At 37.8% G+C, this 144,179-nt stretch overlaps 4 protein-coding genes across 11 annotated transcripts; 3 read left to right on the plus strand and 1 right to left on the minus strand.

The window, feature by feature from the left end:
• Window positions 1-1,108: 1,108 nt before the first annotated feature.
• rap1gapb (RAP1 GTPase activating protein b) lies at window positions 1,109-69,549 on the plus strand. 7 transcript variants are annotated; one of them, XM_055222159.1, is made up of 25 exons: window positions 1,109-1,272; window positions 19,173-19,208; window positions 36,708-36,801; window positions 44,358-44,393; window positions 46,096-46,143; window positions 47,509-47,547; window positions 47,635-47,820; window positions 48,498-48,601; window positions 50,730-50,808; window positions 50,894-50,947; window positions 51,028-51,111; window positions 51,675-51,775; window positions 53,211-53,340; window positions 55,458-55,613; window positions 57,564-57,635; window positions 57,736-57,822; window positions 58,191-58,334; window positions 60,511-60,642; window positions 63,825-63,934; window positions 65,116-65,232; window positions 65,740-65,851; window positions 66,246-66,339; window positions 67,139-67,248; window positions 67,732-67,768; window positions 67,843-69,342. In XM_055222159.1, exons 1-24 carry the CDS (start codon window positions 1,229-1,231, stop codon window positions 67,738-67,740), a joined length of 2,178 nt encoding a protein of 725 aa, XP_055078134.1. In that variant the 5' UTR covers window positions 1,109-1,228; the 3' UTR covers window positions 67,741-67,768; window positions 67,843-69,342. The 7 variants fall into 7 exon arrangements, with proteins under 7 accessions (XP_055078134.1, XP_055078133.1, XP_055078137.1 ...); XM_055222158.1 differs by lacking the exon at window positions 67,732-67,768 and having other exon boundaries at window positions 65,722-65,851; window positions 67,843-69,542; XM_055222162.1 differs by lacking the exons at window positions 60,511-60,642; window positions 67,732-67,768 and having other exon boundaries at window positions 65,722-65,851; window positions 67,843-69,549.
• A 117-nt stretch (window positions 69,550-69,666) lies between these two features.
• padi2 (peptidyl arginine deiminase, type II) lies at window positions 69,667-79,771 on the minus strand. Its single transcript, XM_055222165.1, has 16 exons — window positions 79,575-79,771; window positions 78,175-78,346; window positions 77,379-77,448; window positions 77,218-77,279; window positions 77,009-77,129; window positions 76,805-76,930; window positions 76,547-76,710; window positions 76,369-76,472; window positions 73,179-73,290; window positions 72,994-73,101; window positions 72,763-72,914; window positions 72,480-72,627; window positions 72,297-72,390; window positions 72,138-72,217; window positions 71,712-71,849; window positions 69,667-70,241 (listed from the first exon to the last, which is right to left on the minus strand). Exons 1-16 carry the CDS (start codon window positions 79,727-79,729, stop codon window positions 70,008-70,010), a joined length of 2,040 nt encoding a protein of 679 aa, XP_055078140.1. The 5' UTR covers window positions 79,730-79,771; the 3' UTR covers window positions 69,667-70,007.
• A 322-nt stretch (window positions 79,772-80,093) lies between these two features.
• On the plus strand, window positions 80,094-90,693 carry lrig2 (leucine-rich repeats and immunoglobulin-like domains 2). Of its 2 annotated transcripts, none has more exons than XM_033966224.2 (18): window positions 80,094-80,765; window positions 81,157-81,231; window positions 81,306-81,440; window positions 81,646-81,789; window positions 81,874-82,017; window positions 82,099-82,242; window positions 82,364-82,507; window positions 83,958-84,038; window positions 84,145-84,216; window positions 84,300-84,368; window positions 84,458-84,621; window positions 84,713-85,024; window positions 86,290-86,571; window positions 86,812-87,252; window positions 87,499-87,651; window positions 88,020-88,160; window positions 88,290-88,550; window positions 88,785-90,693. In XM_033966224.2, the coding sequence occupies exons 1-18, from the start codon at window positions 80,578-80,580 to the stop codon at window positions 88,982-88,984; spliced, it is 3,150 nt and encodes a 1,049-aa protein (XP_033822115.1). In that variant the 5' UTR covers window positions 80,094-80,577; the 3' UTR covers window positions 88,985-90,693. The 2 variants fall into 2 exon arrangements, with proteins under 2 accessions (XP_033822115.1, XP_033822116.1); XM_033966225.2 differs by having other exon boundaries at window positions 80,461-80,765; window positions 88,293-88,550; window positions 88,785-90,666.
• A 6,762-nt stretch (window positions 90,694-97,455) lies between these two features.
• Window positions 97,456-98,498, plus strand: LOC117371633 (membrane-associated guanylate kinase, WW and PDZ domain-containing protein 3-like). The gene is made up of 2 exons (XM_033967327.2): window positions 97,456-98,280; window positions 98,460-98,498. Exons 1-2 carry the CDS (start codon window positions 97,948-97,950, stop codon window positions 98,496-98,498), a joined length of 372 nt encoding a protein of 123 aa, XP_033823218.1. The 5' UTR covers window positions 97,456-97,947.
• Window positions 98,499-144,179: the final 45,681 nt, after the last annotated feature.

Raw genomic sequence — 144,179 nt, forward strand, 5'->3', positions numbered from 1 at the left:
ATAAAAAAATCAAGACTGATCAATACAAGTTTCTTGAAAAATGTTCTTGTCATATCGCCCAGCCCTTAGTTCACTGACATGCGTCAGTGTAGGACCATTGGAATCAACCTTCCTCACTCATCTCTTTGTCCTCTACGCTGTTTATTTGATTTATAGCCCATGTCTGGCCCTAGTCAATCAGAGCTAACAGTATCACAAAGGTTTGAGGGAGAGAGCCAGAGGAGCACCTCAAAGCATTCGGTGACACAGAATCCTACAGCAGACAGGTCCATGTGCACTTGAACCTGACATGACAAAGACAGATTAGACCCCTCCTGTAGAAGAAAGAGGCTAGAGGACAAATGGCTCAGTTCCACATTGTCCACTGTCAAGCAGAATTAATATTATTCAAGAAGTCTCCATTCACTAGTTCTTATCATCCACAAGAATACTCACATAGAAGTTATGTTGACTGGCATTGGTAGGTAGTAGGAGTTTATAGTATTTTGTATTTGCCTGAACAAAAAGTTAACATTTTGAGGAGCAGTAGTTCCAAAAAGCAATGCTGCAGTTCCATAATACATCTTGTCTGCTCTCACTCTCATGGACCAAATCTCATTTTTAATAGTTTGTGTGCAAAACAAAATTGACTATTAAAAAGTAAATGTAGTAATGAACAAAATTCTTTCTATCTTAATGTGTTTTATTTAAAAATGTCTTAAACTTCTCTCCTTGCACTTGTAAGGAAACCTGTATCACTGACAATAAACACTTGTTTACCGTATGTACTCTCCATAAATCAAGTGTTTACATCCATCATCTTAGTCTTGAGCACTCTTTCACTCCACACCATTTATTTTAAAGTGCAGGAAGTTGCATTTGCGTTTTACATAACCCATTTGTAGCATGAGCATCTTTTGTATCTTCATCTTTCCGTAAATCAGTTAGACGAGGAGCCTTTAGAAAAAACATGCCGTGTTTTTTGTTACCCTGGCAACAGAAAGTCCGGATGCCCCCTTTTTCTTAATCCAGCCGCGATGGAGAGTACAGGCACAATAGTAGAGGGAGGGCCAGGAACAAGCACACTCACACACATTAAGCACCCTCACATACTCCTGATCAGGGCTGAGACAACCAAAACGGAGAGATAGAGGTGTGGATAGACAGAGCAAAGAGAAAGAGAGAGCGAGAACGTGGTCTGAACTACTGCTTTGCTATCTAGCTACGCTACAGGGACACTTACCACAACATGTCTCAGAGGAAAAGGAGTTTCACCTTCGGAGCATACGGAGGGTAAGATAATGCCGGGATTATCTTTGCCGTTTAGAAGTAGCGGTAATGAGGTGGCTGTGCTCTGGACCTGTTGCTAGTTCTTAGGGGGGAGAGAGTAGAAAGTGGATATGAGAGAGTTGAAATGCACCTGTCCAAAAAGTGAGCAGCACACAGGGAGCCAGCCAAGGTCACTGTCAAGCTGATGATGCATTAAGTGTTATTAGAGAACAGCTGCTCTCATGGCTTAATAATGAGAAGGCAGATCCACTACAGGGAAATGGACTGGAGGGCTACAGGTAGTTGATTGCTGCGTTCAAGGACATGTGTCAAATTGGGTTTCCATTAACGATGGAGGTCATATGGAGCGCAGAGTGAACAAACAAACATTTATAGAGGGATGAGATTCTTCTTTCATCAGTGTATCCGACTCTTGTATCTGAAGTTGTTGGTAAAACATTAACATAATAGTAAAACATTTAAATTTAGTGCTGCTGGTAAACTTAATGAAGTATTTGCCCATTTATGGACCCTAGTTTTTCTTCCTTTTTGTTCCTGCTCATGAGTGGTGAATCTGGACGAGCCCCCACTCTGATCAGGTATCTCCTGAGCAGTTTTAACCAGATTTTATTTTTCATGCAAAGTGTATTTTTTGTTCTCTTGACATTTTTAGCAGCCAAGAAATGTGCAACTATTGCATTTCAGCCAGAGCCCGTGGTGTTTTCCAAACACTGTTGTTTTCTGATTCACTTGGCAACCCCTATGCATTTTGTTTGTGGCAACAATGACAAAGCTTGAGTTTCTAACCAAAACAGTAGAGATTTTATACAGTGTTTAGTTACTAGACTGACAAGCTTAATGCCATATTGTGGAACATTCTAGGAAAAGCAATAACAACTCTATGGAGAAAAGAAAGGTTATATAATGCCCCTTTAAATGTAGTGCATGGGAAAAATTACAGGTTTTTTTTTTTTCAAAGTGAAGCGTAATATATTAAAATAAAACAAACAAAAACATCTATAACAATCTAGAATATTTCATGGCATGATTTAGTCCGCTCGCTGCACACTAAGAAAAACATGAGAATCAATGAAGCATAATGATTAGTTTTGAAACACTTTATGCAGTTTTTGAACACATAAAACTGTATTGTATTCTAAAACATGTGCTCAACAAAAACACTTTCTACTTTGCATTTATTATCTTCAAAATAGGCTGTTTGTGAATAGCTTTCTGAACAAAGAGAATATTGGAGAAACTGATGTTGAAGTTGCGAACAGTGAATTGTGTATTGTATAAGAGTCATGTGGTAACTAAATACTAATATTTTTTACTGCTTGTGTACGAACTCTGGTCCAAGCACAGGGTGACATTTCAGAGTCAGCTAAAGCTTGAGCGCAGAAGCAAATACAGCCCCTAAATACCTAACGGCCGGACTTTGAAACCAGCCAAAAATTCTCATCAATAAACTGCTCCAGCTTGAAAGTGCAATAGGATCCAGAAAATAGTCTGATTAAAAATTGAAAATAATAGATGCAGCAACGTGTAAGGGTGTGCTGGTGTTACCACTCTCTCACTTAGAAAGGTACCTTAGAAATAAAGACAAACTGGAATTGTTGTCTTGTCACAATAGAAAAAGTGTCATACTTGATTTCAATACTAAGAAAAAGACTTGATACTGTTTTCAAAGCTTCGTTGCTAACAAACACATTTAATTTTTTTCGACAATAGATTAGCATTTTTCAATAGAAAAAAAACCTAACTACTAAAAAACAAAACTAACAGAAGATGTTGTCATATTTATGTTTTTCAGAATCAATCCTAATGAATATCTAGTGTTTGTTTATAGGATTCCCATTGGCCATGGACTTGACAGTGGCTACTCTGCCTGGATTCCTCATCTCTTTTAGTACTGATTAGTGGATATACATTTTTTTTAAACTTTTTTTTTCAATACTCTATAGTAAATGAGCCAGTGGTCTACTGTAAGTGATGCTAGAACCTAATATTAATAGAAATGAATGTATTGGAGGCTTTATAGATTTTTAGTTCATAGCCATATATATTTGAGTCCATTTGTCTAGCCACATGGAGTAGTGTGTATTTCGCCTGCCATAATGTGTAAGGGTTATAGCAGGTGTTAATTGAATGCCTCCCAGCCCTGGCGCCTCTCTGGCCTCGTTAGCTCTGTCTGTGAAACTGTATTAATTTCACACTTTTGTCTCTGAGCTCACACTGCTTCTGGGAATGTACTTCTTATTTTATTGTTTTATTGAGAGCCCCGAAGTCATAAGTTGCAAGTCTGACAGTTTTGGACAATGTTTTTACTACAAAAGGACAGTATTTGTTTGATGTAATAATTTGCTTTGAGGCTAATATGAGATCTATTTATTTGTGAGCAAACAGAGGAGGATAAGTCATTTATAAGGGACAATGCAGACAGAGGGTTTAGCATAGCTATTTTTACATGTTAATATAGGGGACAAACTCTAATAATAATAATGCATTTGATTTATTCAGTGCTTTTTTGAACACTCTAGACACTTTACATTGCATACCACTCAATTACTGTTGTTTTTGTTATATGCAACAGTGAGCCTGCAACATAAACCTTGCTTCCACTGGTTCACTTTGGAGTGGATTAGTACAGGTCGCTAGTGTCTCCACTGTCTAAAGTGAACCACACCGCCCCGTTGAAGGGATCTGAAGAGGTCCACTCAAGGGGAACTAGCTCCCAGAGAGGGCAACATAGTACGGATTGCTTTAGCTAAAGTGTGAATACACAAGAAACAAGATGATTGGACTAGAGAAAATGCAGTTTCAAGACTGGCATATTTCCAGTTATGGCAACTTTCTATGTTGTGCAGATATGAGTCGCAAAAGATAGCAACAGCTCTTTCCTGTTTATCAATGCACTTGCATATAAATATTGAAAATATTATATTTTCAGCGCATAATGTATCTAACATGTGCCAAACCCCATGCAGCACAAAGAGAGTGTAAAGACAAACTAAAATGCTGTGTAGAGGCACAGAAGTGAAATAAATGCAGAAAAACTTGACGATAAACGAGAAGTAGTTTTGTGTTCCTGTTTGTTTTTGTGTGTAGGCAGCACGGTGGCTGAGTGGCAACACTCATGCCTCACAGCAAGAAGGTTTGATTCGATCCCTGGGTCGCCCAGGCCTTTCTGTGTGGAGTTTTTCATGTTTCTCCCCGTGTCTGGATGGGTTTCCTCCGGGTACTCTGGTTTCCCCCATCAACCAAAACATGAACGCCCTTCGAGACAACTGTTGTTGTGATTTTGGGCGTTACAAAAATAAAATGAATTGAATTGTGTTTACTCTAGTTTTAGCCATGTTTCACAGCGCAACTAACTTAGAATTACTAAACATCCTTTTGTGAAATGCTGAAATTGACCTTATATTTACAAGTGTAATTCAAATATGATCTTGATTTGATTCATTAAGAAAACATTTGTAATATTTGAGTGAGTCAGTGTCTCCAAGGCGGCACCAAGTGAACCCATGCTATTGAAACTATGGTAGAGAATACATGGCTCAAATTTTATTCCATTTGTTGATATATGCATTATAATCCTAATAACAAATCACACAGTAGAATTAGTCTGTAAATCTTAGTCACTGTAGTTTGAGCAGACAGCTAGATCCTCCAATGGCAAAGAACCTGTGAAATCTCAGATCCAACACGCTGATCCAAATCTACCAACCAACTTCTTCCCCTGCCACACATCTCTAGTTTTTAAAATCCTCAGAAAACATTTACATTTTCACCAATTTATAATCATGTAAAAAACAAACCTAATGTTATGGATGAGGTTACTTGCAAACTAAATGTACATGAATCAAAGCAATCACATCAACATATTAACAAACATATTGTAAATTGAATTAAACACAAATGTTCATATTTTTGTATCTTAGACAAGCTCACAGTCAGGCCTGTCAAGATAACAAATTTTGAAGTGCGACATTGCTGAAGTAAAGAGACAATAAATGATAATACTGAAACTAAACCATGAAGCAGAATTATCCCCCAAAAGGTATTCTAAATGTACAGTATTATTAAAAAAAATCTGAGCTGTAAAAAATAAATAGCTGAATGCAACACTTGAATGCAACACTTAACACTTAACACATTAATTTGTATCTATAATGAGTCATAGAAGTTCATAATTCCACCTTCTACAGCTCAATCAGTCTAATTTTAGTACAGAAAAAGTTCCGAGTAGTACAAAAAAATACAATAAATATTGACCCCCAAAAAGTATTGTTCAATTTGACATATATTGAACAAAAGGTCGATATAGACAGGCCTGTCAACAGTCATCCATCTGGAGATCAAGACAAATACTGAAGTAATTTTTATTCTTTTTTTTTTTTTTGTAATTCTAAACACCTTATAGTCTCAAAAGTAATTATTTAATCAAGGGACGTAATCAAGGCTTTACTGTGAGATCAAATGAAAAAAGACACTAGTTGGAGCACTGTTTATCATTTTTACTCTATACCATTATAAAAAATGTGCTGAGTCTCAATGTGTACAAATAATGAGGCCCTCTAGGAATCAAGATGTAGAGCTACATTAATTGGACACAATGTTTACTACACCATACATCCTGAGAGTAACCGCCCAGAGAATGGTTAACATGCATTCAATATTACATAAAATATGAGCGATTTCAGCTGGCACAACACTTTTACCCCATACGTAGAACAACTGCAGGACCAGCGAGAAATGTATGCTCTTTTTATCCTGTGAGACTACATTTGCATTCATTGGCCCACATATTTAATGTAATTTATTATGCCTGGCTCTTTTAATCTCTGCACAGTGGGTGACTTGTGTTCTTTGAAAGCAATCATTCCCTGGTGAGGAATTATCATGTTTGTTTTGAGGCACCATTTTCACATTTTGCCCCATATAAGGCACGTCTTGCTTTGTGTAGAACTGTTAACATAAATTATCCTAAGAAAGCGACTTCTCTTGGGAAATGTACGCTTTCTGAATAACAAAGAAACAACGAAGCGCTAATGGAAGAAGTCCACGTTTAGATTGTCAATTATGGCTGTTGTATTTTTCGCTTTAGTTCCTATCCCTGAATAACATTTAGCCTTGCAGAATAATTTCCGCTTACGGTTTAAAACAAATTACCTTGGGCTCTTTGTAATAATTCTATTCCTCTCTAATACTTATAAACAATCGAGAGGAAATAATGTGTTTTGTAAGACAAGCCGAAGCAGCTTTTCAGTCGTTACCTTCAAGTAATGCTAAAAGGTCAAAAACCACAGCCACAGCGATTAGTCATTTAAGGGTGTGTTCACACTTAGTTTTTTGCCCTGTTTGACCAAGGAGTGGATGAGTTGGTGCTTACATAAAATGGAGAATTACTGAATCGGCATGACAATATCACCAATATAAGATCATGGTTAGATTTGAGTGATCATATTGCAGAACCATAGTGTGTCCGCTATAGTAATCAGCCATAGTGTGTCCCCTTTTGACAGTTAAAAGGTAAATTCTCTAAAACTCTTGCCAGCCTGCTTAACCCTGTAGTGTCAGATGATGTTGTCGCCGATAGGCTCACGGTTGTGGACTTTCCATTACCGTAACTCCGCAACCAATTGTGCTTCATGTAAATTTAAACAGCGTCTCTAAGCAGAGACATGGAGCTCTTTAAATATATTACTGTCATTACGGAAATGCACTTATGCTGTCCCTCGAAGATGACCAATCAGAGCGCAGGTGTCGCGGGGATTTTCCCAATCAGTTATTCAGTGCATCAAAGGAAAAATATGGATGGATATGTAAAATAGAGGTATTTGTGTGGAAAAATGCAATACATTCTGATACTTTCTTTAACATGATTTTTATGGCTAAAAAGAATAAAAGTCTAGGTGAGCTATACTGATCTATGTGCTCAGTCATTAAAGGATTAAACTATATCCAGTTTAGAATGTTGTTATCTAAGTCAGTTAATATTATTATTGCATATTATTCTGGCATATTACACTCGGATGCAGATCATTTGCCAGCGACTTACAGAAGAAAAAGCCTCAAGGAAAGAAACACCATCAAAACAAACACCAGAGACCTATAACCTGACCCATAATGTTTGAAATGTTTTGAAAATGCACACAGTCGGAAAAAAACTCCCACACAAATGTTAAGACTGAGCATTGTAGAGGTCAAAGGTCATGTTGATCAAGTGGATGTTTTTGTTGGTTCAGTTTGACACAGAAAAGTCACCTCTAAGTCTGAAGTTGGTGAGAAGTGGAGCTGCTCAGTGGAGTGAGAAGACACCATTTTGTTTCAGGATTCAGGAGACTGAACATACACCTGTTATAACTTCAGGCTCTCACTATTTTATTTCATATTTTAGTTTGATATTTCTGAACACGTATAGGTGTATGACTTGTGAGACTGGCTTTGATTACAACAAATTCATAATAATTACAACTTAGGGTCTTGTTGTTGAGTAAATTAATTGCTTGATGGCATCTCAGTGGACAATATTCTTTTATTTGTTTACTAATTTGTAGCATTATTTTACTGGAAGAAACAAAGTAATGGTAACTGGAGTGAGTTATCCCGGGAATAGTGGTTTTAAGTAAACTCCCATCCTGAGAATGCACTATGGGTCAGAACATAGAGTCTTTTTTGACTACAGTTCTACATTACAGAAAGTCCATAAAATGCTCAGTTGTATAAAACATCATCACCAGACTATTATCCTGTTTTGAATATGCATTTCTACAAAATAATATTATATGGGGGGTGGGGAAAGGTATGATTAGGAGGCAAGGAGTTTATCTTGACAGTACAGAAGTGTAAATTTGAGCTGTTTTTCTTTAATTTATGCTCCACTCACATTTTCTGTGAGTGACATACTGGTTAATCACTAACAAGCTATTTCCATACCCTATTTGTTATGCCAGATACTCCTCCTGTCACGATTTGTGTTTAATGTATTTAAGGTAAAAACTATTATACATTGCACAATCCTTAAAACTAACAGATTAAAAAGATTGGTGGCATTCTTTTATCACATTACACAAACATGTTTATTTCTTCCAAAGGCTCTTACATTTTAGTTCTCATTTGATATTCAGATTAGTCCTATTAGATTAGCTGCTTCAGTGCTATCATTAGCTGAGCAGATGTGATGTGCACAGATTATGCAGACTGGGCTGTCAATGTAAAATAGCCATCAGAAAAAATGTTTAAACCAAATCACTTAAAGTTCATGCAGGCACCTAACTTTCTTAATTTTCTTGTGTATTTAAAATCAGCCCAACAAATACATATGACTGCATTGTATTATCAGAATCATTCATACCTTTCAATGTGTTTATCAGCTGAAATGTTTCACAGTATGACATTAAACATGCATAGTTTTATATACACTTGTTTTTTCACTTCTTCACAGCACTGACCTGTTACTTGGCTTGATAACGTCACTTGTTCATGTAGATTTGAAGTCATATGTACTGTGGAACAGGCAAGAATTCACATCTCCGTGGACACAAGAAGGTGGTGGTCTGTCTATCAGGAAGGTTCTTTAATTGAGATTTGAATCCAGTCCCAGAAAACACAGTACAAACAGAAACATGGGTTAATGATGGTTTTACTCAGCATGCCTGTGCCAGCTAAGATGTAATAGAGTTATATAATCAAGTGCTCTGGTCAATATTGTAGAATTCAATCTCATCTGAGTTACTCCTCTCAAGTGCGTACCATAAATGTATTCAGCCAATACTCCATAGATTTCTTTTCAAACGGTTCATAGATTTTTTTCTTTCAAAGCTTTAATCTTCCTCAAATATACTGCCCAATTAAACACTGGGAGATCATTTAGCATGATAATAGCTAATCTTGAAGTGGCAAATTGTTCAACTGTGACTGTTATGCCTATTACGTAATTGTATATTATACACTTTTATATTGTATTTACCTCAACAACTTGTCTAACCTGAATGTTGGGAAGTAACTAAATATATGTACCAAATATGTATAGAGATTGAGAAAAATTGATAACAATACAGTTTCATGTGCATTTTTTCCTGTTCTAATAGAAATCAATGCATTATTATATTTATGTATTATTTATTTACACAGTGAGACTCAATGAGAGCACTTAGACTCTTCTTTCCATGGTTGCCCTGTTCATAATGCAATATAAACAAATAGGTCTATAAAACATTAAAAACAGGTGCAGGTGTGTGTAAATAAGTTTGTTACCAGATTATTAAATTGGGATGGTGGCACAAAAGTATTCAATTTTGCTTGTCCTTGAACTAAATAAATGCATAACAAACAGTGCAATAAACATAATGCTGTTCATGTTTTTGACTATAATATAATGCAAAACTACTCTAAGTCTTCAGAATACAGCATTTTGGACAATGTAACATTACAACATACATTTTTATTGGTGGTTTTCAGAATGTGATGATCACATACTCACAGATGGGGGGCAAGAGACTATTTTTTCCTATGAATTACATTGTACTTACCTTTGAAACACGTTAGAGGAAAATAAACTAATGTTAACTAATTAACTGATCATTTCTATCAGGGACTAGACTCAAAAACTCACTGTATTACAACAAAAATCTACAGATTAATAAAAGTAATTTTAGCAGCTCTATCTGTATTAAATTATCCTCCTAGGACAGACATGGGCAAACTATGGCCCTTATTAATCCGGCCCCCCAAACATGACCAAATTATATTAAAATAGGTAAACCTCACAGCCGTAAACCTTGTTCAATGTTTTCTGTTGTGTTTATTTAACTGAATGAAATTTAATAAATTAATTATTAATTTAATGAATGCATTTGGAAACGTATTAGTACAATGAGCCTATGCTTTGCTACGTGTGGGGGTGGGGGTGTGTGGGGGTGTGTGTGTGCGTGTATATATATATATATATATATATATATATATATATATATATATATATATATATATATATATATATATATATATATATATACACAGCATACAAGAACAGCAACAACTCAAAAATGTTCAATCTATAATATTGTTAAGAGTTTAGAATGTTCAGAATATTTTTTTGTACTTTTTTTTGTTAAAGGCATATGTCTGCAGCTGTCAGCGGCACTTCAAATGATCCACATTGTTCCAAGAGACACAATTGCTGTTTCTCATTTTGTTTTTACACTCAGGACAAATGTTGCTATGTTCAGGGATTTAATAAATAGTTTTTGCAAATCATTATTCAAATGTTCTATCAAAATTATTAAAACATAGAACAAATGTCCTCATATGTGGACATCATTTTTCTCAGAAACTACATAAGATAATTGTACATAAGATAATTCTTAGTTTTTGTACTCATCAGGTCCCAATCAGCCCAAATAACAAAGAGAAATGAATAAAGCATGTCATGCAAGAGCTCGGATCTTAGGAGGCTAAATGGGCCTATAGAATGTTGTGATGTCATCTGAAACCCCAGCAATTTAATGTTCTGTAACCAAACTTGTACATTTTCAAAGTATTCTTCCCAACACTGCTAACTTGATGGAGCTGTGTTTGTTGATGTTAGCTTAGTTTCCCCCCATGTCGTTAGTCCAGACCATGACAACAGCGGGATACACCTCAGCCATAGTGCCATCTGCCAAGCTAATGTTTCCATTCACAACAAAAGCACCACCACAGTTGAGCCACCGACTACATGTGCAGTGTCAGTATTTACAAGTCAAACACATTGTTCAAAGTTTGCGATGTGTCACCCATTCACACACATATTAATACACCGCTGTATGTAGACACCGGGGCTAAGGTGGGTTAAGTGTCTTGCCCAAGGACACGGCGACAGCAAACAGAGCTGGAATCGCACTGCCAACCTGTGGGTCATTGGATCTAACTGCTCTACCAATGATGTTTATGTCAAGAGCGGTATTCAAACTACCAACCTTCAGATCAGTGAACAAACCAACACTCTACTGTCGCCCTGGAAAGATTATAGGATCAAATGCAATGAACTGTGGATACTGTGGTTGTGTCCTTGGGCAATGCACTTGAACAACTGTGTGAAAATGTGCTCTCTGTCAGCTCACTTTTTATTGTTTATTTGGGTTTTATGTATTTTTCTGGTTACTATTAATTAGATTTTCAAAAGCTGAGTAAACCGCAACCCAATGAAAATGTATAACAATCTGGCCTTGAAATATGCAACTCTGTGCTCAGCCAAATCACCTTATTTCTGTTTATCTTAATTTATACAGGGAGAGCCCAAAGCGAGCACTTTGACTCTCCTTTTCATGGGCACCCCATTCAAAATACTGAAAAATACAAACAAAACAAAAAAGGGTTTAAGTCAATTTAAAACATTAAAAACCTGCGCAGTGTGAGTATAAAAGTTTGTTACCAGATTAGTAAATTGCATTTGTGGCCCTAAAGTATCCAGTTTTGCTTGTTCTTGAAATATATTTTATTTCTGTGAAGCAAAACAGCCAAAAGCCCTTTTTCCCCTTTCAGTTCTGGTGCAGCTATACAATCATGTGGCCTTGTATTACATAATTATTATTATTAATTCCATGAGCACTCAGTCCTTTTGGGCACCACGTAATGACTTATTTACAAGAAAAATATTTGCCTATAAGGTATAACTTGGCAAGGGTTAGTAGATGGAGCCCATTAGATTTGACATTGAAAAGTGAACTCATCTGCACTTAGATATAATATAGATTCTTTCTTTTAAACCTTAATCTTCCTAATCTTCTGCAAATGTACTGGGCAATTAAACACCAGGAGATCGTTTAACATAATAATAGCTAATCTTGAACCAGCAAATTGTTCAGCTTTGAATTGTATGCATATTATGTAATTGTTAACTTCACTTCATCAACAACTTGTGCAACGTGGAGTGCTGGAAAGTACATGTAACAAAATATGTATACAGAGCTTAGGGCCAACCACAGAGAAAGTCCTGTGCTCTGGCAATTATGATAAAACCAACTTAAGACTGAGGTTATTTGACACCCAACAAATTGATATATTACAGTCTTTCTTCTCTCCATGGGAACAATTGTTTTTCTATTGAATTATAGGCCTTTCTATGAATATTTTAGACAAATCCTGGTAAATCACATGCCATTTGCCTTTGAGCGCACCCTCATTCAACATGATGTGTGTGCCATTGCGGACTACTTCATTTATCTCTGTATGTTTTTCATCAGCCCAGGAAGAGAAATAATCAATATGGAGTGTTCTGTGGGTGTCAGCAGATGATCGTAATAACCTTGAGATTAATGGAGGCTGTACACTGTCATTTATATGCACAGGGTGAGGGCAGGCACACATGTTGAGCTGGGATAAAAGAGGAAGATACAGATGTAACTCCTCAGTGACCCAGATGTGGCTGCACACAGAGCTCAAATTGAGTCGAATTCCCAACTTTAAACAAGACTTCAGATGTCTGAGAACATGCTTGTCTGAAGAAAAACTGCTTTCATAGTAAATCCATTCTGTTGTTTTGTTTCAAGTGTGCATCCATTAGTAAGAGTGGTCACGATTTAATCTGCTCAGCCTTTGGGAGGTGGTGATTATTTAGGAAACTATTTTGGACTTTGGAGTGTTGTAGGGCCAATGGTAGAAAATGTTTGGATAACTCATGTTTATTTCTTTACTCAGACTCAAATTGTAAGCCCTGCATTGTCTTTGCCAGTGATTATAGACTGATCAAGTCTATAGTTATCTTTTCATTGTGGGCTCTAGATGTTTTCAAGCTTTTCATACAGCGGTGTGTGTGTATGATGGTGTATGAATGTGTGTGAATGGACGAGTGGTTAATTGATGTAAAGTGCTTTCAGTGACTTGAAGGTTGAAAAGCACTACAGTGGTCCCTGGTTTATCGCAGGGGTTACTTTCTAAAAATAACCCGCAATAGGTGAAATCCGCGAAGTAGCTTTATGTTTTTACAATTATTATATATGTTTTAAGACTGTAAAACCCCTCACCACACACTTTATACACTTTTCTCAGACAAGCATTAACATTTTCTCACATTTATCTCTTAGTGTAGTGTTGAACATTTATGTAAATTTGTCTGAACACATTCTGTACTGGGCAGGAGACACGGCACAGAGGAGACTGATGGACAATGGTCTACAGTCCCTTAGCCAATCAGGATGCAGAACACGATGCACAATCATACACTGTAAAAAAAGCATGTAAAATTGCACAAAAAATTTGCAAAAGGTGAACTGCGATATAGCGAGGGACAACTGCATATAAAATGTGACCATTATCTATTTACCATAGTCAGTGTGGACTATACTATTGATTCCCATTTAATAGGTCTAGCTTAAACTCTTTTGGATTGACAAAAAAATCAATAGTGAAATACTAATTCAGGGGTCAAACACATTTTCACTGAGGGCCACATCAGCTAAATAGCTGCTCTCAAAGGGCCAGATGTAAAATAAATCTAATAACTTTTTAAGTTGTTAATTAACCTTCTCTTTATTTATTACATATTCAAGTTACAAATACTGTATATGTTTTTGCTTAGATGTAAAAATATGGCTGTGTAACTGCTTATCTCCAGATAACATGACATTTTAATTTACCCTGTTGTGGGCCACATAAAACAATGTGGAGGGCCACATTTAGCCCATGGGCCTTGAGTTTGACACATGTGCCTTAGACAGACATTCAAATGTGTCAACATTTGTACTAGTTGATCCTAAGCCTAGTATCTGCTCAAGCATTGACACCGATAAAGATTTGGGTTTTTCCTGAATAGCTGTAGAATGGTCTTGACCTTGAAGTACATGGTGAAATTATGATTTATTTTCATTTTTTCCATTTTATTATATATACACAATCGACACAAGATGACATTAGATAAAAGAGACAGCACTATTTTTTCATCGTGGTTTCTAAATGTCTATTATTAAGCGTTTTCGTTAGTATTGAAATCAAGTTTGAAAGTTTAGTATTGTCTAATTGTTATAACACTGAAATTTGTAAGATGCCAGAGGTTAGGGGTCAAAAGCTCATACTTAATTCTTACTATATCACCAGTATTTCTTTAAGGCATCAACTTTTTCACTCATAGGATGCAATAAGTATCAAAAATCTGATACTAATCAATATTAAATCTAGTATCAAAACACACAGGACAGAACTGAAATGCATCTTTCCTGAATAGCTTTAGAATGATCTTGAGCTGTACTGAACAAGTATGAGACCACAAAGGCTAGTATACACCCATGGACCACTATGGAACCTACCTGGTCGACAGAGGGATGACACAAATATAAGATCACAGGATCATTTAAAAGAAAATCCCATTCTATTGTCTAAAAAATAGTGTTTTTTTTTAAATTACCATTATTATTATCATCACGGTATCAGCATTGGCATTGAGTCTCAAGTCTATTCCTTAGTATTGGAATCAAATTTGATATTTTTGTATGAAGGCAACACTATAGACTATTTCTTTTTCATATCTACACTTGAAGCCATAGCCCTGTTCCTTATTGATGCTCTGTCTCTTTACCTGATTGACTGGTCAGGCGTTTGTTCTGCCTCATTCTCCTTTCGCTAAGCTAGAATTGCACTCTTGTCCATCTCTGTCAGCCTTGAAGCATTTTGGAGTGCAGGTGTCTGGCAGAAGAATTGTGGAGAAATGAGGCAGGGGTAGTAGAAGGAAGCAGTTCATGGGGCATTCAACCTGAGAGTTGGGGCAACTTACGAGGAAATGCAATGTGATTTCCTTGGCTGTGTTGGTAAATTACATCTTTGTTTAATTAATAAAACCTGTGGAAAGGTTCAGAGAATTTTGGACGAGTAGTTATATGATTGGATCTCCTTTTAATGGTGTGTATGCATTTTAAGATTGTTTTGATTATAGTGGTATTTACTCTTGCTGGGCAGGTGTTTATCACTTTATCTGTGCACACTCTGTTGGGGTCATGCAACAATAGTCCAATGGGGCTCATCTGGTCTTCCACTAATTTATTTTAAGATTATTTTTTCAGACCAAGGTTTAGTTTGTTTCCATACCTGACAGTTCCGACTGCTTACTAGCGGCCTTCCTCAGAGTGGTCATGTAATGTTGCTGTGACATGTCCAACCACAGCGCCATCTGCAGTCCCACTTCTTGAGGACAATATCCCAGGTGTGTGAGAGTAAAAAAGCCCCCTCGTCCCAGTTTATAGTCCCATGGGCACTATAAACTGGGGTACACACCTGGAATACAGTCCTGAAGAAGTCGGACTGCAAGTCATGCAGTAATGTTATAATGTAGCAACAATGTGTCGTAACTGTGCAGAGCAGCTAACTGTTGTTCTGATGTTGTGTGTGAGTGTTGTGTGTAATGCGACCAAGTCCAAGACATAGATCCCTTCTGGGACAATAAAGTTGAACCTGAAGCTAAATATGGTTGTGTAAATGAAATAAAGATGCTGAGTGAGTGTGTCAGAGATGTGATTGATAATAGCTTATTGCTGGCTCTTTTAAACTGTTATAGAGCTCAGGGCCCAGTCACGGGCCGTTCCCCCTACTTTACAACATGACAGCAATGTAGATATACCTCTGCGTCACCCACACAAAAAATCTACACATCAAAGCTACAGCGCTCGTCTTTCCGAATATGCAAACCATTTTCACCTGCAATCACCACAGTGCTACAGGGAAGCAGTTTTTACAGAAAAGCAAAAAAATTGGATTTGAACTTCACTTACCTTTGCATCATATATTGATGCCACATCAACATATTCCCAGAAAGTTGGTCTCATTCGTTCCGTACAGGGCCAGAGAATATAATCCAGGGAAGAAATTATGTCCACAAAATAAATGTCGAAAGTATTCCAAATGTGAAATCTGCTCCATCATCTTTTTTGCATTTCTTTTGGTGATTTCAGACATAATAAACTTCAGACAGCGCCGGTTTTGCATCTCAAAGCTAAACACGTGATTGGCCAGTAAGGTGTGGGCTGTGAGTTACTGAAGCCCCAGACAACAGTTCGTGGCAAAGAGTGAAGATCACACAGTGGACTCAGGAGTAGAAGACTTTATTTTTTAATGGGTTGGATGCTGTTCTTGATCGGTAAACGTGGTTTATTCTGCTATTGACATAATTATAGGTCAAATATATCATGTGTAATCCTTAGCATTACTTCTGTACACATAGTGCGCATTTGAACGCAGCGCTCTGGCACGTTTGCGTTTAGCTGTATGGATTAGACATCATTTGTCTATCATTTGAAAAATATTTTTTTATTCTGCAGTTTACAAATAAATTAAAATATTAGATGTGCACACATTAGCATCTCATCTGTGCACATGGGTGAGGCGCGCTCTGGCACGTTCCTCTGGAGAGTTACGGATCAGACTTTGCTTATTGTTGATATTTGGCAGAATATAGTTCAGACAGAGATAAATGTGCTGCTCAGTGATAAACCCAAATGTTATCTTCTGATTGACACCTAATTTGACAATCAAATATCGTAGAATGTTTACACTCGCTCTCACCGTTGTAGAATCAACCAATTACTACACATTATTCATTACTGATCCTTCACGCTAACAGCCAATGAACAGCTGAACTGAAGACGATGTACAGTTTGGCATGTTTTACTGTACACAGGTGGAGTACAGTGTAGAGACGCAGCTCCAGTCTGTGTAATTCCTGCATCATGGTGCGTTGTTTACTGTTTTTGTGTGATGATTATGGATATTGTTGGGCGTGTTCTATCAAAATGACGACTGGATTTGGTCAATTCAAATCTCAAAAGTTTATTTCCCTGACAGTTACAATCTAATACAGCACTTGGGGTCATATGATCTATCCCTCGAATGTGCAGCAGGCTCTGTCTGCCTTGAGTCTACTCCGGCAGCCTTATCTCTGTAAAGGACAGTCTACACAACCCCAACAGTTTCCCATAATTCATATCACACAATGTTGCCTTTAAAGAGAGACTGTTATAATGAGTGAATAGTTAGTGCTTGTTAAACAACCTTCAAAAGGATACAGCATTCAAAGAATATATGAATTCAGTATAAAAATGGTGCTTACATGACAATATTCAAAGGATATATGAATTATTATGTTTTGATATGATATATGAATTATATAATGCATCTAAGCTTTATTCAAACTAATATGCATTCAATATTTTGATATATGTATATGTGATGAGCATAGCCTTCAATATGTATATGATATATTACTTCACTTCTCTCAATTTTGTACTTTGTTTCCAATGCATTGGGTGACGTTACATGGGTGACGCTGATCAGATGCGCTGATCACTTAATACAAGTTTTTGCACAAAACAAAGCAAAAAATGTCTTGTGCCATGCAAGACATTTTTTTATTTTTTTTTTTACCATTTTGTGGACATTGCCATTGTGAATGTCTTCATTCTCTATAAAGGACACTGTAAATCAAAGGGTAAAATACCTATGCACCAAAAGGCCTTTAGAGAATCTCTTGTCTTGGATCTGGCAGAGGCAGGAGCCATCAGCACACAACAGGAAGAAGTAACCAGGGAGAAGCATCATCGTTTTGTGTACATCAACCCGGGCAGTGACAAGACACAAGGCAGATTGAAGTGCAGGAAGTGACATGCCAAAACTCCAGTGAAATGTTTAACCTGCTATATACCCCTGTGCTTCCAGCTACAAAGAGACTGGCACATGCTATAATGACTGGCACAGAAGAGAAGTCATAATCATGTACAGTGCGTTTTCAGTTTGCAGTGTGTGTGTGTGTGTGTGTGTGTGTGTGTGTGTGTGTGTGTGTGTTTACATTTTGATGTGTGTGTGAACTTTGTAAATATATTTATTTTGACCCATACCACTTGTTTTGACTATATATATTATATACAAATATACATTTTATATTATGTACATTTGTATAGCCATTTCAAAACATAAGTAATAGAGCAGCTCGGTGTGCAGATAAAGACTCCTCTGAGTGTAAGCTTTCAGTAGAGCCCTCATTGATGTCTGTGGGTTGAAGCATTCAAAAGGTATTGCTTTTTTTCGAAACGTTCTCCAAATGTCTCCATTTGGAGTGTGTGGATACATTTGGATACATCAAAAGTCCCATAAAACGTCCGGATTTACTAATAGTAAAATGAGTGTAAAAATCTCATTTACAGATATTGTCCTCAATTTTGAAATGCGAGAGCTTCAATAATATTTTCAGTTGAGATATAGTGTATTTTTTATCCCAAGCTACCTACTGCAGCTTTGTACACCTTCATTTTAGCAAAAAAACAAGAAAAATATAATTTTTTATGTGTGTTCAAAAGTGTATAGATGCTTCCCACACATACTTAGTGATTCTGACACCTATTGGTAAAACTAGTGGGTGTTACCATTACAAAGACCCCAATAATGGTTATCATTCTAATTTGGAGATGTCAGAACAAAAGCAATTTCACCAAAATGACCCAGAATTGTAAGGGGTTAAGAATATCAATAAGGGTGTGTGCTAATGTCATTGATTTTGACATAATGGAACAGAGATCTGAAATACAAACTTTCAATGTCTTTGTCCAGTTAATAATGCACCACGACAGCTATTTTAAATGAACAGCCTCCACTTTTCATTGCTTGAATAGAATGAGTCTGCAGTCTGCACATAATAAGTGCCATAATATTTCAGGCTGTGGCCAGTGTCATAAAGATATGTTAATTTCTAATTTAGTTTTTCAAATGAGAAAATAACTTTGAATTTTAGAGCCATTTTGGGTTGGTAATCAAAAAGCTTGAATATTCTTGGCCCACCGTTTTGATTTTTTTAGTGTGACAGTTGTTGGATTGATTTGGAGAACAAAATCATGAGTCATTCTGCAGTTTTATATCCTGTCTCTTCATTTTGTGGTTGACGTGACATTGTCTTTCTCTCTGTGTTTCAGTGTGGACAAGAGCTTCTCCAGGACCAAAGTTTTATGGTAAGTCTGGGCTTCATGCTCACACTTTATTGAGCAATCAGAAAGTCTGGAGTAGCTTTTTTCCCACAAAAGGAGGAAGTATTTAAACCTTTGTAACTCTTTCTTTTTTGTTAATATTCATTTTTATGGATATTTGAGAACGTGCACAGTTTTAGAACAACTTTTCTCATATGGCCAGATGAAACACAATCAATCATAACACTGCTTATGATCCTTTCTTATGGATTTACTAAACATAAAATACTGCAGCACACAGTGGTCTTATTTAAACTAATGATGTGATGTGAGTCAACTCTTTTGAATGGTTCCACAAGGGGTTAGCGTCAATATCTTTTTTAATGTATTCTCTGCAGTTTCATTCTTTTCCCCTAGAGTTGTATTTTTGCACAGTGAATTCTTTATATACCTTACTGGGATTTTAAAGCCAGTTGACTCAGCAGGCTGAAAAGAAATAGAAATAGACTTTGATTTGTCCATCAGCTTCTCGCTCAGTCAGCAACTTACTGGACACATTCACTTATAAAAGACATGATCCTACATCTTTAATCCTCAAGAAATGATGATGCACAAATTTCTTGCTTTTCTGTTTCTGACTAAAATACTAAATACCATCTGGGTCTTGTGATGTTTGAGGTAAGAGTGCTTCTTTGGATTGTCCTCAGCTTCATTACAAAGATTCAAGTAGACATTGGTCAGTTTATAGCAGGTGGTTATGTCCTTCTCACCTCACATACTGCTGCAAAATGCAGAACTGCACACACTTGCCCAGGTGTTTTGTGGGTGCTATAGCTGACAGCTTGTGCTCCTGTCCTGGGAGAATTGATAGAAAGTGAATGTTACATAGACATCCTCTGGAGTGATGAATAGTGTGTTTCTGAATTCGGTCTTCCTGCCAAAGCCCTGAGTGTGTTCATCATCTGTTTATCAGCATTTTGTTCTTGTTTACAAGGCTGCCAGCCACTATGCTAAGTAAGGAGAAAGAAAATTTAGAGAATATGCTAAAAGGAAACTTTGTTGGTTGGTCTAAATTAAAATCATGCTTGTCCAGTTTTTGGATTGTTTTAAAATTTTAATATTAACGCTTTTGGTTTCCTCATCAAAAGCATTCAGTACAAAGAGTTTTGTACTTTGTATTTCATTTACGTGCATGTTAGAGGTTTCCTACATAATTAAGCTGTCTCCATTAAAATGTCCCACTTCCCTCTATCTCACAGTTTATACAGATAATGGAGGTGCTGAAATGCATTGTTATTAAGCTGTCACGGTGCATTTTAACTGCTTGAATATTGTAGAATGATTTTTGCATCAATAATGTCAAGTCATCTTTATTTAGTCTGATAGGTCTATTTTTGCATCCTCCTCTCTCTCCCCGCTCTCCTTTTACCTGCAGGCTCATGTCCAAATCATTTCTGTCTGACCTATCTGACTTTATCTCCAAGTCCAGAGAAACAAGATGCATTATTTTCTGATTCATCTGCTTCCCTCTCCTCAAAGGAAATATGAATGTGATACATGTTTTGCATGCTTCTGGTATTTCATTACAATCTGGGAAAAACAGATTAGTATTTTACATTTTAATTTAAAATAGCAATACTGATCTAAAACATCTCAATAATAGAAACAGGTCTATTCATTTCTGATTTTCACATGTGCCTTTACGCTACATCACTGCAAACGGCATCATAACAAAGGATTTCACAGCAAAGTCTTTGGGATTATTGTTCTACTTTAAGTTTGTAAGTCACTGATTTCATAAAATGCCTTTTTGATTTTGGCACTTCATTCTTGGTGTGACAGTTGGCAGATTAACAGATGAATCTTTGTCCTCATTAGTCATGAGGATGTATTTTTGGATGAATGAGATTTTGTGTCCCTTTCATTACGCCGGTATCTTCCTGCAGCCTGGTACAGTGTTATGCCATAAACAGTGAGAAATGTGTTTGTCCTTAGGGAACAATAGGAGAGTCACTATTTTTGAGGAGATAGTTTCCCACTGTTTATTATCATCTTATTCTCATCTTAAAAGGGACATATTATTTATTAGGTCCAGTACATGTTTTATGTTATAGTAGTGCTCTCTCATCATTAGTTTTCTCGAAGTTGTATTGTGATTTATCCGTGCACGCTTTAGTAACTTGAGGTTTGAGTGCTCAAAAAGTCTCGGCTTTCACTTACCCCCATCCCAGATTTCTTCCCAGTACTTACTTGTGAGTACTAGTGAGTATATATTATTACTTGTGAGTATAAAAATCCTATGCTTGCCATAGTGAAATACTACTATAAAGAGGTATGTCAGATCTGTACTTAGAATAGGAAGTCAATGTAGCTGTTTCTATCAATCAACACAATTTAAAAATGTATGTTATAGTTCAATACTAAATTGTAAAAGCATAATATGTCTTTTTATGATTTACGTAAGGCAGGGCAGTTTAGCTAATTCATTTGTTTAATTCATGTTTTTCATAATCAAGAAAAACTGCAAAATTGTGAAAATAGGCATCATTATGAAACAAGGTTACACCTAACCTTACTTGCAAAAATCTCATTCTAATCATAAACTATTAAAATTAAATTGCATATGTATACAAATGTATTTGAAGGCACAATATCCTAAAACAACAGGATATGATAGGATTGAAAACATAAAATGTAAAGCTTTTCTCTTGGTTGAAACACTTGCAATCCCTGCTCTGACTCTGATTAAGACCGTTCTGTTGAAGGGGTGAATGTCTTTTTGTTTGACAGAGCTAAACTGCTCACAGCTCTGTGTTCTCAATTATGGCCTCATTAACTTGATTGCTCCTGATAATGACGCTGCTTATCGCTATCAGTGGTACACTCACTGCTGCACCGTAGTGAGAACCGTGAACAAATATAGCATTTCTAGTGGAGCCGTTGGAACATGTCTAACCAGCCTAAATTAGCACCGATTAGGGAAAGAACATTTAGAAATTACACTCTAATGAAGTGGGTCTGTAATTTGCTTCAGACATCAGACATCTACTGGCATTTTACTATGAATTTGAATAAAACTGTCTAGTTAAAAATGGCCCTCCAGGATCCTCCTTGGTTGTGGTGTGCTGGTTTGGTATTTGTTGCTCTGTACTACAGTCGTTCCTGGGACAACTGCTTGATGCAAGAATCTAAGTGGAAATAAATTGGTCTTCTGTCAAGTGGTGAAGAAATGTGAGCTGAAGAGGCTCCTAATGGGTGATCCTTGTTCTTTAGATAACTGATAATGGCTCTTCAGTGTCCTAATGGGCCAGTGGTGCGAGAGGAAAGCTAACAAGGAAGACGGCAGACAGTTGGATCGCATAAAAGTAGAATCAGATACAGCTGATTGTTGTACGGTACACACTGTTCACCAGGAACCACCTAAAATGACACAATTCCCCCTGTTTTTGCATTTCAATATGATAAAAACAATGAAATAATGCAGTGAAGTGTTAATATGTAAGTTTTCAAAAGTGTGCACAAGTTCTTTAAGATAGAAAAATAAAAGATTGTGAAAGTGTATTAAAAAAGCAACAGTTAGAGTTTGGAGCTTTTCCACCGATTTACTCGATGGTCAACAATTGCTCAGGTTGAGGGTCTAATTGTGATAGTTATTATACATAGTTTTGTTTTATTTTTTTGCTAATGCCCCCTAGTCCTGTGCTATAAAAACTAATAATAATCATATATTTTGTAAACCACCACATTTCCAAGTCTTTGCATGTCCACATAAAGGCTTGGCTCTCTATTATTGCATTTAGCAGTGGTCCAGGGGCTGTGGTCAGTAATGTCTGCCCACTCCAATAGATGATTAAAAGGCCAATAACGCACACAGACACAAGTGCCTACTATGCCCTTTTCCTAATGCACTTCATTAGTTCCTCACTAAGTATAGATGTATGCAGCTAATTAATTAGATATCTCAGCCTTATTGAGGAGATAATGTTCTGTGTAGTTGTTTTGTTTTTTCCACCATTGGGAGCTTGAATGTGCATGTTCAAGCTCTATTACTTATCAATGCAGGAGTTTTCCTCCATCAAACACAAAAGAATGATCATTGATGCACACTGTTGCTTTCGTAATGCTTAAAATGAGTTATGAAAATGGAACTGATGACGTAAATGCAGCTTGTTGTATTACCTTTACATTTCTGAACACACAAATGAGTCACAGTTATTGTTCGGAATTCAAAATACATGCTTTTGTTTTGGTGGTGATGGGTGACATTGGAACTAGTGGAAGAATGGCATAGAAACACGTAGTCATTGTAAAGATCTATTTGTGGAGCAGAGGAAACAAGACAAATGACAGGGACCATAACAGTTTAAAATGTCTTCAACAGCCTGGTGAACATCTAAGCACACTTATGCCTCCATAATGACTCACATTAATCAAATACAAACGTTTATTATATTTATAGTCAATCAGTTTGTATCATACTAACGTGAAACATTATATACACATAACATATTATTTGTCTTTGTATTGGTTTGTGAGAGAAGGTAAGATCCAAGAAGGGAGTTATAGTAACCTCTGACAAGTCAATTTTTCAAAAAAAAACAAAAACAAAACAAAAACAACTAAAAAAAAAACAACAAAAACAAAATTATTCACTCCCCAGTGTCAAAATTATTAAAAATAAACTCTCGTTGTTTATATATGTTAATAATGAGGAAAAAAAAACAAAAAACAACATATGTATATGTTTATTTATTTTTTTCATTTTATTTTTTTTTACAACACTGTGCCTGATTTAAAATCTTAAAAATGTAAGAAACACATTCACCGCAATGAGTTTATAAGCACTTTCCAATATTGACACAGAGCAGAGCAGTCTACAGTGACTGTAAAGCTGCAGGAACACTTCCTGGTTATCAAACAATAAAATGCTTTCTGATGCAAACAGCACATGGGTGACTTATTTTGACCTTAAGAGATGCATATACAATATATCTATACTAAAAATATCTATATTAATATTAGTTTATGTGTATAATTTTCTCTTTCTCATAGACCATTAAACTCTGATATTCTTTTTTACTGCAGACCAGCACTCACTTGGGAAGCTAAGGAACATCCAAATAAAGAATAAAGAAGAAGAGTGTTAATAACCCTATTATCAGGGGTGGACAAGGGGGTTCGGTGTACCTGGCCACAGGGTCTTAGGGGTCCCTCATCCTATTAATTTATATTGGAGACATATAAGGCTTCTTGCCCTTGGCCCCCAAATGTCTGTCAGCCGGCCTGTCAGTTACATCTTTTTTTTACCTGATTTGCCAGTGAATGAAAAGCAACTGCCCTCTCTTAGTACATGACATCCTAAAGACATATAGTGAGTGCAGACGCTAACTGACATGTAGCTTCAGCTTGTAACACTTTGCAGTAATGGTACATGATCGGGTAAAGTAGATGGTTACATCACAGTTCATTGAGCCATGAGCAGGTTTAATATTGGCTTTGGCAAATGTTTTGTTTTTCTTAGATGTTAACATGCAGGACAGGTATCTGGCCTAAAGCCTTCCCTCAGGCTGTGATTAGAGACTTTGAAGTGATCCAATCTGGTCTAGTTTTCAGCACAGAGTGAGTGCATGAATACAAATGCACTGTATATTTAGCAGACAGTATATCGACTCCACACTGCATAGAGGAAGGGAGGTTGATCAAACTAATCAAGTTTGTCTTTGGTGATTAGACTCCTGATCCTGGCTCATCTGTTACCTCCACCCGTGCACTGTCACCATGGTTTGGGCCTGGGTGCTTTTCCCAAAGTCAGTGCAGCAGGCCACACAACATCGGGGTAACTGCAGGAGCTCACACATTTTTTGGCACACTGACAAATGTGTTGGGTTAAGGTAGTGCTTCCCTTTCCTGTCAGGAGGTGGCTATAGTTTAGGACAAGTCCACGCACTCTCTGGGTCAATATCACATCTTTGCTACACATTTTTACTGTGGAAAGATTTACAATATCGATATTCTTACAAAAGCCACACTATCACCTCTCGAAATTGTTTTTCAATCATCTATTCATTTCCAAACCCTAAAAATTTATTTTCTTGAAATGGCTACAACTAAGATCTCTGGACTCTTTTATCAAAGAATTTAAGAGGATGCCCATTTATAAAGTCATGGGTTATGAGCTGAATTATTAAAAACTTGTGCTGAAGAGCTGGCCCCCATCTGGCAGCATCTTTTCTACTTATCCCTAGACAAACATCAGCTGCCAGAGATGTGGAAAAAGCCCATTATAGTTCTGTGCTGAAAAAGACATGTCCGTTAGAGAGTAATAATTACAGGCCAGTAGCATTGACCTCTAATGTAGTGAAAGCAGTGGAGAAGATTATAACGACTGAGCTCCGACAAAAAGTAGAGCACCAGTTAGATCCATATCAATTTGCATATTCAAAGATTGAGAGCACCAGTGATGCCATCTCGACCGTAGCGCATTTTATTCTGAAACATCTAGAAAGCTTTGTAGCGTATGCAAGACTTGTATTTTTTTATTCCAGTTCAGCGTTTAATACACTTCATATCGACGTTCCTATTTGTAAGCTTGCCCACCTAAATGTAAACTCCTGGCTGATTAAGTGGTATTTCTCCTTTCTAACCAAACGCTCACATAAGGTTCTGTATCTAATTCTGTATTCTCTAAGGAAACTGTAGCACGGGGGCGCCCCAGGGTACAGGCAGCTCTGCACTGTTGTCAGCTCACACCCTGACCAGTATGTAATCAACTTTTACTGCTGCTCACAGACTGCTCTGACATCAGCAGCACATCTGAAAACATCTGGAGTAGACCACTTTATTAAACGGTGTGATGATCACTACTTACATGTTAATGTGAACAAAACAAAAGAGGCTGTAGTGGACCCTGGGTCAACTGGATGAGGTAGTGATACATGAACAGAAAAGGCTCAACGCATTATACTTATTATATTATATATTATTACAAATATTTAGGGTTTCAAGTGGATGATCATATGAGTTAGTATGAGCGTGTGAGTGTGTGTGCTAAGATACACCACTGTCTGTACTTTCTTAGGACATTAAGGGTGTTTGGAGTCAGCCAAAATATTATGCTGACGTTCTATAGAGCTAGTCTGTGCTAAGGTATGGAATAGTCAGCTGTTTTGTAAACCTGACTGTCAAATATAAATGGCAGTTCCTTAGACTGGTAAAACTGGCTGGTAACATCATGGGTGTGTTTAATCTGACTGCCTCACAGACCATCTTTGAACAGTCAGTTGTGAAACAGGCTCTGAAGATGATCAGTGATCCCTCTCATGTGCTCAGCACACAGTATCATCTCCTACAGTCTGGGAGGAGATACAGGCCTCCTTTATGCAAAAATAACAGGTACAAAAACTAATGCCTCAGTCCCTAAAAATGATTAACAACATTGATGTGTGAGGACTGAGTGACTGTGATTGTTTTTGTGTTGTTATGTCGTGTCTGTATGTTAATGCTCCGAGGCAAATTTTGAAAATAAACAAAACCTGAAACCTGATCTCTAAAGGCCTTTGGATATGAGATTTTTACTACATTTGACAGATAAAGCTTTATAGAGACACCCCCCCCCCCCCCCCCCCCACACACACACACACACACATATGTATACATATATATATATACAAAGATGTTTTCATGTTGTGATGTAATTACTGCTCAGTCTGAGTCTTAAAACCTCTTCTCTCATGTTTTGGCGTCTGTATATTGTCCAAATAATGTTTTGATTACTCAAATTTATTTCAAAAATCAATTAGTTGTAATGAATTAATAACTTGTTTCAGCCCATGTGTTAGCAGAAGTAGCGAGCAGGAGTCAGTGAGTGCCTGTGGTGATTGGAGCTGTGACTGAACTGCTGACCCTGGGGTTGTTGGGTTAATGCATTAACCACTGAGCCATTGTTTCCCCGTTAGACTCCTGTTTATGTTTATTAGTCATCAAGTTCTGGTTATTATAGCCATTATGTTTTTATTTTCCCTCCATAACTTTCTTGTTGCCACACCAAATGTTAATTTTAGTTTGTCACCTTTTGGAAAGTGCTGACAGTCTGGGCCACATCTCCACAGTGTACACAGGGGGCGCAGCTAATGAAAAGCAAAGAATCTCAACATGACCCATATACAACTGCTCTTGTAATTACACACCATCTGATTAGCCTGACAACACAGTATTCCCATGGACTTAGACTGATAATTTGTTTAGTCAACCTCCTTACGACCTGGTTTGACTCTCGTTTGTTCTGGCTTGTGTTGGCAAAGATCCTCTTTCATCTCCTGCTCCTCCTCACTGTCAGATTACCCCACACTAGAGCAGCCATGTTGATTTGACTTAACCTACATGCTGCTGTCTGCCTTCTCTGTCAGTTCAATATTGACTTAATTCAGGTTTTCCTATGGTTTTTATTGTGTGGCTCAGATTCACCTGGGACAAAACCAATTTTGTGTAAAAGACTCAAAAAACTGGGTGTGTTTGGATTTGTTCCTTTGTGGTATCTTGTGCTATAGCTGTGGGCAGATTGTAACTTTATATTCACATCAGGGTGTGTGGGACTGTGCTACAGTCTGGACTCATATCCCATCTCAGTTTGGTTTCACTAGAGCGTATTGATTCACAGTGCTACCATTAGCGCGGTGTCGGCAGAGCTAACCCTGTGGAGCAGCAGCTAAGTCTGTGTGAAGTAATGCCTCAGAGGAAGGACCCAGCGGGAGCAGTCATGGGCTCAGGACGGCACCGCAGAAGCTTCTCAGACACACTCCTGCTCAAGGTGGAACACATTTGGTAAAGAAATACACCACTTCTATGCACTCACACTCGGAGCATTGGATTTACTATTATAGCATTTACTTAAAGCTGACTTAAAGGTGCACTTATCTGAGGGAGGGTCCGCCACCTTCTTTGTTAATGCTTATTTTTATTTTCTGGAATTGTCCACAGTCTGATATTGAACTTGTCAACCTCTTGTTTATTATTTTAACACATTGAAAAAGTTGTGAGTGGGCTCACCTCTCCCGAGATTTGAACTGTAATTTGGTCTAGGGGGGTCATTCTAGTTTAAGTACCATATTTTTTTGGCCGAGGATGTGACTTATACTCAGATGCGACTTATACGTGAAATTATTAAAATATATAATTCCGCATCTTCGTTATTGTCACAGTGATAACTGCTCGAGGGCACTCTAGACCAGTAACACAGACATGTGGAAGCGGCACTTCATCTACATCTACCAGATTTAGAGATTTAGAGTGAGATCGAGAGTAAACTTATTAGCTTGTTTTTATGCTTTAGTTATCTGATTAACTGTTAATATCTTACGTTAACGTACCAGACACGTGTTCAGTTTGTTGTCTATGTGTTACATTAGTGTGCTGTATCGCTATTCAGCCTGTTCTTTATTTTATTGTTATTATTATAACTTGCCAGTACAGATAAAATGTGTGTTCTTGGTCTCGGAGTTTGTAAAATAAATTTACCAAAAAAATGCGACTTATAGTCCAGTGCGACTATGCTTTTTTCTTCATTATTATGCATTTTTTGGCTGGTGTGACTTATACTCCAGAGCGACGTATAGTCCGGAAAATACAATAAAATAACTTCTCCGTCCAGACAAGCAGGTGGTGGACCCTCCACTAGAAAAGCTGTGTAGTGCACCTTTAAAACATTGTTATTGTGGGATTGTATGGTTGTGAGATTCAAAAGAAAGATCAAATGGATTGTGCAATTTAAGGAACTATTTGTAATAAATATCATTGGTAGCCTTTTCTTTTTTGTGCTTTTGTTAACTTATTGATGTGACTTATAGAGAAGGGCTGTACTTTTGCAGTAATAGTACATATGTTGCAGTAATTGTTCTGAGGCTATACCTTTGGTTACATCAGTGGTAAACAAACAAATGAAGTAAGTTCAGCTCAGTGTGTTTCTCTTGGAGGTGTTACACCACTTACTGGTCTTTTCTGTGTTGTTAACAAGATCGTAATAGGGTTTGTGGACACACGTTTGTCATCTGTCTTTTTTCAGTATTGAATCATTTCTTAATTTTTAATGAGTAAGTTTGCAGAGTTGTTTACAGTAGTTACTTCTCACATCCACAAGATGGCATGAATGAACTAGTAGCCTAATCCCAAACCTTGAAAGCACAAACCCATTGCTTGTTCTAGCTCGACAGCTTGTTCTTCACTATACACTGCTAATTATTATTCTTACTTGTATTCTGAGCTCTCTCTCTAGAATCAGCAAACAGAAAACTGGACTCCACTATAAAGACTTTTCAATTGTTCTGTATAAATGTGCTAAATGTGCCAAGTACTTCAAAGCTTTTTAGCTAACTGCCTTTGCTAATGTGTCATCTGGACAATGGCCTTTTTACAATAATTATTCTTGAGAGGTTTTTGCAACATTTGAAAAAACTGCTGCGGTGATCAGATAACAGAACAAAACACAATAATGTTACTCTTTTTGTACACATGGCTCTCAAACACATTTGGTTGTTGCATTGAGTCTTTTTGAATGATCAAATGTGTTATTAACAGACTGAGTGAGTGAGCGAGTGAGGGAGCGTGTGAGGGAGAGCAACACCCACAGACGGATGGACGGATGGATGAACACAGGAGGGAGCTGGAGATGGTAACAAAGGGGAGACAGTGTGAAACAAGCATTGAGGACGAAGATTGTTTGGTGCTCTCCTCCAGAACACATTTGAGCACGAGAGAGGGATGAGCGGAGAAAGGGAGGGCTAGTCAGAGCACCAGCTGAGAGGAAGCATCAGAAACTGTTTGGAGTTGGGCTGAACGGAGCTGCAAGAGACTGTAAGGTAAGGCAGACAACTTTGTGTCGAATTAAGCTTGAGATGATAGAAATTGTTTTGTATTTTATCTAGTACCCAGTTTCAAACTTTTCTTATGGCCATGTGGGCACACAGGAAGCCTCGGACTGGCATCTTGAGTGAATGTCTTTGCTTTCATTGTGCATTAGCCGCTGTACTTCATTGGATTAGCTGCTGTCTACTAAGTGGACCTGCACGGCTTAGGGGCTTTATGGGTCTGTCTCGCTCTGTTGACCAGTCGGTCTGGACTAAGGAAACATCCAACATCCCAAAAACAAACTAAACAAAATTAGACTTTGAGGGAGATTTGGGAGATTGACAAAACGGAATATCTCGTTATTAGATTTTAGCATTATCTCAATAACAATATTCTTACAATATGGATGTGGTAAAACATAAATGTCTTGGCTGAGGTTACGATTAGCACAAAACATGAATGAACCATAAGACTAACCACAAAAGTGCAGAAATGTCACTTTATACCCTTGTTGGGCAGATTACAGTAGATATTTCTGTATTTTTCATTTTAATAAGTTTGAACAGTATACACAATATACCAATTTGCCATATCTCCAAAACAACCACTGCCATATTATCACTTTTTTTATATATTTCCCATCTCTGCTTCAGTAAAATGTAAACGCAAATCTAATGTAAGAATTATACCACAGAGACCTGCTCCTGTAGAGAAAGGCATAAATACTTTCTCCCATCATGCAGCTGTGAACGTAGCATCAACAATTGTCAAGCTGAAACGTGGCAAGATAACTACAGGCTATGTGATCAGCTCACATTGGTCTAAGTAGGATGAATTTACGTGTCATGACGATGGTGCTAATAATACGAACAGCCTCAAACAAGAGCATGATGCTACTAAGGTCCTCACGCTATATGAAAAACATTTAGTACAATTTGGGCTATATATATCTACTCTACCTTGCACTGAGGTCACTGTAGGGACAATGAACAATGAACAGACATGTGGTTCAAGCTACTACATCTAAAAGATTTATCACTTAAAAATTCTAAAGTCAAATTTGCGATAACATGGTTCGGCCCAGTGCATATTGTTGGGTCCTTGGGCAAGACACCTTACCTATTCTATATGTGAATTATGTTCTGTGTAAGTGATTGGTGGTGGTTTGGGGGGGGCAAAGGATGCAAATTGGCTGCCTTGCTTCTAATAGTCCACCCCAGGACGGTCGTGACTATATCTTCAAAAGGCATCATATATAAATACAAGGCACTGTTATTATTATAAAGCTTACACACGGTTTGTTGTTTATGAGCTCTATATTAAGCATAGTCATAATGGTCATAATGTTATGCCTGATCTGTGTAAATAAAGACAACATTTTCATCATCCAGTTATTACATTTTCTACATGACCTATAATCTTCTGTTCTTACAAAATACTACAAATGTCAGAGGTAGTGCTGGACGCCTACAGGTCTGCTAGCAGCCATTTTCCTGAGCTTTAATGGACACTGTTGCGTTTCCATTAATAGACCAGGGGCTTACTCTGGCGTAGTGGCACTGAGGCAGATTATTCCTGACATCTTGTGATTGTGTCCAGCGGTTCCAGTGGAGATGACACGCAGTGGTTTATATGTCCACTATTTAGCCCTGGGCAGATATTATATTTAGTCAATCGTTATGTACTCCAGACAAGGTCCTTAAGTATTTGTCAGGGTTTAACTGGTTGTACTAATGCTGATGTAGTGTAGGAAATAAAGCCAGAGGTAAATGCTAAATGGTATACATATTGTCTAATTTCTAATGCATTTGTTCCCTCCTTCGTTCCAGGAACAAATCTGACTGAACCTGAAGTGCCTGAATGAGAATGAGAGAAATTCTGCATGATTCATAGTTAAATACTGCAGTAGGGCTGGAGTCAAGTAAACAAACTTATGGCTGACCAAAGAGGAAACCGTGTGAATTGATTTGTCAACAAAAAGGTGCAAGGCAAATTATTATGTATCAGATCAAGCACACATGATTTCACATATAAAAATCACCATTCATACAGTAAAGTAATAGTAAACGAGGTATTTAGCTTGTATGTAAAAAGGCAGAATAAACTCACAATTCTAATAATGCCAGTGAAATAATTAGTCAACTTATATTTTTGTCGACCGACTCAACGGATAAAGATCTCGAGCCCTATACTGCAGTGTGGTTGTGTCTCTATTTAGTCATAAAGTATTCGCCTTGCAGACCATGTAGCGTAGTAATGTAGTAAATAAATGATGAATATTTTCTATTTTCTTGACATTCTTATCCTATTCCATATTGGCAACAGTTATCTGGGGATTAACTACTAAGATAATGTGGCAGACGAGTCTTATACTCATTTTGAAATATTTACAACTAAAATATGAGTCATTGTTTTTTGATAAATACAACCATTCTGTGGCTAAATTGCACAATCTACAATTTTCTGTTTACAATTGATTCCCCAAATTGCAATGCATTTTACACAGAGGAGATGAGGCCTGTAATATTCAGATAACAATTGGTTCTGTTGCTGGTTGTGTTCCATCAGTGTCACATAGTTTTCAGGATATAGGTATAAGAGCCTCTATAGTATAAATTCTTTGCTTGAATTCATAGATAATGAGGTTTGTAGAGCTAACCTTGACCCATCTTCCATTGAGAGCGTATAGCCAACCGCTGCATCTCTGCGAGTGGCTCTGCAGAGGTGGCTGTCCTACCTCATTTGTACTTTGCAATTCATTCCAGCCATGCTCGGACTGCACAAAACTGGACCTCCTATCTGAGTCCATATGGGGGCAACAGCTGGCATTCTATTGGATTGGGTGAAAGATTTATTGCCTGAAAACTAAGCAACAACCCAGTGAAATCTCATCTTTCTAAACAGATTGAAAAGGGGTTTGTTTTTTGTTTTTTTTGTTTTTTTTTATCAGAAATGGGTTGTTTGTTTTTTGCAGTGTTTTCTTTATTTTTTAATGGCCCTATGACAATAACTTTAATTTCTTTGCTCCACCACATAAATGTATATATGGTACACAATGAAATCACATTTTTCAGTTTTATAGTTTATAGTAATGTGTGGCTTTGGTGCATTTGTAGTTGGGATTGTGGATTCAAATATAACCACTTATAATCGTCCTAATATTAACTAAAGTCTTATGCTTCTTTTGAGAGTCCATGATGGTTGACCATTAGGAGGAGGGTTTGAGAAAACTGCCTGTAATCCTGTATTTGAGCATAGAGCTATATTAAACAAAGAAGTACTGAACCACAATCCAACAATATTGTCACAGGAATCAGATTGCAAATAGAGTTTTAAAATGATACATTTTAACATGCTCAGCGACATTTGTAAGCATCAGTTGTTACCTTAAGAATTAGAACTACTGAAGCATCCCTGTAAATCTGGAAACATGTTCAAATGCATGTGGATGTGTTCAAATGCATGTGGATGTGTTCTGAAACACATTCTGTACAACATTTGATTCAACTGGCCCTGACTTATGTGTGAGAACAGTCTGGCAGCAGTCAGGGTGAGTCGTGCCATAAACTGTCATGATATTTACCGTCATGGAGCTTTAGTGTCTCCTGCCTCTGTGCCCACCCCACCTGCTGCCCCTCACCTGCCCCTCACCACAGTGATGATATGCATATACTTTGCAGTAAAGAGCAAACATTGATGGTTATGAAAGCAGCGTTGCCATGGTTATATGCAGAAGTCTTTCTCTTTCATATACCAATTACACACACCTTTCACTATTAGCTCATGGTCACTGTTATGCAGTGATTTCTATGTTTTATTTAAATTTTATGTAAATTTACTGGTGGGGGGCATATGCTTGTCTCCATAGAGATTTAAATACCTGAAATGTTCCTCAGTATGGCATTAAACAAACCTGTAACCATAGAGGCCAGCAGGTGGATACAGAATCCATCATCCAACTCTGCTATGATCGTCAAAAGCTCCGCCCTACCTAGTGATGGCGGTGTATCAGGAAGTCAGATCCAATGAACCGAGGACACGCACTACATTACCTCCACTGAGACAGTGTGGGTTTTTTGAACCTGAATGTGTGAGTTTATAAAGGCAGCCACGGGGAAACAGAAAAACTTGTTTTTTGCATCAGGCAATTGCTTAAACAAGTATAGGAGTGATACATAGTCATTTTGAGCATTTAACTTGCACAGTGCACCTTTAAGGTGGTCTGATACAAGCTTATTCTGTACCACATTAAAGAATAAGGGTTTCATTGGAACAATCTTCTTGTAACATTTGAAATGTGCTTTGAATTCTTTATAGTTTGATCAAACCATTGGACAATTCACTGGTTATGACTTTACACTCATCTAATACATTCAGCACAATTCATACATTTGAGCTATGTTGATTTATGAGTTTGAGTAGCATATGACAAAATTCATTAGTGACCATTTTAAGCTTATGTACGATCAATAAGAAGTTTCATGGTCTGTGTGCACATTGCAATTCATCTAAATCTTCCTCACAAGAATTAATTTCCTCTGTGATCCACACCATAACAAATCTGAGCCATGCAGTGTCATCACTTCTTCCTCTTGGATGGTTGTACTTGATGAAGTGTCAGTCATTTCTGTTTAGCATTATCTCTTTGGCAGATAAAGCACAAATCCATGGCATTATAAATGCAGAAGCTGAGAGAAAGATGGGAAAGACACAGTGTTATATGATGAGACCAGACAGAGGGAGGGTATACAGCAGGATGTCAGCTGACCATCATCGAGTGTTTATGAATCAAGGTGATTTTATGATTTAGAGAAAAGAGGATTCTTCTCTAGATGAAGGAGGGTTTAATAGGGGTGCTCACTGCTCACACAGGAGCCTTTTAAAGTTATTGCCCCCATGGGGAATTTTGTCCTCTGCATTTGACCCATCCATTAGTGCCACTGGCGTAGCTGTCAGGAGCAGTGGGTGTAGGACACATCTCCAGATCTTCAGTTAGGCTTGGTCTGGACTACACATTAACAAAGGTTCTCTGTCGAACCTGGAATCTTCTTTTTGTGAGGTGAGAGTGAGCCACTGTGCCGCCACTTGGAGTGAACAGTGGAGCACACCTTTCCATGTTTGCCTTGCTGTTTTCTAAACAATCCTGTCATTTATTCAAATACAGAGTAGTTGCAAGATTGGATGCCATGAAATGGGTGCATTGGCCATCCAATTTATCCCTGTTGGATATCCCTTTTTGTAACTTTACATTTGAAAGATAATGCAAGCTCTTGAGGTGTTCAGTGTTCTTCTGTATTGTTAGTTTTTTCAATAATGAATTCTGAGTTGAAAGCCAGACACTGCCTTTAGTTTGCTGAGACACACAAAGCTGCTCTATAGAAATGCCAGTTCTGTGAGTCTCCATGCACTGCTACGTAGACGTGACATCCATTCTTTCTTTTCTGCAGAGATCAGAGAAACGCGGCTTACATGGCACAAAAGGTTTTGGAATCGCAGCTATAGGTCAACAGTCTCTTGTTATAAAAGCAATGTTTTCTCAGACTTTTATGTGCTATAGTTGCAAACAGTGCTCCTATCTAAACAAAATTACTTTTTTAAGACTTTTCCATTCACACTTTATTTTCACCACAGAGCATTGTTTTGCTCCCTCTGTATAAGCCATATCAGTTACCCTTGTTTTGCTGCAGGTTTGAGAACAGGATACAAGCACAGACGGCCCGCCACTTTGAGCACTTACTGTTGTGTGAGACAAGTGTGAAGAAATATAAGTGAGCAGAATCCTTAAGTGACCAATTCACTAATTCAGCCTAAACCAGCAGTCATTTTTAATATTTACACTTTTTATTTGTATTCATTGTATTTATCGGTTATTGGCCTTAAATCTGTAGCATATTTTGGGGGGACTGTCACCTGACTAAAAGCGTTGTATGAAGTTTGTTTGAAAACAGAAGCGTGACTGCATTAATCTCATATAGGTTAATAGAGTTGTTGTGGACGTCTAAAAAAAATCTTCCTAATGATACAGTTCTGGAGCAGGACACTATATAAGCAGTACCAGATATTCAATTCTTATCCTTCTTGTCCCCTACATAATGACTCAAAAACATCAGGAGAGCTTACTGGACATTGGCTTCTCTTAATCCAAAAAGATCTGTATCAGCATCAGCTGCATCAGCATCAACTATAACTTATCAAATTGCTCTTTTGGTTTGCTCTAAAACTACCAGGCCTATTAACTTCAGTGTGTGTTTGAGCTACAGCAGTTGGTTTCTTGTTTTTTCCAGCGAGATCTTCTTTGAAACTTTTGACACTGACCACATATTCATGGATTTCATAGCAATTTCCATAGCAATTAACCAAACAAAGTACATCTTGTTAATGGGAAAAAGTCATCAAATGTTGCATATAACAGAAAACTGAAACCCATCAATTTACTACTGATATGATCCAAAATCTATAACAGACACCAGACCGCCCCATCACTGGCCATTGTTCTGCATTTCCATGACAGAAATCACTTTCAGTAATGCTATAACAGAAGCCTTCATATATTGTAGTCCAGACAGATTCTTTTTAATAGTGGGGTTTAATTGGGCTGCAGACATTTTCCGGTGACGTGTTTGTCCAAAAGAAAAACCTCCCCGGGCTATATACCACCACTTTCTCACTCTCTCTCTCCTTTTTATTTATCTTCTTCCCACTTAGGAAACAAGATGGACGTATTCGTCGGATCTCTGATGAAGTAGAGCCCTCACTGGACCAATCTCGCCCTCCATTTCCTCCTCCCTCACTTTTAAGGGTAACTACAACGCTGTGCTGTAAGCCTGTTATTGCACCATGAAATGTGGACATAAAAGACGTCTATAAACAGTGGTGGGAAAAGTACTGCAAATTTGTACTCATGTAAAAGTACGGTTACATTTTAGCATAGCATTTTAGATCAGTGTATAAAAAGCACAAAACCAAGATGTGGCCAAACAGAAGAGGTGATGAGGTGCTGTTATATGTGTTTTATTATGTGTTTGTGTGTATAGAAAGGAGCAGATACATCACTGAGACACCTCTGTCACTAGTACTCAGTAACTCATACAGTCGTACATACAAATACAGTTACATGACTAGAATCACTCAGTTAGAAGTAGAAGTACATTACTACTCCCAAAATGTTTACTACACCCAAAAAATCTACTCAGTTACTCTAACTACAGTGTTTATAATCTTGTACTTTCCACCTCTGCCTGAATGTGAATGTGAACAGCTATTGCACAAGTATTTTGCAACAGTATTTCATTCATAATTTACTCTCAACACATGAATTGCAGTGGTGCAGTGGTCGCTGTATTTCTGGAAATAAAAACATAAACTCATCCATGAGTAGGCCCACAAAATAATATTGTTGAGTGACAGGAGATTAAATATGAATAATATAATAAAGTATTTGCTTTGCCCTGTATGGATAGTCATGTTTTTAAAGTCCATTGTTATACCAAGAAAAGGGCTAAATACTTTTGAATACAACATTGACAATTAAAATGGAATAGAATGCCATTAAAACACAAAATAATAGTTGTATCTTTAATGCCATGTGCTCTGTTATAGATAGACCACAGATAGTATGGGCGATTCCCCTATGTTACATTTCCGTTACTTGAGTGGCAACAACTTAACCCACAAATTAGCAAAATGAGTAAAAAAACAGACATCTTTGGAAAGTCCCCCCCTGGTCCATGGTAAAGTTTTCAAGCGTTGGCCGGTCCACGGTTTTGGCCACTGTGGTATTGTATCATGTGATTTCCAGAACATGTCAGGTAAAGGTTAGTGCTCTGTTACTGAGTGTGTGTGTGTGTGTGTATGTTGTGAGTCTTAGGTCTGATGGGACACATATAGACCAGAGGCAGTGGTTTCTGTCGGCTACATGCCACTGAATACACTGCACATGAGTCACACCCGCTGGAGATGTGCACATGATTAATAACACTGCTAAATCCAAGCTACATAGGAATGGCTTCATAAAGTGTTGGGATTTTCCATGTCCTGTTTTCTATTTGTGGATGTTAGATTTTCAAATGATTCAATTTATATGCAGATTAATCAGACATGTTTTATTCAATGGTGTTTGAATTTAACCTTTACATATCACATTTAAATAATGCTTTGCTGAAAGATTCCTTGACTCAGTTTTTGGAAATACATTTGTCATAACATATTCTAAAATTGTGTTTTTGGTGACAGTTTTTGTGGCAGTCGACTTGAGTTGTTGTGTGTGGGCTAGTAGATGGTACAATCAGAGTATACAGGTACATGCAGGCATTTTAATAGCTGTTTTGTGGGATACTTTTACTGGATTTTGTTACGTTGATAATAGATTTGGAGTGTAAACAAATTTTCGGTAACAGTTTCAAAAGGTTTAATGTAGCATGAACACTATATCGAACACATAGTTTATTAAGATTAATATTATGGTTTGGCATTAGTAACTACTTAACTACTTCTCCTTAATTTAATCCTTTAATTAGTTACCATGCTTAAATCATTCTGAATACATTTATTAAATTAAGTCTTTGTTCATGTATTATTAAGGCTGATATTATAGTCATTTTTAAGTGGTACCTAAAATGTATCTATATAACTTTATTGCCATATAACCTCATGTGCAAGTTTGAGCTCCTAAATCATCCAGCCAAATGCTTGTGGGTTGAACCAATCTGACCTAGTTTGAGACAATTTTACATGCAAGAGCTTAGATCAGGGATATGCCCAGAATGAGATGAGAAGTATTATGCTGAACTGATATTTAGAGCTCAAGGACACTTGGCGGCTTCAGTCTTTTAAGAGTAAATGTGTTTGTGTATTGCTGAGAAAAGACTGGTGCTTCTTTAAGTAATTTGTAGCTGTTGGCAAAAGAAAAGCTAGTTCACAGTTTTTCGTTTTCAGCCTGCTGACTAAACTGTGGTCTGACGCTTTCTTTTTAATCAGTCCAATTGATTTGATGAAGTGGAGAAGTAGGCTGTGCAATAAAAAAGAGGCCACAAAGGGTTAATTCCATTATGTGGTAAAAAGAGATTATCATTATACACAGAATACTATGTGTTCTGCTGATGGGGCCTGTACAGTCTGCACACATATGTAAACTACAAAACGTTTTATGATAAACTGAAAAATGTATTGGATGATGTAGCAACTTCTGCTCACAATAAATTAGTGGAGTGTAACAGTGAAACTCAAGCTTACCCGTTTGAGCCAAAATCAGTACAGTTCAGCAGTACCATAACAGTACAATACTGTTTTAATGTACTTTGACACAATAATTAATAGAATAAATACAGTTATAATAAAAAATACATCAATTTGCTAGTGAAACTGTGAAATAAATACTTAACAGAGACAACACTGAGACTAAATCGACGCTAATCTTCAATGTTTTTTGTTTTTTTAACAAAGCTTTTATTTTTCTGTCAGATGTAATTTATTATGGTGCCAGGCAAATGTGATATAGACTTTTTTTTATATATATATATTGTGCAGCCCAAAATGCGTTTTAACTATGTATAATTAATACCTGGTCATTGGATTGCTGGAATATTACTGCATATGGTTGTTAGGACTCCAATCTGCTTACATATCACCCAGTGGACCTCATTAGTGGATTACCTATGGTTCTGGGAATATTCGTCTCAGTTACCAGCGATGGCTTTTATTCATGTTGTACAAATACAGATCCAAATGAAAGCCATGCACAGCCTTGAGCACCCCTGAAGAATGACCATTTACCTTTATCTGCAGTGTCTCTAAGGTTTTGACGGTACAAAGGACCTGGGTCTGTCTTTTGTCCTTCCTCTTTCTTGTATAGGCTGCTCTTGATTCTATCTTTGAAGGTCGGTTTTCCATTTTGCCCTTGCCTCCAGGATGTGTCTAAGCCAATGGATTGGATTTAGCAATATCAAGGATAAATATTTAGCTCTTGTGCCATTCATATTGGTGATTAGTAATGGTATTATTGTGTTGAATAGTCATGACCAATGGTATTCATTTTTATTATACATCTTAGGTTCCTGTTAGGTTCCAATTCAACTCAAACTTGAATCAAATTGAATTGAAAAAGTTGTAGTCCTTGTTGTCCTTATTGAGTTATGGTTATTCTATGTGTGTATATAAATCGTTTGTCTTGTTTAGTGCTTTGTTCCAATTTGTGATGTCATGAAGTGGTAGTTTTCAATTTAACAGCTCCTTTTATCTTTAGTTCAGTCGAGATGGGCAATTCCAGGGCTGAAATTATCCAAATGATTCTAGTGAAGGTGTACATGCTGTATTACCACATAATATCACTAGGTGGAACAGAGTATTTTCTGTTTGAGAGAAGAACAGAACTCCAGGTATGTTTGAGATGAGGATACGACTTTATAGCACAGGTCAGAAAATAGCATAGCACATAGGCCCTTTAAAGGTCGCACTAAACAGCTGTTTCAGACTCTGTGCTTCTATATTGGCAGTGAAATCACACTTGAGGTGACTGACGGGATCAATGCAACATCATTCAGGATTCTATTTTCCTCCTACCTTTTCTTTAGCACAAAAAAGAAGCGAAACAGCGGAACCCAGGAGGCAGTAGACTATATTGTGCATACACTATACTTTAAGAAAACATGATTGATTTCTGCTGTTCTATAACCATCATAAATTCGACAAACAGTGTTGTTGAACATAGCAGGTTTGTTACTTCTCCAACAGCTTGAGCTTAAATGTCAAAACACAGCTTGGCAATCAGGATGCTTTGTACCACAGACAATGCCGCATCTAAAATTGAATAGCAATAATTAGTATCTTGTTCACATGTTGCCACAGTTTTATAGTGGGATGAGAGGGGGCAAGTGTGATTATGGTTCAACATCGTGCTCAAATTCTATCTTGGCATTTGGATTTGGTCCGGTCTAAGCAGCTTGATAATTGCAGTAAACTGTTTTATGGTCCATGTAAAATCATATTAGCAGTGACGGTCCTGCTAATCTAATGTTTTAGGTTGGTGGTTTGCTCTCAGTGGCTATTGTTGTTGTGCCCTTGAGCAAGACATTGACTTTGCCTGTTACTTCTAAGATGTGACAAAAGTGTTGGCATTTGGACAGGGTGTTGGGCAGATTGGCAGACATGTTTTTGTCGCCTCTGTCATCGACAAGTGAATGTATAATGGCAATCTATCTATTTAAGAAACTACACAAATCCAAACTATTATTATCTTTTTTTTTTATATATATATAAAGCCTTATGAACAGAATTGGCTGACCTCAAATGTAAGAATTAGAGCCCAAAACTGTGGCAGTAGTTTCAAATGTCAAAAAAAGGAACAGAGTTGAACTGATGTAATGATATAATGATATAATAATCTTCAGCAAGTTGATAAACGTTTAAAATTGGTGTTACGGCCAGATATATACTTGACTATTCCACTGTAACATTTGCCCATATATCTTCTAACTATTATTTTATTCTCTCTCAGTACCTGTAAAATCCTGAATAAAAAGCTGTAACATTTTTGATGAGTTTTAAATGTAGATGAGCAGACTTAAGTAGCTGAGTGTGCAGAAGTAGGGCAGTGATTGTATATATCAGATACAGAGAGGACTCCTCTTTCTCCCACTGGGTTTTTCCCCTTTATATCTGAGTCTTATGTTCCTCACTGTTCCCTCTGACCATGGGCTCATTATGAATGCATGGGGGCATGTGAGGTGCTGGGACTGGAGCGCTCCTGCATCAGACACAGAGGCAGAGGCAGATAGGCACTCCTCTCAGATCTCCTGTCTCCTGTGGCCATGGCGATAACGTTCCTCTGTTTTTACTCCAGAGACATGTTACATAATCAATGTGTCCTCTCTTGTCTCCATGTACTTTTATATTGTAAAGTGCAGTTGTTGATGAATACAGAACAGATTCTTACTTATGGTTTCTAAGTGGGTTTTGCAAATGTGACTTGCTTTTAGGGCCAGGTGAAGAAAATGATTTATGCATTTTTGGTTTTATTTGTTGTCTTATTAAAAACAAAATAAAATGCCTAAACTAGACCAATTTACACCTCCAAAGTCTGAAATTGCTCCACTGAGGCTGTAGATCTCTCAATTAAAGTGACCAAAGCTGATCATTGATGATTAGAAATGACAGAATCTCGATCTTGATTAACATTTGATGAACTGCACAGCCTTAACGTCACCGTACAAACTCATTCTTTTTAGAGATGTTTCACTCCAGGGACAGTGCAGTCTTGTGTCATCATGCAACGGAAACTCACCTCTGTAGTAAATAATGAAAGCCCTGCTCTTCACAATGGACAGGAGACAGGAGTGCTTCTCGTATGAGAGCTTGAGAAATAAGACATGAGAGAAAGAGGAAGAATTGCTTCATATTGTGAGAACTGCAGTCCACATGCAATGGAGTGTGTCTGTTATCAAACAGGGTCCCTCCCTTCCTCCTTTTCCTACTGAACAGCTGCCTATGCAGGGGAGGAAGGCGTGTGCAGCACTGCCCATCAAAAGAAGAAGGAAATGTAATAATACTCTCACATTACAGAAAATGGTCTTTCACTTCAGATTCTGATGAGTATTGTATTAGATATTTGTGACTGAGGAGCCTTTACAGCTCTTATTGTAAACTTCTGCTCCTGACTGAGAGTTTGTGCTTAAATGATGACTGACTTCAGGATGGTTAGGAATGCCTCTCTGGAGGGCTCTGTCTCCAGTAAGCCTTTCCTCAAGAGACGATGCTTCAGCGATGTGAGTACTCCACATATACTTGTTACATATTTGTTTTGTGCATTTTAAAATTGTTTAAAACTATAGAAGTGAAACCCCATACTGTAAACGCTACTGAAATGTGGAGTGTCTTTGAAAATATGCACTTTCTTTATTGTCTTAGCTACTAAAATAAGACAACAGTGTACACATGATATAATTTATTTTATTTCAATAAGAATTTATATTAGATTTATTTCAAATATCAAATGCATTTTCCCCTAACCATATAGCTGCACTCTTGTGTCCGGTGTGTGCACCTGTTTCTGTTAGTATTAGTGCAGACACATGCCAAACTCTGTGTCTGTGCATGCACGTGTGTTTCATGTGACAGTGTGTGGATATGTCCACTCAGCACTTTTATGACTTTATAGGCTGTAAACCTAGTTCCCCTGCAGGAACACAGTGTCAATCATTACATTTGAGAGAGTGGATTGTTTTGTTGGTGTTTAAATAGTGTCTGTGTACCCTGCAACGAATCATTTCACTCAAAAGGCTACAATAACATAATTTAAACTTTAAGTCAGAAATCCCAGAGGTTGAATGGATAATAATTTCTAATTACATGTGGTACATTTTCAAAAGAATAAGTGAGTAGTTTGAGTGGAAAAGCAGACTCTTGTAAATCTCCAAATGAGTATTTATAGGTAATGATTGAAGTCTTTAGGTAATGATTCCAAACTCCACACATGTGTATGCTGTGTGCCACACTCATGTAAAGTGCCATGTGAAACATCATGTTGTCAGCTCAGTCGTGTTGTGTTACATGGTTACAGAGACTCATTACTCTACCATGGAGTCACACTCTCTCCCTCTTTTATCTTCAGGTTTCAGCTGTCTTGAAAATAAAGTGAATAAAGTGAAATTCTCTATTCATAAATTCATTAAAAATGCTGCTGTTGTATTGTAATTTACCATTCTATTTAGTGGTGGGAGATAGTGAGAAAAAATTAGTACTTGTCATTTCCTTACATTGTCTCAACAATATTTTAACACTACATCAGATTATGTGCTATAATGTGACTAAAAACAATTGTACAAATGGTGAATGGACCATAAAATTAACCACAAAACTGCAGAAATATATATATATATTTTTTTATTACAGTAAATATTTCTGTTCATTTTATTTTTAATCAGCTCTTTTTGTGTCATTTTCAGTAGTTTTAATTTAAGACAATATATTCAATATTCTAATTTTACATATATCCTGAACAACTATTTTTCAATATATATCCCCATTTCTAATTGTATTGTTTTAAAGATTTTAAATTTGAGCTCCGATAAATACATTGGTAATGCAAGGGTGGAATAAACAGATAACTTGGTCACACTATGTACTCAAATAAGTTGTGGACTGTGGCAACAAGCTCCATGGAGCTGTGAGCTGAGCCCCTGGAGATGCCTTGTTTTCTGTTTACCAGTCCAGGTCCGGGCAGAAGCGAGAGTAGACGGGGTCATGTGTTAATAGACTAGAGACATTCATTATAGTGTATGATGATAATGAGTGCTTACAGCTGGGAGAACACATTACAAACCCAACACTTGTCAATTGTATTTCAATGTTTGGATTCCACAGAGCTCGGACCTGTTTGCCATGATCGAGAGGATGCAGGTACTGTAAGCTGTCTTTAAATCTTCAGGCAGTGGTTCTCAAACTGTGGGAGTATTGTCAGGTGGAAATTGGAGTTATAATTAAATTCACTGCCTATTTGATCATGTATAGTTCTGCTACATTGTTGGGGTTGGAATTAAAAATTAGACTACTGTATTAATTCTAGTTTATATACTTTTTGCAACCAATATAGTTTTGGTTTAGCCATGAAATAGTCCATGTTCTAACCTTATGTTTCCTGTGATAAAGTGTAGAACTGTAGCCACACCACCATCTGTTTTCAGCCCTAAATAGTCTGATTATGGCCTTGTCTTTATGGCCATAATATTCCACAGTATGTATCTTCACAAAGAATGTTCTGAAGTATTGGTTTGACTTGGCAGCTAAAGTGCCAGCTTTACAAAGTGATGTGGCATTGCTTAAGCTTAAATAATGACAATGATTTTAGCTCATGAAGAGATATAAAGTTAGAGAACCACTGCTATAAAACTTTTGTGAAGACAAATATAATTCTGTTACATCCTTGGTCTTTAAAGTTCAATAAATAGTGTTCCTTTGGCACCCTGCACCTGCTGCTCTCACTTGTGTGTTCTTGTCCGCCTCTCTATGTGCTATTTATGTGTTGTGATGTTTGTGGGCGTAGTGATAGTCGTAGCCTCGGGCAGATTCTGACCGCAGGACCTCTCACTGTGCTCAAACAGACCTGTGTGTTTGGTCTTCTCCGTCCGGTCATGTGATGGGGCAAGGTTGTGATTTAGAGTAATGAGGAAATGAATGCAGATGAGTTATCTGTGAGATTTTGGTCTCGTAGAAAATATTACAGCATTTTATTCAGGGATATTAACAGTAGTGGTGATATGAATATTTGGATAGATTTGTAACAGTGTGGAGGCTGTTGAATGGCCTGTTATGAAGAATTTACCGAAAATACAGTTCTGTCTGCATTGACTTTATCTCTATTTTATGCAAGTAGGATTAAATAAAACACAAAGTAGGAGTGGACAGTATGCCTGTGTTTGAACATAGAAATGCAGTAAACATAGAAGTAATTAATTAAAATATACAAATTGTCAAAATAACATATCATCAAAGTAATCAGGTCATGGGTCAATTTTATTGTCATATTGTCCAGTGTAACGGGATGCAGTAATGCAGTAATGCAGTACTACCTAATGTGATTTATATAATGCACTGTTACACCGTCTTTGAAAATAAGTTCCAGTATAGTAGGATTCTCCTTACCTTCTCAGACCTCCACCTGCTTTTTCTACCTTCACATTATTTTGTTGTAGGATAATGTAAAGGTAGGGTTACATCAAAGCATTTCCTTGTATTTTTAATCTTTTCAATTGCACATGCTCTTTCACTGTTGTAGATGCACAGTTGACCTTTGCCGATCATTATTTCTCAATGATCAATATTGACTTTGAAATGATAGAGGGTGATGAACTCTACTGTATTTCCTATTTTACTTGCTTATCTTTTTGGCTCTGCAATATCTTATCTGTTGCTTCCTCTTCTATATCATGTAATTTGTGCTATGCAAACATGTTATTGTCACAGAGAGTTACTCCACTATCACTGAATACAAGAAACTTAACCTGCCAAAATAAATCTGTCTCTATCTGTCCTTGCACATGTGGCACTGTACTCTCTCCACCTCTCCACCTGTGTCCTAGCATCTTTTTCCTCCTCTCCACAGGGTTTCAGGATGGATGAGCAAAGGTGTCCACTGCCTCCTCCTCTTAAAGTAAGTTGCAAAGCTCGTCTCACACACCTCAGTTTAAAGCCTGGTTTTTATCTGCAGCCGGGCAGACGTTTTGGAGGCTCATGGGACAGGTTAGAAGCAGTCGGGCGAAATCCCAAACTAACAAACAAGGATGATGCAGGAGGAGCAGTACTCAATGAGATGTAAAGGATCAGAAAGTGTTTTTTAGAGTTGCACCTAATGATTATGTTAGTTGTCTTGCTGACTAGTCAAATTATTATTGCTGTTTAACACTGAGATATGTTAAATCCATTTTTAACTAGAAGAAAGGTTGAAATGTGCTGTCTAGAGGCTTCTAGATTGAGAATATTTATGAATAATTTGTATTATTGCTAAAAATGTACTATTATTATTATTCAAATTAATTGTGGCAGCCCTGTACTATTTTGGGTTGTGACTGGTTTAAAACTATATTCTGAGAATGTGTACTGTGAAATATTGCAAATCTTCAGGTAGTTCAATAGTTTGAAAGTTCAAATAAAGTCTATGTGTGGGGAACTTCCTTTGAACTTCTCTGATATAACTACAGGTAGTGGAGCATATACTAGTTAGCAAATCTTTATATCAAAGCAATAGTTGCTATATTTTAGCTTTTCTCACATTTTAATGATGAATGTGTTTCTTAAATTAGTGACATGAAATCACTAATAGTAAAAGTGACCGTGGACAGTCATCTATCAGTTAAGCGTGAGCTGTTCTCAAGTGTGTAACTACCTAAGGATGTGGTCTGCACCGCCTGTTTGTCCACTTCCTCTTTCATTATGTTCATAGATATAAATGAATCAATCCATATATCCTGTCACACTTCAAACAGAATAACACATATTGCTATTTTTTTAAATTTCATTTCACACCTCCTTCTCTGACCTGTGATTTAATAAAAGCACTGTATCTTTCTTCAAAAGATAACTATATTTTTTATTGCTGAAAACTTTTCCTTTCTGTTTCTATGTCCTTCCTTGACCGGCAAACATTGCTAACACTGTTATTTCTCGTGGCTGGTTTATTTAAGTGCACAGTAAAACCATTATATTCTACTGTGTGTCATTGTGTTCTTAAATATAATTGAACTGTTGGTCTGTGCACTGAGAAATGTCTTGGAACGATATTACTAATCAAGCTGAAGGAGAACACCCACAAGTGCATTACACATACCAAAAATGAGTTTAAATCCTGGTCTTACATTTACTGAATATATTTGGTAAGCCTTGACTATGCATTAAGTTTGATTGACAATGATTTAAATAAGTAGTAATAATAAGTGAAACCATCATTTGTTCATACATTTGCCACCCCTTATCTGCTGTTGCTTGTCTGCTTGACTCAAATTTGTTAATCATCTTCCAGACAGAAGAGGACTACATCCCCTATCCCAGTGTTCACGAGGTATGTCCTGAATTTCTAAAGCCAGTTTTGTCCTATTTCTTTTTAAAATGGTAGTGCATGTGTCTGATTGAGTGTCATTTGTATAAGGTTCTGGGCCGCTGCAGTCCCTTCCCGCTCATCCTGCTGCCCCAGTTTGGAGGCTATTGGATCGAGGGCACAAATCATGAGCCCAAAGACCCCCCTGAGACAGAGCAGCCCCCCTGTTCCACCTCACACGTCAAACTGGAGACCAACAGCCTCGCCAAAATCTACAGGAAGCAGTTTATGGGAAAGGTGTCCTGCTCTATTCACAACTACATTTTAGTAATTTGTTTTGCACTTCAAATAATTGAGAGTTAATTCACTTTTTTATATATAGATCTATATTATGCTAATGAAGGGCTGAACACTTTGCTCCTGACAAGTTTTGGAGTGAAAAACTTGATTGATTTGAATAATACTTTATTTTTTATAATTGAAGAATAAATTCACAGAGCAAATTTCCATGCATGAAAGGAGCAATATTTTTTCATGTAATAATATAAATTTCGTTTTGCCTCAGTACAGCTATATTGTAAAAGCCTCTTCCAGGGTGAAAATAGGACCCACGTGTGCTGTCTGCATCTTATTCTAAAGCGCTTTGACTGCTGCAAGTTTTTGAAAATGAACTAGTTCTTTTCATGTTTTGAAGACAGTAAAAAAACTGGTACAGTGCCTTTGATGATAAATGGCTTAACTAATTCACGACTCAAATGCATTTCAAAACATGTTCAAAGTGGTCTAAACTATTTACACAAGACACAACCCTAGATAACAACATCATTTTAATTTGCCTGTAGCAATCGTTCAAATTGCACTTTCAATATGTCGCCCTCATACAGCCCTATGCTCGTGTTTCTATTCCTCCTGCCCTGTTAGTAGCAGGTGTCACAGCATTTCTTCTAAGTGTTATGTCTGCTTGTCTGCGGCAGGAGCACTTTAATTACTACACCATGGACGCCGCTCTGGGACACTTGGTCTTTTCCATGAAGTATGACGTCATCGGGGATCAGGAACATCTGCGGCTTATGCTCCGGTATAGTTTCCATTTCCTTTATCTGTAACCTGTTTTGTGTCCTGTTTGTGCTTATCAGGCTCACTGAAGCAGGGGAATTCAATGATGTATTGCCGGTTTGATTTCTGACAATAAGCGCTGGTACATCCCACATACAAATGATAGCCTTTTTCATAAATGTTATCTTCAATTAAATGTCTGACTGCAGCTGATACTATCATCCGAGCAGCAGATTACAGAATTGGTCTAGAATAGGCAAGGGTGTATCTCCGTATGAAAGTGCTTAGTCATATTTGTGACTAATCCTGACACCTGTGTAACAGTTCAGCAGTTTCCACTGTGCTTCATTGTCATTTATGTCTCAGTGTGTCTTAACAGGAGGACTGGTCAGGTAGGGTCAGTAGATTGTGTCAGAGCAGTTTGAGGGGAGTAAAGAGCTCTCAGGACAAAAGTGCCCCCCTCTGTGTCCTGCAGCCCGGGCATCACAGTCAGCCTCCAGGGGGGGCAACGTGAACTGGAGAATTAACATAAAAGCTCTCTTCTATACCGTTCTCTTACTCCCCTCTGCTCTTTTGGTTCAGTGAGACGGGCCATTCTCTCAAACTATTCTGTCACATTTTGTGTGAAATGTCTGTAGCACCTCAGTGCTCCATAGCTACCTTCTATCATTAGTTGTTTTGAGAAAAAAAAAAAAAAAAAGTTAAAATGGGCCAAATAGTGTATGAGATTCCAATTGGATCTAACAGAAAACTAATAGGTGATTAACTCTTGACAATGGCTTTAGGTTTGTGACAGTGGTTTTAATATTTTGACTGATTGCTGTACTAAATACATGATCCACTGATTCTGTGCTGTCAAATCTCATTTCTGCTGGGCAGCTGACATTTCCGTGCTGCTTAACTTAGGTTATTATAAAATATCTTAGAATTTCTTTTCAAGGTTGCAAAACACCTGTGGCAACAAAGTATTGCTTTTGGGAATATTGGAAACACATTTGTTTGTTGGTTGGGCGTTAGCACTCGCCTCACCTGTGCTATCATTTTTTCAAGTCATAAAGCTATGGACATTTATGTAAGCATCTACTAAAATAACACTATTGGGATCCATTTAAACACTTTTCTACTAAAACCTGCGGTGCTCTCTCAGTAGGAGTGCTACTCATTTGTGCTGCAGCCTCCCACCACCATCATCCAAAAAGGATCTCTCTTTTATTTCACACCTGTTTACTCACCCATCCTCCACCATCCCGTGAATAATTTGGGCCTCATAGTCTCCTCTTCACTTTTTGTAGGAGAAATCTCTCTTTATTTTAGTTGCTCTCATGTGGATTAGTATTAAACAAAGTCATTTTTTGTGCCCACTATATTACTCACAGAGATGTTTTCACTGATGGGGCACCGCCCACAGTCACCTTGGCGCTTCTTCTCAGAGACTGACTCACTGCGGCTCTATTTAAAACCAGTAGATGAAGTCAGATTCTGTTGCAGACAGATGCTTTAAATAAGATTTATTCAACATTCACAGCCATATTTTTATAGATTTATTTTATTAGACATAGCCATGATAGTTTAACAATCGCTGAGGAAATGATCCTGGTTGAGTGTCTACATCCTCTTCTTGCTGACATTTGCGGTCTGTATGGACATTATATTTTTAATGTACTATGCATCTTTGTGAATGATGAATCATTTTCATTTAAAATGCCCAAACTACAGATTTCCCAGTAGAAAAATGAAATGTTTCTTGAGTTTTCACCTTGACTTTCTGTCAAATGGACATAAACATGCTCATCTGTATGGCTTGTGACTAGGATGGTTTGCTATTGTTACATACAATGATGTAAAGTCGTAGAATGAATCTTAACAGGCACAGATTTAGTACTTCTACATTTTACATATAGAACATATAGATAGCTACTCACCATCTGTTACTTTGAATATCATGCAAATCAAGTGTGCAGGGAGGAATCACAATTGCTTGGTAATTGCAAACCCAAGTGACTCTGATCAACAGCTATTTTGAGATCAGGCATTTAATGCTGTAATTTTTGTGTTAAATCACATTCTTACTCTTCTATAGTTTTTGTGATGCATGTTAAGATTTGGTTTGACATATTCTTCTCCTCACTCTCTCTCTTTCTGTCTTTCAGCACAAGGCAAAAAACCTACCATGATGTGATCCCTATATCTTGCCTTACTGAGTTCCCCAATGTGGTTCAGATGGCCAAGGTAGGCTGCAATTATCAGAGAATCGCTTCCCTCCATACTGTGTAATTACACCAGCCAAGACTAAGCATGCTATTTTTGCACACAGCTTGTTTGTGAAGAGGTTAATGTGGACCGATTTTACCCTGTCCTCTATCCAAAGGTACTTTCTATTCACTGATGAATCTGTCTCCATCTGCTCACTATTGTCTCAATGAGGGTGTATGTCACTTTGTTTTGCAGGCTTCCAGGCTTATTGTTACGTTTGATGAGCATGTGATCAGCAACAACTTCAAGTTTGGGGTGATTTATCAAAAGTTTGGACAGGTGAGTGGTGCCTCACATAAAGCTGAGGACGTTATGTAAGACAAGGCTCTGATGACAAGAGATGAGGGACAACAACAAACAATATCACAATTGTTTTACTACTATTTGGTTTAGTTTTATTAAATAAATGGCTTTCAATTGTAAGTTCCTGCACATAGTGGGGGCGACAGTGGCTCAGTGGTTAGAGTGTTGGTCCCCCAACCCGAAGGTCAGAGGATCGAGTTCCGCTCAGACCAAGTTCTGTCGTTGTGTCCTTAGGCAAGACACTTCACCCACATTGCCTAGTATAAAAGCAGTGTGTGTGCGAATGATAGGTGGTGGTCGGATAAAAAAAGCCTCTATTTTTACTTGTAACTTGGCATGGTGGAATAACCTACTCATCTCCATGGAGATGGATAAGTTTAATGCCTTTTCAGACAAAACAATAATATTTGTATGAAAACAAGGAAATCACAGGCACTCAACCAGAAAAGTTCCATAGTGCACTTTTAAACTAACTGCTGTCAGTTAGGTTTCCACTGTATTCTGCATCGATTAATCTTGCTTATGTTGCTTTGTCCAAGACAACAGAGGAAGAGCTGTTTGGAAACATGGATGAGAGCCCTGCCTTTGTAGAATTCCTGGAGTTTCTGGGACACAAGATAGAGCTGCATGACTTTAAAGGGTTTGTGTACTTTGAAATCTTTTGTCTGTTCTGTCCAACACTGACCATCAGTCACTGTATTGATCTGAGCTGCCCTTTAAATAGGTCCCTTGTAAAGCGTTTTGTAGCAGCAGTGTTTGTGAGCTGCAGACTCACTCATTAGGCAGGCAGAAGAATCGCCCTTGACATCTGCTTGGTGATGAATGAGTGTGCTTGAAAGTTCATGCTTGTCCCATTTTAAAACCACTATAATCATTGTGCATTTAGTTGTCACCTTAAATTGTTTGTGTCAGTTGTAAATTTCCTTTTTTGTTGCACAAACTAGTACTATCAAATTATGTGAGCTATTCCAAAGACATGCATGTTAAGTGAATAGAGATTATCCCCAGTGAATATGTGTAATATGTCAGAATGACTATCATAAATGAATGACCTCTGTTCATGCAGTGTGCTACAGCTTATATTGTCTTAGCATTATTAGTACATTTCAAAATAGATTTTGATACTAAGGGAAAAACTTGATACTTGATTCCAGTTTTGATACAAAAATAAAATAATAATAATAATAATAATAATAATAATAATAATAATAATAATAATAATAATAATAATAATAATAATTGTAATTCCTCCAGGTACTACACACAAGTGGTTTCCTCTACTGACGAATTTATTGACATCCATCTTGCACATGAATCCAAATAAATACACTCGTGAAAGCTAAAGAAACACATAGACAAAACAATAATTAACTTAATGAACAGTAAAGACATTCAACAATTACCTAACTAACCTCGTTGGCTGTATACCGAGAGGGATTAACTGAGATATCTTCTTTCTTCTTAAATGTATCCTTAAACTGCAACCCAATCATCTGCTTTTAATCATGCCACTTTTCTCATTTAGCTGAGATGGCTTCTTCTATGCAACTAGCATTGCTTCACGTGTACACAGACCTTAAACTGCGCCCTCTAGTGACACTCCACAAAATTACACCTAAATAATATAAAACATGAAAACTAAAAAGTGGCAGTTACAATAATAATAATAATAATAATAATAATAATAATAATAATAATAATAATAATAATACTAATAATAATAATAATAATAATACTAATAATAATAATAATAATAATAATAATAATAATAATAATATGCACCACTCCTATATACTGATAGTTGACTTTATTTTACAATCATGCTACTTCTGAAAAAGATCAAGGCTATTTTTGGTATTGATACCTGCTAAAATGAGTATCTAGTTTTTGTTGTTTTGTTTGAGTTTTTTTTATTTAAGACTTTGCTATATAAAGGCTGCTGCTTTTGGGATTGAATCAAATTAAATGTACATGATTTTCTGTACCTAAATCCCTCAAAAAGAATATATTCCCCAACTTTCTTCTACAAAAACATGTATATGTTATATAACTGTTGCCTGTTTTTAACCCCTCAGGTTTCGCGGTGGGCTGGATGTCACGCACGGGCAGACAGGGACAGAGTCAGTCTACACAAATTTCCACAATAAAGAGATTATGTTCCATGTGTCCACCAAGCTGCCTTACACAGAAGGAGATTCACAGCAGGTACTACTCCAGTGAGATGTCAGTGAGTGGTTGTCATGCTTGCTAATGTGTGCTGGTAAAACACTTGTCAATACACACACGCATGCACGCACGCACGCACACACACACACACACACACCCACACACACACACACACACAGGGTTTTAATGGCTTAGGAAATCAGAGTATATTAGATTTTGCTGTGTTGATCAGTATATTACATTTTAATTACATGTACCTATGATCAATATTGTCTAAAAAACTAAAGCATAGGTAACTGTAGTAGTTTTTAGGCATTTTGCAAACGTCTAGTGCTGTGGTAAATAATTTGTCTTCTCTCTAAACATTAGCAGTAGCAAATACATCTCAAAATTTATTTTTACAAGACACATTTTTATGCAAGGGATGCTGGGGGCAGGCAAATAGAAATCAATTCACTTCAGTTTATATTTCAAAATTGAACTTCGTAACCACAGTAACCCATGCAGATAGCCCATATTGCTGAGCATGAGGAGAAAGGCAGGACATACAGTAAACACCACCCACATAGATGATTCAACTCAAGGAATCTGCCGCCACCATTATAACAAAGAGAGAGCAGTGCTGCAGCATTAGCTCATTAGCAGATGTCAAGTGTCTCGCTCCAGCCATGTACTCAACTTTGTTTGGCGTGTACAAATGTTATAAAGGACACATATGCACTCGTCTACAGAGTGTGTCTGAGGGAAATATTTAGATATATGCAAGAATAAAGCACAGAAAATAGCTCAAACACAAATTCAGCTATGCTTTTGTTGCTTTCAGTTTGAGGCAAGATGCATATATTCATGAAGTTTAGACTTGGCGAGGTAGTATAAACAAAATGGACTTAAAAAAAAAAAAAAAAAATCCTACAAGAATAATCATGTGTAGCAATATTTAATTAGCCTACTTCCAAATATTGTGTTTGAAATGTACATGAAACAATAATAAATATGACATAAATAAATCCTTAAGCCATTACCTAAGTTACAAAAGCATTAACAAGTTCACAAAGTGTCTTGTGTTCAAATAGATGGTGATATTGATGTGAAGACGCATACAAGCCTGATAGACACCAGCTGTAAAGTAATTGTGCAGGTCACTAGAAAAGTGATATCAATAACTCCCAGAGCAAATATTTGCCGCAATGACTAGGTACACAGTTATTCCACTGTCAAGATGTTTTATGGTAATAGGAGACCGTGTACAGTCTAATGTTAGTTTTAGGACTGTATATATCTAACAGGGGTGCAATGCAAATGTCCCGGTGATGTTTAAGGATCATATTATAGGGATGTGAGTTCTACACCCTTGTGTTTACTGACTGTCGCTTTATCTTTATTATTAAAGTAATAAAAAGTTAGCTTGATCGGTACACTGTAAAACATGTATTTGCTTTGTAATACATAATTTCAAAACTTAGATCCATCTAAGGTTAAGGTTAAGGTATACTTCCCTGTGTCCCTGTATAGGGAAACTTGTCCTCTGCATTTGACCCATCCTTCAGTGCTGCTGGTTTAACCTCTATGTTCAACACAGAATCACACATTCATCATGTGCGGCAATCGTCTTTTATGGAAGAAAGTCCATATCTAACAGTCAAATCTGTACAAGTCAGTTAAGATATTTGGGCATTTCAAGAATAATAGTTTTTTTTAGTGTGATGGTAGCAACAGATGAGGAAATGTGACATTGGTAGTACAGTTGTTTACTAAATTAATAGAAAACTCTGGAGTGGGCGTGTTAAAATTGACTGGATTCATTTGCAACATTTCACTAACTTTGATTAATAAATACATAAATCACAAATCACTTTTTGTTGCTCCAATCTAAAAAAGAGAAGTAGAGATTTGCTAATTATTGTATTGATTGTGCTGACTGTCGTAGAATTGGACTTATGTATAAATCACATGCTGTTGACACAAAAACAGATAAACATGATTTGGGGCATTTTGTGAAGAGAGAACCTGTCCCTGCTGGAGCCGTGTGCACATCTCCACTGAAACAATTTGGTTCACAGTCAGTATTTGAGCATGAGCCTGGAGGTGATTGTGATTGGTCTGTGTTTTGATTCAGAGTTTGAAGTGCTGTGTCCCTCCTGATGTGTCCCTTTCAGCTGCAGAGGAAGAGACACATAGGCAACGACATAGTGGCCATCGTGTTCCAGGAAGAAAACACACCATTTGTACCAGATATGATACAGTCCAACTTCCTCCACGCCTATGTGGTGGTGCAGGTGGAGAACGCATGCACCAGTAATGTCATTTACAAGGTACGTTCACAGGATGTACAATAAAATCTTATGCCTATGATTCTTGAGAAACCTGTTTTGTCCTGACTCTCAAGAATCATAGATTTTTTTTTTTTTAAAAAGCATTCTACATTTATGAGCGATGTAAATCTTTGTAGAGTAAGATACCGAAGTGTATAGAAATGCAAAGGAACAGGTTATTTTTTCCAAAAAAAAATCACATTTCCCAGTATCATTCAAATATTGTTAATTCTGTCAGACAGACAAAGACACATAAAAAATTATTTATTACAATCCAACTAAAATGTTAATTTGCAATCTATGGTGTAATAAGGGTTATTTACCATTGTGTGCAATAATATGTCTTTTTTTTATGTCTTGTTTTTTTTTATGTTAATGTTAAATTAAGCTCCAGATTTCAATGACTTTTATGATTTAAACCATAATCTGAATTGCAACTGCAAAATTTTCTTTTTAAAAAATGACAAAAATGCCCTCCAAATTCCTGGATCTGAGTTGACAAAAATGTGTTAACATTCCTACAAACAAATATGTTTTAATCCAGATGTAAACAAATGCTACAGCTTTAACACCAACCATACTGCACAATAATGACTTCCAACCACAAACTCACTATGGGAGAGAAAAGTCCACTCTTCTGCCCTCGACCCCCTGTCTCTCAGTCTGAACCGACCCTGTATTCTCCTCTGCCTCTGTAGAAGTTTGTATTCTAATATTAGTTATTTTACATATTTTACTTTGCATTAGACCCTGTGAAGTAGTGTCCTGGTGTCACAACATGAGTGGTCTATAGCAGGCTCATAATATCAGCAACAGGCAATACTATTTCAAGAGATGAAAATGTAATAATCTGTTCAATTATACTTTTTTTTTTTTTTGGTGAAAAAATGTGAATTAAGTATATATATATTAAGTATATATATACTTATATATATATTAAGTATGTGTGTATGTATATATATATATATATATATATATATATATATATATATATATATATATATATATATATATATATATATATATTTTTTTTTTTTTTTTATGCTATATGAATATATATTATATTAGACTTAAACAGTGAATGTCAATTTAATCCATTTCTAAGTTCATAAATGACATTTTAGAGGCTACAGGTACATTTGTCAACTTCACCGGTCACTTTGCGACCGGTGAAGTTGACAAAAACACATGTGTTTCCCTTATAAAACATATATAATACACTGCAGCCATTTCCGTTCATTCGTTCTGTTTGCTTTCTTAATGACCTCATTAAGGGCTTGGACTCACTCCAGTAATGTTTAAATACATGTGTCATAATGGACTGACGGGTTGACCATTTCCAGCTGTGAGGGCAGACTGTGTGTGGTTGTGCTGCATTCAGTGGAGTAAGAACAACTAAATAGAGCCCTTAGAGATTTAGAAAACAATATTACTGCCTGATTTAATGACTTTTTTGAAAATGTCTGACAGAGTTGACAAATGTGACACTACTTTGACTAGCTGAATTTTGAAGAAAAATATGTTTAAAATTTTACCTTTTTTAACAAGCCTTTTAATATAATCTATTGTTATAATCAACAAGTGTTTTTGAGCAGGTGAACTCTCTGAACCCTGGCAGATGAATGCTGATAAAAAAAATTTTTATGTTTTTGAACAATACAAAACACTACTCTATCTAAGAAAATGACTTTATAATATAATGAATAAAATGCCTATTCATCAACCACAACACAAAAACAACACTGCCACAATATGTTAGACATCCAGAGTATCCTGTCTCTCTTCACAGTCTCGAGATACTTACGCTATTTTAAACTTTGGAGAGTGTTTTGCGTGAGAGAGAATCTAACAGAAAACCTATGTCAAATGTGTTTGTAAATCAACCACTGATGTGTGTTTGAAATCACTACTTTGTTTTTGTAATTCATAGTCTAATATTGTGTCCTCAAGGTGTCTGTAACAGCAAGAGATGACGTACCTTTCTTTGGCCCTGCTCTGCCTGACCCTGCCATCTTTAAAAAGGTTAGGAGCCACACAAATACCTCAGCGCTCCTCCTGACAAGCCCATATCACAGACCTCCATTAAATCTGTCTTTTCCCTGTTTTTTCTTTCTTTCCTCAGGGCCCAGAATTTCATGAATTTCTTTTCACTAAGCTCATTAATGCAGAGTATGCCTGCTACAAGGCTGAGAAGTTCGCCAAGCTGGAGGTGAGAGTGATGGAGGAGAGATGTGTGTGTGTGTGTGTGTGTGTGTGTGTGTGTGTGTGGGGGTGTGTGTGTGTGTGTGTGGGTGTGTATGTGTGCGGGGGCTGTATCCTGTACCATATGTTATTCTCTCATGGATTTTTTAAAATGGTTTCTGTAGATGCAAGTTGAATGCATTGGGGAAACATGAAAAATGAGAGCCTTCTTGGATTTGCATAAACAGGGAAATTTATTTTGAGCCCAAACTTACACAGCCTAGTGTTTTGAGAGTTTCAACCATGTGCCAGTCAACGCCGCATTGAGTTGCAAAAGTTGCAAAGTGCTATATCAATTATTATCATTGTTTTATGTTGATGACATCCATCTTTCAGGAGCGCACACGGTCCGCCCTCCTGGAGACCCTTTATGAGGAGTTACACATAAACAGTCAGTCCATGATGGGACTGGGAGGAGACGAGGACAAGCTGGAGAACGGGGGTGGAGGAGGAGGGGGAGGCTTCTTTGAATCCTTTAAGGTACTGTCACGTTCTCATATGTCTCTTTGTTGTCTGTTTATTTCTGCTCTGCATGATGATGACTATACACACCTGTCTTTTGGCTGGGATTCTGGGTATTCACACACCAGAAAACAAATCTTTTATTTATTTATTTATATTTTGTATCTTAAAACAGCAGTCCTAGTGTTGATTTTTTCCACTAATATACTTTGTCATCAGTTTCATCAAAGTACTATGTCATGTTCTTATTAATAAGATATGATAAGAGCACTGGATTGTAGTTCCTTTTTAAATTAAAACCATAATGTCACACCATATGCAAACTCAACTACCAAGAATAAATGAGCTTATCTTGTGCTTATCTTGCTCTTATCAAAACAAACACAATTGACTCATAAAAAGAATAAGAATAAAACTAAAGTCTATTAAAATATCAAAACTAACACCAGTCCTGTCTCCTAATGACAAATGCAGTAGGATTGTGTTCACTCTATGGGTCTGGGGCTGTCCTGTGCTGTCACTGGGAACTCCATGTGAGCAGGAGAGTGGTGGAGTATGGCCCAGCAGAGAAGGCAGGAGCTGGGGTTGTGTGTGTGTGATGAGTGCTTTAATGACCCTCATTATGGAGATGTGCTGTGCCTTCTCCCCCCGGGCTGCATCTCCCTGTAATGTCGCTCCTCCTCTGACTCACTCACTCTGTCATCTCTGAAATCTCTTGCACTTAAACATAAACATAACTGAAATCTGTGTCATTTGCTCTGCATGTTTTGATGTTTTGTTCTTGTTATGTACATGTGGTATGCTGCCGCTGTACACCATTTTCCTCATTACACAGCTTTACTATTTTTGTAGGCAGTGTAAATATCTTTATCAAGCTTTATCTTTATCACTTTCTTTCATTCTTACAGTGCTTGTTAGTTAGCCTAGTTTTTTCACTTTTTTATATATATCCAAATGTATAGATTAACAACTAAATATTATTCTTAAATTACATTAGCTCTTGCCTCATTGACAACTTGCACTATTAACAATGGTGACAGTGTAGTTGTAGCACATTTCCTCTGGCCAGTACCTGTCATGATATACAGGCAGCAACATCACCTCATCAGTGTGGAACAAGCTCACAAACACCAGGACCCGTCTAAATGAAATATGTCACTACAAACTGTCACAAACTTTTGGGATAAATTTTGTATCTGTCTAGTCGACAAAACCCTCCCCGAGGTCAATACCGGTTCAGCAGAACTGTAAAAATGAACTCTATGATGCCTTCAAAGTATGACTATTATACTTTTTTCACAATACTAAAAATTCTAACTATTTAGATACTAGGGACAAGGCTTGAAATGCCAATTTTCATAAAACGGCGATACTAAAAAAGAAAAACGCTTTTTTAATTTAAAATATTATCATGTATTGTAATAGTACTTCTTATATACACTGCCTGGCCAAAAAAATGTCAGCACCAAAAAAAAAGGTCACGCATTCTAATCACACACATCACACATTCACTGTGGCATTGCTTCGATTTCGCTTCTGCAATGTCACAAGATTTGTTTCCATCCAGTGTTGCATTAATTTTTCACCAAGATCTTGCATTGATGATGGTCGAGTCTGACCCCTGCACAAAGCCACTATTTGAGTTATTCCATTGATGGAATAACCTGGTCATTCAGTATATTCAGGTGTCAGCTGACCTCATTCTTTGAGCACAGACTGTTGCTGAACCTAGACCTGACCAACTAGAGGAGGCTCGGACCTATTTGCTTAGTTAAATCCAGGTGGTGACTTTTTTTTTTTTTTGGCCAGGCAGTGTAGTTGCAGACTATTCTAAAAAAAAGTTTGCCTATATGACGTTTTTTGGGCTTTTTTTTTTGTTTTTGTTTTTTTGGTCAAAACTGAGTTATTTATATATTCTTGTGCCTGAATACCTTCTGTACATTTATCAAGATTGTGCAGGATTTGGTGTATTTTTAGGTACAGGTAAGCAAAAACACATTTCTCCGTTTCATGCTATATGAATGGTCACAACTTCAATCCTAAATATCTCATAGCTTCTGAGAACAAATAGAGGGGGACATAGTGTCCATATTCTATAAGTATCTAGGTGTTGATTCTTTTGACTCCCCTAGTACATAGAGCTCCTCCACAGACAGAGAGTGCACTGACAGTGTCTCCTCATCTCTCCCTGCAGCGGGTCATCCGCAGCAGAAGCCAGTCTATGGATGCCATGGGCCTCAGTAACAAGAAGTCCCACACAGTCTCCACTAGTCACAGTGGCAGCTTTACTCATAATGCCGCAGAGAGCCCCAAAACCCCAGGCATTGTAAGTAGCTCTGTTTTGGTCCACATCAAGTCCAACTGGTCATACATTTATTAGTCTGTGTCAGTTCTGATAGTATCCCGAGGTGGGTAGAGCAGCTTAAAGCGTAAAATTGTACCATAAAAGTAAGTACCGTTACTTCAAAATAATATTACTCTAAAAAATATGTGGGGAAATGTCTACTCAAGTAAGAGTAACTGTTAGGACATAACATCTGATTTATAGCTTAAAGTTTATATAAATGGAAGGACAAAACATTAAATAATCATATTGCACAAAGTCTGGTATTGTCAAAGGATAGATCACAAACATGAGAAACATGAAATAATATCTGACAAAATCATATCTGAAGGAGAGTTGCAAGAAACATAAATGTCAAATCATTGTGAAGCGTTTGTCACTTGTAGATTCACTCACAGTAGAGTAACCAATTAACTAGTACTAGTATTGTTATAGTTCAAAATATATATTACTGAAGAAGGAGCTGGACTTGAGTAAATGTAACTCAGTACTACCCACATCAATAACTCCAAGCTGACTTTGATTCAATTTCAAAAGATTTAAAGGATTTTTGACTTTGTTTTGCACTTACGTCTAAACTACTTAACACTGTCATTCACACCTCCGTTTCCATTCATGCTCATCTGTTCAAATTACCACATCTACATTAGCCGCATTGATACAGGAGACTAAATAGTACTTTTTGTTAAAAGAAGTGCCTCTTGAATTTGAAGATTTGTGTTCTATTAATGAGTTCAAACATCTAATTAAAGTGAGCGAGTTGTTTGATTACCCAGACTCCCTCTCTTCTGTCCTGCTTGTACCTCTCTTGTAACCTTCTATGCTTCCTTGTGCATGTGTGGCTGAGGAGTGTGCATGACACAAGATCAGACAGTAAGTAGCCTTCTGCCCAGCTGGTGTCATGTCATGGGGTTAATTTACACACAAATACTCATTATGTAGATGTGCTTGATTCAAGGTAACCATGTTTAATTCAAATGTATTTTAATAGCAATTGTAATGCTGCCTTCTTAATTACAAAAAAAAACATTTAAATTGAAGTTGTGTGCGTGTGTTTTCAAGAGGCATGTCCAATCAGAAAGCAGAGTAAGTCTTAGATGAGTCTCTCATTTGGGTTGCGTGTTCTCAGTCCATTTGGTTTAAATTTAAAATGCCTCTCTCTGATCTGTATACTCACTACCTAAACCTCAGCACCTGCAGCCAACTATTTATCAGTGCTAGTGCAGCCTCCGCAGCTCTTGTCAGTGAATTTTGGAGGTTCTGAGCTTTCACATGAGACATGGCCTGTCCATAAACTGAGAATCAGTAAATGTAAAGGCTAAAGCACTAGCAACCCAGTTTAATTTGCGATTGCAGTTCATTTTATAAACCAGTAAGCGTACAAACTACATACCATACCCTTAACTCAAAATGACTACAAAGACCAGAAGCACTTGCAGACTGGGGAACAAATACTTGAGATGATTTTTATGTGCATACTGCTAAAAGTATTGTTGATTTTGAGTGACTTAACCCCATTCCTAAAGTTTTTAGCTTGTGTTTTGTCATGTTCCTCTTTGGCTTGTCCTCCTCTTAATGCATCACTAAAGAGACTTGTCTCCCTGCGGCTGACATGCTTGGCACTTTTCCCTCTCTGTTCTCTCTCCTAGCCTCCTGTGTTAGCCTGCAGCCTGCTCTCATACTCCCCACTGAAGCTCCTTGCTGTCCCCTCAATGTCATGTCCAAAACCTCCAGCCTTTTGCACCTTGCTGTTTATTCCCATTGAGCTGTGCGCTTGAGATCTTATGATGTATTTATCTTTTTCTTCCCCCTCTCTACCCCTGGCTTTTTTCTATCTTTCATCTCCTGCCTCTGCTCTTGTTTTCTCCCTCTCTCTGCTTCTCCCACCATGTCTTGTGTGGCTCAGTCATTGCTTGTCCCAGGCAAAAGCCCCAGTAAATACGGACGTCGAGGCAGTGCCATAGGGATAGGAACAATAGAAGAGGTTCATGTATATTTTTACCTTTTTATAAATTTTTCAAATGTTTTACTTCCTGTGGTTATGTCCAACACTTTGGTGTGTGTCCAAAATAGAATAAAGTGTCTTAAGAATGATTCAGGCTTAATGACTACTTAATTGATTGTAGTTACTAAGCCTGAACAATTACAACAAGCCTGAAGTCTTTGTTTATCCTTTATGAAGAGGAGTAATTATTATAAAGTGGTTCTAAATGTTTTAACTGAAGGCTTCATCCTGTATCCATTCATTTCGTTCATTTGTTCAGCACTGACACATTTAGTTTTCTGTTAGGGAAGTTGAAATTGTGACTTAAATTTTGCTTTCAAAAATAAACATGTTTTAAATAGCTTATTGTGAAAACACAGGCATGATATTAGACCTGCCACAATAACTACTACAGTGACCTATCGTTCAGGAAATTAGATATGGAACACTACTTTTTGGGTCTCAATATTTACATGTCAGAGATTTTGCTACTTTTTGTAGATGCATGTTATGAGTTGTAGAGAGTCCAATAATAAACTTGTAGTCTTTCATTGTGCTATTTGTTGCAGCTCATGTTTTTATTGACTTTATCCTGCCAGTGGCATAAATTAGTTTGAATTATATTGTTTATTGTGGTATTTTCAGGAGCAATATATATCACACTTTTAAAATGTGTTATTGTGACAGGGCTATGTACAATGCCCAGGATGTACCTAATGTAGCGATCCTGTAGTTTCTGAAATACACTCCAGTCAGCTATGATAAGTGGTAAAAGAAAAAACACGATAGGAACCAAGTCCTTCAAATGCTTCATTTTTACACTATCATTCCTATTCCTATTTTATCCATTTTTAGACTCTAGGCTCAAGCATTATTCTGCCTTTTTTCTTGTATTTTTCAGGAACTAGGCCTACTTACATAAGAAAATGTTCAAAATCCCTTTGCTTTAAAGTATCTCATTCATGATTCATTCACAGTAGCAAAATGGCATTTTAACCTTGAAGTCTGACTGCTTTAACTAAACTAAAACTACTGAAATAAATGAATCAAAAGATCAAATGTTGTATTTATATGTTACAGTAAAGACTTGACCAATTGGTATTTTGTATCTGTAGTCAATGTACTTATGTCAACAGTTTGTTGTCCATGTCTGATTATTCTTCTCCCATTCTACCGTCAGTCATTGATCATTCCTGGAAAGAGCCCAACCAGAAAGAAGTCGGGTCCTTTCAGCTCGCGCCGCAGCAGTGCCATTGGCATTGAAAACATCCAGGAAGTCCAGGAGAGAAGGTGAGAGTACAGCACTTGATGAAGCTAAATGAGCTCTGTCTCTGTCTATTTGCCTGGCCAAAAAAAGTCACCACCAAAAAAAAGGTCACACACTCTAATATTTGGTTGGACCACCTTTAGCTTTGATTATGGCACACATTCACTGTGGCATTGTTTCGATTTTGCTTCTGCAATGTCACAAGATTTATTTCCATCCAGTGTTACATTATTTTATCACCAAGATGTTGCATTGATGATTGAGTCTGACCGCTGCACAAACCCTTCTCCAACACATCCCAAAAATTCTCATTGGGGTTAACGTCTGGACTCTGTGGTGGACAATCCATGTGTGAAAATGATGTCTCATGCTCCTGAACCACTCTGTCACAATTTGAGCCCGATGAATCCTGGCATTGTCATCTTGGAATATGCCCGTGCCATCAGGGAAGAAAAAATCCACTGATGGAATAACCTGGTCATTCAGTATATTCAGGTGTCAGCTGACCTCATTCTTTGAGCACAGACTGTTGCTGAACCTAGACCTGACCAACTGGAGGAGGCTCATATCTATTTGCTTAGTTAAATCTAGGTGGTGACTTTTTTTTGGGCAAGGCGGTGTATATGAAAGTTGAAGTAAGACACCCACGCTCAATGCTAATTTTAAATAAATGTGCTATCACACATTTTCATTGGAATATTTGATATTAGTTGAAAGTAGTTTTAGTAAATTGGTTATCTATGCAACTATTTAAAGTCAAGGTTTTTGAGTGTATATTCTGTACCTGCACCCACAGCTAGCTAAACATTAAACATCAATATTCTGTAAAACTGCGGTTCCCAACTGAACTGACTTAGAACCTAATCATTTCCAATGTCCTTAAAGACAAGTTCACTATATATATAAACATATATATATATATATATATATATATATATATATATATATATATATATATATATATATATACATGCACACACACGCACCCCCCCACACACACACACACACATATGAAATAATATAAATACAACTAATATTCCACATTCCTGCATCCCACTTTTGAGTCCAGATTGACCATTTGTGAATATTCCATAAAACAACATTATAAATGAGATTGTTAAATAAAGTTATCTTTTCACATCTACACTAAAATAGTTGTGCATATTTTTGCCCTCATTTCACCCTTTGTTTGTCCCTACTCTAGCCGTGAGGTGTCACCCAGCACCCAAAGGACACCAGACAACAGCCATTTGTCACAGGAAAACAGATCGGACAACTCATCCAATCACAGCTCCCCAGAGTTTCCTGCCACCAAGAACAGGTGAGTGGGAAAGGGCACTGGTGAAGGGGGAGCAATGAGGCTGGAGAGGATTGTTTGAAATAACAAGACAGCCAGCTAGCAACCCTGTGATATCACATTCACAAAATATATGTATGCTAATAAAGTCACACATAGCAAAGGATGGAGTTGCTGGGTTTCAGATGACATTGCAAAATTCTATTAGGCAAAGAATATTTAACACAGATGGAGGCAGATAAAATAAGTATAGTTAAAATGCTTTTTTTAGTTCTAGGGTTTATTCACAAACATTACAACATTGTAGAATCTGATAGCCATTTTCAATCAGCCAGTTGATTTAGTGTAGACCAGCAGCCCATGAAAATATTAGTGGACTGGGCTTGAATCCAGTGTTTTAAACTCAAACAGAGAAGCATATTTTTTACTTCCCAGCAATATTGTATCAGATGATAAACTTTACATAATGAGACAAGTATTCCTTGCTGGGATTTGGATGACCCAGATGTGTAGTCTGAACATGTGTTGCAGAGCTCCATCTATCCCAGAGCACCAGGACCTGTCCCGCTCATCCTCTAATGCCAGTAGCTTCGCCAGTGTGGTGGAGGAGAACGAGGGGGAGGAGGAGTACGACACAGGCATGGTAGGATTTGTACAGATGCACTGTTGTATTATGCACTGTGTAAGGACACCAGCCATATCTATTTAGCATCTTTAGCTCAGATACCTGCTGCTTGTGTTTGCTGTTTTGACCTATGTATTTAGAGTAAGCATGTGGTGCAGTTTGATGGATTAGATGCAAACCGGAACATGTCACATCTGTTGCTGTCCAATGAATATTTATGATTTTACATTTCTACAACATTTGACATCTGGAAAAATTGAAAAAAAGAAGGATATGAATGAAAATGCAAATATATTCTCAGAGCGCAGCGGTATCTGTGATTATGTCTGTCAGGCAGCAAATTGCTTGTCGTTGTTAGGGATTTCTTTCAAAAAGGGCAAGAAAATTCATGCTGTCCTCATACTTGTTTCAGGAAAGTGTATCTTGTGTAACGCCACTCAAGAGGGACTCTCTGGGCTCCGGGTTTGACGACAGCCTGTCCAGTATCAACCAGGGGAATTTTTCAGGTGACTTTAGTCGTCTTATGTTTCTAGGTCTACGATTGCCTAAAGCATTGTGTACCTGGAAAAGCTTTCTCAAATGCAGGCTATCTAGGAACAGTCTATATGGGACAAGGCTCCTCTGTCAGTGTAATTCGTACAGGAGCTCCCAAAAGGAATTAACTTGTTAGGATAAAAAGTTTTGAGCGTCTGACGGTGGGGTAGATTGTGTTGCTAAGATATCTTTAAGTGAAAACTGTATAACTTCTTGGTGGGGATCCCCCACCAGAGAAGTTATACAATATATTTCCTGGAATATTCCATAGTATAGCATTAAATGTATGTATATTGCACAAGATATTTATGATTTTACAGTTTTATTGCATTGGAAAACATGCATTCGTACTGTGAGCTGGATCACCTCTCCATAAAACTGACATGTGTCCTCATGTTTTTTTAAAGTCATACTGTGGGAAATTGTAGGCAAAGCAAAAACATCCCCATGGAGACAAGCAGGAGGCAGAGTAACGGGCCCTCCACCAGAAAAGTTACACAGTGCATCCTTGACCTAGTAACATTTACATAATTTGAGTGTTAGTAGATAGATGTTTATGAACTATAGACTGGTTCAAGAGCTTAAAAAACAACTTCCTGTCTTCATCACCAATGATTAACACTAGAACATCATTTGTTGTATAGGGGGTCACACTAGAACATCATTTGTTGTATAGGGGTTATCTGTTTTGTGCAGTAGTTGCTATAAGTGTTGTGTGGTTGAGTTTATTCTTCCTGACAGTCACACATCTGTTGCTGTGTTCTTCCTCAGCAGCCGCTCGTCTTCAGCAGCACCAGGATGCGCTCAAAGGGTCAGAGCCTAAAGGGACAGACGGCTGGGCTAAGACAGAACGACCCTTACTGCAGCACAGGTCCTCCTCGGTGAGCTAACCTTATTCAAATATACAAAATAATATCGATGGCTTTCAGAATCAGGAAAACATAGGACAGTTAACAATTGAAAACTAAACAGTATATCTTTTTAATAAGAAAAATTCCTCAAAATGCTGTCTATAACAAGAAGCTGAGACCTATGAATTGTATAATGTTTTTTTGTACTTCATGCACTTGGATGATAGCTCCTATTATTATACAAAACATTCATAATTGTTGTTTCTCCAGATAATGCATATAACACAACATAAAAATATATCTTTCAGTTGAAATTCTGAAACATCACCATAACATTCTACTTGATTGTAGGGTGTTTGTAAAATATAAAAGTATTAAAACATGGTACTTTACTGCCATCTACTGGCTACAAACAACAAAATAGAGCTTTTCTGAATGAATTATTATTTTAGTTTGAACTTAAAACAACTAGACTAATTGTTTTCTCCAATTATTATTTTATTTTATTTGCAGAATTGTTAACCATCTACTTCTAACAATGCTGCTTTGGGTTAGTAAAAATGTAACGCAATGTATAATTTACCTGTTGTTTTATGTAAACCTTCAATTGTCTGCTCTCCTCAGCATTCCTGACAAGGAACTACAAGCCTAGGGCAAACGTTGGCCGCCACTGATACATGGGAGCCGAGTTCGACACCAGACCAGAAGACTGACATTCATGTGGGTGTAGCCTGACTCACCCCTCCCATTAGCTCCATGTGGATCCCTTTACAGACTTGAAAAAGAAAGGCCACTCCATGTAACACTACTGAACTCCACTGTCCACTGGGCCAAACCGTAAACTTGTGTCTTTAAATAACTGTTTTTATTTTAGTACTGAGTTTGTACACTATTAATTCTTCTATACGTTAAATATTGGGCGAGTAGAGAGAATAGTCCTACTCAAATTCAAGTCTATGTCACCTACATCAGTTGTTCTTAAAGTAAATGTAGTCACTGTCACAATGTGCTGCCATAGCCTTTTCAGTTGTAACAAGTTCAACCGCGACCGAGCACTGCCTGTGTTACTGTTTGTACAATAATATGAGCACATGGGTGTCTATGTCAAATTACAAGTGAAACTTATTTAATGTTAGTTCTATCTACTCTGTGTTGTGTGCCTTGTGGTCTCAAGTTGGCATAAGGGCGGCATTCACCATTTAAACAATTGACGTTAATCATATTCATATCGAAAAAAAGTTAGTAAATTATTATTCCACTTACAAATTCTGACATAAGTGACAAATAAAATCATGTATATTCCATTACAAACGTATACTAAAATAGCACATGGTCTACTGTAGGCAGACATGCAGCCGAACACCCCCCAAAATGCCTTAAATATGTAGTTTTCTTTACATTGCTAAATGTCTTGGCAAATTTGCATTTATTAATAATTTAGAAATTGACTAAATGATGAATGAGGCCCACTGTTTTTTAATTATTATTTTTTTACTCCCTTGGCTCCACACACACTGCTTGTTGTTTTAACGTCTATGTACTGGTGCATGGATAAAACTGTTGCTTGCCAAAAACCTCTCGTCTGTGCACTGATGCCATGCTTACATTGACCTTTGTCTGTGTGACTTGAAAACCAGCTCATTCTCAGATTCAGAGAGCCATGTTTCTTTTATCTAATTTATTTGTATTATATGTGTAATATATGTATGTGGAATAAGCACTACAGATTTCCAGTGGTTTTAAAAGGCTAAGCAAATGGGAATATGAAATACACTGTGACTTGTGGGAGGAGGCCTTTCTTCCGATGGTGAGCTGCTGTTAAAGGAAGACCATTGCTGGTTTTGAATGTAAAAAAAAAAAATATAGACAGACATGGAAATATTTGTACAAATCTATTGACATAACTGCTGTAGTATTGTGGAAATGTCCTACTTTTGTTTTACTATAAGATTAGTTTTATTTTAATGTGTAATTTACCACAATGAGAGGATACTGCAAACTTAGCCATGTTGACTGATATTTTTATAAGTACTGCCTTGAAGGATCAAATTTTTTTCTTTCTCTAAACTGATAGGGTTGAGTTGACTACGCCCTCTCTGTGTTGTGAGCACATCTGTGTCATCCATTCCTGTCTGTGCTTGCACTGTTTGCCAGCACCTATCCAAACGAGACTGGGAGAAAATCTTCTATGTGCTTGGTTCAAATGATTGTATCTCTGTTCTTGTAAACAGTCTGCTTAAGCCCTTGTTCAAAAGACAAAATGTAATGTTTGTAAATAAAGCAAGCGTAAAGATTTAATAAACAAGATGAGATTGGTACAATACAAAACCGAATGAGCAATAGTTGCACATTTATTGATCTATGTAGTATGTAGTTGCAAATATACCAACAAACAAAATAGCTTGTTTCTTTTAAAGTTAGTACAGACACATTCAGACATGACTAATGTAACCAGCCTCTTGTGACTTGTAACAGATATCTAACATGTTATGCTTCAGGAACTATTTTGATCAATAAAATCTTCCTCTTTCATTACAGAAAAATGTAAAAACAAATTGTATCACAGTTGTAAGATGGTAGAAATGAGCAGGATATTGGTGTGGTAACAAGGTTGAACAATGAGACTGCCCTCTAGTGTGCATTTACAGTAGCTCTCCAGTAGATTTTTGCTTTTATGCTAATATTTTCTGTTCCATGGTAACAGGGTCTTGCTTCATCATTTAATCATCTGGGCTGGACTCTTAAAAACCATTAACAACCAACAAACTAAGAGGTAATTAAAAAGCTTTTCACATCTCCATGTTCCACCATTTGAAGTCAAAGGGAGATCTGCGGACATTGGAACCACAGTGCACCTCTCCCATTAGTTTATGGTAAGATGTAAAATCATCAATGAAAGTACAGGTCAGGCCCAGGTTCCCCATCAGAGAGACCATCTCCTGCTCCAGAGCACAAACCCCATTCACTTTTGGGCCGAAGGGCTTTGGGATGCCCAGGTTTTCCCCCAGGACTATCATGTTCACCTGAAAGACACGAGGTAATAATCAGTCAGATAACGTTTTATAACATTACCAAACTGCGAACCAAAATCTAGATATATAAGCTCCCCTCAGTGGAGTGTTCTATAAGCCTTGTCTCAAACCCACTTTATTCTCATTCTTTTGACACTGCATGAGTTGTGTGGTCCTCTGTGTCTTTTGTTTATTTTTAATTTATTTTATTGGTTTAATTTCTTTACTGCTATTTTATAGTTTTATTTTTACTGGCTTCATTATTTTAGGACTATAAGATACTATAAATGGTATATAATATCACTATCATTGCCTTGTCTTTGTGTCTGGCAATAGCAATAGTTAAATCCATGTGTGAATCTGTTAACTCGAATTGGCTCACCTTGCCGTACCTCAAAGCACTCTAGTGTTCCTTGGTATACTGTTTAAAGGTATTATATAAATTAAGTGGATTTGGAATATAAATCAAGTTTTAAAAAAAGTTATATTTATGGAAAAAAGTTAACAGGTTATACTTTTGTTCAAACATATTTACATAGACTCCTGATTAAAATTTTACAACCAGCTGAAAAACTGGTTTTGGCATGCTTGATGCTAGTGTTTCCAGGAGGCTAGTGGGAATGTTGCTCCAAGTGGTGAAGATGGCTTCATGGAGGGCATCCACTGTCTGGAAATGGTGTCCATTTTTGTAAACGCACCTTGCCATTCAACCCCAAATGTTCATGCCAGTAATGTTGGAAGCCATCAAGACAGTCAAGAGAGAATAAAACTTTCTTCCACCTTTCAATGTCCCATGTTTGGTGCTCTTGTGCAAACTCCAAATGTGCCACTGAAATAGACGAGATCTTTGAAGACGTTTTTTGTTATTAAAACCATTCTCTCGCAGATGCCGTCTAATGGTTATGGGACTGCATTTGATACCAGTGACAAGCTTAATTTGGGCCAAGGATCCTCCCATGTCTTGACGGACAGGCAGTGGGTTCCTCCAGCTCAGGGCCAGTGAAGTTTTTTTTGGGTCTACCACTTGACTTTTTTCCCATAAACCTCAGGATCTTTTAAGAAGTGTAAAATGACTTACTTACTGTGTCTAACCTCAGCAGCAATACAACGCTGTGAGAATCCATGCTGGTGCAGCTCAATGATCTGACCATGTTCAAAGAGAGAAAGCTTTTTTGCCTTTGCCATCAGGAAATTCGTGACAGTGTGGATACTTGACAGAAAATGACAATGAATCCACATTTTTGCAAAGATTTGGTCTTTTAAAGGCTGTTGTCCTAAACTTTGGATCAGCTGATGAACAGCCTATTTCAGTGTAATGATTGTTTGCCATAAATTGCTTACTCAAATTTTTTTTTTGGTCTCACTCCAATTTCTTCTTTTAGCACTACTTAGAACCTTCTTAAGTGTGTATTAGTGTGTATATTAGTGAATATCAGTGACAAAACTGGTTAATCTCATTTTACAAACTTCCTGAAAACTTACCATGTCTGGGTAATAGGCCAGCGCTCTGTACTGACCACCATCCTCCACTAACTTAAACAGGACGGGCAGATCAATAATGTCCTCGTCATCCAGACCCAGCTCCCTCTTCAGCACATCTCTGTTCCAGTCAATGCAGCTCTAAACAAGCACCCGGATTACAACACAGAACGTGACTGTGCAAATGTTGATTCTGAATTTACTGCTGTATAATAATAATAATAATAATAATAATAATAATATTATTATTATTATTATTATTATTATTATTATTAGTAGTAGTAGTAGTAGTAGTAGTAGTAGTAGTAGTAGTAGTAGTAGTAGAGTAATAGTAGCAGTAGTAGTAGTAGTAGTAGTAGTAGTATAGTAATAGTAGCAGTAGTAGAACTAGTAGTATATTATTATTATTATTATTATCATTATTCTCACCTGAGAATAATTATTTTCATCTTGGAGTATCTTATCAGCCAGTATCTCATTCACTGTTATAGTTGGTTCATCTGGAATATCTTTGTCATTTCAAACAGAATTAAATGTGGAATCAAACAAACCATATAAAAATGATCATATTAAGAATAATATACCTACCCTCAAAGAGTTTGGCATCACCATGACCATCATTCTGCAGGTTTTTAAATAGTTTGTAACCTGCATCTGGACTGGCAAGCAGTAGTCGGAAACCCTGTCATGAACACAACATTTAAGATTGAAGTCAGATTTACAGTTATTAAAGGTTATTATGGCAAAATACTGAGCAAACTAAATATTCACCTTTCTGTCCTTGGCGGGTACAAATGACATAAACTCATCAACGTGGCCCACTTCAAGCCAGTCAGAAAATAAAGCAATGGGCTCTTGAACAGTTTGAGCCCACAGGAAGTCCTGGACCATTTTTGTCATATTTCGTCCTTTAGACGCTCTTTGATGATAAACAAAAAAAACATAAGAAGTATGGCAGCACAACAGTAGGACACATTACAGTATTATCACTATGGACAAAGATCTATATAGTTCTAAACCAAGGGATACAGGGATACAGGCTATTTATACTTACGTAGGGAAGGCCACTCCGATGATAATTCTTCCCAAAGGGTAGTGTTTTCCATTGACAGTGACAGGAGGACTGACTTCCAGATTGCCAAAAGAATCCAAACTACTCACATCTTTTCTCTTTGGTTCTCGTGTCACATAACCAAAGTCAGGACCCTGGGGAATGGATATATTTTATTGAAAAATGAGAAGCTAAAATATTTAAAATACTCAATCTATTCTTGGTGTAATTTACCAATAGCACATCATAAGGAAAGTCATCTAGTTGCTGATCCCGAGGGGAATCCAAAACAACTGGAAATCCGTGATGCGGAGAATCAATATAACCAAACTCCAGCTCATCCTATAAAATAAAGAGTTGATATAATAAAAAAAAAAATACTATAACAAAAAAAGTGAAGTGACACCTTATTTTGGTACCTGCATCCAGCGATCTCCCCGGTTCATATACTCGTGGCAAATTTTCAGTTTATAGCCACTGCTCTCTACAAGACTCTTCATGCCTTTCAGGAATTTGTAATTATCTTTTGTGCTACAAGATACAGACATAGATAATATGTAAGAAAGATGTTCTGAAAGATTCTATAAAATAGAATATACCATAAAACGAATTTCAGAACTGTTGATAGAGCTCTAAACTATAAATACAAGATTTCTTCTATAAAAAGCTGTTTGGGTTTTTTTTTTCTTTACAGAGGACATTCTCTTATCTAAATAAGTGTAGCTTCTGCAATTTCAATTTGATAGCAATACATTGTGCAGCCCTACTTTCAAATATTAATTTCTTAAAACATAATCAATAGAGACATTTAATAATGGCCATTTAACACAAATTACTTCCTCTAAGCCACAACAGAGGATGACAACCTCAATTAAAAAGATACAGATACTTGATGAATTTTTTTTTAACCCTGGAGAACCCACAGAGTCAAATTTGGCCGCAATTAATTGCTGCTACCCAAAATGAACAAACACAAAAATGTCAAATTTAACTTCAAATGCCCAGAGTGCCATTTCTGGCCCCCGGCATAGAGACACTTAGCAGATGAATATTGAACTCAAATGAACCAGAGTGATAGTGACAAGATGGCTGACCATATTCAATGTGTTTTTTGTTTGTTTTTTTGCCATTGGCTTAATTTAACAAAATTGTATTGGTCTGTTCAATTTTAATGATACAAATGTATACTTGTGTTTGTATTTATTTTTTTCTATGTACATCCAATTTGGATAGTGCAAATCAATAGTAGTTCACAATAGTTAAATTGACCCAATGAATAACTCATTCACTGTGTCTTCTTTGCCCATGTGCTGTGCCAAGTCAACCCTCCAACACAGCCCATTCCCCACGTAAGCACTTGAACAGGGACTCACAACAAACACCTGGTCAATTCTCAGGAGGTAAGTGTCACAATTATGGCAAAACATTAGTTTGCACCTAAGTTTAATTTCAAAGGAAACATGCACATGGCATCAATGTGACATAGGTTTTACCACCAGATGAGACAAAACAAATAAATATTGCCACTATGACAATGCAATGCATTCCAGAGAGAGCATCAAATCAAAAATATTTCAATGACAAAAAGCCCTTTAGTGTACCAAGTGTTAAAACTGGTGTACCCAACTTTATTTTCTCATAAGTACCTTTTGTTTTCCTTGTAAAACTTTAGAAAAAATAAATAAAAAATCTGACAGGGAATCTGAACCTAGAGGGAAAGGTGTTACCATCCCTTACACAGTGGGTGTGTCTAAAAAACTTCAGAGAATTTTCAGACAGTTTGAGATTCCTGTCTTTTTCAAACCTACAAACACTAAGACAAAAACTGGTTCACCCAAAGGACAAAACCCCGAGTCACAAATGAAGTAATGTAGTCTACTCCATTCAGTGTAGTGAAGAGTGCAGAGACATTGGAGAAACTAAACAGCTACTCCATAAGAGGATGGACCAACACCAGCGTGAGAGCTCCACAGGACCCTAGTCCGCTGTACATCTCCATCTCAAAGACACTAACCACTCCTTTGAAGACAGTGAAGTTCAGATCTTAGCCAGAGAAAAGAAATGGTTTGAGAGAGGAGTTAAAGAAGCTATTTTTGTTAAGAAAGAGAATCCTTCCTTAAACAAGAATGGGGGCTGAGACATAATCTCTCCCCCATCTGCAACACCAGGGGTGTCAAACACATTTTCACTGAGGGCCACATCAGCAAAATGGCTGCCATCCAAGGGCCAGATGTAAAATAAATGTAACTACTTTTTTAACTTGTTAATTAACCATTTCTGTATTTATTACTTATTGAAGTTACAAATATTGCATAAGCATTTGCAAAATATGGCTCTGTAACATTTTCAGATAAAATGACATTTTAAGACCATCATACCTTTTAATTTACCCTGTGGAGGGCCACATAAAATGATGTGGAGGGCCACATTTGGCCCGCGGGCCTTGAGTGTGACACATGTGTACAACACCATCCTCAGATCCACAACAATGGCAAAAATAGCAGGGTCATTAAGGGCTGAAAGTGGAGTCAATAGCTATTTACAGTTTCAGTGTGGTTAGCCCCTCCCCTCAGATAGATTTAAGGCAGTGTCCAGCAGTAATCTGACCAGAACTGAAGAAGGGGCTTGGATGAGCAGCGAAACGTCTTCACTCCTACAAGATTTGTCCAGTTGACAGATTTAACTTCACCTTTTGCTGTATTTACTAAGAATATAGGACAACAATATTGAGGGTTGAAATGTGTTATAAAGGACTTGTATTGTTTTAAATTTGCTCAATTAACGTCGAATATTAAGGTAACATAATTTTCACCTTGAACCAACTCTTCCTTAGAATGCGAATCAGGTTAGACCAATGTAATAGATATCATTATGAACAACTAATACTTTTTGGATGTAACTGGATTACGATATAAATTGTAAATTGAACCAATGAACCTCATTAATCCATTAAATGTACATTCATTTAATTTAGAATTTTAAATTGTATTAATCTATGTATGTTCATTTAATTTAGTATTTTTAAATTGGCCCATAATGCCAATTTTTCTTGAAATTGACCCAATTAAATTTTAAACATTGAACCAATGTATAATGTTTTAACTGTTATAAATTAAACCAATTTAGTTTGGCCAATTTAATCTATGTCATTATGATCAATTAAGAATATTTAAATGTAAATTATTACGATATAAATTATACATTAAACCAATGTTTTACTTTATTTCACCCAAACAAAATCGCCTTCTCAGCAAACCAGCGGTTTGTAAAATTGTGGGGTTTTTTTAGTAAATTTTTGTGTTCTTTTTAGTAATAGCTTGCAGAATGTCTAGAAGTACATTTTGTATTCTTTTTGGATAAATTATATTCTTTAAGGGCCAAATTTGGCCCTGATCCTAAATTAGGGAATAAAGGGTTCAAATTGAAAAGTTGGATATTTCAGTGTTCAGTGAACTTACAGCAGTAATTTAATGCATTGTTCATAATTTTCCAAAGATGAAAGGGGTTCTTGGGTTCTCCAGGGTTAATTGTATAGTTCGAAAAGGCTGGTAGAATGAGTTCTGTGTATTTTGTCACTGTATCTTTTGTCATAATTTATTCATTCCTTACCTGCACACAAACACCTCCACAGGGCGGAGGGTGTTGGGTGTCATGATCCATGGAGCTACTCTGAACACTACAGCATCAGTGAAGATGGGGGTCTCAGGAATACCCTGTAAAACACAAGTTCAGTCTCACCCCAATCACTTATGCAATCGCTACATGAGATGAAGAGATCAGTTCTTACTTCACTGATTGGTTCTAACAAACTGAGGTTGATGTGGATTAAACCATCAAAATCTTTGTCAGGAAACTTAACACCCTCCACATAAAACTTGATCTCATCGTTTCCCAAGTATGGGATCTCCTTGCTGAGGGATGCACTGTACAGTACCAGAGGATAGTGGTCCACTAAAGATAAAAAAAAAAAAACATGTGGTAAATACATTGAAATGCTACAAGGTATATAAAAGACTGTCTGTGTGTATGTTTTTATCTCTTTTACCACTGGATATGAAGACTCTGATTTTCTCTCCATCGCTTTGACAGATATGCAGTACGAGTTTGTAGCCTTCTGGAAGCTTGGCTGGGCCTTTAGTTCGTAGCACCATTGGAGACATGTCCTTAACATCTGCAAAGAAAACACTCTTGTAGCTGAAACATCAGAGAATAGTCTAAAAGTCTAAATCTAACAAGTTATAGGTTGTACCTGATGACATACGACGTTTGATATTTCTTTCGTGGTCTGGCCTCTTCTTGTACAGAGATTCAGCGTCACAGTTGACAAGTAGGATTGCTCCATGGCCATGTGGACCCCATTTCCATGTATTCTAGAGTGTATTTCACAACAAAGTAACTGAATGCAGTCATGTCTAATAAATGCATAATTCACTCAGAGCATTTCTCTTTGATACACACCTTATTAGGATTATTCTTTTCCACAAAGCCATCTCTGTCAGCATCCACATCCAGGGAGATATCTGTATGACAATGTGAGTTGTTCATAACTCAGGCCTGTAGTTTAATAACCAGAAATGAATCCATAAAGAAGAAAAACATCTGTATTTATCAGGTCATACCAACTCCTGTCAAGTGCAGGACTGCTTTGTCTAAGACAGTCTTGTCAGCGTCATAATACCAGACAGAAAGCTAAACAGGAAAAAAAATATGAGTATTGGTAAATATTGGTCTGAACAAGCAATATCCATTAGTCCAATGGTTCTTAACCTTTTTCAGTCACGAGGACCCCTATAATAACAACTATTGGCCTCCATTAACGTGTCTCACAATAACATTATGTAAAAGATTTTTTGAAATGTTTGTCTTTTCACAACGTGCACAAAGGTACAAAAAGGTATCCACCTTATTCTGTCCCACCCACTTTTACTTGTGACCTCTGCTGACCCACACTTTTAGTTTAATGGTAATTACATGATTTGCAATGACTTGTTGCTAAAATATTGTATTGTATTATATTATAATGTTCATTGCTTTTTTGACTTAAAAACAGCTTTGTAGTCTGTATAACTAATTTGTTGTCGAGATCTGCAACTTCCTGAATATGGTGAATATGGCAAATCATATTTTTAAGATGTGAAAGCACACATAAATAGGCTAGGATACCCACAAAATAAAGTCAGTCTGTAAGTCTAAGTTTAAAAGGGTTCATTTAATTATAGATACAGTTTATAATTCAGCAAATACAAATCTTTACAATTACTCCAACATTTGAAAGGTGCCAAACCTTATTTAAAAAATTGGTACATAAATAAATGTTTCCCCAAATGATCTGGCTTTTCCCTGAAATGTACTTGAACTCCTTGTGTTTGAGAACAACTGTTTTAGTTTACAAGAAAAGTGTACAGTTTGATTTACCTTGTTGTCATTCTCATGAACACTAGCTTCCTTCATAGTGATGAGTAAGACAGAGTTGTCCATAAGAGGCACAGGGGAAAGGTAGGAAGTGGTCTGGAGCAAAGGACTGATGATGTACTGAACATTGTCTGTGCATTTCACTGAGAAGTATTTGGTCTTGGGAGGTGCACTCCTGCAAAGACAGTTTAGATGTTTGTTGTACAATTAACATTGTAGATATGCATTAGGTAAGGTTTTATTACTTGTCAAGTAAACACCAGGGCTTCACTCAAACTAGACTGCAACTATGCACACAAAGTCAACTTTGTCTACCATTCACCCTGAAGGTTACAGAAAAGAACTGTAAAGTCACTTCAGTGCATGTAGTAGAATAAAATCCCATATTATTGTTGCCCAAGGAAAACAAGGATTCCTCTGTTAAACTGGTTTGCCACAACAAAACAGTTCATTCATTTTGCTGAGGTCAACCACTGCTATCATCCACAAGGCAGAATGTCATCACACCTACATAAGGATTTGGTTTAACAATAGGCTCAAGTCTAGAAACTATGACTTTACATCTTGTTATTACAGTACTGGAGTTTTAGAAACCATATAATGAATCACTCACACACCAGGCTTTAAAATGCATGCCCCTGGTATATCAGTTTCTTCAAAACGGAAGGGTACCAATATAAAGATGAAACCCACGTCTATTTTGTTTGGATAACTAGCACAGTATGCAGACGTAGCCTGTCCAGACAACTGGCTGCAGCTGCTCGGGTGGATCCTGCGCACTTCACACTTACCTGTTCAGGTTCACCACCAGCTCTGTGCCGACCACATATAACACGCTTGTAATTCTCCCATAGTCCACTCTTAAAGTGCGTTTGGAGGACATCATTCTGTACTATTCTGTGCCTCTGTGCCTCTGTCTTGGTGATAGACTCTGTGTTTGTTCTAGGCGCACAGGTTACAGTGTTCAGGCTACAGCAGCGCCCTCTCCAGGACAGCACAGGTCTCAGGTGTGGTTTTCTGCATGGCGATTGCTCAGCCCCTCTCATGAAAAAGAAATCCGAAAAAACAAAAACCGATGGATCCCAGTTTATTTCAGTAATCTAGCTCTAGCAGAAACACCTGACTAAAGTAAGCCTTGTTTTTTTTCCCACGGAATGCGTAAGAAAAATGTCTGATGTTGACAACTTTATCAGAATCAGAAGACTTTTTATTGCCATCGTCTGTAAACACAGTTCAAAAAACTAGGAACTTACTGCGGTGATAAAGTGCAACATAAAAACACACTGAATAAATACAAATACAAATATGGGCACGCACAAAGTAAAACATAAAAATAAATAAATACAAATATATATATGCTTAAACATGGAAATTTTAAATAATTTTACATTGATTTGACATACCTGTTTAAACTTGCCTTTAAAGTTGTACCGAGCACATAAAGAACACTTTGTCTTTTTTCCACGTCCAGGCGACAGGTCCGAGTGTATTGGGAGGAAAATTCATCCTTTTGCCGTAAAAACTTGGGCAAAGAGGTGCTCTGCATAGTGCTCTGCATTTCTGCTTGATTCTCAGGAGTGGCACTGGTTCACAGGCAGCCTACAATGGCATTGTAGGAAGGCGTAATTTGAGAAAGTATCTTATTGTCTTTTTCTATCCTATAATCACAAAGAGACTGTTTAGGTCACGCCTATTACAGACGATAGTGTGAATCCTGAAGGAAATGTGTGCTATACAGCTTCCCACATGAGTCATGCAAGGAATAGGAAACATTACAACAACATGAAGACTTCAGCATGTCCAGTGAAAGCACCGGCTGACCGAGATGAACTGGACTTTAAAGTTTCACATAAATGTTGTACCTTGCATGTGGTTGTCAGTTGCGAGTCTGAGCCAATGAAATCCCTGTAAACATGCAGTGTGGGCGGGGCTTAGCAGATCCCGTGTCATCAACTCAAAGGCTTTGTTGCTCTGATCTAAAACGCTAACAATCACAGGCTCTTCTATATTATAATTGCGGCAAGACAACGTTGGTATATCGTTTGGGCAGAGCGAAAGCCTATTTTTCGGAAATGGAGAGGTATCTTCATCTGGTTCGGGATGAAAAGCAGTTTTTTGTGAATTGGAAATGACTTCCACAGTGAGCTAGCGTTAGCAGTGCTAGCTGTTCTGGGAGGAGTGTTGCCAGATTGGAGCAGAAGGAATTCGCGCACTGAAGAGCAGATGCTGGGAAAACTACACTTAGCATTACTGTCCGTGGTGAAGAAACATTAAGGCTAAATCAAGTTCTCGTTTGGCGTATTAAAAAATAAAGCATCTCTTGATGATCACTTCCATGAACATTCGGCGTGACTGCTAGCGAGCTAGCCACGTAGCCTCGGAGCTCTCCGCAGGAGGACATTTAAAATGGCGGAAGATTGGCCTTTTCTTATGTATCTTTTATTGATGATTCTGACTTTGAGTGTCTGTTCTGCAAAGTTTTGTCCAAGTCCATGCACATGTTTAAGCGGACCTGATGGGATTCGTGTTTTGGAGTGTAATCGGAAAAGGCTTTCGTCTGCTCCCCTTCAAGTGCCTGCCGAGGTGACCCAAGTGTGAGTACAAACAAGCAGCCTGCTACTTTGATTTATTCTTCCAACATGCACGACGCTCTATTCCACTCATTTTAGAATAATTTTAGTATTTTGACTAAAGTTATTGGGATATATTACTAACCTATAGCCATATTAAAACTTGTCCGCGTGTAGTGATAAATCGGCCCATCACTTTTCCATAAAATAATAACGAGGAATTCTATCAATGTGGAATGAGACACATTATCATGTTTAATCATATTTATTTGAACAACTTGTGCATTTCAAATGTAAAAAGTATAAAAAAACAATTTCCTAAGATTGTAAACATAATCTGTAAGTGTTGATAAAAGCATTGTATTCATCATTTCTTCTGTCAACTTTTTAGTTGTGTTATTATCTTGTTTTCCAGAACCTTGAATCATAATGAGCTCACTTTGTTGCCTGTCCTTGGTGACATTTCCTTCAACATTACATCATTATCATTGTAAGTATTAGTTTCTCTGGTAGTCCATGATTGCAATATATGAAGTCAAATACATGTGTTTTTTTATTTTTCAGAATCCATAATCGAATCTCTGAACTGTCAATGCCTCAGCTGCAGTCATATGTGTCTTTAGAGTCGCTGGACCTCACATCAAATTCCATATCTGAACTCAAAGTTGGATCATTCCCATCCATACAGCTAAAATATCTGTAAGTGTACGAAGTTTTGGACATTTATGCTACACAATAACTGACATGGCTCATATGTGCGTTTTAATGAACTTTTTACATACCAAAAGCCAAAATTAAACTCTAAATGATCTGACAGATTGTAGAATTGAAATCAGAATCACCAAGAAATATAAGGCATACATTTCACCTCTGAAGGTCTTTTTTTTTATGTTTTGTTTCATAGAAACTTGAGTAATAACAGGATCAGTATTCTGGAGTCTGGCTGCTTTGAAAACATCTCTGGTTCCCTTCTGGTGTTGAAGCTGAACAGGAATCGATTAGTGACACTGCCTACCAAAGTCTTCAAGCTTCCACAACTTCAGTTTCTGTAAGTTGTGGACGGCATACTCTCAGTGCAAAAAAAAGAAACATTTTGTACATTGACTTAAAAAATATGTACACCTGTTTGCAGTGAAATGAAGCGCAACAAGATTAAGATGGTTGACAGCCTGACGTTTAAAGGGATGGACTCGCTCAAGTCGCTCAAACTGCAAAGAAATGGCATCACTAAGTTAATGGATGGAGCATTTTTTGGTCTTAACAACATTGAGGAACTGTAAGTAAAGTTAAAGTAAAACATAGTAAATGTTGAGCCCGCTTTTTCACGTAATTTGCATTTTTTTAATTTGGGTTACAGAGAGCTAGAGCACAATAATTTAACAGAGGTCAATAAAGGCTGGCTGTATGGGCTACGTATGCTTCGTGTCCTGAGGGTTAGCCAGAATGCCATCAACATCATTCGACCAGATGCATGGGAATTTTGCCAAAAACTGATAGAACTGTAAGTTTGTCAATAAACACATGCGATTAAGACCAGTTATGTGTGACCACTACTTTATTTTGACTAGTTTGGGGTGCTTGAGATAGTGATATAGAATTATTTGTATTTGTATGTTGTGCAGAGACCTGTCCTTCAACTACCTGACAAGACTGGAGGAGACTGCCTTTGTTGGGCTGAGTGTTCTGGACAGTCTGAACCTTGGCGATAACTCCATCAGTCACTTGGGAGAAGGAGTGTTTGGGAGCCTTGGAAGTGTGCGCACTCTGTAAGTCTCCCATTACAGCTTATATTTGTGGTGTTTTTTCTGCTGTTGTGAGATATGTACAAAGGCTCACCATCTGATATAATCACATTTTGACTTGTATTGAGTAGTTTACTAAGTTTGTGTGATTCTTTGCTGAGGCATTCTGTCCTGTTCTTACCCATATCAAATATGTCACTCCTATAATCTTTTTCTAGTAGTTTTGTGTCAGTGAATGGGACATCTTGTTGATTTTCCGGTGCTAGGCCATGGAGACTGGTACACAAGCAGAGCTGTCTTACGGCTTGTTTTATTTTTCCAATGGTAAAAAGATGCAGATGCTATTGATTTGATGTGGCTGTTAAAGCTTGGTTCAAGTCTGAGTCCATTATTACCCATAGATTTCTAGATTTTAGGATAATTCCAACTGACTTTTAATTTTTAATTAGTTCCATGTCAAGATTAGACAAGTTTTGCAACTCCTCTCTGAGCATGTTTCTTTGCCAAGGGTTCATATTAAAAAACCTCTGACTTATGATTGCCACAAAAAGCTCAGTATTGAGAGTGTTATGACCCAGCTTGTGTGGGGACAGGGAAGTAACAAAAAACAACCAAGATGGAACAATGGTAAATTAAGAAGCAATTCAATGAACAGGGATGTTAAGGGTAAACTAAACAAAAGGGGACAAAAATTGTGAAACAAATGGTACCTTGTAAGGGTTTAAACAAAACAAAGGTAAAGTTAACTAAAACACAAATTTTACAGGAACAAAACAAAATCTTGACGAACAGAGTCAGTATTGACAACGAAGTGTCTCACAACACAAAGTCACTACCCCTATAGTCCACAAAAGTGACACACAAATTGGCATACTGGCCACTCCAGGCCAGCAGCCCCGAACAGGTGTCCTGAATCTTCTTAAATTGGTGGGAGGTAGCTGAATGTGGGCCTCAGGATTGGCCAGGTTGTAAAACAGTCCTCCAGTCACTGCCAAGGGCTCCAACAGCCATGATTATGGGGAAACTGGACAGACTCGGGACACACAGACAAAACATAATGCACAAATACAAACAACAAAAAGAACTTCAGGTCCACGGCTATAACAGGGAGGCATATCATTCCAGGTGCTCTCATGGGAGGAAAAAATTGTGTGGTGCCAAAGTTCTTTCTGAGCTGGTCAGGCATGATAGAAGAGAAACAAAGGAGCTCGTCACCCAGCCTGTAAACACAAGGCCTCTTTGGGCTTCCAGTGGAGCCATGAATTGTCAAAGTGCTAAATGGGGCCAATTATGACTGCCTCATCAAACCGACGAGGGCAGTGGACTGTATCACACTGTGCAGCAGGGGTGTATCGCATTGTTAGACTTGTTACTGATTGTTATTGCTAATGACAACCTCACTGGAGAGCTGTCTTCTTGTGTCCATTTTGTGCATTGTGGATTTTAATGTCTTTTGCTGCTTTATCCTTCTCAGAGATATTCGCAATAATGAAATCTCCTGGGCGATTGAAGACTCAATTGGTTTATTTGATGGAATGAAGAAACTAAATACACTGTAAGCATTTTTATTTTAAACTGTAAGAATTACATACGACTTATTTAGTTACAAGTAAGTTGTGTAAAATACATTGACTGTAATACAACTGTCTTCTGATTTTCAGAATACTCCAGAGGAACAAAATCAAGTCAATCACCAAACAGGCTTTTGAAGGCCCCGAGGAACTGGAGTATCTGTGAGTCACTAGTTTGAACTCGTGACATTTTCTTCTGTCATTTATAGAAATGTTAATTCAATAAATGTACTGTTTCCCTTTAGGGACCTGAGCAAGAATGAAATTATGTCTATTCATCCAGAGGCTTTGTCCAACATGGAACTCAAAGTGTTGTAAGTTAATTGTTACTGATGGGTCCTTTTTTCCTGTTTATTTCAATATATTTTAACCAATTTACTCTACTTTCACTTTATTTTAATAGCATTTTGAACACCAGCAGCCTGCTATGTGACTGCCACATGCAGTGGTTGGCTCCCTGGCTCACTGACAAGCCTTTCCAAACATCTGTGTCTGCTGTTTGTGCACATCCTGCCAATCTGCTAGGTCAAAGCGTCCTTGCCATCAGCCTAGACAATTTTGTTTGTGGTGAGTTAATTGTGTGAAATGTGACAGTGAAAAATTATTAAAATCATCCAACTGTTACTATGAAAATCAAATACTTATTACATTCCTACAGATGATTTTCCAAAACCCCATATCACTGTGCACCCTAACACATCTGTGGCTCTGCGGGGTAATAATGTGACTCTGAGCTGCGTGGCCTCCAGTAGCAGTGACTCTTCCATGAGCACCGCCTGGAGGAAGGACGGAGAGGTTCTGTATGATGCCGAGGTGCACAACTATGCCCGTTACCAAGATGGAGAGCTCATTTACACTACAATGTTGCATCTGCTCAACGTCAACTTCACCGACGAGGGCCGCTACCAGTGTGTGGTCTCCAACCACTTTGGATCCAATTACTCCAACAGGGCCAAGCTCACTGTCAATGGTAATTGTTTCTACAGCATTCATTTATTTGAATGGAACTTGTTGCTTTCATGTTGTTTTCCAGACCACACCTATTTACTGAGTATATTATTGATCCATTTTCTTCTGCTTATCCGGGGGCCGAGTGGCAGGGGCAGCAGTCTAAGCAGGGGCTCCCAGACTTCTCACACCTAAGACACTTCCTTGTCCTGCTCCTACTGTGGAACCCCAAGGCCTTCCCAGGACATAGTCCCTCTAGCATGTCCTGGGTCTTCCCCAGAACAGAAACTTGAGCCACTTCATCTGGCTCCTCTCAACTTGAAGGGTCAGTGGCTGTACTCAAAGCTCCTCCTGTATGACTGAGCTCCATACCCTAGCTCTAAGTGAGCACTCAGCCACCCTGTGGAGGAAACTCCTTTCAACTGCTTGTATCTGCGACCTACGGTCGCTGCCCAAAGCTCATGACCATGGGTGAGGGCAGGAACATAGATTGACTGGTAAATCGAGAGCTTTGCTTTTAGACTCGCACTGTAGATGCTGCACCGATCCTCCTGTCAATCTCACGCTCCATACTTCCCTCTCTCGTGAACAAGACCCTGAGATACTTTAACTCCTTCAATCAAGGAGAGAGTCTCCTCTCACCTGGAGAGGGTAAGACACCTTTTTCCGATCAAGAACCATGGCCTTGGATTTGGAGGAGCTGATTCTCATCCCAGCCACTTGACATTCTCCCCAATACAGGTTGCGGGTCCTGGTTTGATGAAGCCATAGGGACAACATCATCTGCTAACAGCAGAGATGAGATCCTGGGGTCCGTGAACCGGCCCCCCTCTGGCCCCTGACTGGGAGTAAATTATTTGATAAAAAAAACACTAAAATAAACCATTGGACTATATAGCTGGTGATATACTGTGATATATATGGGGATCATATGACATTTGGAATATTGTGATATTATTGCACATGCATTGCAGTTGATTGTTCTTCTCAGTTGCAAGAGGACACAGGCAAAGTATGAGAGAGAACCTTTATTTGCTCCAAAATGGAGAAATGTGTTTAAGAACAGCAGACAATAGAAAATAATAAAATCAAGATGAATAACTTAAAAATACATTTAAATTAAATATTTGATATTGCATTTTTTGCATCTGGAAATGCTAGTAATTGTAGTAATAGTAGTAATAGTTATGTATGTTTATGTATGTTTTATATGTTGGTAATTTTAGTATTGAGCATTAGTCTTGGCCAATTGCAGTTTTTTCACCAACCTTCTCTCTTGCCCTGCAGAAATGCCATCTTTTCTGAAAACTCCCATGGACCTGACAATCAGGACAGGGACCATGGCCAGACTAGAGTGTGCTGCAGAAGGCCATCCATCACCACAGATTGCTTGGCGCAAGGACGGAGGCACAGACTTCCCAGCTGCTCGAGAGCGCAGGATGCACGTGATGCCAGATGACGACATTTTCTTCATTGCAAATGTGAAGACTGAAGACATGGGGGTTTATAGTTGCACAGCTCAGAATGCGGCGGGAAGCTTATCAGCTAATGCCACTCTTACTGTTCTAGGTAAGTCATTGTCCTGCACATTCTATTTTGCTGATTTAAAGTTTCAAAGTCATAAATGAATGAATTTGGCAGGCTTAATATTTGGCTTGGACTTATATTCCAAATACTTTTTTGTATTTAGACATTTGTGGCGTAAAAAGGTCTTTGTGTGTATATATGAATAATCCTAATAAAATGGGTGTGATTATTTCCAGTTTTGTTTTGTTTTTTTTCCCTTAAATTTTTGTTTTCTCTTTTCAGAAACTCCATCTTTCCAGAGGCCGCTGGAAGACCGCACCGTAGCCCGGGGTGAAACTGCTGTGCTCCAGTGTATAGCTGGAGGAAGCCCTGCTCCTCGCCTAAACTGGACCAAAGACGATGGACCTCTGATGCTGACAGAGCGCCACTTCTTTGCTGCTGCAAACCAGCTCCTCATCATCGTGGACACAGGCCCTGCAGATGCTGGGAAGTACACCTGCATCATGTCCAACACTTTAGGCACTGAGCGAGGCCACATTTACCTGAGCGTGTCCCCATCTCCAAACTGTGAGACTGGAGCAGCCTACGAGCAGGATGGCTGGACCACTGTGGGCATCGTGGTCATCGTGGTGGTGTGCTGTGTGGTGGGAACATCTTTGGTCTGGGTTATTGTCATTTACCACATGCGCCGCAAGAATGAGGACTACAGCATCACCAATACAGGTATCATACTCTTGTGCTGAGGGATGAAGCTGATAAATGAAACACAAGCAGCATAGTTACAATAACCGTAGTAAATACAGAAGCATAGACTACTGTTAAGGTCATCCTAAATCCAATGCAGCAGCATTGGATTTAGGCAGCCTTTTATATAACAGCATTATATAACAAACAAGTCCTGGCATGTTTTTATGTTTTGATTTCACACAGTTTGACACTAGATTGACAGATGATGTGATTTACTTCCAGATGAGATGAACTTAGCCGCAGACATTCCCAGCTACCTGTCCTCTCAGGGCACTCTGTCTGAGCCCCAGGAAGGATACAGCAACTCTGAAGCAGGCAGCCACCAGCAACTCATGCCTCCTCTCTCCAACGGATATGTCCATAAGGGAACAGATGGTGGGTCATCCCCTTTCTTAAAATGCTAAAATATATAAGCATCAATTCATTACTGATTACTGAAGATGAATTATTATATTGAGTGTTGAAGCACGTAGTGTATCAGTGAAAAAACTATTGATCAAAGATGATTCTGGGTAGAGTCTTTCTCTCCCTGTTTAAAACTGTGACGTGACCTGCTGAAGTCTTAAAGCTGAGAGAATTGTAGCGATTGTTCAGTGGCAAGGCTCAGTTTTCCAAACTTAAATTTTTTGTGGATTTGCAATGAATTGCAAAAACACGCAACTAATCTCAATTGTAATCATTGCCTATAGCTCCTTGTTACATAATCTTTAATTCCTACATTATTAAAGTGCTGTATGTTACAGGTGTATGTTTTGGAGACACAGGCAGTGAAATGGAAGCAGAAGGCAGTAACATATTACACTGTAGAATTGGCTCTTTGTTCAATGGACGAAGCAGCTTCCACCCAGGAGATGTCCGTGAGGGGCTAGGTGGAGGTCAGACAGGTCAGTGCTTGATTACAAGGCTTTGACATGGCCCTTAACCCTCTCTGTACTGTAGATATAATCACTTAACTGGGTTGAAACTAAATAGATCCTATTATTAGACATATGATCTTTTTTCTCATTCTACAGCAGGTGCGGCTCCTCTGGTCATCTGCTCTGACTGCTACGATAATGCTAACATTTACTCCCGCACTCGAGAGTATTGCCAGTATGCCTATCTCGGGGAGGATGCTGCAATGGACAAGGGCCTTAAAACAGGCCTCTCTGAGCATGTTCAACAGGATGACGCTGTGCTGGAGAACTTCATTAGTAACCAGTACAACTGTGGTATTCTCACCTCTCATGACAAAAGCTTGAGTAACCATGCTCCTCCAGATCCCAGCACTCATGGTAAGCCTTTCCCACATTAGAAACTTACAGTGATGTTATGCAGGAGAACTAGGTCCTGTTTTGTGAAAACACTTAAACCCTCTACGCATTGCTGGATTTTTAGAGTCTTAGATCATTTTTAGAACTTGAGACTAAAAACGCAGACCATAGACATAAGGAGAATCTTATCTTCTCTATCTGAACGTAAACACTACAGAGAATGCTTTGCCCAATTTTTTGGTTTGTTTTTTTTAGATTTTCTTGACTGTTCTCACTTGAAAGATGGGAAAGATCCACCTGTGAAATCCCCGACAATCCTGCCTCACCCCCCGATGCATCGGGTGCTCCCTCCATGTGCCTCTGTGGATGGGACAGTGGGGCACAGTGAAAGTGCACAGGACCACAGAAGTGCCTCTAACAGGACTAACCCCTCTGAGCACCTCTCCTCCACATAGGCCCACCTGCCTGTTTATCATCCACTACCTCCAAAGACTTTAGATTATGCCAAAGATACCCTTGACTTGAATGTTTACATTCCTTTTGACTTTGAAGAGCGCTGGATCTGTGTGTGCTGCAAGACACTCCATGTGCTGGACCCCATCCACACACCTAACACTCCTGTTGTCTAAAGAGAACATCTGAATGTATGTCTCTAAGCCATAAAGGATGCTGCCATGGATTAAACAAGCCATGAATACATTCTAATGCTCTTCCCTCTGTCCCCGCCACAGTGGACAGTTTTTCCTCAATATGTCAGGTACGTTGTAGAAGCGGTCCATATGGTGTGAATATATTGAAACAGCCTCTTCTCATGTGGGCAGCATCAGACAGGCCTATGACCAGCAGTTTATAATGATTGATGATCTTTGACCCACAGTTCCACTGCTGCCCCTCTAACATGAACTCATGTCTGGTTCCTTATATGCAAGAGACAATCACACCATCATCTGGTGTGCATAGGAAATCATATATAGTAGCCTCTATATAATGTATATATGTTTATTTGTCTGTACTGTTTAATTTTATCTTCATGTTAATTGTATGTTGTTAAGACCATACATTTATTTGCACATAAGACAATCCTTTGCTGGCTAGACTGTAACAGTTACCTATGACACCTTTTAAAATGCATTTGAAATCAGATCCATCAGCGGTCTTCTGAGTTTATTTGCAGTATACACTGACTTAGGCACTTCATTCAATAGTCAGCAGTGCCTTTTTCCACCAGGACCACCTTTATCATTGAAAACTGTAGTTTTAATCTAAATGTTCTTTTCTTTTTTTAACTGAAGAACTGTGAAAGTGAATGTATTACATTATTATGCCTCTGTATGTACTGTATGTGTACATAAAAATATTATCTAACAAATTACATTTTAATGAGCAGATACCAATTGCGAAGCTTGACAGAATACGGTGCAGTAAAAATACTCATTTATTGTACACCTCTAAAAATTAAAAAAGTAACATCATAAATCTGCATTGTGAGTGTTAAAATGTTTTTGGTTGTCAGTCATTTCACAGCCTTAAGCTACATTTTGTTGTATACAAAAGCTGTTCTGCCTATTGTTTTTAAATGTTATTCCTGTTATTGTTGCACTTGAGACTTGTTGAAGTCTATAGCATCAGGCTATAAGGTCTTCAGCGCTTTGTGATAGATATACCCATATTTGGATTACACAATATTTTTTTTATTTTGCCAACGATGTGCTGACAATGGTTGTAGTGCATTTTCAACAGCCAAATGGTTATATTTTAGTATTAAGTTGCAGAATGGTACTGGTATCTGTCGCACTCCAGTTTTTTGCACTCTTTTGCAAAGTTCAATTTGAGTTGAACTTACTATACTTCCATTCCAGTGTATTTGACACACTCTCTGCTTTACAGAAATCATGTTGTAATTTAATGGTCTTCTCTGGCTCAACTAGACAAGAAATCACTATCCAGAGTTTGCTGCGTTTGCAAAAAGTGCTTTTTTTTCTTGTTTATTGCCACAGAACATCCAGTGTCTTTACCAAAGTGTAGCTATGTTTTGACAATTCCCAATGCTGCTTTTTATAATGTAGTTTTGTTTACTTTTTTACTTGTACAGTCTGTAAAGCATGTCCAAAGAGCATTTTTGTTATGTAAGTATTAATCCAACATTAAACATGAATCTTGACATATGAATGGTCATTTAAATGTATTTAGACCTGAGCCTGGGACAACATCCCAGTGAGGGACTCATTAAAACCGCATCCGGAGCATGGAAAATGCCAAAAATCAAGTAGTAAACATGCCCTGACATGCCAGTGAGAGCTGTCAAGAATTAGAACTCGACGAGCTCTGAGTTAAGAAAAAATAATGAAAGACGACTCGGTAGCGGCACCTCAAACTTTGATTTTCATGGGGCCAATGGGAGCCCGACTTGGAAAAAAGTCAACGTAAAAATTTGAAACTCAATGAAAAATGAAATTATGGCCCCGCCCTAAAATGTACAGGAAGTCGGCCATATTGGATCAAACGCGTGAATGACAAAAGTGCACACCCTCGCATTCAGGACATTTCCTTGCACAGTTTTCATTACAACCACTTCAAATTTGGCCAAATTCCACTAAACCCATGTGTGATTAAAGATTATCAATTACATTTTGATTATGACTTTGGGTGTGATCAGGGTGAATTTTCAACGAAATCGCAATTTTTGGAATATGTCAATAAAATTGTTACGTGCTAGTTGGTTGATGTTAAAAAGCCGGGCGTAGAACAAGAGTGAGAACGTGGAGACAGGTCAAACGGTCTTAAAGTAAATTTATTATTACAAAACTGCTCAAAAAGGTGCACAAAGTAAAACTAGATAATACAAAAGTAAAATACAAATAGTTCACAGAAAAATGCTGCAGTGGAGGACCCACTGGTCGCTGGTGGAGTGCGCAGCTCCGGGCTATTATATCCTGCGCTGATTTCTGAGTCGCTCCAGGTGCGCTCAGCCGGTGGGTGGATCTGGGAAAAAATGGGAGGCAAGGCCAAAAAAAGGACTAGTCCATAACAAAAATATTTCTCTTTCACACATTTTGTGTTGGGAAAACGCTAATGCAGCGTTTATGCACATTTGTGAGCTGAACACAATGATGTGTAAATCGTGGTAGTATTTCACAAAATGGCTCTCTAGCGCCCTCTTTAAATTTCATTTTCAAAAACTCATAGAATACAATCTTTTCGTTGTGGACTTTTAAAAATTCACAGGGGCCTTATTTGTGATGGGGCACAATGTGAGAAAGTCACATGTTTCTATCTCTTATGGTTTAGGAAAAAAATAATGGGTGGGAAAAAAATGTCCATTGTTAGGCCGAGCCTGGGACAACGTCCCGGCGAGGGACTCATTAAAACTGTGTCCAGAGCCCGGAAAATGGCAAAAATCAAGTAGTAAACAATCAAGTAGGCCCGACATGGCAAAAGACGACTCAGAAGTGCCCCCTCAAACTTTCATTGAGCCAATGAGAGCCCGAGCCGGAAAAAAGTCAACGTAAAAATCTGAAACTTGTATCAAAAAATAGAACATGTCAGGACATGACAAAAATTATATTATGGCCCCACCCTAAAATGTACAGGAAGTCGGCCATATTGGATCAAACCCAGAATTGACAAAAGCACACACCCTCACATTTAGGACATCTCTTTGCACAGTTTTCATCACAAACAATTCAAATTTGGCTAAAACCCACTAAACTAATGTGCAATGAAAGATTATCAGTTGTGTTTTAAATATGGCTTTGGGTGTGGTCATGGCGAATTTTCAACAAAATTGCAATTTCTGGAAAATTTCAAAAAAATATTTTACTTTCACATATTTTTTTGTTGGGAAAAAGCTAATGCACATTTGTTAACTGAACGTAATAATATACAAACAATACATTATCTCACAAAATGGCTCTCTAGCGCCCTCTTCAACTTTCATTTTTAAAAATTTATAGAAGACAATCTATTTGTCATGGACTGATGAAAAATTCACAGGGGCCTTATTTGTGATGGAGCACAATGTGAGAAAGTCACATGACTGTAGCTTTTATTGTTTAGGAGAAAAACAAAGGGTGGAAAAAAAAATCCATTGTTATTATACTTGCCGCTTTGAGGCCATTTTTGACCCCCTGAATGTTAACAAAAAGTCAATTTTATTGGACCCAAAATTCAAGTTTGGCGGAAAAAAAATCATTTTGATGTTCACAAAGATTATTCTTTCAAAATGACTCAATAGTACCACCTCAAAAATAAAAATACATTATGGCAATGAGAGACCTCTTTCATTGTAGACAAATGAAATTTGGTTCAAACATAGAACATGTGAAGGCAAGTAAAAAATATATATTATGATTTCACCCTAAACCCTACAGGAAGTCGGCCATTGTGGGCGGAACCCATTTTTTTCAAAATTTTAACTCTCACGTTTGAATTTTTTACACTATGGATGTTCATTCAAGAAACTTGCAAATTAGTCAAAATGAACTAGACCCATGTGGGATTATAGGCTACTCTTTTGGATTTTGCTAAGCCATAAAATGTCGGGGTGGCCAACATGCAAACAAAAATGGCGTTTAGTATTTACTTGCACTTAACTCAAACATGCTGTGCCCTGTAAACCGGCATTAATATATGTTTTGGTAACACTATTGATCTGAACCTAATGATATACTTTACATAGCTGAGACAATCCCTTGCTCCACAGCGCCCCCTTGAAATTCTGAATGGGATCCAAAAAATTTTACGTTGTCAAAAACATTTGAAATTTGGCATGGACATTCCCATACCAAACAAAAAATCCAATGAGAACATAGCTCCATTTAAAAGTGCATTGCCATGGCAACGTCTGACATTTTGCATTGAAATAGATGGGTGTTTTGTTAAGTGGGATGAAAAAAATGAGTTTGTCATAGACTACACATGAAAATGTCAGAAATGCTCTCATTGGAATGAATGGAGTAGTATTACTCAGTCGCTGATTTTGGGGGGAGGGGCAATGTAAGCGGGAACGAGAGGCAAGAACTCCATGGTGCCATGTACCGCGTGGTCACAAGCGGTGGCAAGGGCCTTTATCACTGCTTGCAGCTTTAATTGTATTGTATTGTATTTAAACTTCTACTGTAATTCACTTGATGAACAATATATATATATATATATATATATATATATATATATATATATATATATATATATATATATATATATATATATATATATATATATATATATATATATATATATATGATGATAATCTAATCCTATGATGTATTCCAGATCTGATCCAGAGGTAGCATATATGGAGAAGGCTGTGACAGAAGGACACTTTGCACTGTTTTCTGGCCATGTTTGAATGTTAGTGATATAGTAATATAATGTTAAAAATATTTCCCTTTGAACAAAATACCATATAATTATATGGTTGTTCTTACACCAATTCTTACTCCCAATTCCCAAATGGGTCCTCAAACTTCTTCTCATCCCCTAAAGCCTTCACATATCCAGCCAGCACCACTGCCTCTCCTGACGTCTTTGATCTGCAGACTTCAGTTTTCTCCCTCCCCCTCACTGCTCAAAACTCATCTGTTCAAACTTGCCTTTCCATAATGCCATTTGTCATGCCATTGTTTTGTTAGTTGTTTTTTTTGTTTTTTTTTTTTCCAACGGAATGCATCTGTGAATCTACAGTGCACTTCATGAATTTAATAATATTAAGTAAATTAATATTAAGTAAATTAATTAAAGATTATTTTGTATTACTTTTAAAATGAATAAATTCTCATGGGCCTGTGTAAATGAACCCCACATTTAAAACAAAGAAACAAATGGGTTGAGTTCACATGAAATCACAACATTTCAGAATCCCTGTGCCTATATTTAACTGAGCTAGAGGACAGAATAGAATTCTTTGGTGGAATTTTCATTGAACCAGGTTGGACCTGGTTTATGGTTATTGTCTCTGTAATTACTCAACCTATCCTCCTGATAGGAATCAATAACTGGCACAAAGTTCAACACTGTCTCTGTTGGTATAAATGAACAAAAGTGGAATATGATTACTTCAGAGTTGGTGTCATTGTTTAATCCCAAAGACATAATTGTTGTCATTTGAAAGGACTCAAAGCCATAAAATGAATAGCCTATAGCAAGTTTGTGCATAAGGTTCAATATTTGCGGATCAAGAACAGTGAAAAGAACAGTGAGTTGTGGGAGTAGAGTGGTTGGGTGGAAGGGCATGTGTGATTATTTTTACTTGACTGTAAAGCACTTCATGTTATATATTTGTATGAAGAGCGTTTTAAAAATAAAGTGATTTGATTTGATGTGTATTTTGCACAGCCAGTCCCAGGAGCTGATCTGACTGTGCTTTTAATGTGGCCCATTTGTTAAGCTGTTTTTCTCGTCTTCTGCTTTCACCACAGACACTCAGCATTGTTAACCATCTTTGAGCACATGATGAAATATTCAGCTCTGCGTCCAGTGCTTTGTAATTAACCACACACTTGTAATGCATCACGTTCTGAGAACAGAAGACTACTGCTTTTATCATTTCCTTTAAAGTCATCTACACCTGTTCTTACTGTGAAATACAGTGAATGACAATTTTGGCTAGATGAATGTTGTCACACAAATATTTTCCCAAAACACCAAAAATTGTATCGTACTGATTTGTGTAAAAGGACTTCAGAGGGAAGAGGAAAGACACATAGTAAATGTGCTCTTTACTCAAGCAAGAGTAAACTCATTTTTATGTACATATTTTTCAAGAACTGTAAAAGTGATCCTGACTACCTAAATTCTGCTCATTTTGAAAATGTTTATTACCTTCTGTAAGTGAATAACTCTATCCTTGCATAATGTTAAATGATATTCCTAGGATAAAGATCAGGTTGTTTCCATGCTGAAAACGCCATTCACTCCTAGAGTCAATAAGTAGCCTTGAAAAAATGTTGTTCACTACAGTGAATAAGTAAACAGGTAGGCTTTAAAATAGCTGCTAAAAGATACATGGATGTGGTGTAAGAAAAACAGGATGGATAGAGGTACTTAAAAAGAAAACGTGTTTTTTTTTGGCATTTTTGACAAGAGACATTCAGTGGAAAGTGCCATAAAACTCTGGAGGTCACAGTGGCTCAAACCAACCAGCAGGGGTCGCTAAACGCCATTATTTTAGAGGTGACATTGTGGAATCCGTGACATCAGGAGGGCAGATGGATCATTTTAATTACAAAACTCAACTGTGCATTTGCAATTATAAAAGTATACCTTGGCAAAAAATTTATTTAAGCAACTTTGTGATAATATCCAACAATTGCAATTGACATATTAAAATGCATTTGTTATCGTTGGACGACAATGCACCAGGCAATTCTGTAGACATAATTCCTGCCAAATGTGCCCCTCAGTCAAATTTAAAAGCACAATTTATACAATGGATCAATTAAATTGACTGACATCTGGAGGTTTTTAAATCCTAACAATAAAGAGTACAGCTGGAGCTGTCAGCTTCAGAACTTCTCTTCAAAGCTGGAAAAAAAACAAAAAAAACAACACTCTTAATTTCTGGGCACAAAGAGACATCTCAGTCTGGGGTAGAACCCTACTGACAAAAGCTGAAGGAGTTTCCTGTTTTATTTATCCTGCTTTATCTTTAGATGTGGGGGAAACTGTATCTAATGAAATCAACACATTGTTTACAGATTTTATTTGGAAAAACAAACAACACCAGATTAAAAAAGACAATACTTAGCACCCCTAAGGGGGAAGAGGGATTCGAACTTATGAACTTCACAGTATGAAATCAAACTTTTAACATGACATGTCTTAAACAATGCATTACCTGCCCTGATTCTCTATGGTACTTCATCCCCAACAATGTCTTCTAAACGGCTGGTGGTCTACAGTTGCTTTTGAGATGTAATTAAAGTGTTGCAAATGACCTTTTAAACAAGCAGCATTATTTATTCAATTCAATTCATTTATTTCTGTAACGCCCAAAATCACAACAACAGTTGTCTCGAAGGCCGTTCATGTTTTGGTTGATGGGGGAAACCGGAGGAAACCCATCCAGACACATGCAAAACTCCACACAGGAAGGCCTGGGCGACCCGGGGATTGAACCAAACCTTCTTGATGTGAGGCATGAGTGTTGCCACTCAGCCACCGTGCTGCCTACACACAAAAACAAAACAACAGGAAAAATCAGACAAAACAAATGGGTATTAGCCAATTTGCCACACACAGCATAACTTTTTGCCACATAAATGCATAATCTGGAACAATGCATACATTACTAAAATAAATAAATCACTTTACTGGACAAAATGAATAAACAAGAAAATAATTTATTTACAAGAATTATTTGATGAGTCAAGGGAAATTCATAGTTATAACAGCCAATCAAGTCCCAGTCTCACCGAAATCTAATAAACATCTAATTATAAAAACAAACATATCTGTAAAACCTACACCTATCTGCAAAGCAGTGTGGAACACAGAATTGGAATGTATAAGGATATACCAGTAGATGGCGGTGTTGACACGCACGTTGTTGGGAGTCTGGGAGTCCATCACCTTTCTCGGCTTGTCTCTTTTTCGATAGAACCTAAATGAAAGCAGAAACCTGTCCATGGTGTGTATCACGGTTAGTGTAGTGTGTTTACTGTAGGAACTAGCCTATAAAGCAGACTTGTAACATAGCATTTATAGACTTTAATATTGAAATAGTGAGTTTGGTGTGAGGAGCACACAGAGGAAACATGCCCACACATTATTTTCCTTCTAAGCGCTTGTTGATTTAATACCACAGCGCACCAGAGGATGGAGCCAACACGAGCGTCTGGAACACTGCGAGCGTAAAAGGGGCGTTTCGGTTCTTCGTGTCTGTCTTTTGGCGCTGCCAGGTGTGTTCAGACCTGTCAACAAACGCGCTTTACAGATGCCTCCAAACTGAGTGGATTTCTGACTCTGACGCTTTCTCTGGCCGCGCTCCCGCTGTGTGAGAGAGGATATTTACCGTTTTAGCGCTGCCACGGCTACAGATGCAGCACCGTATTGCTGTGTGACAGAAAATATAACCATGCTTTTGACAAGTTGACAGCGGAGGAGTCCAGCGCAGACGTTTGGCAACGAGATTTTGGTCTCTACAGTAGCAATGGAGCTCTGTTTTTAAACGCATCTCCCTCTTTACGCACAAGGATTGCTTGGAAATATTGCATCCTCCAAGGTGCGCGCGTAAACCCCAGGGGCTGGCACACCTTAACCGTTGAAACCATCCAACAAACGTCAAAGACATGAAATCCTCTTCGTGTCTCGAGAAGAAGAGAAGAGGGTTTTTCTGGCTGCCTCGCGTTTAACATCCCAAAAGGGCAAGGGGTGACATCAATTAAAACGCTATAGAAAACCAAATCACAATTAGGTAAGCATGTCCAGAACATTAAAGAAGAAGAAACATTGGTCCAGTAAAGTGGTGGAGTGCGCAGTGTCGTGGGGAAACCTGGGGGACTTCGGCTCCGTAGTGGAGGTTCTTGGCGGAGCTGAGGTGGGACAGTTTCCGTACCTGGGCCAGATGAAGCTGGACGTACTGGTGTGTCACGTCGGGAAGCTGCCCTATTACGGGGACGTGCTGCTGGAGGTGAATGGCACCCCTGTGAGTGGACTTACAAACCGCGACACACTGGCTGTCATCCGCCACTTCAGAGAGCCCATCCGCCTCAAGACCGTCAAACCTGGTACGTCTACACCTCACGTTCACCTGGTACACAGAACGCTGGGACATGCCAATGGATGCACATTGTTGTGGTTCTTTTTGCCAGACCTATTTCAACTTGTCTGATTTTTATACTTTGCTATACATTTGGTGAATCTCATGACAGTTTTCCATTAGAACCCTCTGTCTTCTATCTAATTGGATGTATTCTTTCCCCACTTTCTTAGGAGTATAGTAACAGTGATGATGGGAATAATGGCGAGTAGCCCGGTTGGAGCCATTCAAACTAAGTGCACTTTACATGCGTAGGAATAGAGCTGATTACATCCTCCATTATTCAGCCTCTATAATGCTGCTGCTGCCCAGTAGCCACAGGGGCATAAGCTGGGGGTCCCATTGCTCTTCATTTGCAATAATCAGGCACCGGGATAATCATGTATAACAACCCTCCTGATTGAGTTTGGTCCCAAGTTTTTAATCTGGAAACAACAACTGTTCTGAATGTTACATCAGCTACAATGACTACAAAGAACAGCTGAGTGCTGTGCCCTAAAGCCAGGAGCCCTCCTCACATCACTAGCTTATATCTGAATCTGTCTTTCGTGATCTGCAGAGATATTTGATATATTTGAGTTTTTGAACAAACAAACAAGAGGTTTGCCTTGATTTATCTTGCACATGAAGGCAGTGTGTGTGTGTGTGTGTGTGTGTGTGTGTGTGTGTGTGTGTTTTGATGATGCTACACTCCCCAGAGCTCCTCACACTACGCTCTATGCCCCACTAACCAAGGATGATTAATAAAGGCCATACAGCAGCAAGAAAGCAGAAGCAGCAGCCGCAGTGGCAGTAGCAGAGAATGGAGTGGAGAGAATGGTCTCAGTCTTTAGCTGTAGGCTGTACTCCCACATCAGTGTGCTCTTTAACGCTCACAGGGAAGTCATGGGTCACCAGCGTGGCAGCATTCCTCACCTCATTCTTTTGTGGCATTTGTCATCCTTACCAGGGTGGCTATAATTGCCTTGCCCAGTTGTACACGTCCATACATTTTGCATCTGCTTTGCCTGTGTTCACACTTAAGTCACACTGGATGTAGACCTGGTTTGGTCCTGGTCTAGTCCTGGTCTAGTTGAGGTTTGGTCCTGGTTTGGTCCTGGTCTAGTCCTGGTCTAGCTGAGGTTTGGTCCTGGTTTGGTCCTGGTCTAGTTGAGGTTTGGTCCTGGTCTAGTCCTGGTCTAGCTGAGGTTTGGTCCTGGTTTAGTCCTGGTCTAGTTGAGGTTTGGTCCTGGTCTAGTCCTGGTCTAGTTGAGGTTTGGTCCTGGTCTAGTCCTGGTCTAGTTGAGGTTTGGTCCTGGTTTGGTCCTGGTCTAGTTGAGGTTTAGTCCTGGTCTAGTCCTGGTCTAGCTGGGGTTTGGTCCTGGTCTAGTCCTGGTCTAGCTGAGGTTTGGTCCTGGTTTGGTCCTGGTCTAGTTGAGGTTTAGTCCTGGTCTAGTCCTGGTCTAGCTGGGGTTTAGTTCTGTGTTTATCCTCAGTTTAATCACATTATTTATGGTGTATGTGTGTTTGTGAACATAGTCTAATATCAGTCAGATTTGGAAGAACAGCACACATCCAGTTACCATAGGGATAATTTCTTTGACTTGTAAAATTGTATTCTTCCCCCCGTATTTTGTGTTGAGATGATTAAAGATTACTTATACTTATGCTTCATAAGTTTAGAAAACATCTTTCCAGTAAATGAATCACATGGCAGTCATTTTTGAGACATATGCTACAGGACACTAATCTTTAACCCTATACCTAGATGATAAGAAATAATTAACACATATCACATATTTCAAAACATAACACATATTTGCACAGTGATGTTAAATGAAAGAATTGGGGCCCCAGCTCTGTGTCATTTACTTATGTCTGGTGAGTCCTGCTTAGCTGTCCAAATCTTCATCCTCATACATTTATGCATGTGCTTGTGAGATTTGTTACTCATGAAAAGGCAGCATGTGAAGGCACATACAGATGGGCTTGTTAAATTTATGCTCGTGTGCATGTCCACTCTTTGTGTACACGTCTGTTAACCTTATGTTTAATTCACACTTGACTTCTTACATAATTGAGACATTGAGTGGATTTTCTGCACTCTCTGATAGAAGCCTTAGAGGATCAGCTGTTAACTATAGAAAGTGCCCACATGACAGATAACAATGGGCAGAATGCAGCGTGAGGGCCGGCAGATGTTGCCTCGCACGCTCCTTAAGCTGCTCCATGCATGATGTCTCGAGATGTACAACTTATACTGGTGCCATTTTGACTGACAAAGTTGAAGCACAAGGGAGAATGGAATTTCACAGTATTCATCCATCTTAACTTTTCACAAACTGACAAGGAGGATAGATGCTAAGACACAATCACACCAGTGCATTGAACTGTTGTGTCTCAGGTCTTTTATCCTATGTTGTTGCCCTGCATTTATGAATTAAAGTTAAATAGTTGTAAGTAGTATCAGGAGTCATCATTCATGTCGATATATACTCATACAAATACTCATAATCGTGACATTTTTAGAAGAAAAGTCATGATATGAAAAGTAAGTTTATTTGTGTTTTGGTTTTTTTTCATGATCTTGCTGTTTATGCCACATTGACTTTAGAATTCAGAGAGTTTGATTTGATAAACCTGGGCACTTACTAGGGGAACAGTAACTTATTCGACAGCGGGAATGACAGAAAGATTTCACTGTTGTTTGGTGTCACTAGTGAATACTTTTAAAATTTTGTTGTTTAAAGTTTTAGGTAGTGGCATCTCTACATCCAGTCATCTATAATCAGAGCATTTCTAGATCTATGTATTACGTGAGCTTGAGCTTTATTTCGATTGCCCTTTTGTTTTTGGGTCACTCTTCAAATCATTTGCCTCAATCCGTTCATCTATGAATGAATGTCACCTTGATGAATAGTATGTGGAATTGGCACAGGTTTTCTATCAAATGTCCTTCCTGATGCAACCCTGCTCATTTATCATTTCTTGGCTTGATTGCTATTTTTGTGTGATTGCTGGAAAAAGGGGAACCGAGCTTCTTGACTTCCCCCCTCTGGTGAAGGAGATCATATACGGATTGACAAAAGATAGCTCCTATTTCTGTCCCCTCCTATATCATCTCAAGGTCTGTCTATGCCTCCATCATGTCTCCGTGTTACAGTTCTCATTTCCCCAGCATCTTTGATTAAGCTGGAAGGTACCTCTATTAAAAGCCTGCTGCCTGCTGCTTCGCTGATCTATTTTTGCTGAAACTCCAACTAACGATCAGAGCGGAAGTGTGATCAAAAGCTCTGTGAATGCCATACCAGAATTTCTCCTACCGTATACATATTTCTGTGCTAAGACGTGCCTATTCACTGCTTCAATCACTATAAACAATCAAAACAAGTAATGTGTAACAATTTATACGCTACTGAATTGTGTATCTCATTTTAACATGTACCCTGTAGAGTGTTATTACGCTTGTTTAAAATAGACAGTGCAAGACTCTTTTCAAAGCCTTTTCTGTAGCTAATGGAATGTTCGTCATAGCCTCCAGTTACCATAGGGATGGCCATTTCATTCAACACTAATGTAATTTTGGCAAAAAATGTGAGATGGTGAGATGCAGCGTTTCTTCTTTGTACTTTCCGTGTGAATAGTTTTGTATTATACGACAACAAGAACACAGTGGTTTCCTAAAAGATATTCTGTTTTTTGACATGTATTATTGGAAAATCTTTGGAATTTAACAACTATGAATATAATGTTAATTGATTCAGATTTATACAGTTGTCCTTTACTATGTTTCTCCTTTTTTGCTGCATTGTTCATCTACTTATTGTAAACTAAAACACTGTAGTAGGGTTGTCAAAAGTATTGAAAATCAGCTAATATTTGATAATAAAACTAGTATTCTGTATGCCTTATTTAGGGTTGTGTTGTGTTTTGTTTTTAGTTTTTTTTGTTTAGTTTTTTTTTTTTTTTTTTTTTTTTTTTTTTTTTTTTTTGCAGCTGGCCTGTAGTTTTGTTGTTTTATGTGTATGGGTGGGGTTATTTGTTAAATATTGGGAAAAAAGAACATGTTTTAATAACAAGTATTGTGCACTTCATTGTACCTTTTGGCAGTTTAATAAAAAGACCTTTGAAAGAAAGAAAAATAGTATTCAACCCTATTTACCAGTACTAAAAAAGTAACACTCACAGTACAGAAATGAACCTTTCTCGAATAGCGTTTGAATGATCTTAAGATGTATCAGAACAAGTATGAGACTACAAAGACTAGTATACACCCGTGGACCACTATGGAACCTACCTGGATGACTGAGGGATTACACACATATAAGGCCACATGGGAATATAAAGGAAAGTACTATGATTTAATGCTGAAAATCACATTCTATCATCTAAAAAAAGAGTGTTTTTCATCATTGTGGTATCAGAATCTTCCATATCAAAATCGACTTTGAAATTTTAGTATCGTGACAATACTGCACTGGAGCAAATTTGTTATTTTCAAAACTCTCTTTTCATATACCACTTGAGACCAACTGCTCTGAACATTTAATACGGTTTATTTTTAACCTTCAATTATTCTGATTGTTTTGTGGTTGCATCCTCTTGTCAGCAGTGTGACGCACAAAAGAGTGGAAAGAGTTGATTAATTATACCTTAAAAGATTTTCCCTTTGAGCACGTAGCGTTGGGTGTAAGTTTTCCCAAAATCTCTTGATCACTGGGGACTAACATTTCTGATATTAATTGATATTTTGCCTTTTTCTAAGCTGTTCCGCTCTGCACCTTTCCCTTTCACCTCCTGATTGCATGAATAGTGAAGAATTGCGGCTGACACGAGCCCCTAAGCCCTGTATCAGACTGCAATAGTGAGTGTGGGCTAATCACATTAATGCACCTCTCATACCAGGAAGTGCCTCTCAATGGAATCATCCTCTTGACAGGCGATGCTTTGTCACCACGGAGATTTTCAGGGGAGAAAAAAAGATCTAGTAGTGTGGGAATACATTCATACAAGGCGGTCAGATAACTAGTCATCTGCTTTTGCCTTGGAAATGTTCTGGCTGTCAGTGGGATGATGCTACAGTGGAGTGACTGAGACCTTCCCCTGATTAGGAGGATTTAATGCACATTCATTACTCTTTTGTTTTCATTTCATCTCTTTTGTTTTTCATAGGCTCTTCTTTACTTCACTCTTTGATTATAATGTACTGTGCTTGTATATATCTAGAGATGGGACAATAAACAATAATATAGTTTATCGTGATAAAAAGGGTAGACAATCACCATTATATCACCAGAATGTGCAGAAAAAGGCTACTTCTCCCTGATTGTTTCACTTATAACAATTGAACAGTGGAATTATTCATATGCAGAACATTTTTAAACGTCCAACAACTTAACAATTATCGTCTTCTGCTTGACATCGTTTTCCTTTTTATATTGGCCTTTTCTATTTAGTTTTTTCGATTGACCCTGGCTTAAAGCTGGCATTAAGGCTGAATAAACATCTCCATATAAACATCTCTGATAGAGCGGTCAGATCCACTCACCCATAGGTCCGCGGTGCAACTCTAGCTCCTACAGATGAATGGTGTCGTTGTGTCCTTGAACAAGACACTGGACCCACCTCGCCCTCAGTGTCTGCGTACTTTGGTGTATGAATGTGTGTGTGAATGGGTTTGTTGATCTAAAGGTAGAAAAGAGTTATATAAAATGTGACCATTGCCCATTGAATATATCATAAAAATGTATTTAAAATGGCTATACTTATACTTATACTTACATTTACAGGTTACATTTACTAAAAATTCATGCTTAACAGGTAATTGTTAAATAAAGTGACCAGTTGTTGATAGATAAATGTTGAATAAAGTGTTCTTACTTTTTAATATTAATTTTTTCATTTTAATATCCCAAACATTTCATTTATAATAATATGACAAAGGATGTTCTGCTCCTTTGCATTTCCCCAGTATTTAATTTACATATATTCAAACAAAGGTCATCAGGTAATTTCTATCCCATATAGTATCCTCTCTCCTCTTTTCTTCCCTGTCCACCTATCCTCTCCATCGTCTCCATCTCTCAAGCGTTTTGTTGATCTACAGCCAGTTTGTCCTGGTTGACGCTCATCAGCCATCGTGTCCCTGTGCCGCAGGCGTCTGTCAGGTCTGTGCCGGAGTGCTGCTGTCCTGCTCTCCCCATACACACATAAACACACTCACACAAGCATATATCACACTCACACACTCTTATACACACTCATATACACACGCACACGCATATCACACACACACGGGCACAAGGAAATGAATCTAACCAGGCTGCAAAAATGTCTATTACCACAGTTAATTTAAACGAGACAGTGACCCGGAGTCATTTGATCCAGCTGACTTCTACAAGGAAATATGTGGATGTCTGAGAGCTCGGTTAATAAATTTCTATTCCTGTGATGGGCAACTGAGATTCACAGCTTTTTTATTTTGTTGTAAATTTCTGCTCAACAATATTGCCAAGACCACCAATGACGCAGTGCCCCAGACAACCCCAGAATACTGAGGAATGTTCAGTTTAGTTGTTTCATTAATAATTGTGATTGTTCAGGTCTCAATGCAATCATAAGAAAGAAAACATGTATGATTGTGCTCATTTTGGTTTATAGTAATGAATTCATTTCAATTCAGTCTAAACTCCAAACCTTATGCTTCATTTATCTGATTAACTGTTAATATCTTACATTAACAAACCAGACACGTGTTCAGTTCTGTCTGTGCTTCATGTCGCTGAATAAATATAAATGTGTTATGTAAGCGTGTTGTACTGATATTCAGCCTGTTGTTCTCTATTTTATTGTTATTATTATAACTTGTCTTTAAAGATAAAATGTCTGTTCTTGGTCTCAGATTTTGTAAATAAATTTCCCTAAAAAATGTGACTTATAGCCCTGAAAATATATTTATTGCTCGTGCTATTTCATTTTGTTTGCATCAATTTAAAAATAATAATAATTTTTAAAAAATCAACATAAGTACATGTTCCAAGCATTATGTCCCTCGTCATTATTGACATGAACAAAAGGAACAGGAAGAAGATGAATATTATAAACCCTGCTCCTTTCACAGATTAAAATAAACATTTCTTTAATATTCGTTTTACATACTAGAAGAATTATGATCTGTTGGACAATATTTAAAAAGATGATAAATTCAAGAGTGCATATTTCTGTTCTCTTCCTGTTCTTTAATTGTGCGTTGCAACACTGAAATTTCCCCATTGTGTGACAAATAAAGGTTCTCTTATTTTAGCTTAAACTAAATGGATTTGACTGTTGTTTGGTCAGCATTGTGAATAATCCTACAATTGTTTCTTCTCACAAACACTATCATTTTCACTTTGATGTTAAAATATGCATGTTGCTCTGGTGAAAAGTCCAATTTTGAACAAAACAAATGCTTCTTCCATCCTCAATTTACCCACAGTCCATCTGGACTTGCCCGTGGGCACTCACCGTGTGCGTGTTGGTGCATACAGCTGCTGGTTCAGGGGTAAAGCAGTTATAGCGCATATCCCGGTCCTCTGCATTTTCTCATTATTCCCACTTTAATCAAATTGACGCTGCTCTTGTTGCACACTTGAGCAGCACCTGCGATGGCTGCGGCATACTCAATGAGGAAGAGATGGAACATATATTTGGAGGCTGAGCCTGAGTCTAATCACAGTCGCCTGCTGTCATTCTCCTCTCAGATCATGCATGTTGGCCAGTGTGAGCTTGTTAATTAATATGGAAGGAGTCAAACCTTCAGTAGAGAAATTCTGCATTCAGATGGTCTGAGTGACATTGTGTAAGTCAATGGTCATTTTTACAAGCGTGTTTTTCCCCTGAACTACACTCTCTCATGGACACTTATGTGCTGTTATCAGTGCATTAAAATATATTAACTAAAAGTTGCATTAGAGTTCCATTAGATGATGATGATGATAAATAAATGTCCAGAAACATATTAAACTCCATTTGATATTATATAGAAAAGGCATGATATACAGATTTTAACACCACATTGCTTTTACCACAAACACTTTTTTTTACACAATAAAACAGGGCATTTTTGTGTATCTAGTTCTGATACTCTTTTAGTATCAATTTATTTAAGTATGTTTTAGAGGTGCATGTCTGGGTTAGGAGACAACTGCCCCATAAGGACTTTCTTTTGTTGTTTCTTTTATTGTTTCTTTGTTCTATGTTGACCTGGAAATGCCTGCATGTGAGGTGTGAATGGAGAGCCAAATTATGCAGATTGGCAGCCACATTTCCATCAGTCAGTCCAATGGCAGCTGTGGCTATATAATCATTGGTAGTTATTATTATCTGAAAGATCTGGAGGAAGTGTCATGGGAGAGAGGCAACATTCTGTCCATATACAGCTGAAAATAGACGGATGGCTGGATAAATGAATTACACAAACAACAGTGTGAGATGACAGACTGCCATATGGACTTGTCTTAATGGAAAGCCAAAATGCATAGAAAAGGCAACATCTTGAGATGGAGCACAGCAGGCTCTGAGGACAGGGCTTTAGCAGTAATCTCAGTGCACCTCGCACACAAAATCCAACAAATGTCAAGGATTTGGAGAAAAGGAGACAGACTAGTGATGAGGGCTATCTGAAGTGACCAGCTGCTCAGAGGGAGCACAAAAACATCTCAGTATTTCATCTCTATTAGGGCAGATATGTAACATGTTTTGGGAAATAATTAGGAGAAGAATGTCAGTACTAAAAGTAACACCACTCTTTTTAGAAGATAAGAGAAAGCCTTTATTTGTCCGACAAAGGGAAAATTTGAATGTTGCAACATACAGTTCAAGAATATATATCCTAAAATTGCAATTTCAATTTAATCCTGTTTCATGAGGTTTTAATTTGCCATTAAGGCACAACTAAATCTGCATGCTACCTTTGAGAGTCTGCTCTTGCCTGTGATTGGTTAAATGTACCTGTCAGTCACTCACAGACAGAGGTCGCCCAGTAAGAGGATTAGACGGGGAAAATGGTCTGTATTCCAGTTTGGAGAGCTTCATTAAGAAAAAAGCACTGACTGAGAATATGCCATATTGGTGAGACTGTCATATTATTAAAGATCGTGTTGGGTTTTTATTGCCACATCTTGCAGCCCTAACTTGTGCAATGTTGTGCATTCACAGGTGATGTCAGTTTTCAAAGGAAAAGGGTGGGTGATGTACAACTTGCTACACAATCGTGACAACTTAAATATATGCTACTTAAATAGATCCAAGTTGAAAAATGCCTCTGCCTCTGCACTGATGTATGATGCCTGTAATTGCGTTACAGGAGCTTACAGTAGCATTGACCATAAAGCACCCACAAAGACGTTTACAATACTTACGATTTCCCTCTGGGTATTTTTGCATCAGTGGGAGGATGGAGAGGATTTTAGTTTCTTGGTGCTTCTCTCCTCGTTCCAATTAAAGACACTGTTGTTTTCTTGTAAATGGCTGTTAGAGCTTACTGTGCCATATAATGACTAATCCCAATCTTGCTTTGTAAATATGTATACGCCAGTCGGATGTAAAATCATTTGTTTAGTTTATGTCTGTTCTAAATACACACAGATAGGCAGTAATACACAGGTGTCAGAGTGAATAGGCGTAACAAGCTTCGGATATTGTTGTTTTTTGTTGCCCTGACCTGTGTAAAGCTGTGTCCTCATTACTGTTGCTTCTGCCCGGTGGAAGGAAGACTGTGTAACGGTCCTCTGTCCGGCCTGCTATTACACCGTGTGTGTCTGTATTATGCCACTAACCATCTTGTTACCTGTTTATTTATACGTCATGACACTTAAAGGGGCACTAGGTAACTTTTCTGGTGGAGGATGCTGTGGAAGACTGCAGGCAAAGTAAGAACAACAATTTCTGAGCGAACTGAACCAGAAAAGTGACATACTGCTCCTTTTTATGATTTTTCTTTGCTCTTAAAGGAAGCTGGTTTAAATTCCAAATCTAATACTTGTGAGGATAAAATACACCATAAAAAAAGGAGGTTTCAAACAGTATCTGATGAATTATATTGACAGTGACAGTCTGAGGTGGGAGATAGCATTGACAATGTGACAATTGGATACGGGCACATTATCATATTGTCATTCAGTCCTTGTCGCTTTAATGCAGTACTTTGCTCAAATGGCTGTGCTGTCTACATTTCTCCACCCACTCCTCCAAGGGTCAGTCTCTGTCAAAGTGAATGACAGGTGGATTTAACCAATCAGAGCAAAGTGTCAACCCTTAGAAGAAGAACGTGGCTTTAGTGACTTCTTAAACCATTATAAACATTAATTGCCATTTGTCCAAAAACAGAGTAAGGATTTTCTTTGGTGCAAACATATGAAACAGAGCAACAATAATGACATGTATTTAATATGTAATAATGCATGCATATTAAAATAGTATCAAGAAAAAAAAAGTAAATGGACAAGATCAATATGGCAAAGAACTAGCTGTGTAAAATAACAGGTGATATGTAGGCCTGTCACGATGACACATTTTGAAGGACAGAATCTTGCTGTAAAGTAAAGGAAAGTAAAAATAGACAATTAACAGTGATACTGAAACCAAACAATACAACAGATTTTCCCTAAAAAGTATTCTAAATGTACAAAATTGTTAAAATGTATGAACTGCAGTAAATCAATAACAGAATGCAACACTTAACAGTATTCAGTAAACTAAACTTACTAGTCACTTTGTGTCTATAATGAGTCACAGAAGTTCATAATTCAACCTTCTACAGCTCAGATCTCATTGTGGTACAGAAAATTAAAATATTTCCCACTAGTATGAAGAAAAAATACTCACGATAAAAACTGACCCCCAAAAATTATTGTAATTAATTGAATGTAGAAGGCCTAATGTTATGATGTGTTCAAAATACAAAATGCTAAAATAGATTTTAAGAAAATTTGATCTAATTTTGATTTGCCTTATGGTCCATAGTGTCACTATGGACTATGATCCTGCAGCATTGTGTGTATGCACAAATTCCTGTTTATTGTACGAGAGGGCACAGGGCCAAATGGCGGCTGACTGACCTCGCTCTGTTGTGAAGGACGTTATCTAAATGCTAACCATTATGGCTACACGCTACAGCATCGCTCTCTCATTTAACTTCCCTATTATCCAGATGTGCCATATTCTACAACCGTTTTTTTTTTTTTTTTTTCATGCTGCTGTGATTGGGCTGCGGCGCCCCCTAGACAACTCACAGGTAATGGAGCCTGACATCTGAATTAGTCCAGTGTTTCAGAGGGTGATTAGCAGCCAGAGTGACATCGTGGAGGGGATGTTGATCAGCCACATTGACGCAGGCAGGGCTTTGTTCAAAAGGCTATAATGATGGACATGTGATGGTGAAGTGGTTGTGTAGATAATGTGCTATGGGTGACTGGTTTACTGCTGCACTCTTAGTGTCTGTGAACAGCATATTTGATCAAAAACAGCTGACCTTCAGAAATATATTCAAAGCCAGGCTACAGTGAGGAAAATATGGAAGTACCATTTCTGTTATTAGTAGATGTCAAAACACATATATACTTGTGTTGTGCCTTTGGTTCTACTTGACTATAAGGCTGCCTTTAGTCAGTTAATCAATGATGATGTCTTTTTATTTTACTTTTATTTAACTGGGGAGTCTCACTGAGATTCAGAATCTTTTATAAGACAGACCTGTCCATGGTAGCAGCTAACACAATCAACACCACGCAGTTAGGCCTTAGTGGACCAAATGTATGTATGATTGACTAACTGGTTTATTGGGATTATAAAGAATAAATGTGCACCACAGCAGGAAAGAGAAGACATGGATTTAGTTAGCTGGAGATGTGGGAGAGAATCATCAGGTTTACATAGAAATATGAAGTTTACTTCTGAGTCATCAAAAAATACTTTTGCCAGTGCCGTCCATGCCACATCCCTGACACACAGGGCATGTCTTTAGTCACTCAAGAACTTCTTTAGTTGACTACAGCCCGACTAGCAATGAATTTAGGATTAACATCACACTTTTAACTCTGGATCTGTGAAAAACAATTACAAGCCAATATGAATCAGCTTGCACTGACTGATCATACACATATGACACATGTTCATGTTAGTCAATAATCTAATAACTGCCAGTCAACCTATGCAGCTTCTGATTTAGTGCTGGCTATATGGATAAAAAAAAAAAAGTTGCCATATGCTCACAGCTTAAGTAAAGCTAATTTGACGGGCCAACTTCTGTAATGTCTCTATTTACACATTTAATTGCAGCCTTCACTCACTTAATGATTAAAAACACTTCCAAATTGTACCCCTATTGTCTGCTCTCTGTGTGTGCTGGCTGTGCACTGGTGGCCCAGCTGTTACTTGCTCCTCTTTCAGTTCTTTTATTATTATTCTCAACCTGTGACGGGGGACGGCTCGCTTTGTAGAATCTTAATAGCAACAATCCTCCTTCTTCATTCTCCCCTGTCTATACGGCTGTGTGCCTGAATGCCAATGAGATGTTTAGCTTGATGTGGCGCTGAGCAGATTGTGGTTGTAGGGCCCTTTACCAGGTGAGACAGGCCCAGAGGGGGACACAGCTGGGTGGGATCTTCAGGGTTATCTAAGTCCAATTTTAAACATGAGCCCATCAGCCTTCACGAGCAGGTACTCCATGTCCTCCTTATATGTTAGACAGCAGCTGTTTATAGATTCACAAATATTGTTCATTGTTTTGAAGAACATTATATTTTATCCAAAGATGAATTCCTTGACATTTCATGCTAAATTCAGAGTGGGATAGTGGTTATCTGTCTTGTCCGTTAGCAGTTGTAGATCTTATGCGTAATTGTGTGTGTTTTTCGTGAACATTGTTGTTTGTGCCCCACTAGGGCTTCACGATTACCTTATATTTGCATGTTGTTTTATGTTTAAAAGTAGTATTAGACTGAAGGACTGAAATATGAACAAACTGGTCCAAAAATCAAGAATTTGTATAAATGTAAACTACAGCTAGACAGTCTTTTTAACTGAAAAATCTTACTGGTCTTTTTTTTTGCATGTGATCTATGTATTTGCTGCCCTTGCAATTTGATAATTGTATATTATGTTATATTGTGGAGATTTATTTCCTACCATTTTCAGAGTAGTAAAGTTTACGTCTCTGTGTCAACTTAATGTTCCAGGGAAAAGTTCCAGTAGACACAATATAATGACTGAGTTATAACCTGCCAGTGATTGACAGGAGCTGGAGTTTTCACTTACACTTTTTTTTTGCTCTTATTCCCGTGCTAAGTATTTGCTTTGTAAAAGATGTCAATCCCAGGGCTCCTCCCCTGCAGCTCAGTCTGACCCTCATTTTAAAGTGCATTCTATACTTCCCATTCTCTTTGCACCCTGCCCCTAAAAGCATTAGATTACAGTTAGATTGTGATTTGGTGATGATAGGATGATAAACATGTCTGAGCTCCAGCTGAAGCTAAAGTCTCTGTTTTCTGCATCGCTCTGTGAGACAAACAGTATGTGATAATATTTGTCTGCGGAAAATACAATCATGTGATGCATCTGGAGTTTTAATTCGGATGTAATTGGCTCAGCTCACTGTATTAAATAGGGCTTTTGTGTTTTCCCGTCTGGATAAAAAGGCATCATCGAGCAGCTTAAACTGCAGCTGTGATTTAAAACAATGTCGTTCACGTAACACAGCATCAGCAAATACAAATAATGTTTTCTTTGGTGTAAATAGTGTCATTTTCTCTGAATCAGATCCAAGTGTCCATGTGTCAAAACACATTATTGGTCAATGGTAACCAGTAACAGTGCAATTGGAAAGATCCCAAGAAGCATAAAATATGTAATATATTTGGAGAAAAATCATTGTGCATAAGCTAAAAAAAATCCAGCTGGAAAGAAAATAAAATATTGTTTAGATGCCCATGTTACATTATGAAATTGAACTATAACTTATCCAAATAAATCTTTTTTATTTTATCACTGACAGATTTGTGTTTCTTGTACTATAGCTTTATAATATTATTCCCAAACAAACTTGAAGAAGCCCGTCCTTGCTACCACATTAAATCATGCATGAGTTGGGTGTTAATGGCGGTACAAACTCTCCAAGCCTCTTTAATCCATCTCGCAGTGTGCACATGGTTCTCCACATGACGCAGATGTGGTAGACCGCAGCGTGGACCGTGGCTGCATGTAGGAGCCCCAGTCACCCAGTCACTGCCTAATCTGATTACAGACGCTCTGCACAGTCAGACAGGAGGGGCGGACAGATGGATGCGCCGCGGTGGTTAGCATCTGCCGCTAACTCTGTTGTGTAATATACTGTATGCAGCGCAGGGCTCAGAGGGACCAGGAGCATTCCAGAGCACTGTAAAATCCACTTTTGATTGGTCGAGCTGTCGCCATAGTAACGGTTTGTGGCAGGATACTTCCTCTGTTTACCTGATAGGCTATTGCGTTATAGATCTTGCATTTTTTATTTTATTTTTTTGTTGATTTATATTGAAATGAGGTGAGGTCGTAATAAGTTGTAGGGTGGTCAAAAGTACTGAAAATCTGGCTGGCAAACAATACTAAATCTGATATCAAAACAAAATATTAATTTGATCAATGCTAAAATAAATCACATATACAGGACATAACTTTGACCTGTCATGGACTGTTTAGAATTCAGATCTTCAGCTTATCAGAACCAGGATAAAACCATATTGTAACATAAGCTAAGTACTAAAATTATGAGTTGAAAATGACAATATGTTGTTTTAGTTATTGTGGTATAGAAATTGATAACAATCCTACTCCTTAGTTAAAAGAATTTGAAATATTTGTATCATGGCAATATTGATTAAGTCTTTGCATAAGAATTAGGTTATTTTAATTGTTATAGATGTTTGCATGTGTCTGTCAGCCCTGTTTGAACTTTATTTTAGTTCACTTCAAGCTTATAGTTGCTGGCTTCCATATGTTCTTTAATAAACAATACATGCTTCAGCTATGATAAAAGCCTGAGACCTTTGCTGGGCCATTAGCAGTAATTTAGTTCTAGGTTGTAATCTCTTTTAGTCCTGCTCATTTGAAAGGCCAGTTTCAAGTCTGTGGTTCATATTAAGGTTCAAAGAAAGATAAGACTTTATTCCTTTGGCTAAATGGACGGTACATTTTGGAGGTTTCGTCCTCTGCATTTTTTAAAAGTGTAAAACTACTTCATTTAACCTGAGGAGCAGTACTAATTGCACTTTAGCCATACCGCTCACAGATTTTTTATTTTTTTGTGTGTCTTTATTGCATTTTAATGGAAAAATCTCCCAAAGTTTCAGTGAGTTCTCAATGACCTTGTGACCTTCTCATGGTATTTTTCAACACAAAATCCACTCATACTTGTTGGAAGCCGTTTTCTGTTCCTGTTGTATAACTCCAATGAGTTGTATTGACGTTTATCTTTTGCTTGTTATTTTATCACCAATTTCCATTACCATTGCAAAAGGCATGTTTTTATCTGTGTTTCCTGAAATTGCTGCAAAATAAATAATAGTTCCAAAGTAATTTCCCCTTTTTCAAACCCTCTATAAAAAGCTTTTCCTAATGTTTTGTCTCATTGGCTTTCTGTTCTTTGGAAGCTTTATGAGAACAATACAGGGATTTCACCATTCACATTCACAACAGAATCCAGGATGAACGCAATTCATTTTCATTTTAATACTCGCGATAGTCAACTTTGCGGCACAATTTTAATGCAAGTTGAATTGTCTCGGCAGTATTCCAGCGTCGGAGTGATTGTTGTGTTTCCGAGCTGAGCTAATTGAGGCAGAACGGTGGTGATGTGCCATGACACCGGGACAACAATGCTCCGTTTGGGTGCTTATTTGCAGACTGTGCCGTAAAGAGCTCTGGGAGTCTCGGTCTCTCGCTCACACTTTGGTCATGTGTTCACAACAGCTTGAGAGCAAACACAGCCGTCTTCCTCCAAACAGTAATGCTTGACAAATGCATTTCCTCTCCATTTTATTCCATCTGAATAGTTTTAAAATACACTATTTGTCTCAGCTTGTTCTGAATGGGAGAAGGGGGGATAGTCCTGTATTATGGAGTGCAGGTGTTTGGGTCTTGCTTTATCTGATTGGGGTAATTCACAGCGTCTTTAAATTCAATGGATACTATTACTGTTTGTATAGTTAAAGTAACATCTGTAGAAATAGCCATGGGTTTCAAGTTGATAGAAACAACACCTGCTTTACAAAATTCAAAACAAAATATTCTATCGTTTGAATGGTCCTCAAAATGTCACCCTTAAACAGAATGCTGAAACCCATATGTATTTTTGAAATATTTCATAAATTCAAAGAGGTATATTTATCTGTTAGACAAAAAAAAAATAAATCTCAAACTATATTTCTACGACTTAAAACTGAAGCAGGGTGAGGTCAATGCAGTGTTGATGATGATTTTTATGGCATCTGTGTTTTTCTAGACGCGTACGTAAACATAAAGGTAATGAGTCATAAGGTTTACTTTGTGTTCAGCCAAATTTACATACATGTTGGATCGCAGTGTGACTCTTAAGTGCTGTATGTTTGCAAGTTTTCTCCCCGACAAAACTCACAATGTCGATGAAACGTTCTGCACCGACAAACTTCAGAAACGCTTTGGACTTAAGTGTTTCTCTGCACGGAGAGGCGCCTCTACAGACACCGCTGGAGCAGAGGCACGTGAACAACACATTTAAAGCGATCATCAAGGAAGAGGGATATAATATACGAACGTTTGAACTTTTAACTGTTTAAACAAGAGAGAAATGTGAGAAAATGTTAATGCCTGTCTGAGAAAAGTGTATAAAGTGTGTGTTGAGGGGTTTTACAGCTGTGAAACATATAGAATAATTGTAAAAAATAAAGCTGATACCTCGCGGATTAGTTTTAGACCGTAACCCCCACGATAAACGAGGGACCACTGTACTTTACTTTAGCCCTCTGCTAACTAGATGGATCTCAAATAGAGCATCAGTCTGTCCCTAGAGCCATTCTTGACCTTTCCTGAATTGGTCATCAAATCCGACCATATGGTGTGGACAGACCATCTTATGTGCTGGAAGAGTTATGGCAGAAACAGAAAAGTAGTTGCAAAGACCAATGCAGAGAGGGCTAACTTGATTATGGGCTAACACAGCATCCATTTCTCTATCAGATACATGTGTGTACCATTGTGTCTCCTCTCCTGGGAGACATCATTTAAATAGATTGGTTTGTCAATCACAAGTTGTTGCAAGGTGTAAGGGCAAACTAAACAACTGTGAGCTTTCAGATATACACGTTAGTCTTCTTTTAAATAGTATGGCGTTGTGTACTCTTCTTGCTTTAGGTGGGCAGACATGTTAGAGCTGCATCATGTGATTCAGAGCAGCTGGTTTAAATCTGGCCACAAACCTTCGGCCTGTCCTTCTGCACAAGTGGCGTTCACCGATACGTAAGATAACAGCTGAAACGTAACAGCTTTTCACATTATTCTCTGTAGCACAAGATTGAGTTGCACAATACATCAAATTCGTTTTGTACCATGTAATTTATACTTTCGACGAACATGTTCTGAAATGCATGGGCGTAATTATTTATCTGTTCATATTTCAGTCTTCTCTCAAATCAATGCTCCTGTTCTTGGGCTCTGAAGAATCCTACTTTTTTAAACATACATTGCAATTAGATTTTTTTTTTGTTGCAAAATCACGCAGCCTTAGTCAATAAAGCTGGATGTATAGGCCCAGGGGAAAGTTCATGTAGATGCTGGAGATGAAAGAAATGATTGATTTAACTGTTGCTTGGTCAGGATGTAACGCTGTGATGTGTTTTCTTGCAATAATTGTAACACTAACAGATGACATCCTTTTGTCCCCATTTGTCTCCCTGGTAACGTGGGGTTGATGTGTGTGGCGTTCTGTGCTCTCCTCATGGGTCGGTTTTTGCCGTGTACTCTGGTTGAGCCCAAAACATGTTCAGAAGATAAGCTTGTGTATTGGCACTGCTGACTGGGATCTGGCTAATGATCTGGAGTCATTGGACACTGGACAGTTGGTTTCCCTCAGCAAATGTTAATCCTAACCTAGAAAAAACTGTGCAAAAACAATTTCTCACTTTTGCTTTGAATATAGCCTGGAGAACTTGAGAATGACCCGAGTTTCCTTCTGTTATGATTCCAGTTGATAAGATTACATGACTGACAGAGTACTTAATAAAACACTGCTCTACTTGACACAAGACACCACAAATTATTGACCTTCACAAAGATATTTTAATGGAGCATGATGTAACTTTTCTATTGGAGGGGGTTCCACCTGCGTGCATGTACATAGTGCTCCTTTAAATATTTGATTCTAAATGTGATGGTGTTTAGCTGTTCTGCATGATGTGGAAACTATTGGCATTGTTTCCTTTTTGTTTTTAAGGGGAAAAAAATAAGAACACTGCATTTTTGTCTATCTGAAAAAGTATATACGATGTAGCAGTATCCCGGCCAGATGTGTTCCTTTATCCACAGATCCATTCACCTGCCTATCCATCTCACCTCTCCACACCACAGTGTACTGACAGATCGCTGGCTCACTGTCACAGCTTATTGACAGACTGGAGAGCAGCAAAGCATTATGGGTCTAAAGGCCTCGGGTGGCAACACACGCACACACGCACATATGTTGGGTTTCCGTGCTTCTTGGGGACATGACGTTGACTTGAATTCATTTCTCAGAGAGCGATTTTAACTTTAACTGTGTCATTATTACTATATGACGCTACATGATGATGATGTCACTACTTACAAACTTAAAGGGCTCATATTATCTTCTCTCAAGCAGAAAACACCTTGTGATGTCATGTGGGAATACAGGAAGTGCTCCACTGTGTTTTGAAACTCCATAAAACTTCACTAGAATCATTTAGATAATTTCAGACCTGGAATTGCAAATTTCTACTGAACAAAACCTAAACAGTACTTGGTGACTTGAAAACTAGCGCTTCATGACATCATAAGACAGAACAGAGGATTTTGAGCTTTGGAGATGTTCAGACTAATAATAAAGGGTTACTCAGATCTGTGTGAAATAAACAAAACAGCTCCAAGTCTGTTTTTGAGGCAGTAACAGCATTCTAATTTGGCTTAAAGCTCACAAAAATCTATTTTGCACAATATATTAATGTGTTAAATGCTTTGTCATGTCACGGGTTCCTAAATGTTGTTTCCATAAGAGTAGCAGGTTCCCTTATAAATTGTGTTTATAGATTTTAGTCCTCACAATGTGACAAATACCTGCTCACACCTCTAAAGCATGAGAAGAATCTACAGAGTATCCGGGTTTAAATGAAAACCAGTCTGACCAGAAGAGCCTTGGACACACAGCTGAGGGTTGGAGGAAACCTTTTTCTTTTAATTTATTTATCTTTCATGCCCTGAAGGAGCGAGGATCTGTGCAAGCATGTTTAATTGCCTCCCTGACCTTTCAAAAGAAATGAAAACAGAATTAATAAATGTATTTTATGGTTCAACTGGTAAGCTGCACGGATTTACATAAAAATGTGAAACAATGTTATACTGAGAAAAGACAAAGAGGTAATATTCTTGTTTGAAGTTTGCTTTTTAAAATTAGGAGATAGTTTGCCTTGTTGCAGTTTTAAACTTTTAATTAATTTGATATATATTTCTATTGCATTCCCTCTTCAGTTTATTTAGGTGCAGGCAATAACCACCTTTTATTCCAAGCAAAACAATAGAGAAGAAAAGTTGTAAAGAAACTATTTTATAACTTTATATTGCAAGAGGACTTGATTTTAACAGCTTTTTGTCCCAGTAATGAAAAATTGCTCCAAATGTGTTATTTACTGCAGCGATTTTAGCACTTACTCTCAAATGTCATAGTCGGTACAGTTGTAGCCATTATGTAGTTTCAGTGTTGATCCAAGTTTATCAATTTGCTCTTCTGAATTCATAAACATTTTTTTTCTTTTTCCATCAATCCTTGACATGCAAAAGATGGACAGCATTACATTACATTGACCTCTTCAGCTTCAAACTGGTCACATTTGAACCACCCTGCAATACACGTGTAGCCCTTGGTTATTTGTCATTTGTCTGTTCAGACAAGGACACACAGTCATGCTATTACACTGTTTACACATCAGGGAGAACATCTGAGGCCTCTGGATACCCAATTAGTGTTAACAAAATGGCTAGCTTTTTGTCAGGACTATTTTTGTCTCAACATGTCCAAACCTCACCTGCTTGTTCCTCTTGGCATTGTGAATCATTTTTAACCGATTGGTATTCTGATACGCCCAGCTATTCCAAACTAATCTGGCTAACCGCTACCTCCTACTGCTATAAATCCTGCTCCAATCATCTGCTCCTCAGATGTAAACATCGAAAGAGCCCCCAAGCAAACCTGATTTTTATTCAACCAGCATCATTTCATGTGTGACTACAATGTGAATTTGTAATGCTAATTCTTGCGCTATTGGGTGTCAAACTGCGACGTGTCTAGTGTTTTTGAAAAGCAATTGCAGCCCGGATTTTTCGTTTTGTAGCAGCAGATGCCTCCTCCACTTAGATTCTCATTAGAATAGCAGGACGCAGGTTAGAGCATGGCAGCCTATTATCTAAACTTGTGTGAGATTTATGTCAACTTAGTCTGCACTCACCTGAACACTGCACTTTCTGTAAACTTCTTGTGATGAGTTTGGTAAGAAAACTCAGAATGCAAAAGGCGTTAGCAAGTTTAACAGCATATATTTACTCTTAAGTGTAATTGAAGACTAAAAATATATTGACATTTAATTTCTCTATGTTGCAGAACTGAACACCTGGACTCTTATAATTGCAATTCTAAGATATTTATATTTAAGTGAAAGTCCAACAGATGGTTTGTGGAATCTGTGAGGAAATAACCAACAGAATGACACATATGCGTAAATGCTGCAACCTGACTCATCGGAGCATACAACGGACGGTTTGACTTACGTAATACAATGTTAATTACATAGATTAAAAATGTGTGTTGTCACTACTAAAATTTCAAACTTGATTTCGATACAAAGTAATAGGCTCAATATTAGCTACCATTTCCATACCACAATGATAATAAAAAAACATTCTTTCTTTAGACAATAGAAAGTGATTTTGTGTAACCGCTCAGTCATCCTGGTATGTTCCATAGTGGTCCATGGGCGTATACTAGTCTATGTGGGCTTATACTTGTTTTAAGGCTCCCTTTGTTCCTGTGAATGTGACTTTTTTAATCTTGATACCTGCACAAATAAGTATCTAGTTTCAATAGTAGTTTTAGTATCGATTAGTATCTGGTAGATGTATTTAATAATGTATTATTTTAAATCAATCTGTAGTTCTAATTGGTGGTACAGCCCTGAATTTTGGTTTGATTCTTGGTGAGATTAAACAGAGGAAGCATTTTAATGGTTAATCTCATTTTTATTGACTATATTTGGGCTACACAAAAATATACTGATTTGAATTAAACCAATTGCTATTCATAAGATCCCAGCAACTGCTAATGTTACTACTACACTACTCGGTAATAGCAGTTGGTTTGGCAATTCACTGACCTAGTTAACATGCATTCTCAATTTGGCTTTTTTTTTCCTACCGTTCCTTCTGGTCTCCCCTGTCTGTGTCCTTTTTTAGCTGGTTGAGATGGCTGACCTCTTTCCGCCCTGCCATCTTAACGCTTCTTTTTTTTTCTTGTTTATTCCTCAGCACATGTATCTATTATGTGGCTTTCTTGCATTCATTGTCCCCTGGTTTCTGTACGATACAAGATGGCTCTAGATCATTCAATACCCTTCTCTCCTTCTTCCTTCTGCTTTTCTGTTAGTTTCTCGGAGCTAGCATGTGAACCGTCTATATAAGTATTGTGTTCAATCTAACATGTTGCCAAGGGGCGAACGTGCTAAAGGAATGACTCGTGTACCAAGCACTTGTGCAGTAGCCAGGAGAGCATCACTTAAGTGTAGTCGGCTAAGTGGTAATCCCTGGCTTCTTTTTACTCACAGCTCTCAAAGCATGTTTACACAGTCGCGTGCTTTTACAAGAGTGTAGGTGGATGCTAGAATATGTCCAGTGTTGGGAAGTAACTGTGTTAGTTTGAGTACCTAATTTAAATTTTGAATAACTGTATTACAGTACAATTACTCTTTTATTTGGTGGTGCAGTTTCTTTCCTAAATTAAAAGGAATACATGGTTGTAATGCAATTTTGAACTGCACTGTTTTAGTGAGGAAGAAAGAAAACACGAATCTTGCAGTGCACCCATGAGTGATTTTTTTTATTTTTTTTTATCTCTAACTGGAGATAAATTAATGCATAACAAAAAGTATGCCATGTTTTTACACTATAATATAATGCAACTCAGATTATTGAATACTCAAAGTATTCTTCCCATCATTGAATATGTCCATGTGCATATTTGAGAGGGAGGAAATGGCTGGAGATGGATGTGGGCACAGATGGTGGCTAAGACAAACTCCATGTTATCTTAAGCAGACATGACATTAACCCGACTTTAAATCAGAATATTTTGTTTTGGAAAACTTGCAGAGGGAAGTGTTTTGTGCATGTGTGGATCAGAAAGATGGCTGTCCTTGTCTCTTTACTGGATTTAACACACTTTTCCTGGCTTGTTCCATTGTCGCCCAATCACCTTCAAATATTGTTCTGGGCAGATTCGCCTTTTCCTGATCACTTCTAAAGCCATTCTAGATAGCCATTTCTACTCTATTCAGAGTGCTAAACATATCCAACAGGCATCACTGATAGCCCTATGTATCATTTCCATTATACTTTTACAAATGACAGCTATGCTATAACAATTATTGTTTTCTTGTGAAGCGTGCCTTCTAGTACTCCCTTCATCTCTCCACATATTGGCAGTAATATCATACTATTGTTACTACAACTGCTACTACTTCTTCCACTGCTATTACTTCCACTCCTGCTTATATGGGCCCCTGTTTTCAGTCCATGTGTCAATGCCATTGTTGATTTAAAGGGAGGCTGTGATCCACCTCTGGCAAGTTTCTACTCCTCTCTGAGTCTGAGCCTGTATTTCCAGATCCGAGGCGTGTCATCTGGCGTAACGTGTGAGTGAGAGCGCCCATGTGCGTCGGACTGTTTGTGTACACAGCGGTGGAAGAAGCTCTCAGATACTATAGCTCAGGCTCAGCAAATCTATGAGGTCAAGTCTCACTTGTAGTCAGGATTGCTTTATCTGCAGTATATGGATATAGTAAAAAGCAGATTGGATCTCAACATTATCTTGATAATCAATAATACGTGATTATACAGGTCATATAATTGTAAGTTAAAATAATAATAATAAAAAATTCTATTCAATCTACATTTCAAAATGAATTTAAATGATTTTTTTTCATCTGGTTCCATCTAATGTCAGTAACATAACAGAAGGTTTTATTTCTTAATGCTGGTAACATTTACATCTATCTTTTGAAAAATCATGTTTCTTCTCACAATAACTGTTTTGCTAAAACATGATTTTTTTCATGTCCCCTAAAGGCAAATAAATTTGATGAAATTATTAGATTTCTGATTTTAGATTCAGCGTAACACATAACTAATTGTCTTTGTTAACTGCTCTATTTTTTTATGTAAGCTAAATATAATTAACCCAGAGCTTATCTCTACTAAAGAGTCCATTATATAAAGCTGTAGGATGTAGCCATACTTTGATCGTTGATGTGCAGTTAAAAGATCCATGTCTCTCCATTTGAGATAGCAGTTTGCCCACAGGCCCAAGGTCAGAATTAGAAACAAATGAAAGATTACATAATGGTGTAACGTATGTATGGGTGCACTGCTTGTGTATGTACGCTCGTGGCAAAGAGAGAGCTCCGCAGACAGCGTGTCTCGTCTTGAGAGATGACTCACACATTTAGGTCAACTGCAATTTTTTGAAAGAGGCACTCCCAGGGCAGAGACATCAAATCATGAAATATAGATCTGACTTTAGCAGCATCATGAATCTATTCAAAAGACAATGACAGACAGATTGTATTGAGTCATGTATTAAGTTTTGCATGGATGTACTACATGCAATTGCATCATTAACATTTATTGCTATGTTTGTAAATATGAAGTACTTTAAATGTCATCTTTGCAGTCATTTCAACAGATTTGACCTAAAAAAATCCTGAAAATATCCCGAAGATGATATTCAGGTTTTGGGAGTTTGTCATAAATGAGCTAGAACGCACCTCCAGATGTGATGTTTGGGAGTTAAACATCACGCAAAACGTTGATGAACTGTAAAATTAAACAAAAAGTGCAGAAATATATCAGTTTATGAATTTGAAAGATTACACTGCACATTTGTTTTTGTTTCTTTTTCAGCTTGTTTGTCTGACCTTGATGAGTTATATATTGAGTGTATCCATTTTTACTTACTCGTACTTATAATCCAGATTCTGATTGTGATTAAAATGAGACCATGTGACTGAATTTGCCAGATTTTTCAGTGCTAGATAGTTAGTTGATATATATTCTTCAGTAATGAGATTTGCGTTTCCATCTGCCACATGGATCACACCACGTACCATCAGCATGCTTTGAGCCATGCCTAACACTGGCCCTTTGAAGTACTCTTCCTCTCGCCCTTCTCCCGTGCCAATACTCTACATCCCTCACAGCGCACACTCACGACTGGGCCACATTGCCATTGTTGCTCAATTTTCCAGTCAATAAAGTGCTGAGTTTTAGAATGAACACATATTTTTCTGACTTGTTTTGATGTCTGAAGCTAAAAGTGAGGAAATCCAAAAACGCCTCCCCTGCAGCACACCCATCACACGGCCATTTGCATAACAGTGGGTTGTTCCTGACAGTATTGGTACTGCAGAGACAAACCACGTCTTGTGTTTGGCTCCTGAGAAGGGCTTTTCCACTGAACTGTTTTAACATATAATTGATCTGTTTACCGCAGACTCCAGCATGCCTCCACCGCTGCAGTTAGCTGAACCGTAAGGAAAGTCTATATACCCAAACTGAAAATCACCACCGATATTCTTGTTCTATTGGTAATTTTGGGGTGTGCTCATCAACAAGAATCTATGTAAAACAATATATTCCACTGGTGAGGTTTTATGTAACTTCTTTCAGCTCCCATTGTCGGAAACAGAACAGCTACTCCAGCTTTCCGAGAATTGCTCTGTGAGAATTCAATTCAGTTGTCAGTTTAACTACCTGGATTTACTGCTGCCTCCCAGATGCTGTTACAACTAAATCTATTATAGAGCCCACAATAAACTGTAGTGCTACTTTTCTGCTTTTATTGTTATTCTCTTATTAAAGTGAGACTCTGTAATTTGTCATGTTTGTTTGATGTTATTGTTTCACCATTTGTCAAGGAGCTAAACACTATTGACAACCTGCTTGTGCTTCCATGTTTGGGTTTTATATCAGTTATTTCTTGATTTTTGTCGGGGAATAGCCAAAAAGCAAACCATTGCCACCAGAGCTTTTTGATATGGCAAAGCATAAACAAATACTTTCTATTTCAGTGTCACAAGATATTCAAATTTATTCCTCCAAAATCCAAACTCTTTTCAAACAGCCTGATTCCACTGACACCACAGAATTGGCTGTATATTACAATAAAACATCCAAAGAATATGGTCATAATTAAAAATGTGTGAACAATCTAAGAAAAAAACACCGCTTGTTTTCAGTTGCAAATACTTCTATTCAGTTTAGAATAATTTATCATTTTATGAATCTGTAATCACTCATCAAATACATAAAATATAAAGAAATTGCAGAAACAAATGCATTATTCTGTATACCACCAGTGCTTCGAAATCTGTTGCCACAAGCCAAATTATGAATGAAATCAAATTATTTATATCCTTACAAGGGCTCAAACCTTGTCAACTGTAAATTCCTATATTGAACATGACATAATAATACAGTGCCTCTAATTGTGTAGATGTTAGCCAGTCTCCAGCCTATTGATCAGTGCAGCAGTAGCGGGGCTCCGACACAAATGACCCAGTTGAGAGCCGACCAGAGAAGCAGCATAAATCAGCCTGGATGTTATGTTTTATCACTCTAATCTGCTCTCAGGTTCTGTAGGACTATGGCTCCCAGCTTCAGGCCTGGGCTTATTGACTTGGAGACTCTCGACATGACTTGCATAGCACTCGTGTCTAATAGATTTGCCAGGGATCTTTTCCAGCTCCAGCCGAAATAATTAAGTTGACTTTCTCTCGCTAATGCAATTAACAATGAGGGGTGTCCAAGCGGTGACCTGTGAGATGTTTGATTTCATGCGCTCATTCTCAGTGGTCAGAGCGGAGTACCAAACTGCAGGAAGACACGGTCTCTTGTGTCAGGTTCATTTCGCTGCTGCTGTTGTTGAGTTGTATAATAGTGTCTCCCGATGCTCAAAGTGGTACAGTAATTGTGAGGACTTGAATGAGATACTGATTTTTGAACCTGGTAAAGAAGATAGAAGAATATGGTGTGGTAATTAGATGCTACAAGTGAGTAATACTTCACACCGCTCTTAATAGTGATAAACAATAACTGAATGTGATTTGTGTTTTACATGAATGAATGAATTAATGAAAACTAATGATGCCTTTTTGTTACATTTTATAGTGCACAACAGTTCTTAGCATAATCAGTTTACAAATCAAATTCACATTACACATTATAAAACACTGAAATTGCACCTTGGAAATGTCAAAAAGGACATAGTATGCACATATGCTAACTTACACCTGCAGTCCCTGAGTAGGTTGATGTTATAAATAAGTATTTGAAAAACAGAATACATATGAAGTTGTGTAAAGTTGTCTAAAGGTGGTTTAGAAACTTCATTTACATGGGTAGAAAAAATATTAGAACTTTTGCCAAGTCAAGATTGAATCAAAAATTGACAATCTTGTTATGGCAAAAGTCTTTAAAAGGTCCTTGAAAACAGGAAAAAAGAAATAAACTTTTCCTAAAAGGCTAACATGCCATCTGCACTGTATTGCCCTTACACTACATTACTTTAAGAATACATATAATATGTACATAATACCTTTGAGTGTATGTAATTTCCCTCTCATTTGTTGGCTGATGAAAGCCTGTTTTGGAGCATCTGGAGCATTGGGTGTGTGTGCATGAGCGCTTGAGCATCACCTTGATGTACAGTAGATCAAGCAGCTCTTCACATGGCACTGAGTGCCGCACTGTAGAGGGATGTGAAACTCCGAAACGCCATGTGCTGGAAGGGAGGCTGCCTCTGAAGTATTTTTAGACGGGCTAAATAATGAATGCCTCAAAAGACTGTGAGGACCCCAGCTGCCAGAATCTCTACCAGCCCCCCACCTCCCTCCCCTCTCCCCCCAGAGCTCCATGTGGCTCACCTGTGCTGGCTGTTGCACGGCTGGAGAGGACCGCCTTCTCCAGGGACGGACGGGAACAACCTGCCGGATCATACTCCATTCACCTGGGCCCTCTGGCAGCACATGGGACTGGCTTTAGGCTAGAGGGTCTCTGCTTAGCACCTGGGGCTAGCATTAAAATAGTTTATCCACCTTTTATATGCCATCTGTCAGAATGTTTTTCCTAAAGTTTATTACAAAAACACAAACACTGTATGTAAGTGCAAGTATTTTTTTCCCAATGAAGTTGTCTTTATTTGTCATTTTGATGCAGTTAGGTATAAGCAAATACTAGAATAAACCAATCATTGACAGACATACATTACTATATGCATCCACTACTGTTTCCTGCACTGTTTCCTATAGGAACATGTAATTCTCTTGTCTTTAGAGCTGCTATACTCCTTAAGTAGCCAACAGAGCATATGTGCAGTGAAGAAATGGTCTTACTGTAGTGAACCATCCTCAGATTCTCATGTTATTTAAACAATGCCCAGAGAATGCACTATTCCACTATCTTAACCATTATTCTGGGTCCTGTGCCATTGCGTTCGCTGCCTGTGTTAGGGGGCAGAACTAGCTCCATCGGCTCCACTACTGCTGCTTGTTGTTAACGACACCCTTTTGGACATTTTTTGTAAAAAAGAAAGATATTTATCAATGGTTAGAAAGGCAAAAACTTAATGTCTGCGCTGATAGATTCTGACAGAGTTCTGGACGTTCTTATCAGTTGGGTTTCAGAAAAGGGCATAGTCCTGTCACTGCAACCACAAAAGTTTTAAATGACATTTTCACAGCCCTTGATGATAAACAAGATTGTGTAGCTTTGTTTATTGATTTAACTAAAGCTTTTGTTTTCAGCAGATCATAAAATCCTCTTGAAGCGCCTAAAGCATGTTGGATTTGACAATGCTACATGTGATTGGTTCCAAAATGATCTTTCAAACAGCACAGGCAGTAGTAGCTGATGGGTTTAAACAAACTTTTAGAACTTTAAGCAAACTAGTGCCACAAGGCTTAATTTTGGGGCTGCTACCTTTTTACTGTATTTATTAATTCTGTTGATTGCAGTTTAAGGGAAAGCCTCATACATTTATATGCAGATGATGCTGTTTTGTATGCAAGTTCTCCCTCTGCTGAAAACTAAGGTACAATTTTAATAAAATCCAAAGTTCCCTCAAAAATCTTAAATTATCATTGAATCAAATAAGTACATGACTTGTTTCTAAAAACATGTAAGTGATGTGTGAGCTACCAATTTTTATACACTAAATGGTACATGAAATATCTTGGGTGTTGACTTGACAAAAACTTATCCTGCACCATGTAACAGTTTAAACTCAAAATGATCATTTTATTATAGAAACAAATATTGTATCCCATTGAATTACCAAAAATAAATTGTTCAAGTAACTTTTCTTTCTGTTCTACATTATGGAACTATAATATACATTAGGGATGGGATGGTATAAAAATTTAGACTCACAATTATTTTGAGCAAAATATTCTCAATTAACAATATTACCACAATAATTGTTAAATCAAGGTTTACAGTTTAAAAAAAAGTCACTAAAATTTCAATTGTCATAGAATTTGCAGGTGTCTGAGCGATCACCTTTTGTTTTTTTGCTGTAAGTGAAATTAACAATGATTGAAAAATAAATGTGTCAGTTATATAACTCTTGACTATTAAAAAACAAAACAAAAACACATAAATTAACCTGATAAAGGCTATGCTGACATCATAGCCATCAGCTGTGCAAAATGCTATTTAGCTAGTGCTAATCTAGCGATAGCAAAGTTGACACAAACACATACCATTACTCATGCAAATCCAAACTAACACAAACTACATTCAATAGTTTATTTCACATGGTGTGTTACTTACGATGGATTTTTTTCGGCTCAAGTTTGTCAAACAATGCAGGATGGTTGTGCATGCAAGTTCCTCGTGTTTGCCCTTGGAGCGGCGACTTTTTTTGGCAGGCTCTGCAGTTTGGTGGCTCATCGCCTTGTTGATCTTGTTTTTCAAAGCCATAATAATTCCACACATCAGACTTCACCTTCTTGAGTGGAGGATATAAATGTGTGGTGTCATCTGGATCCAGTTCCAGTGCCTGCCCACTAGCCACGACAGTGACTAAGGTGAAGAACCATTCCCAATTCAGAGTACGTACCAAAGCTAACAAGTTTCATAGCTATGATAGAGGGCCCCCTTGTGGGCAAACACCAGGCCTAACATCTAAACATTGTGTTGAAACCAGAACATTAGTCAGTCTAGTGCTGTAAAGGTGATTATAATCGTGTGCGATGATCACGATTATTAAAAAATGCCACAAACGATCAATTGTGGACCTTTTTGATCATGATTAGTGATATTATCGAATATTGTCCCATCCCTAATATACATGCAGACTTCAATTTCTACTTTGAAACCTTTACATACACTCTTTCACACAGCCGTTTGTTTCATAACAGGCGACAAGTTAAAAACCCATCACAGTACACTCTATGAAAAAAGTAGGTTCGAGCAACACTGCATAAAATGTATTTTTTAAGGGACTACTTGATGGACAGCAAGAATATCGCACTTGCTCGTTGTACTTTGATATGAGAACTTTTAATACAAGATCGCATTATTGTCTAAAGACTGGCTGTACTAGAACTGAAATGGGGGAAAAAAAGGTTTTGGTTATTTTGCTTCCCAAAAAACTGAACAAATTTCAAGGACATGCAAAATTGGATACCTGTTTTAGATGGACCTATGTAGTTTTTTTTGTTGTTGCTTGTATTGTTCTGTATTTTAACAAGGCCCTCATGGGCTCTCATTGGGCTCACCCTCTATAAATAAAGATAAATGAAATTCTGAACTTGTCATACAAGTTGTGTTGCAGAGTTACTCTCATTTCAACCGTTTGTCCATTGTGTTCTTACCTCTGGTGTAATGCTCCTCAAACAGCACTTTGATCCATGTGTTGTGTGGTGATATTGACTCATGTATCCAAGGTGATTTTCATTGTCTTTTTTCCTTATTGTGGTAACTGCATTAAAGTTGACAGGCTAATGCACAATCCATAACTGTGCAGTTTCACTTTAATTGTTTGGCCCATTTGTGGCATTTTGGTAATCTGCAGGCTGGTTTTGTTGATTGTAATGTTCCATATTCGCACACATGGACACTACATAATACAAGCTTGGGCACTTTATGACTCCATAAAACATCTGTGTTATTCCATTCATGTTTTCCTATCCAAATCTCACTGCTGCCTGATCATAACATATCCAATGAAGATGTTCTTGCTCTGAATATGTGTTTCTTTTTCCTAGGCACACTAGTACAACACATAAAACAGGGACTAAACTCCAGAACTAAACCTGGACCTATAGTCTAGGCCAGACATGGGAAAACTATGGCCCGGGGGCCACACACGGCCCTTTGGACTTAAGAATCTGGCCCGTGGGACCTGACCAAATGTAATAAATTCATTATTAATTTAATTAATGCATTTGGAAACCAATTTGTACAATGAGCATTTCATATTCATACTTTGCTACATGTTACAGGCCAAATCTCTAATGTAATATATACATATTTATATCCTGGCCTGGCTTCTCTGTTAAGTTTTAGAACCCGTTATGGCCCGATAGTCAAAATGTCAAACCAAATCAATCAAACCAAGTGCATACATCTGGACAAAGCTGGGGTCAAACCAGGACCCCAAAACAATGTGAAGGCGCAAATATAGTTACAACTATGGAATCCAATCTTTGTCCTGGTCGTAACAGGATAAACAATTAATTGTAGAATGCAAACAAATTTTAATAATGGTGACTTTTTAAACAGAAAAAAGTTGAAACGGAACCTATGCCAAAAGTATGCACTGTCACAATCACAGAACATAGAATGTACACAATTTAAATGTATTTGATCTTTGTTTATTTATTCCAACTCAAATTTATTGTGTTTTTCAACCCAATTACATAAACATAAATTATATAAATCAGTCATGCTGGAATAGTTAACCTTTCCGGAACTGCAGAAAAACCTTATTTCTGAAGTCTTTGAGGCCAACAAGAATAACCTTATTATATTATATTATGTTAGTGCTCTGTATACTGTAAACCAAACCATACCCCCTCCCCTCCTTTCTGGAATACACTGCAATTTATCAAGTGCTTTATTATTGTTATGATTTTAATTATTATAGTACTGAAGCCAGCACTAGACAGCTGTACGGCAGGTTTGTCTTTATCAGCAGCATGGCTATTTTTGAACACCAAACTGCCAAGTAATTCCAATCAATCAGGTCTTGCACGCAGACGAGCTACAGAGAGTGATGGAGGAGGAGATTATAAAGATGGCGTATTATAGGCCTGTGGGCACGGAGCAGGGAGATCCATGACGACCAGTGATTAGAACAGAATGAATGAAAGAATGGGAGATGGAATGTGTGTGTTCAAATGTAAGTCCTGGGAGTAAAATGGCTGAACTAAATGTCTTAAATTTGACCGGGGGGCAGATGAAAGCTTGATTACAGAGGCAGTGGGGCACTCATTAAGCTATAGCACAGATAACAGTGGCCGCACCGATACCTATACCCTCTACTGCTTCATTATCAGACACAATGTGAGGCTTAGGTTTAGTTTTATGGGTAAAAAGGAAATTAATATGTGAATGGTGAGTTTTTCTTGCGCTCTGGGCGATATGACAAAAATATCTCTATATATTTTTTCCTAATCAATGACGTCCTTTGGTTTTTAAGTGTCTTATTAAAACAACAAAAATGAATTTCCTGAAACTAACCAATACTTTTAATCATGGTAATTTAGCACTAAAAATAGTCAATTAATTCTTCCAAAGTCTGAAGCCTCTTTGGTACTTGGAATAGGTACTGAAGGGTTTTACTAATAGCCCTTGTAAATGATACCAATGCACGAATTAAGGGAAAGCCAATTGACAAGGGAATACAGACGGTAGAGCTCAACAATTTGGGAAAAAATATCTAATTGTAATTTTTCTGACAAGCATTGCGATTAGATTTGTGATTTATGTTCTAATATTTTTTTTTTCAAATGAACTAACAAACACATTTCAGAACATGTTTATACAGATCTAAACTACAGGGTTAGCAACTTGTATGCAGAATAAGGGTATTTTGTCATTATTTGAGGAAATGACTGAACTTCTAAAACTGCAGCCTTTTTGATTAAACTTATAGCCATAATTAACAGTGATGAGTATTTCATTAAGAACTGGTGACAATACATACACACATGTGATAGATGATGGATGAGTTGTGTGTTTTTGTTTTTTGTGTTTTTTTATGGACCTGCAGATGATATCGCCATAATCTAAAATTCATTTTTACCAAATTGTGTCTTACAAAGTGAGTGAATGATGACCTGTTTCTTCAGTGCCATTCTTGATTTAACTTTAGTTTGCACTATGTTGTCAAAGTCTCTCAAATCTACTGTTACTTACCCTGACAACTCCAAATGTTTTGTGTATTCTGTAAAATGCACCCCCTCTATTCTTTTCCATGTTATGTAGTTACTGTCCCTGTTGCCATGGCAGCGTGTGTCCAAATCGGGTTTGTGGTGCAGCTTGGGACTGTCATACAGGAGCTCTCAGCTGCGGTGAGCGCACCTTTGATGTGGCTTTTGTCTTTCATCGATACTCTTTGAATCATTCACGGCATCTAGATCCCTGATGCTGTGTTTTGTATTAATTCGGTTTGTTTCATCTCTGTGGGGGAAGGCATAATATGCATCAATAATGAAAAGTGTGGTCCATTTGTTTGTTGTAGCAGTTATTGTTGTTACTGTAATTATGTGTTATACTGTATTTATGCCATTTCCCATGAGTTTTCTCATTGCATTATAATTATGAAAAAAAAGAGCCAAGATCTCGATTTGATAATGGTTCATGCAGTTAACATGTTTTAATCCTCCCTTAAAGGGTAACTAAAGCCATCACCTTTTCTCAGATTTCACACTTCACTTGGTTTAATTCACCTGTCACTCATTCATACAAGTGAGTGGGAGAAGTGTCTGTGTTTGAGCATAGAGATGCATTAAAAAGAAATGCACTGAATCACAATACGACAATCTTATCAAAATAGCATACTGTCACAGGTTATGTTCAGTATTACATTTTTGAAATGCCATATTGCCCATACAAGAGGTTTTCCCTATTTCTACAGCACATGCCATATTTTACATCCTAAAGTAAAACCAATAATAACAATTAAGATCCCCATTGCAGCCATAAAAGATAACTGAGCTGTGCAGCATTGGGACCCCTCAAAATCAGTACAGACAGACAGAGCGGGGTTAGGACGTCCCCTCAAGGTTTTCACATCTGAATCAATACGAGGCTTCCTGTTATCTGCAATCCCACAGCAAACACAATCATTTCCTGCTGCTTTTCCTCTGACCTTATTTGGTGTTCCTGCTTTGATTGTTTTTTTTCTTATTTTTTTATTATGGCTCTTTGCCTTGAGCCTTTTTGCTTATTTTGTGAGCAGCCTCAGCACTTTAATGAAACAGTGTCCTGTCTGTCCCATGTAAAGATGTCTCACTCTGAACAGCTGTTACTTTGGCTCGTCTTTTTTGTCCCTCTGTCCTCTCATACCCCCCCCCCCCCATCTCTCTCCAAGTCCCCCATGTCAGGAGCACTGTGCTGGAGTTGATGAGGTCCTGTCTCAGCTCTTTAGTGTCAAAGTAGATGAAGGAGTGAGGACATCCATTTTACAGTAACTTAGCAACAGGTCGTCTCAAGGCTGCACTTTGCCTGGTATACAAGGTGGTCCATTTTGGACACTTTTGTTTTTACCAGCTTCCAAAATGCATTCACTAAATCTCTTCTATTCTAAGATTTGTCTCATATTTTTATTTCACATTTTCCCTTTGCTGCTTAAAGCACAACTGTGTAACATTTCAGTGTGAGTTTTATTGCACACAAAGAGCATTTTTGCTGTCAGCAGGCTTGGCACTGTACAAACTCGTAACTTGGCCTAGTGGTGAACCTTCATTTAATGTTGGAGTATCTGCTGTTATGTTCTTATGATTAGTACGTTGCATTGTCTATGAAATAGTATATTAGCAGCATCATTCTCTGACTTTCTCGGTATTCTAATGATGGCCAATGCAATCTTTCCTTCAGAGCAGGTATGGGCCCTTTCAAAACACCTTTCATGGTGCTTACTTTAATGCATATAAGGATATTAGTTACTCTAATCTCCTTAGGCCTCGATCGCATCCCACAGTAGCTGGCGATGAAGTTTACGTCTTAATACCATAAGAGGAGATTTACTCAGTTCCAGTGTCCTGCCTTTTGCTGGAAAACCACTTGTGTTGCAGCTTCTTAAAAGCGGGCGCAGCGTTTATTTCTGTGCTAAATATTGCTGCATTAGCCCCGAGCTCGGAGGCAAACTCACTGCTTCAGATAGATCCAAAACACAGACAGAACTGGGAATTTAGGAACAAAGCCAAATGATGAATGTCCCACTGCACGAGGCTGTTTACACACAACAGACAACTGAAGAACAATGGAATTATGATGAAGAAATTAATATCATCTTCCACAGAAATCTTTTGTTGTTCATAATGGATTACACTGACTTTGTTACCAAAAGCATTTAAAAAATGTTTATATTGCATTTATGTTTATTTTTGCTAACTCAAAAATACATTTTACATTTTTCTTGCTTCTCTTGCTCCTTTATTCTCTCTGTCATTCTGCTCGTAAACACTGAGGACTGTCAAAAGGCATAGTGAAAGCTTGTTTTGCCTTATTTGTGTGGAAGAAATTATTTTAGTTGTGATTATTTATATTTAACTAAGACATGAAATGATCCTCACCTGAATTCATATGTGTTTTACACATCATAGGTGTAACTCTTTACCTTTGCTCATGGTCAACTTCCTCCACAGACACAGCTCACTTTCTGCTGGCTTACTGCATAGAACTTTCAACCACTACAGCAAAATATGATTCAACATTTACCATCTGTGGCCTTATGATCTGTAACTGCAAATGGAGTTGCCTCTTGGCAATAGATGGTTCTGAACTGAGCTAAATACATTATATAGACATAATGCCCAAAAGGTCTACTTGCACTTGAGTTTTTATGCAGTACACTTCAGTTGCTTATTTAAAACTGACCAAAGGCAGCACTTGTCTTCTTAGGAACTTTGATTTACCAAAATGTGCCCATATCTGTTGTGGTTGCTGTGGATACAGAAGTTTTTTGTTTTTTTTCTGGTGGTGAAGAGCACAACTCGTCCATTACATTTGATCATAAAAATAACAATACAAAAAATAAACATTCTCAAAAATGCCGTGTCTCTCAGGTAGCAATCCTTTGACTGGTTGCTTTGTAACTTCTTGTTTTAAATGCTGCCCATAAAGTACTGAATCCATTTATGTATAATCTGTCCAACACTGTAAACTTAAACTTGACATGTGAGAGTAGACTGTCACTCTACATCTCTGCTTCTCTGTTATACATTTTAAGTTATGGTCCCCTACAAAATCTCCTACTATTCAGTGGAAGCAGTCTTATTTATTTATTTATTTATTGCCTGTTATAAAACCAAACAAACAAACAGGTATTTTGAGCTAACAAAGTATATGATATGCAGTGGAAGACACTTGGTATGAAGAGCATCATGTGACGCCTGTAGACATTGTTTTTCACCTAGTTTTTAAGGTCAGTAGTTTAAATCGATAAACTATATTATTTTATTGACATTTGAGTTAAAAGATTAGAAATTCCATTTGTAAAAGTTCTATTGGCCAACCACACCAGGACTGTCCTAGAGTTGTAAAGAGGCTGGAGACTATATAGATCTAAGCCGAAGAAAAGTTTTATTATGCCCTACTATTAATGCAAGATTCAGCAACAGTATGACTCAACGTATGAAGAAGTATGTACAGACTTCTATTACAAACTGTCCATAATCAAAGGTCATAGGTTATCCAGAAAGAAATGTCAGCAAGGACAGAACCAATGGGTTCTTGATAGATTTGCATTTCTTTACTGTTACGCATTAGGGGAGCATTTTTCAATGTCCTTTATTGTGGATTAAACTCTTAACTTTGTCTGAACACTTTTTTCTGTTTAAATTTCCTCTGCCAGCTGGTAACCTAGCAACAGTAAAAGGACACAGATGTTAAAGTTTCTTATTGTCATTACGGCAGCAACATGGCAAGGAAATGGTGATTTTTATGCTTCGATCTGTCTCCAAGATGACAGGAGAGAGAGAGCAACCTAACACGGATGACACAGAAATACTTGTGTGTGTGTGAGACATCATTGCAAATTTTATCCAACAATAAACATTTAAAACATTAACAAATGACTTAAATGATAATATTATATCTTTTGACTAGGGAAAGGTGCTCAAAAAATCACTCAAATCAGAACTGAATCATTTGCCTGAAACCCATACAGTAAGGTTTTAGATTTGCGTTCAATATAAAATTTTTATAGCATTTTTCTGAGATCTATAGGTTACTTCTGCAAATAACTGTACTGAGTGCCAATTCACTTAAAATTACATGTTAGATGCTTCAGACTGAAAGCTGCTGTTCATTTTTCACCTATATTGTAACACATTACAAAACCAGAATGCAGTGTTTTAAAGACTAAAATCAGTGCACCTTTAAAAGCCACTTTACTGAACCCCAGAAAAGCACACATGTAATTCAAACTTTCTTGTCTTGTACAGCTCACAGAAGTCTCTTGGAGTCTTGTGTTGGGGCCTTATTCATAATTTGTTCTGGTACACATCACTGCAGTGCTGGTGGTGTGCTGTGCCGGCCTATCTGTCTACTCCAGACAGGGGAGTCATGCATGCAACTCAGAATAGAGCAGCCGTCTGCCTCTTTACGCCCAGGCCCGTGACTGAGCAAACCGGTCAAAAGAAGAGCAGGATATGAGATATATATATACGCTTTATACACGGTAGCAAGACAGAGGCATGCAGTGAGGCGGTATCAGCCATTCCTACAAACTAGAACGGAGAATAAGAAGGAGAACGAGAGGCAGAGGGTGACAGGCAAACTAGAACAACAAGATGAGTGTCTGGAGGATCCTGGGCTTGTCTCTCTCTCTCTCTCCTTCTCTTTCTTTCTGTCTCTCTCACTCACTCGCTCTGTCTTTCTTTCTCTCTCTTTCTCTCTTTCTCACTCTCTTTCTTGCTTTCTCTCTCTGTCTCTTTCCATCTCTTTGTTTCTGTTTCTGTCTCTCTCCCTGTCTCTCACTCACTCTCACTGTCTCTCTCTCCACTTCTTTAAAGATAAAAACAGGAAAACCATAGAGGAAACGCACTCTGTTCTGATCTGCCCCTGGAGTGACTCTGGCATCTTCATTACTGTCAATGTACTGTCAACTTATGATGCTTGACAATATTGACGAACCATTTATTTTGATTCCTGAATTTATATTGGAAAAATACTGATACCCAAATACAAATTGATAGTAATGCTATAGTATCAAAACTAGATACTCAAATGAACCAATGTTGTTAATGAAAATTTAAAAAAAGAAATGAGACAAAGTGTCCTTAATACGTTTAAAAAGGTCCTGACCTTTATCAGAGCTCGTGTGAGAAAGCATGGTAATTCAAAGAAACTAACGAAGAGCATTTTTAAAATCAAACTGTGATGACCCTATCTCCAGTTCACCTTTATATTTTTCCAGAGTTGAACACAGAGCTGGTTGACAGTAGCCTGTATTGCAAAAAAATGAGTGTTAATATACAGTAAAGAGCAGGCAGCAAAATGTGCCTGTACAGAGTGGTGTATTTACGGTAAGCAGGCAGTGGATGGAAGAACTTTTTACTGTATACAAGTGCACAGTATTTTACCATTCATTTTTATTTTTATGACCTACTAGTGTTGGTGATTTTGCATTGATTTGTATTTTAAATAAGAAAGTCATTATTGTACATTTAACCATAATAAATAAATTTGATTGTGGGACATGTTTTTCATATTTGAACACACACTAATCCTCTGAGCACTTCTTGTACAGGTCACATACAGTGTAAGTCTCAACTATGGCACATTTATTTACACATTTAGTATCATTATGTTAACTGTTCACATTTGAAACAATACATTATACAATGTTGTTTAATTTCTCTGACTTACTAACACAAATTGAAAATTAACTGATCACTCCAAATTCAACACTGTAAAAAAATATTGGACCTCTGTAGAAAACTAAGAACCTCTGGACACCGAAAAACCAAAAGCACAAATATCAATCCAAATGTTCCTATTTTAAAAATAAATTGAACCAAAAACTAAGTATGTTAATGAACAGACATGACATGACAGACATGAATGTAAACACACCGGATAGGCAAGGGCTAATTTCCATCTGTTGTCTCAAGGGCTGAGGTCACAGAGGGGTCAAATAAAAATTGCACAATTCCCATAGTTGCACATCCCATATACTGCACATTCCACTCATTGCACCTTCCACACATAGTAGTTAATTTCAAATATTTATCTTTTACTCCAGGCTCCTCCTGCCGCTCCCACAAGTGCTAACATGAAGTGACAGTCTACAAATACAAGTTACAAGTCACTTGTGCCTCCATATTGTTTTCTTTCAGTCATCTGTATGACCATGTGACCAGTGACATTAAACATGATCATGAGGATAAAGAGAACATGTGTGTGTAGTTTGACATTATATTGAGTTTCAAACAAAAAGACAAATATCCCCTAACATGCTTTGGAAATGTAATGCAGTCGTGTTTTAAGGTGTTAAGTAGGTAGAAAGTGTCAGTGTATAGAGAATGGCAGAGGAAGGTTCATCTGACCACTACACCTCTGGCCACAGAAGCAGATTTCAGCAAATCATTTACCAGCCTCTTACTAATATTGCTACAAACCCATGTCAAGCACAGTGGATATTGACAAAAAAAACTAAAATATTTGACCCTATTGTAACGGATTACACTTACTTTTCTACAAATAGAGAAACAAAGTCAGGACCATGAGTACTTTGATCACTGAGAGACCTTTGGTTCCTTGTTTTTCTCAACATCCACTGAAGATGCATATGTAGCATTGGTGAAATCAGAACTGAACTCAAACTCCTCTGTCATGAGATAAAGACATGGCCAAACTCCAGGAGAATCAATATTCTACTATACCAGGGTTTTTTACGGTATTTTTATGGTATTTTTTACAGTGTAATAAACAAAAGTACATTGGATGTTTTATATACTGATTCTTTTATTTTAGACAGAACAATTAACCCATGCCCATAGATTAACCACATAAGGTCAGCGTACCCCAGAAATAAAAATTGCAGTGAGGAATAGGGCCTCATAACTCAGGCATAACACAGCCATAATATTGGGTCGTTAGTGATGATTAAAACATTAACCCAAAATTAGGCGTAATTATGATTCTCTACTCAAGACCCTACTCCCATGCATTCAGTGGAGTAATTGCAGGTCTATGCTCATTGATAGTCCTATTGTGTACAGTGCAGGGACACACCTCTCCATTGTCGCTTGATTGTCTGTAGAGCTAAACCAGGTGGCAGCGTAGCATCAAAATAATGATTGTGGTGGTGAGTGGGAGCAGGCTTAAGCACAGCAGTAGTCTGGGCCACAGGTGTGTGACAACCAGCCTCCGATCGATCAATTAGGACACTAAATAACCCCCCACACCCCTGCAGCGCCGCGCCCACTCGCACATCGATTCTCCACATGCAATCACATCACAGGCCATTATGTGGAGGGCCTCAACCTTCTGTTCCGTAAATCTTTTAAAAGGCAACTCTTTAGCCAAAATATTGCACTGCCACTATCGACTAGAGTGGTGTAATTTAGACCCCAAATTGTTATGTGTTGAGTTAATGTAGAATGTGGAAGACTCTGGCTGTCAATGTTACAGTACAGCTTGTTCTATTTTATGGGTTTTCTCAAATGCCTGCCTCCCATGGCTGCCTCTCCAATAAATCCTCAAACATAACACACTTATTTGAGTTGCAGGATCTTATCTATACTCTTTTGATTATTCAAATACTGATCTGTTTAAAGAGAAGATGAGGCAGCAGTGCACCTAAAATAAAAAGGGCAAATAGATTCAATGAAAAGTGAGGTTCTCTCATAAATAGACATACTAAGAAAAGTATAATCCATGAGCTACTTTTCTGCTCAAGGAAATGTATATGTGCTTGTTGGAGTATTTGATGTTAATATAATGTGTAATGTGTTTTGTAACCTATTCACTATCCCTATACCAGTGACTTTCAAACTTATAGAAAAACCACAGGAGCAATTTTTGACACACTTTTTACTTCTAATGAAAACATGTTTACTTAATCTTTGAGCAAAACCCCCAAAGAACTAACATTCCTCCTGCCTCCTGTGTGTGAATATTTTTCAGTATTCTTCAGCTTTGTCCTTTTTTCCCCTTTCCTAAGTCTCTTTATGTTAGAACTACTTTTATGTTTCCTAAAGACTAATCAAATCTTCTTTAATTGTGCAATTGATTGCACTGCTGCAGCTTGGGTGGGTGCTCAGTGACTCACATAATTGCTTTTTAACGTATTTGTCCAGTCTTTGGAGGAAAAAGTTTATAATAGTCATTTTAATAAATGTACAATTAAAGGGCAACTATTGTTATTTTCTTGGTTTTGGCCTTGTTGAAGTTCTTGAACAAATCTGAAAAATGACATTTCACTGATGGATTGATGCTGCACAAAAGTTTTCAACATGAGAAATCTCAGTTGTTAATTTGATTTTATTTTTTCTTTTCTAAAATAAAGTAAAGCTAATTCTATGGATTCATTTCATGGACATAAACAAGAGTGCCTTCAAAAAAATGCCCAATTTATTCTGCCAAAATGTGAAGTCAGTAAAAGCATCTGTTTTGGAGCAGAGGGTTGGCTGTGGATTTCTCAGTTAAAAATACCCAAACTCATCATTGACAATTATACATGACTGAATCTCGATCTAAATTCAGATTCGATTAATTGCCCAGCCCTACAGCAGATCGTTGGCATCCAGCGTTGGGGCTTTAGTACTGCAGCTGGCTCACTGATGAGAGCTGCTGGCTCAGGGGTACAGGGATGGCTCCAGGATGAGCAGCTCTGTTGGTTAAAAATGTTTTATTTTTGCACAGGTGCTTGTGGAAATGGCCCATGTCCATCTCTCAAATCCAAAATGCCTTTCAAAGCAGCAGTGCTCCACTTTCATAGACATTTTCTCGTCTGGAGTGGACACCTGACTTGAGGCAGAGTAATTTGGAGCGTAATGGAGGCACACGGATAAAAATGCCATGTCATAATAGCTTTTTTATTTGGTGTGGGTGAAGATCTCTTGTCCTTTAGTTGCAGTTAAAGTTTGTGCAGTTTATGTGTGATGTTAGAGTTTAATACTTGAGGCTCTTTCAAAAACTGGCTTATTCAAAAAGTGAAGCTGGGAAAAGACCAGACTTCCCTGAATGAAATATGAATGCATAAAAATTAATTTGCCCAAATCTTTGCCACAGTTTGAAAAGCTACTTTCCATGGGTTTCACAATGATGAGATTTTAGGACTGTCACCACAGTGGATACAATTTCAAATAAAATATTATATCTTTTTAATGAGAAAAAAGTGAATTTAACACAAAGCAGAATCCCATAAATGGCATTGACTGTGTGAGACAGGATATAATATTAGGCTGATAAATTAAAATTGAACGAGGTGTGAGGAGATACATTTGGCCAGTAGTGGATCAGATAACCATCAAACCAGTTGACTTACACATGCACTTGAGCTCTACCTGTGAGCCACATACAACCAGCTTTTCTCTGTTCCTTAGCAACCCATCTTACTTGAACCTCTCTTCTTCTAGTGTTTAAACTTTTAACGTAGTCTCTTGAAACATTCTCTTCAGTGGCGCCGCACAACCTTGAGCACTGACCAATCTCGTAAACAACCCGAGTCCTTCTCAGACATGATTGTTACCACGCTGCTGCCTGACACTCTCTCAGTAACTACATCAGGGCTGTGGTCAGTGTGTCTCTTCTGCGCGCTAATTGGTCCCATCTCCACTTGAGCCTCTGTTCCTGGGGCTGGCCATAATCTCGTTAGGCTGAGGCGGGCTCGGGCTGCCGGCTGTGTTGGGACGTCAGGAAGTCCCCTCCATCGTGTTGTTGTGGACAGCCGTGAGAATGCCCCTGTAGAGAGCTCGGGGCCAGTGGAGTAGTGCTAGTGAGGAAGAGTGTCATGCTGGCAGCAGAGGGGAGCATGCATACATCTGTGTCTATTTGTGGAGCTATACAAACAGTGAACAGCCATATAAAGGAGGGAAAGGGACCCATGCTGACATTGGTGATAAAAAACTCAACTTCAAGAGGTTTGGAATTCAGAAATATCTGAATATCCTATCTTGTATAAAACTGACAACGCTCCAGATTTGACCTCTACAAATATGTTCTGAAATGAATGGATTATTGTATTAGTTTAGCAGTAAATTCTTCTCTTCTCTCAAATACAAATCATCCCAGACATATTTTCAAGGTCCACTCTTGTAGAGGCACAGTAGTGGACCATCTTCGCCTCTACAGGTCTGAACAGAATCTCACTAATAAAACAGAAATCTCAAATCTAATTGTAATTGCCCCCTGCTTTTTTGGACGCAACTGGATATAGACAGCTCAATATAAAATTCCTTCTGTTAATCCAGTAAGTATTTGGTCCCTATGTGTTGATGTTATTAGTAGTAGACTAGTAGTAAATTGTGGTTGTGAGGCAGATTGTGAGATTTGAAAACTAAAATAATAGCACACAAGAGTTTTACGGCTTTTTTTGCCTGTGATTTAATATAAAAATGTATCAGGTACCAGGTATCAGCTAAATGCTCAGTTTTAGACTGAAACTTTCTGCTTTACTTCTGAATTATGAAGTAAAATACTTTGGAAACACTTTGTCACAACAGAGGTCGATGCTGGAGCAGACAATAGCATCTCACAGCAGGGTCAGCTAAAGACGGCACCGTTCATCTCTTATGCATGTTCTCCCCAAGCAAAGATCTGACTTATGTCCTGACAAATTATAGCAAGTTGTGCTCTGCCCTGCCCTGCTGCTCTGCTTCCTCTGTGTGAAGAGAGAAGAGGCTTTAAAGGATCACCTTGAGTGGCAAATACCTTCACCATAGAGACAGTAGTCAGAAAGCGGCACTCAGCCTGACAATCTCACCACTGACACTTCCTCTGCACAGTCCAAAGATCCACACGCTCTTTTTTTAAACCAATCTCTAATATATTTCCCTCACATACTCATGTATTTTTAAAACCATAGTGGAATGTCCATTCATATTTAAAACGTATCATAAATCCATACATTTACATGGACCACAATCTCTTTTCCTATTCTTTACTGAAAAAATCATGTGTACTATTTCTCCTCTATTTATCCTGCTGCATCAGCTCCTACTCAGTCAATACTAACTGACTGACTATCAAAGTATTGATTCTCATTCAAAAATACTGACACATAAAATTACATATTGCAATTAAAAAAACAACATTTTTTGTAAATACATTTATATATATTAATTCATCTTCATATATTTTAGTTCATCTGCACATTTTGAGATCAGTTCAAACTGGGGTGTAGGTATAACAACGGCAAGGCAATCTGATCAATACTATGATACTTTCCATAGTGATTGATCAAAACAAAAATCGCCCATCACTAGTCCCCCCTTCTTTACTCCAGCAGCAGAACTATTAGCCTGTCACCTCCTCTGCATCACCTCTGTAGAGACCCAAACCATTCATTCCACTGTCATCTGAAATCTTTTGTCAGTCATTGTCTATTTAGTTTGATGTATTTATCACTCACATCATACATTTGATTTTCTATAATATTAACTACTATTGTTCTACTTCTTTTACAATTTGTAGTAGGGCTGTCACTGACATTGTTAAAGTAAAGGCATAAGCATAAGGGAAACAGTAGAAATGCACGAGGATACAAATGTGTTTTTTCCTCCATTGTTTTGTAATTTATCTCCTCCCAAATCTGTGCCGCACTCCCATCTATTAATACTAAATGTGTTTTGTAAACAGCTTGTGTTTTCAGACTCGAGCGCTGTCGCCACCAATCACCCAGAGATAGCCCCCATTTTTATTTCTCATAAAGCTTATCAGCCTCCTCGCATCCGAAGCTATTGCACTGTCAGGAAAAGGCAAATCATCATCATAATCATTGATCAGCCACTCGTCCACAGCCAACAGGTCTGACTAAGTACTGGGCCGGGCTATTAAGGCACTTGTCATCTGCTATTTGCGCAGTGAGGTGTCTTTGGCTTTCACCCTAATCAGTGCTGATCGGAGTCTGGAGAAGGAACACAGGACAACTCACCTCCATCATAGGGTAGAAAATGTGCCTGCCTGTAACTCGTTTTAAAACTACACAGTGAAACATTTCTCGGGCAACCTGCTTATCTCCATGGCATTAATCTCTTTGGAAACAGTTTTCACACAGCAAAGTTTAGTGTTTTTGAGCAATAAAATGCAATTACAAAATGTATGACAGAAAAGTTAATTGCTGTACTGTGGAACATTCGAGGCAAAGCAATAATTTTTTGTGGAGACAAGCAGCTACACTGCAGAACTTTTAGCTTTGCAGCAACAATATAAATTTAAGTTCTTGTTTTTGTGATGTGTTTTTGCACTTTTAAATGTTGAGTTACCATTACAACATGATACAACTGGTGGTCACTTTAATACATTGTTTAGCCTTGTAGTAGGTTAACAAAAGTATTGCAAAAAACAATAACCTCTAATACCATGATTTTTACTGTTACCATTACTGGAACTATTAGATCTTATGGTGCCACTGCTACTGCTTCTGTTGGTTTTATTGCTCTTATGTAATGCTACTGCAACTTCCACTTCTATAAAATACAATAGTGCTAAATATGTGGTGGTGTTTGGTGGTGGTGATGTTTTGGACAGATAAGTAGGTAGGTAAGTAGATACATACTTAACATGTCCAATCCCACAATACACCACAAAGTTACACCATAAACATGACAGCACATAAATAATTAAAAGTTACTAACAATAATAAAAGTGCAAGCACATTAGCCATATCTGTCACAAAGTCTTATGGCAGCTGGGATAAAAGAGCTCCTCCTTTGCTTAGTCATATACATTGTTTTACATCTTTCTATTACGTATTTGGACTCCCGTCACAAAGTGTACTTCAGATCTATCCTGCAGTCATTTCAGACTGGGTTATCCATCTCCTCCATCTGCTGCCAAAGTGGTGGCACCGTAACGCGGCTTATCAATCTCCACTATGATTACAGTCCATTTAACATCAGCTGAGCCCTCTGCACTTCCGACAGAGACATTTTTATGCTATCAGTCAAATTACAGCTTCAGATGTGTATGCAACT

This window comes from Periophthalmus magnuspinnatus, chromosome 5, assembly GCF_009829125.3.
Source record: "Periophthalmus magnuspinnatus isolate fPerMag1 chromosome 5, fPerMag1.2.pri, whole genome shotgun sequence".
In the NCBI taxonomy this organism is placed as follows: domain Eukaryota; kingdom Metazoa; phylum Chordata; class Actinopteri; order Gobiiformes; family Gobiidae; genus Periophthalmus; species Periophthalmus magnuspinnatus.

Excerpts from the sequence above, each read along its gene's own strand:
- rap1gapb (XM_055222158.1), top strand. The coding sequence starts at position 1,229 with ATGTCTCAGAGGAAAAGGAGTTTCACCTTCGGAGCATACGGAGG. Across the intron at positions 55,614-57,563 it reads CCAGTAATGTCATTTACAAG|GTGTCTGTAACAGCAAGAGA; the intron begins GTACGTTCACAG and ends TGTGTCCTCAAG. Across the intron at positions 57,823-58,190 it reads AGAAGTTCGCCAAGCTGGAG|GAGCGCACACGGTCCGCCCT; the intron begins GTGAGAGTGATG and ends TCCATCTTTCAG.
- padi2 (XM_055222165.1), bottom strand. The coding sequence starts at position 79,729 with ATGCAGAGCACTATGCAGAGCACCTCTTTGCCCAAGTTTTTACGGCAA. Across the intron at positions 77,280-77,378 it reads CCTGCACTTGACAGGAGTTG|ATATCTCCCTGGATGTGGAT; the intron begins GTATGACCTGAT and ends ATTGTCATACAG. Across the intron at positions 76,931-77,008 it reads CAAACGTCGTATGTCATCAG|ATGTTAAGGACATGTCTCCA; the intron begins GTACAACCTATA and ends TTTTCTTTGCAG.
- lrig2 (XM_033966224.2), top strand. The coding sequence starts at position 80,578 with ATGGCGGAAGATTGGCCTTTTCTTATGTATCTTTTATTGATGATTCTG. Across the intron at positions 84,217-84,299 it reads CCCGAGGAACTGGAGTATCT|GGACCTGAGCAAGAATGAAA; the intron begins GTGAGTCACTAG and ends GTTTCCCTTTAG. Across the intron at positions 84,622-84,712 it reads CCTAGACAATTTTGTTTGTG|ATGATTTTCCAAAACCCCAT; the intron begins GTGAGTTAATTG and ends ACATTCCTACAG.
- LOC117371633 (XM_033967327.2), top strand. The coding sequence starts at position 97,948 with ATGTCCAGAACATTAAAGAAGAAGAAACATTGGTCCAGTAAAGTGGTG. Across the intron at positions 98,281-98,459 it reads CTACACCTCACGTTCACCTG|GAGTATAGTAACAGTGATGA; the intron begins GTACACAGAACG and ends CCACTTTCTTAG.